The sequence below is a fragment of the Maylandia zebra genome, linkage group LG19 (genome assembly GCF_041146795.1).
Source record: "Maylandia zebra isolate NMK-2024a linkage group LG19, Mzebra_GT3a, whole genome shotgun sequence".
Taxonomy (NCBI): domain Eukaryota; kingdom Metazoa; phylum Chordata; class Actinopteri; order Cichliformes; family Cichlidae; genus Maylandia; species Maylandia zebra.
The window spans coordinates 8,783,706-8,918,787 of NC_135185.1; the positions used below are offsets into that span (position 1 = coordinate 8,783,706).

The 135,082-nt window shown below is 45.4% G+C and overlaps 8 protein-coding genes, 1 long non-coding RNA gene and 1 other non-coding gene across 22 annotated transcripts in view; 5 read left to right on the forward strand and 5 right to left on the reverse strand.

The window, feature by feature from the left end:
* The window catches only part of znf839 (zinc finger protein 839), a 10,754-nt gene extending 5,146 nt beyond the window's left edge, over positions 1-5,608 (forward strand). Inside the window, exons 2-10 of one of the 2 annotated variants that reach the window (XM_076877276.1) lie at positions 1-664; positions 847-978; positions 2,862-2,975; positions 3,085-3,177; positions 3,420-3,566; positions 3,649-3,753; positions 3,930-4,029; positions 4,119-4,230; positions 4,441-5,608. The exon at positions 1-664 is cut by the window's left edge and continues 425 nt beyond it. In XM_076877276.1, coding sequence (XP_076733391.1) covers positions 1-664; positions 847-978; positions 2,862-2,975; positions 3,085-3,177; positions 3,420-3,566; positions 3,649-3,753; positions 3,930-4,029; positions 4,119-4,230; positions 4,441-4,912 — 1,939 coding nt within the window. In that variant the 3' untranslated portion in view covers positions 4,913-5,608. The remainder of the gene's footprint in view (positions 665-846; positions 979-2,861; positions 2,976-3,084; positions 3,178-3,419; positions 3,567-3,648; positions 3,754-3,929; positions 4,030-4,118; positions 4,231-4,440) is intronic. The other variant, XM_004569869.6, reaches the window with a different exon arrangement.
* A 98-nt stretch (positions 5,609-5,706) lies between these two features.
* Positions 5,707-11,064, reverse strand: cinp (cyclin dependent kinase 2 interacting protein). Of its 3 annotated transcripts, none has more exons than XM_004569874.4 (5): positions 10,941-11,064; positions 9,937-10,099; positions 9,731-9,860; positions 8,844-8,973; positions 5,707-6,464 (listed from the first exon to the last, which is right to left on the reverse strand). In XM_004569874.4, exons 1-5 carry the CDS (start codon positions 10,945-10,947, stop codon positions 6,262-6,264), a joined length of 633 nt encoding a protein of 210 aa, XP_004569931.1. In that variant the 5' UTR covers positions 10,948-11,064; the 3' UTR covers positions 5,707-6,261. The 3 variants fall into 3 exon arrangements, with proteins under 3 accessions (XP_004569931.1, XP_014265617.1, XP_012779779.1); XM_014410131.4 differs by lacking the exon at positions 10,941-11,064 and adding an exon at positions 10,716-10,842; XM_012924325.5 differs by lacking the exon at positions 10,941-11,064 and adding an exon at positions 10,512-10,667.
* Positions 11,065-11,461: 397 nt separating this feature from the next.
* LOC101482783 (uncharacterized) lies at positions 11,462-14,484 on the forward strand. 3 transcript variants are annotated; one of them, XR_013094462.1, is made up of 4 exons: positions 11,462-12,110; positions 12,285-12,756; positions 12,838-14,007; positions 14,101-14,484. XR_013094462.1 is itself a non-coding variant. In XM_076877278.1 (4 exons), exons 1-4 carry the CDS (start codon positions 11,462-11,464, stop codon positions 13,070-13,072), a joined length of 1,287 nt encoding a protein of 428 aa, XP_076733393.1. In that variant the 3' UTR covers positions 13,073-14,484. The 3 variants fall into 3 exon arrangements, 2 of the variants coding, with proteins under 2 accessions (XP_076733393.1, XP_076733392.1); XM_076877278.1 differs by having other exon boundaries at positions 12,285-12,476; positions 12,546-12,756; positions 12,838-14,484; XM_076877277.1 differs by having other exon boundaries at positions 12,838-14,484.
* Positions 14,485-21,313: 6,829 nt separating this feature from the next.
* Positions 21,314-26,140, reverse strand: dkc1 (dyskeratosis congenita 1, dyskerin). The gene is made up of 15 exons (XM_012924308.5): positions 26,014-26,140; positions 25,080-25,135; positions 24,911-24,997; positions 24,467-24,558; positions 24,207-24,391; positions 23,910-23,974; positions 23,606-23,732; positions 23,393-23,523; positions 23,040-23,183; positions 22,734-22,854; positions 22,432-22,550; positions 22,256-22,359; positions 21,896-21,938; positions 21,673-21,822; positions 21,314-21,548 (listed from the first exon to the last, which is right to left on the reverse strand). The coding sequence occupies exons 1-15, from the start codon at positions 26,027-26,029 to the stop codon at positions 21,486-21,488; spliced, it is 1,503 nt and encodes a 500-aa protein (XP_012779762.3). The 5' UTR covers positions 26,030-26,140; the 3' UTR covers positions 21,314-21,485.
* Positions 22,616-22,692, reverse strand: LOC111500910 (small nucleolar RNA SNORD83). The gene has a single exon (XR_002721305.1). It is a non-coding gene; the product is annotated as a small nucleolar RNA SNORD83 (small nucleolar RNA).
* Positions 26,141-31,809: 5,669 nt separating the features above from the next.
* On the reverse strand, positions 31,810-34,151 carry LOC143414070 (uncharacterized). Its single transcript, XM_076877712.1, has 5 exons — positions 33,724-34,151; positions 33,538-33,607; positions 32,955-33,129; positions 32,660-32,825; positions 31,810-32,509 (listed from the first exon to the last, which is right to left on the reverse strand). Exons 1-4 carry the CDS (start codon positions 34,078-34,080, stop codon positions 32,660-32,662), a joined length of 768 nt encoding a protein of 255 aa, XP_076733827.1. The 5' UTR covers positions 34,081-34,151; the 3' UTR covers positions 31,810-32,509.
* An 11,230-nt stretch (positions 34,152-45,381) lies between these two features.
* On the forward strand, positions 45,382-50,606 carry rcor1 (REST corepressor 1). 2 transcript variants are annotated; one of them, XM_004569877.6, is made up of 13 exons: positions 45,382-45,982; positions 46,080-46,139; positions 46,748-46,828; positions 46,929-46,981; positions 47,599-47,760; positions 48,003-48,121; positions 48,195-48,273; positions 48,365-48,415; positions 48,514-48,660; positions 48,917-48,994; positions 49,345-49,402; positions 49,618-49,865; positions 50,119-50,606. In XM_004569877.6, the coding sequence occupies exons 1-13, from the start codon at positions 45,820-45,822 to the stop codon at positions 50,161-50,163; spliced, it is 1,344 nt and encodes a 447-aa protein (XP_004569934.1). In that variant the 5' UTR covers positions 45,382-45,819; the 3' UTR covers positions 50,164-50,606. The 2 variants fall into 2 exon arrangements, with proteins under 2 accessions (XP_004569934.1, XP_004569935.1); XM_004569878.4 differs by lacking the exons at positions 45,382-45,982; positions 46,080-46,139 and adding an exon at positions 46,161-46,542.
* A 13,236-nt stretch (positions 50,607-63,842) lies between these two features.
* Positions 63,843-80,258, reverse strand: LOC105941371 (uncharacterized). Of its 3 annotated transcripts, none has more exons than XR_013094670.1 (4): positions 80,133-80,258; positions 78,452-78,539; positions 64,784-64,930; positions 63,843-63,973 (listed from the first exon to the last, which is right to left on the reverse strand). It is a non-coding gene; the product is annotated as an uncharacterized LOC105941371 (long non-coding RNA). The 3 variants fall into 3 exon arrangements; XR_013094672.1 differs by lacking the exon at positions 80,133-80,258 and adding an exon at positions 80,068-80,128; XR_013094671.1 differs by lacking the exon at positions 80,133-80,258 and adding an exon at positions 79,460-80,005.
* On the forward strand, positions 63,851-71,629 carry traf3 (TNF receptor-associated factor 3). The gene is made up of 14 exons (XM_004569883.6): positions 63,851-63,990; positions 67,780-67,930; positions 68,101-68,266; positions 68,370-68,421; positions 68,768-68,872; positions 68,964-69,128; positions 69,213-69,293; positions 69,399-69,473; positions 69,603-69,695; positions 69,778-69,918; positions 70,015-70,192; positions 70,329-70,672; positions 70,746-70,937; positions 71,033-71,629. Exons 2-14 carry the CDS (start codon positions 67,783-67,785, stop codon positions 71,066-71,068), a joined length of 1,776 nt encoding a protein of 591 aa, XP_004569940.1. The 5' UTR covers positions 63,851-63,990; positions 67,780-67,782; the 3' UTR covers positions 71,069-71,629.
* On the forward strand, positions 72,956-121,437 carry mipol1 (mirror-image polydactyly 1). 5 transcript variants are annotated; one of them, XM_012924329.3, is made up of 14 exons: positions 72,956-73,150; positions 80,354-80,445; positions 87,747-87,822; positions 88,194-88,249; positions 88,562-88,841; positions 90,607-90,700; positions 90,864-90,969; positions 91,854-91,980; positions 94,576-94,609; positions 94,693-94,863; positions 107,338-107,379; positions 110,497-110,588; positions 118,748-118,921; positions 121,154-121,437. In XM_012924329.3, the coding sequence occupies exons 2-14, from the start codon at positions 80,436-80,438 to the stop codon at positions 121,218-121,220; spliced, it is 1,329 nt and encodes a 442-aa protein (XP_012779783.1). In that variant the 5' UTR covers positions 72,956-73,150; positions 80,354-80,435; the 3' UTR covers positions 121,221-121,437. The 5 variants fall into 5 exon arrangements, 3 of the variants coding, with proteins under 3 accessions (XP_012779783.1, XP_004569936.1, XP_012779782.1); XM_012924328.4 differs by lacking the exon at positions 72,956-73,150 and adding an exon at positions 78,257-78,586; XR_013094668.1 differs by lacking the exons at positions 72,956-73,150; positions 121,154-121,437 and adding an exon at positions 78,254-78,586 and having other exon boundaries at positions 109,319-110,588; positions 118,748-118,803.
* The last annotated feature ends 13,645 nt before the right edge of the window (positions 121,438-135,082 follow it).

Here is a 135,082-nt window from a genome sequence, read left to right on the forward strand (position 1 = left end):
AATTAAAACACCTGCTAACGGCACGATGACTGCTGCCCGTAAAAGTCCCATTAAACCACCTGTCACAGTCACGACAGTCCCAGTACAGACCGCCGCGCCTGCTGCACAATGTGTCACGGTGGCCACGCCCTCTACAGCCCCTCCCACTAAGGACAGAAGTGAGCAAAAAGAGAAGGAGAAGAAGGCAAAGAAGAGGGAGAAAAAAGCAATGAAGGTCCAAACCCGGTCCGGGCGGGTCTCCAGACCACCGAAGTACAAAGCCAAAGACTACAAGTTCATAAAGACAGAGGACCTCGCCGAAAGTCACCAGTCCGACTCAGACGACTACTCTGACATGAGCGTGGAGGAGGAGGACGGCGAGGGCAGCAGGAAGGATGGCGCCACGCCCGGCAGCTCCCTCACCTACAGCCACAAGTCTCGGTCCCACCGCTGCCAGACCTGCGACAAGGCCTACATCGGTGCTGGCGGCCTGAACCGCCACTACAAACTGAACCCGACCCACGGGGAGCCAGAGCCACCTGGCGACCCACCGGGGAACACACCGCACCCCCTTCCAGACAACAGCCAATCAGAGGAAACGGCAACAGTCGGCGTCAATGAGGAGGAGGAGGAGGAGGAGGAGAAAAATAAGGATGACAAACCTGCGGCCACGGCAACAAATAAAGTGAGAAATCATCCACCAATCACAGCAGAGATCTGTCATCCTACAGTTTATTTTCTTATTGTCTGTACAGTTAATAAGCTGTTAACTAACCAGCTAATTATGGCTGGTTAGCCCTTTCTGGAGATCAAACATTCAGGATAATAACAGCTGTCGACAGTAAGCTGACTGTTGTCCGTCTGCAGGTGGAGGGGGGTCCAGCAGCAGCTGTAGGACTCAGAGGCCTCCATCATCGGGGCCCCGGCCGTCCCCGAGGACGAGGGCGAGGCAGGGGGCGGGGACGAGGGCGGGGACGGTCACTGGGGCCGCCTCCTAAGGTGAGATTGCTCATGGAGTATGAAAGTGATGAACGGCTGCCGGTGAGAGTTCATGTTACAGCTAGCCGGTCATCATCGTTCCCAGACTGTGAAAGTGCCGTCGCTGTTCTGTTGTAGTTGAAGGACTTCAGCTTTTCAGCTCTTTGTTCTTGTTCAGGGAGAGAAATTTGCTCCCTGCAACATTACAGTCGGGCTCAATGTCTGCAGTGGAGAGCACACAGGTGACACTGCGAAGCAGAAGCTTCTTCCTCTTTGAGTGAAGAACAAAACTCCAGCTGTGACTCAGTTCATTTTTACTCCTGGCACAAACAACTGCTGCTTTGTAACCCGCTTCAGTTCACTCACTTCACCTTGCGTGTGCTTCAGAGGTCCCTGGCAGAGAGTGCACTGCTGCCTGCTCCTTTGTCACTTCACCTGGTGTTCCAGGTGTGCTTTATCCCAATTCAAAATAGAGCTGGGCGATATAATATTTTCTTCATATCACGATATGTTTTTTTTTAAATTTCCAGGCGATAACGATATCTATCACGATATAAGCCAAATAACTATATTTGTAAGATTTAAATGTGCCGTTGCTCACAAGTAAAATGTGAAATAATCAGCAGCTTGTTTTGATTTAAATATTTATTTCCCATAATAAGTTCAACAGGGTAGATGTACTTAAGGAACATGAGACTTTTTCAGATAAAGGCAAATATTGCAAACTACACAAAAGGCAGCCGCTAAAGCGTTTACGTTTCAAAATAGAACAAACGAAACAGACTAAATTGTCAATTCCACTTAGAAACAAAATATTAATTCTAAAAATAAATCTTAGTTTGTTTTACAGAAGAACAGACAAAACTGACTAACTTTTGTCAATATCAAATAAACTGAGAACTAAAAGGAAATTCTCAATCTCCCCTCGTTGTATAGCTTAGCTTTTCAAACAGTTTTAACAGGTACTTTAGTCTGACAAAAGACGAATGACGAATTAGCGCTTCCAGTCAGAGCCTGAGCATGCACCGCTTTATTGTATTTCCAGACTTGCTTTCGGCACATTTACAGTGCGCGCTACTCTGTTTTTTGTCAGACTTGAAATGGCTGAAATACCTTCACACTACGGAACTTCTTTGGCTCTTCCGTTCGACAATCTCTCCGCATTGGAACCATCATCGGTTTTCTCTTCGCTCACGCTCAGTTGATTTTTCTCTAGTCGCCACACTCGTTTCCTCCATTACCCGGGCGGCACGGCGGCTGGCTGCTTCCCAAACAAATACACATGTGCGGCTTGGCACTTGTGCTGTACGTAACAAGTCACGTGACGCTGCGGCTGTGATTGGTTTGGCTCTGCACTACTTAATGTGGATTGGCTGTTCTTTTTTTTTTTTTTTTTTAAGAGGACAAGAGACGAGGCCTATCACAATAGTTAAATTTTTCTATCGAGAAAAAGTTATTTCGCAACACATATCGTGATCGTTCTATCGCCCAGCTCTAATTCAAACTAAAGTACTTTCATCTCTCAGAAAACTCACATTTCTCAGAAACATGGGCTCTGACACATTTACAGTGAAGCTGCATTCATGCACGCACAGACACACTTGAATTGAAAAAGGATAAATCTTGCCTTCAAAATAAAAGCAACAAAGTAGTATCGTCCTACAAAATGGCAAAACACAGTAATCATTCTTTGTACGGTGTCTGCGATGGGACAAACGGCACAATATGCGACCTCACGCGCTGTCGGGGATGCTTTGCTGTAAATAGACCTTTGTTCAACTCTTATTAGAGCTTTGACTACATCTGTCACTTGTCCAGGTGAGCTCACCTGTACAGTAGTTTGCACAGAAACCTCGTCCTGCTCTGTTAGCACTCAGGTGAATCTGATTGCTCATTTTTCGCAGGTGACTGTGGGCCTCGTGAGTAGGAGAGGTCGTCGTGGTCGACCTCCAAAGTTGGGTGTTACCATGGTAACAGCAGAGCAGCAGGTAGAGAGAAGACGAGAGCGTCTAGAGGAGGTAAGGTGGAGGAAGCAGCTCCTTTCAGAGTAAAGGTCTTCAAAAATATTGATTTATGTGTAGTCACCTAATGCGCCAACACCTGAGTGTCCTATCACGTCGCTCACAGGTGGTGGAGCAGTGCGAGGATGAGGAGCTGATGGACATCGTTCTTCCTCGTCTGACCAAAGTGATGAGTCTGTGGGAGCTAATGCTTGCAAAGGTACGCACACACGAAGGACAAACCTTTATCCACACCTGCCAGGATCTGTGACATCATCAGGGGCTCAGAATCAGAATACTTTATTAATGCCAGAGCAAATTATGTGAGCACAAGACAGTGGAGCATGTTATTCCAAACAGCTGACAGTTTAAACTGAGCTGCTCTCTCATCGCACTGACTCTTATTTTCTCTGTAAATGATGTGCAGCTATTGCAGTGTATCATGTGCCCTGGCTGTTCCAGGTGGAGCGCGGCGGTCCGGGTCGAACTCATTTCCCAGACATTTACCGTGAGTTCGAGTCCCTGCAGGCTCAGGTGAGGCAGGCCGCCCAGGATTACATCAGCAGCCCGCAGGGTGGAGCCACGCCCCTGGAAATCAGGAACATAGAGGTGAGGCCCATGCTGACATCAGAACGCCTGTTACAAGTGGACCCTGCGGCGTACAGGTGACCCAGACCGTGCTGTGTTTCAGGTGGCCAGGTCTCTAGGGATCCTGGACGAGGTGAACAGGATGAAGGTGGTTCCTGGAGCGTCTCCTGGCTCCAGTTCAACAAATAAGAACGTGCGATACATGGAGGTAAGCACACCTGCATCCAAGTTGTTATAACAAGATAAGCCTACGTCCCCGCACGGTCGGGCGGTCAGTCTAAGCAGCCAATCACAGCTTTAGAGTCGTAGCTGACAATGAGGTCGACCACAGCTTCTCACTGAGGTTTACCTGAAGATTAGAGGTACGGTTCTAATCCGCATCAGTCTCCTTCCCAGAACTCTAAGATGCTGCCGCCATCCAAGAGGTTCAAGATGGAGAACAGCGTCCCCGTGCATCACAATGGCCTCGAGACGCCAAAAACAGGTATGGCCGGAATGTCCTAATCTACAGCTAAATTACAGATAAAACATCTATCTCTGCTTTCTTAATCTCTCTGCATGTCGTCCGACCAGGTGGGACCGCGGTGACCTCTGTGACCCCTCTGAAGTCCTGCTCGGTCTCTGTCGCTCCTCTCGTGATTCCAGAGGGAACCAGACTGTTGACAGTCTCTGCTGACTCCTCCAGGTGAGCTGTCTCTACCTCCTGTTTGCTGAGTACATGTGCGTGGTAGCCACGCCCTGAGGTGACGATGTGATCACAGGTTACCTGTGAGGTCAGGGTTTCCGTAATGTGGCGAATGTATTTTTACTCGGCCATTTCTAGAAAATCGAGTTCAGGTGAGGTCACTTCTGGAAAGCGCTCCTGTCTCACTGCACTGCAATGTGTTTCTCACAGCTCCTCACAGGCCCCGCCCCCTGACACCCCTATGGAAGTGACCCCAGGTGAGGACCATGACGTCCACCAGGATCAGGCGTCAAGCTCGACAGACATCGGACCCCGGGTGACGGAGCTGGAGAAAGCTCTGGGTTCAGGTCCCAGTGACCCCACGAACACAAAGTCATCTGAGCCCACCCCTACAGCCGGATCTGTCATCAACCCTGAATCCAGCCTGATCCAGACTCTAAGCCCCTCTCACCCTGAGTTGGGCCCCACGGAGGCCAAAGAGGTGCAGGAGGGCGAGGAGATCTACATCCAGACGGAGGGGCTGACGGTGCAGCTGGCAGAACCGGGCTCAGACGGGATTGTGATCGTTAACGGGCCAGATGGAACCACCATGCACATTCAGACCCCGGAGGGCGTGCCGCTGGAGGCGGTCCAGGCCCTGCTGGGCATTGAGGCGTCCGACGGAGCCAAAGCCCCCCAGTAAACACCTGGACCGGAACCAGCACCTGGTCTGTACCACGCTGACTTGTAAGGTGGAGTGAGGCAGTGCTGCAGACAGACGTACCTGACACGATCCTGCACCTTCGGCGCCCCCCTCAGGTTTCTGCTGGACTTTACAGCTGTAGTAAACACTGCCACCTGCAGGGGGCGCCTGCTCTGACTCCCCCCTGCTGAGGACAACTCCGTTAACCTGACCCCAGACCGTACCTGGAAACTTAGGTCCGGTCATTTCTGGTTCAGACTGAAGCTCCTGTTGATGATGTTCGCCATGACTTCAGAAACCAGAGGGATGGCGTCATGGCGACAGGTGGTTTCACCTTCATCCAGGTGCAGTAGCGTGTTCTGCAGACTCCGGGCTCTGTACAGTGCATCTGATTGGCTCGTTTAGTGCCACCTGTGATGATGTCATCAGCAGCCTCCCTGGTTTCCTGGACTCCTGATTGGCTGTGAATGTGTAAACTTTGTGTCTGGACTCGTTGACCGTGAAGTGATCCGTTGGATGTTCATATGTAGATAAAGTTTAAAAAGTTGCACTATTTTATTACTTTTTATAAAATTCACACAACACGTTCTCCAAACGGGATGAGAACATTCGGAGAACCGACACGAGAACAGAGGGAAAAAACGTTGTCCTGTTCGAGTGTTTCCTGTTCCTCCCAATAAACTAAGCTGAACTCCACCCACCTCAAAGCGTCTGTGTTCTCACGCACACACCTGTCAACCCTCTAACCAGGGATGTCCACCTTGTGCTTCCACTGAAAATTTAAAACACACACAGCAGATTTGAAACAACTTTATTGTACACTTTTCATGTGTACAAAGACCTCCGTCTTTATTTCAGGCACATAAACACATCACATCCATAAAGGGCGGGCTGTGGGCTTCAGCACCCAGACGCCATCGCTATAGGTGGCTCATGCAGAGTCTGACCAGGTGTGTCGCTTCCGGTTTGAACAAACTTGCCATCAATCCGTGATGTAACAAGAAAAAACAAAAACGCTTCAAACATAACATCGCCACGGCAACCAAACCCTTGAGCGGGTAAGTTCTTTGTGGAGATGTTTAATATTAATGATGTCATCAGAATTAAGCCACACAAGTACAGGTGAGGCGACAGGTGAGCTCCGCTGTGCTGATGACAGGTCACGTGTTGATCAGTTTATTGCCTGTGATCTCAAACAAAAAAGGGGCTGAGTGAGTCTCCTTCATCGAGGTGGAGCCAGGGTCACACCTGCATCAGGTTTAATGGATGATCAATAGAGCCACTCATCAGTCTGGCGTTCCTCTGTTGCGACTCTTTCATGTGCTTCATCTCCAACAGGGCTGATGGTCTCACAGTGGGCGGTGCCCAGTCTCCAGCAGCAACGCCTCCAGCCTGAGTCTGCTCTGCGTGGGAATGAACGGCTGATGGAGCCAGCAGGACAGAAAGACCATGCAGAGGTCAGAGGTCACCGTGTGAGCCACTTCCTGTAGGATTGTCTGCTTTAAGAGGAGCTCCTGACGGAACGAGTCGAGCAGCACCTGAGAGATTTCACCTGAAACACAAATTAAACAATCACCCAAAGGGATCACAGCATGCAGCTCCACGACAGGACAGGTAGTGTGCTGCCTCACTCAGGGGCACGTTACAGGAAGCAGGTTCAGTTACAACTGAGTCTTTTAACCTCGAGATGAGGGAGAAAGAGAGTTAACGTCGACTATGAGACAGTAACCATGGTAACACTGAACCTAACTGTATGCTGGCAGGTATTTTTTGCCTGACTCCTCCCCTCCTGCTGCACCTGAATCAGCTGACTGACCTCAGATTCATGAAGTTGGAGCTCGGGGGAGACAGTCTGCAGAAGTCTTTACAAACGCTGAAGTCTCACATTTATGTTAGTTTGTTATTTTTGTGTTTAGCACGAAGCTCTGACAGTCAATCAGTAATCAATGTATCAGGACAGAGACAGTGATGACATCACAGATCTATCATCTCCGTGACTCTGTGGACAGTGACGCTGTCAGTTTCCTACATTGCAAACGTTTACTGTGTTACACTCTAATCACCGATCGATCATTTATCATAGTCACCGCTGGAGAATATCTGAGTGAAGATGAGCTCAGATGACTTTTAGACTCTTAAACTGAGACCGTGACGTTTCAAGGCTGCCGCAGACAGTCTGATTGTAATCGGCAAAGTTATTATCGTTAACGAAAACTAACGAAATAACGAAAACTAGAAGTGAAAAAACATTTTTGTTAACGGAAATAATCTTAGTTAGTTTTCCTTTTTTTGTTTTTAACTGAATTTATAGCAAAAATGTGTTTAGTTTTCATTGATGTGTGCGTGTCATACAATAGTCAAGGGTGAAAATGAAGTTTAGTTTCCAGGTTTTTTTTCTTGCCGTGTCTCATTATGCCAGCAGGTGGCAGTACGTTAGTCGAGTCGTCTGTGCTGCTCCGTCCACGCGCAGAATCATGTCAGGAAAAGTCGGGAGAAAGCGCCAGAGTCCAATTTGGGATTACTTTGAGTATGACTGTGTTTTGGATAAAGCAAGTGTCTTGTAGTGGAAAGAGACAAATTATGAGGGACATTTCTAAAGGGAAAAAATCCCACAAACCTTAAAGTGCACTTGAAAAGCTCACACAAGAAGACTAACCTAGCTTACCTTGAGAAGGTAAGGGAGCACACTCAACCCTCATCCCCAGAAAACAGAAGCTAACCCCAGGCAAGGCAGCGTGATGCATCCCGAGACAACAGGACGGGGATATCTACATAACTATGTGAGTCAATTGCCTTCAAAAAGTTTATCAATTCACTTGAACCAAAATTACGAACACCCGGTGCTGCAAGAGTTAATAGTCTCATTGGGGCCAAGATATACATTTTATAGTTGCCTGGTATCAATGGTTGTTCATCTGCCTTTATTTATTTATTTATTTATTTAAAGAACCCATAGGTGGGAATGTGAGTTGTCTGTCTCTGCGTGTTAGCCCTGCGACAGACAGGCGACCTGTGCAGGGTGCAGGGTATGGTAGCTGGAATAGCAACATACCCAAGGATAAGCAGAAGAGAATGACTGATATGATGAAACTGGGATTTTGTTACACTTAATTATTGCAAACACAACTAAAACTATAACTGAAACTAATCAAAACTAAACTGAAACTAAGGATTTTCAAAAAAATAAAAACTAAACTAAACTAGCAAACAATTGGTAAAAACTAAAACTGATATAAAATTGAAAATCTGAAGTCAAAACTAAATCAAAATAAAAACTAATGAAAATTGCAAAACTATTAAAGCCCTGGTAATCGGATTACATTTCAGTCCCTGAATGTCATCTAACCACATTTTAAAGGTTCCGAGTCTGAGCCTCGACATGTTTGGATCTGCTTCAAGGAATCACAGGCTCCGGAACAGATCCAAAATGGATTCGGATCACAGATTCAGACCGAATCCGGTTCCAGCTCATCCCGCGTGGCTCTATTTGGATCGTTTACAGCTTCTGCATCTCTGACTTCAACCTTCTCTGCTCAGCGTGCGGGCAGCTGAGTGAAAGCTGAGCCACATTTGTCTTTTATCGTTGGAAACTTTGGTGTTTTACTCAATGACTGTCAGACAGCCATCGTTGATCATGAAGTTGATATGAGATCAGATTATAATTGTTGACACAATTTAAGCATTTTTATCCTATAATGGCAGAATTAATGGAATTTGTTAGTGTTAGCAGAAACCGCAGCAGAAACAATTGAATAAAATCTGAGTAGAGGGCGGATCTGGCTGGAGGCTGTTGCTATGGGCAACTAATCTCACAGCTCCATCAGTAAACTGTGGCTGAATCATCGGATTTAAAGTGAAACGTAAAATTAAGATTAAGCTTCATCTGACCAGTCCTAGCTGCTACACGGTTTCCATCAGCCACGCTGCTCACCAAACTCGCTGGTGCTCCAGCTGTGAAACAGAGGAGTTTTTCTTCCTTCGGCTCCAAACTGAAACGCCTCCAGATCCTCTACTCCACGCTGTGATGTCATCAGACGAGCCATCTTCGTCACCACAGCAGCCTGACAGGAAACAAGAAATGATGTCACACAGTGTTAGAGGTCTTGACGCATGCTCGATGAGCCAGGTAAGCGAATCCCAAAAAGTTGATTCTGTCACTTGGAAGAGTGACGAAATGTTTCTCCCACTGAAAACGCCGCGTCCTCATGAACAGAATCAAACCTGATCAGCCTATCAGAGCAGAGCTCCTTCATCGGTCACATGATACGTGTAAAATGCTTGTCATATGAGCATGCTCAGAGGCTCCAGCAGAACACTGATAGCCTCCTTCCTGATTCCTGTTATTGATTATTATCTTGCTTGATTAGCTCTATCTGGGAGTTCAGGTTTAACTGATCCAGCTCACTCAGAGAAAGATGGGAAAAGGTGAACCTGATGATGGCATCACTTTAAATCAACAAACTGAGATTCAGTTTAACTTCGTAAAGCAGTTGTGCGCATCAGCCCAAGGAGGAGGAGCCTTAATCTGTGTCACATGCTCAGTCAAGATCAATACTGATCAGCTTTTGTTCAGTGGTCAATAAAAGCTGTTCTCACTTTCTTTTGAAAGGTCTGTGTGAGCTTTTACTCTCCGCACTCAGATTGTTGATCACTGATGGAGCTGCTGTGTGTGTGTGTGTGTGTGTGTGTGTGTGTGTGTGTGTGTGTGTGTGTGTGTGTGTGTGTGTGTGTGAGTGAGAGATTATTGATTGGATTCTGAACCAGTGTTTTGTTTTTGTCTCTGAAACTAAGTGTAAATAAAGTTTTTTGAAGCTTCACCATTTTGTCAACGATTTCCTGCAGTTTGAGACATTTGTCCTGCAGCTCGGAGGCTCCGCCCACGTGCTGTGATGAGGAAGAGGGTGGAGGCGATGAAGAGTTGTTGAGCAGCAGCTGATCGCTCTGAGCACTGAAAACAGATTTCAGATCGATCAATCACATGATCGATCAACACCTGGCATTCCTGAAATCATCAGTAAACTGACCGCCTCATGTTGATGATGCTCTCCACCGCCATGAAGCCATCCTCATTCAACCTGTCCCACCGCAGCATCATGTTGTGCCAGTCGGCAGCGTTGTCTTTGATCTTTCTCGCACTTCCTGTGATCGCAGCAGACTTCCTGTTTGCTGACGTCACTGAGATGTCACCTGAAAACAGAGTCACGTGATTTTGTTGTTGATGGTTTTAGTGACAGAGCGTGCAGGCGACACAAGACAATCCATAAAACCTGCGTAAACCTCGGTTCTCAACGTGCAGCTCGCCGCCTCACAGCGGCCTCTGTCACTTCCTGTGATCTCACAGCTCAGAAAGTGACAACATTTCTAAACTTTTTGTAAAAAAAAAAAGTCATTTAAAAAAAAAAAACAAAAAAAAAAACATACAAATGTCAAAAATTTTAATAAAATGAAGTAAAGCAAATTAAAAACAAACAAATATGAGCGGCTCCTCGTCACTGACCAATCAAAGACATGATGCTACTTTAACATGTGCAGCCTTCAGGAAGTCACCTCATTGCATCATTCAGCTGTCAAAGGTCAACCGTAACTAACCCTAACCCACCATGAAGCCAGTCCAACATATCCAGGATTTCTTGCCTTGTCTGGCTTCACTGACCTCATCCACTGCAGCCAGAGGTCACTTCATCCAGCTAACTCAGGGTTTACCTGACTTTAGCTGGGTCAGGGGGTATTTCACCATGGTAACGCTGCCGGTCTGAAGCGATAATGATTCCTGCTGGTCAATAATCGATATCAAGCTGCCCACCTTTATGGTCCACGTGACTCCAGGCAAAGGTGAAATCCTACAGGGACCTCAGGTGTATACATATGACGTCACTCTTTGTTGTCGTTTTGGTCTCTAAGCTCTGACCCTGAGCGCGTGATCGCTGATTAATAACGGAAAGGCTTCCGCCAGTCAGCTGATACCTTTTGCTGCGCGTGCCATCGATCAGCTGGTTAGTCACGTGTGGATCGATTATCAATCACCCACCTTCCATCTGATCGATCAGCTCCGACCAGCTCCACCCGCTCAGCTTCTTCTTCGGCGGTTTTTCTTCCAGTCGTCTTCTTTGACCGCGGGTGTCTGGTTTCCGGTCTCGGCACTCCTCAGGTAAACTCACCTGTGCGCGAGAAGCAATGTTCTGACTTTAAACTGATTTTCTGCTCTTACACGTGACTGACGATGCAGCCTTTTCAATACTCTGACATGCGCAATAACGTCTGAAACTTACTGGCCGTGACGTCAGCACTGGGACCGGATGTTGTAAGTAAGTGTCACTGCGCCTGCGCTAACACTGGGACTGCCGTACTTTTACTGACTCTCTTTTTCTGTGGAGATCTTTTAAAATCTGGCGATAATCAATAATATCACGCAGGCGCAGGCAGAGTAAGAAGAACTGTTGGAGCTGACCATAGACACGATCTCAGCTAATCAAAAAGGCGGTGTTGCGGCTGTGATGACGTTAGGGCCGCTGCTCAGGTAGCTCCGTGATCGATTATCGGAGGTGAGAGATGGCGCTGCAGCTTCCGGCCGAGTTGTGGCTGAAGGTGTTCAGCTTTCTGTCCTGGAGGGACAAACTGAGCATGCGCTGCACCTGCTCATACTTCAGACACCTGCTGGATAAGTCCCGCCCCTTGTGGAGGGGCTTCAGCGTGGTGCTGCAGAACCTCTCGCGCTATAACCGCTCGTTCTGGCGTAGCCTGGCTCAGAGGCACGTGGGCAACGTGCTGCTGCGCTCAGGTAAGAGGAAGCACCTGAAGCAGCTGCACGCCTGGCTACCGTCGCTCTGCGGCCTGCGACTGGACGACTGGAGAGAAGGGGGCGTGGATGATCTCAGACTGTTCCGCCAGCTTCAGCGACTGTCCGTCACTTCCTGTTCCATTCCGCTGAGGAACCTGGACTTCCTGTTTCCTCTGAGTCAGCAGCTGACGCAGCTCAGCCTCTGTAACGTGCAGCTCACCTGTTCTGCCTCTCACCTGTTGGCCACCGTTGGTCAGTTGACGTGTCTGACCTCGCTACTGCTGCACCACGACGGCAGCCTAAGGGTCCCGTCCCTCAGCGGTGTCCTCGCTCACCTGAGCGAGCTCACACACCTGTCCTGGACCATGATCACCTACAGGACACTTCCACACGACTTCTTCAGCCCCGCCCACCACACAGGTTGGCACACCTGGATCAGTCGCTCGCTGAGATATGTAATAGTTAGATTATTGATCTTGATGGTTAGGCACTGGTGTGTTCTGCCTTCCTGCTGACCTGCCTCACCTCTGAGATGGAACAGAGACAGGCGAGATCAGACGTCACATGGCTCAGGTGTGTTTTATCGTCCTGCAGGTGACGCCGCATTGCAGCTGCTGGACTTGCAGCTGCTGAATTATGACGCCGTGGTGACACAGGAAACGCTGCAGCCTTTGTCCCGCCTCCGTAGCCTGTCAGTGTTCCACCTGTACTCCGTACCTGGACCCACCTGTCACCTGCAGACGTGGCTGACGTCACTGCCACACCTAACCAACCTCAGCATCCACGGTGAGTGTCTGTTTCCCCCCTTCGTATTTGTCTATCTGAGCATCTCTCTTATGTCTGCATATTCAATAGGAGGCCACCCCCTGGCATCGTACGCTGACTTCCTGCCCACCTCGCTGCTCAGCCTGACGCTGTGTGTGGACCTGCAGCCCAACGACCTGCGGGTGGTCTCCGCCCGGGCACCGCAGCTTGAGCATCTTCACCTGGAGCCCTGGAGCTCGTCGTCCGACCTCATCAGACTCCTCCCACAGCTGTTCCCTCATCTGAAAACGCTGCGGATAAGGTGAGCCCGACACGTCACACGCAGTGTCTCTGTTGTAAGTGTCATGATGATTTCCATGGTAACCTGCCGTCGCTGTTTCAGGCACCAGCACGTGTCTGACGATGACTTCCTGCAGCTGCAGCGACTGCGGCGCCTAGACACTCTGGAGGTTCTGGACTCGTACTACAGACCTGACCCGAGCGACCCAAGCCGGGTCATCTTTGAGCCGAGTCCTCGTTTGCTGCGGCTGACCTCTGACCTGCAGAGACTGACCAATCACAGAGTCAGAGTCATCACCAGCTCACATGGAGACCTGCTCAGCTGCCACTGTGTCTGACCAGTCCATGGCTGTGTCCCAATTCAGGGTCTGCACGCTTGAAGTACGCACACTACGCGTACTACGTACGGTGCGTACTATAAGTACGAGAAGTGCGGAAGTGAGAGGCTTGTGAAATGGGATGGTCTAGCCTTCGTCGCGCTGTTCAGGTTGCCTAGCAACCATGAAACTAACCGTGAGAAACGGTACATACAGCTTTGTGTGACAGAAATGAAGGAGAAAAAATGTTTTGTTGGTCATTCATTTTTGTCATGACATCACTTTGATTAGTTGAGTATCTGAGGCTGAGACCACGGGACTGTAAAACATGATTGTTGGGCTTCATTTCTGTGCTGAACAGTCATTTAAGATTAGTTAGTAAATAACAATTAGTTAATGTTGTTCATGAGACTAAAGTCAACTCACTGTGGTAATGTAAATATAATATGGCCAATATTATAGTATTGTCAGATTATTATGATATATATATATATATATATATATATATATATGGCTTTACAACCAAGTTAACGCTGAAAGTACAGACATCACTAATGTCACTTTGCCGACATGTGGCCAACAGCAATGTTTTAATGTTCTTCATTATTAAACATTCGCACATAAATTCTTGATATCATATTCAGTACTTACTTTTGACAGTTCACTCTTCGGCCGCTCCCTTCTGCCATATTTCGCGGCAAAATTATCCACACCCACCGCCGCACTATGAATTGTGGGATATATGGGACCACGAAGCATGCACCGGGCCACGCTTGATATTTGGGGAAATCGACGGCGCATTTGGAGTATGCATTTGAAGTACACTTCCAATTGGGACAGCCGTCGCGTGGCGGTGACGTAATCACACTTAAAATGCGTACTTCAAGCGTGCAGACCCTGAATTGGGACACAGCCAGTGAGAGTCTGCCCACCGCGATCAAGATGTAAAACAAAAGGTGGGCCATCGCATCACCTTCAGCTTACTATCCAATTGGCTTTCAGGATCAGCCACCTGGGCCCAACAGAACCATTCATTTATTCTTTCACAGATACGATACGAAAGAAAGGACGAGATCATCGACATCATCATCACAGGGGGAGGGGACACGGCCGGTTCAAAGCTTCTGTGTAGTCATGGTTACACTCAATGATATGGTGAGGGTCCGGCCGCAGCTGCCGTTATCACTGCTGCATTCTGGGTAACGCTTTGGTAATCAATCACTTTATTGAACCTTTGATTTCAGACACTGAATGTGTTTCGGGACTTTGAATCGGTTGATAAATAAAAAGTTGTTTGTTTGTTTTTTATTTGATTTATTGCAGGGTTTGAACTTTAACCTTTTTCTGAGGTCACATGTCATATTTGAATCTTTTGAATAATGACACGCGTTTTCTTCAAATGTCAAAATAAAACTTCTTCCTGTTTTGATTTATTTTGTCTGGATTTTTTTTTCTGCTTCAAAATCCAAACAAATATTTGAAACAAAAAAAACAAAACAAGACTGAAAAACATTAAAAACCAATAATTAACTACTTACAGATTTACTAATCAGACTTATTGATCTTCTGTCTATTAACCTAACCGGAGAGTTAGGGTCGATTCTTTGTTCAACTGGCTTGGCTGTAGCTCAGGTGGCAGAGCAGGTCAGCCACTAATCAGAAGGTTGGTGGTTCGATCCCAGGCTGCCTCCTCGCTGCATGCCAAATATCCTTGGGCAAGATACTAACCCCATGTTTGCCTACTGGTGGTGGTCAGAGGGCCCGGTGGCGCCAGTGTCCGGCAGCCTTGCCTCTGTCAGTGCGCCCCAGGGTGCCTGTGGCTACAACCATCACCAGTGTGTGAATAACTGAATGTAGTGTAAAGTGCTTTGGGGTCCTTAGAGACTTGAGTAAAGCTATACAAATGCAGGCCATTTACCATTCAACTACAAGCAAGCAATTTATTTATATAGCACTTTCAGATCAGCCCCAAGCTGAACACAAAGTGCTGTACACTTGACATCCCAGAAATGATACATTAAACATGTTAAAAAATAAGAAATAACAAAATAAGCTAATTATTAAAATGATATTTAAAATAATAAAATTAGCACAAATAGCAAAAACAATAATAAAATAGTATAAAAATGATGATGAGAATTACATTTAAAACAATAAAATCAGGGTCAGACTGTGTCATGAGCCAAAGAGTAAAAATGGGTTTTAAGACGTGTTGTAAAAGTGGACAGTGAAGGGGCCTCTCTAATGTGCTGGGGCAGAGAAGGCCCCGCCCCCTCTGAGCTTCCTCTTGGACCTGGGTACCTCCAGGAGCAGACCTGGGGGGTGGGTAAGGACAAAGAAGCTCAGAGAGGTAAGTTGGGGCAAGACCATTTAAACATTTAAAAACAAACATGAGAATTTTAAAATGAACTCTAAGATATACAGGCAGCCAATGGAGTGAAGCCAAAACAGGAGAAATCTGCTCTCTCTTTCTAGTCCCTGTCAGGACTCTTGCTGCAGCATTTTGGATTAACTGAAGGCTTTTCAGGGAGTTTTTAGGACCTGATAATAATGAATTACAGTAGTCCAGCCTGGAAATAATAAATGCATGAACTAGTTTTTCAGCGTCACTCTGAGACAGGATATTTCTAACTTTAGAGATGTTGCGCAAATGGAAGAAAGCAGTCTTACATATTTGTTTAATATGTGCATTGAAGGACATGTCCTGGTCAAAAATGACTCCAAGGTTCCTCACAGCATTACTGGAGGCCAAGGTAATGCCATCCAGAGTAAGAATCTGCTTAGATACTATATTTCTAAGATTTTCAGGGCCGAGTACAATAACCTCAGTTTGATCTGAATTAAGAAGCAGAAAGTTAGCGGCCATCCAGGTCTTTATGTCTTTAAGACATTCCTGCAGTTTAACTAATTGGTGTGTGTTATCTGGCTTCATGGACAGATAGAGCTGGGTGTCATCAGCATAGCAGTGTAAATGTATGCTATGTCTTCTAATGATGCTGCCTAAGGGAAGCATGTATAATGTAAACAGAATTGGTCCTAGCACTGAACCCTGTGGAACTCCATAATTAACTTTAGTGTGCATTTACATGAACAAATTGGAGTCTATTAGATAGATATGATTCAAACCACTGCAGTGCAGTACCTGAGCACCCACAGCGTGCTCTAATAGGATATTATGGGCGACAGTAGGGCCGGGTATCGTCAGTGATTTCTAGAATCGATTCAATCCACAATTCGATTCGGGGAAATTTTGCCTCAGACAGAAATATTACAATTCAGCTCATGCATCAGTACATTTCCATATTTTTATATCTATAAAAAGAACGCTGACAATTGTGAGACTTTATCACAGAAAAACATCTAGGTGATTTTCCTGGCCTGGGATTTTATAAAAATATTCTGCAGTAGATCAAAAACAAAAGAAAACCATGAATCAGCATCTGAACCAAGGGCATAGATTTGGCATGGACGGAAGGGACGTGTCCCCACCAGCGATCCAGCGATTACTGAATTGTCCCCACCAATAATTTTATCTCTTCGAGTAAAGAAAAACAACCCGATAGAAAGAAAAAACGATCTGTCAGCGTCTCATTCACCCAGCGGTGCAGAAAGAGTTAAATTACTTCTCTACTGGAGTCCTACGTCATGTGACAAATATGGCCAATGTGATTGGCTGAGCCTTTCAGGGAGCTCTGTTTAGTTTTAGCAGCGGCAAACCTGCGCTGCGAGGAGGACGGCGGCAAAAAGGAAGAATCTGGATATAAGAAAGTGTTTTTCAAAGAAACCTGTAAGTCACTTAAAGCAAAGCTCACTCATAAAATGTGTCCGTCATAATAACGTTACAGGCTATGCTAGGTTTTGGCGCACATCAGTCTAAAATTGTATGTAACCATGAATAACGTGTTTTATAAACTAACTGCACAACATGCAGCACTATTAGTTCTCTCAGTCTCAGAGCAGCATTTCTAATTTTGATTGAAACTGTCAGAAAACAGCAGCCTCGAGCAGCCAGGATATAAGTTTACAGAGGCTGTTAAATAATTTCATCCTAATGGCACTGACATATTCATAGGAATAGTCACGATTTTGCAAATATTCCACCTTGTAGTGCAGTTTGCACAAATTGTTGTAAAAACGCACTCACCCTACAAACATTACTGATGAGTCAAGATCTGCACAAAGTGACAGAAACACTGAAGCAGCTTCACATTTTATTCTTATTGTCATGTATGTCCTATTTGTCAGGTGACAGAAGAACCAACACAAAGCTCAGAGAGTAATGGTGACACAAGATCACAGGTGAAATTGGATGATGACTTGTTGGTTCATGACTGTATTTGAAGCACATGTCTGACTGCATGTATGTGGAGTGTCTCACTGTTGTTTATCAGGTGACAGAGGCAGCTCTGCCATGTTGTAGCTCAGAGGTGAAGAGGCGAGGTCACAGGTGACTGGCTGATGATTTGGTGCTATAGATTAACTAGTATTTATTATCATGACAATTGTCAGGCTGCTTTTAGTCATCCCAGTATCCTCAGTTGAGGCTGAAAGAAGCTTCAGTGCTCTCAGAAAACATGGCTAAAGTCAACAATGACTCAAATGAGATTAAACAATGCTGCTGTATGTCCACCAGGAGAGACTGGACAGTATAGATGTAAAACCAATATGCCAGCAATTTATCTCTGTTAACGAGAGGAGAAGGCATATGTTTGGCTGCTTCACATAGTGGACATTGAGTTGTTGTGTGGGACACCAGTAGCATTAATGTCTGTTGCTGTAACAGTAGCTCATGCTTAGAATAGAAAATCCCAGCTCACTGATCTGATCGGGGCAATAATGTGGCTAAAATGTTGCATAATGTTGCTGAGAGATCTTTTACTTTGTGGCAATCTTAGATGGACATAAACCACCAGGTCATTCAGTGTTCCCTTAGTGCTAATGTATCAGAGATGTTGGTGTAATGTAACTGAAGTAATGTTGTTAAGTCCTTGAACTCATATTCGTTTATTGTCATGACTGTATTTCAGGGCTGGACTGGCCATCGGGCATACCGGGCATTTGCCCGGTGGGCCGCTAGTGATTTTTCGTTTTTATGGGCCAATGGGGTTTTCTTCCTTTTCTTTTTTTTTTTAACGGTATAAATGAACAGTGGTGGATTGGCCAGTTGGTCATGATCAACTCTGGGCTGGACCAATTACAGCCGAGGAGGTCAAACTTTAAAGTCAATGTGAAAAGGAACGCGATTTGTCCCATACTACTTCAGCTAGAAAGTTGCTAATTCAATCATGAAACTGATCAATGATCAGCTGATCGGCTTTTTTCTCTGCATCAGAAAGAGGAAACCAGTGGAGGTCGCATTAAACAATAGCAGCACGTTTAAGCTTGATCAGCTGTTGTTAGCATTTATTTAATATTAATTTCTAGTATCAGCTGATGTTTGCTGGAGCCACAGCTGTAAACCTGCTGGTCATGATGTTGGTTTGGATATGTGGTGAGAGGGAAACATGAAGATGAAACCAGGAGATGTCCTTACTGGATCATCAGAGCTGAACAGGTGATGGAGAAACAGGTTTACCTTTTAGGTGACATGAATGAGTTGAAGTTATGAGCTGTTTCTGAGAGACAAATAACACCAGGATCCTTTTTTATGTAGCTGACAGCTGGTAACTGTGTAGGGGCGGGTCTAGCAAAGTGTTGCCAGGGGGCTGCCACAAATGATTATTTTGGTAGTCGACTAGTCACCGATTATTTTTGCAATTAGTTGACTAATAAGATCATCATCCGTTGAACGTAAAACGTACAGCTTATTGCACCAGCAGCATCTGCTCTTATATAGCTATCATTAGCTTACAGCTTTAAGTGTTTAAGGTCTGTGCTAACTAAAAATAAAGACAAGATGATAGTTTATTAAATTTTAATGAAATTTGCAGATTGTTTCGATGGAGTTTAATAAACTCAGCCGTCTGCTCCTTGGTATCTAAAATATAACAGGACACCGGAGTAAACTCTCGACCGTCTCACACTTCTGATAATCAGTTGTCCGCTTGACATTTATTCAGCTGTGTAAAAACTATAACTTTAATCTCAGCCAAACCGATTTACTCAGGAACAAATAAAACAGTGAAAAAAGCCAAACAATAACATTTTTAAGTTATCTAAGTGACTTATATATCATGTTTAACCTGAGTAGCGAAAGACAGCGGTGGGTTTGAAGCCGGGAGTCCGGTGTTCTCACGGCTCTAGTGAGCCTTGCCCCCGGCTCGCTATCGAGCTAGTGGGTAACAGACGTCTCCGAAAACGTCGGAGCGCTTTTGAAAATATGTGGTGTCCTGATAAACTGAGCAGATATTTGAGGTTTACACATTTTCCCTGAAAATATGTTAAACGTTTATTTTGTGACCCAGAAAGAATAATAAGAGTAATATTAAAACCAACTAGCTGCCGCCATTGTTGGAAACTGAGCAGGGCCGCGCTATGAATTCTGGGACACAGCCTTCTTCTTCGGGGTTTAATGGCAGCTGGCATCCTTGTACATGCAGTGCTGCCATCTTCTGTTTCAGTCCGTTATTACACTCTTAAATCCTGCTACTTATTCCTGCGTCTTTTGGGATCTTACAAAGCTTCAAACGACGCGTCGACTATTAAATTAGTCGTCGACGATTTTGATAGTCGACGTAATCGTGACTAGTCGACTAATCGTGGCAGCCCTAGTTGCCAGGGGGGCAGGTAAGGCATTAACAGGGAGAGGAGGGGGGCACAAAGAAATACTTTTCTTTCTTGTTCTCATTTAAAATGTCTCACTTTTAACAAATAATTATCTGAATCTTTCAACCAACGTTTTCATCTGATGTCAAATGTATAGAAATCCATTATTGTATTCAGTAAATATCAAGTCTAGTTAGTATATACCCTAGTAGGTTATAGTTTTCTTTACTTTGTTAAGGTACCATCTGTGCAGTCTGCAATTCTGTTGAAGAAAGATGTTGAATCTATTTAATTACTGGAGAAAAATAATAGATTTATGTGCATTTGTTGTATACGTGCATTAAATTTAAATCGGTTTTGTTAGTTAAGCATCTTGAGGCAGAGGGTGGTTCCCTACTTTTTTTCTTTGCTGGGAGTTGGCAACCCTTTTAGTTATAGGTATATGCAATTATAAATTAGGTGTTACTGTTCAGAATACCAGAATAGGGAAGGTGGTGTAGGTTTAAGCTTATTATAAAGGCTTTAAAGGATTTAGGACTTTTCCTATAATACCATGGTGGGCCGGTCACTAGTCAAAATGCCGATATTTTGTCCCAGTCCAGCCCTGTTATTTTCCCCTGTTATATTCCAGCGCCAAAACATCAGAATCAGCGAGCTGTCAGCTTTCAGCCCCAACCGTGTCGTCGGTGAGAAAGACTACATCTCACCGATTCTGATCCGTCGGCGCTTTGTGTTTACGTCTCTGTGCAGAAGCGTGTTACTGCTCTCATTTACTGTTTTAAATGTTTGGTGGTTGTTGAAATTCTGTGAGATTTAACCTGAGATTCTGGCGTTTCAGGAAAAATAAATGTAAAAATCGATTCAGGATTTTAATGAATCGATATCACATTATCCAAGCTAGAATAGATTTTAATCGATAAACAAAACCCACTGCTAGTCAACAGTATCGAATGCTGCACTAAGGTCTAGCAGGACAAGCACAGAGATGAGTCCACTGTCAGAGGCCATAAGAAGATCATTTGTAACCTTCACTAAAGCTGTTTCTGTGCTGTGATGAGCTCTGAAACCTGACTGAAACTCTTCAAATATTTTTTTTTCTAAGGGTAAAAATTTTACTTTTGAAGAAAGTCATTATTAATTAAAGGACTGCTCAGCTTAACGGAGCACTGACCGTCAGGCACTGTAATTATTTATTTGGGACTAACACTAAATCAGATTAAAAAGGTCTGAGGAATTAAACTCTGACTAAGGGCCAGTTGGATGATAACAGGACTGGTTTCTGAGCTCAGGTGGAAAAAGCTCAGTCAGGCTTTCAAATGAATCTAAACATGTCTTGATTAATAAGCTAAAGTGGAAAGTTGCTGCCACACCCCCTCCTCTACCATAGTTGTTGCATTTCAGGAGGAAATGTAATGAGATTACAACCAGACCAGCTACAATTTTCTCAACTGTGTCCTGAAGTCACATAATGACATATACAAGTATATGATAAAGCTTTTATTTCTGGTCCGAGGTCAAATTTTCAAAAAACAAACCAAACAAACAAAAAGCTCAAGCTCAGTTTCAGAACAAAAAACATTTAATCTTAAAAGTACAAACAGGTATTTACAGTTTAAAAAAATATTTTTACAAAATAACGTTATGTTCTGCTTGCATGCAGAACTCCCACAACCATCTGCACTCAGGGTTGACGTGGGCCGGGTCTCGCCACCCGTTCACCTGAGACTCCTTACTCTGTGTCACCTTCCTTTTGTTTCTTCTTCTTCTTCTTTTTCTTTGCGCTCTCCACAACCTGCAGGAAGAAGCCATGATGAAAACACGAGTCACACGCACACTGTTGAAAAATGCAGACAAGCCTCTGTGCAGTCGTTTAAGAGTTTCTTCCTGCTGCACAGTTACGTCACAGACGCACTCACCTGTGCTTCTGGGCCCGTGTCCTCCGCCTCCGCCTCTGCCAGCTTCAGCCTCTTCTCCTTTTTCTTCTTTTTCTTCTCTTTCTTTGCCTCCTCTGCAGACGGTGTGCTGGGTGGCGTTTCACCTTCACTCTCCGTCACCTCCCGCTTCCTCTGCAGATCAGAGCTCAAAGGTCAGCATCAGCTCAGACTACACCTGATTTGAGTGATTACTGTTCGAGTTTACCTTTGTTGAAGCATCGCCCGACTCCCCGGTCGCCTGGGAGACACTGTTTAAAAACAAACAAACCAAAACCTTAAACACTTCCTGCTGAACTCAGAAGAGTGACAGCTGGGGTGGACATTGTTACATGACTGTTCTCAGGCGAGCTGCAGATCAGCAGGAAGCTGAGTGAAGGAGCCCAGACCCGAACATTGCTGTCGCAGACTGACTCCCTCGGAGAGCACGCCAGCTCGGCGAGGGATAACTGTCTGCTTCACCTGCCCGACTTTACCTCACGCTACAGAATCATCTTCAGGTGTTCTTACTGTGTCCGAATAAGAAACGTGCACCTGTCCTCCACTTGGACCCCACCCCTGCACGTACCTGTAGTCGACGTACTGGTCCTTCCAGTCGGCCGGCGTGCTGCCATTGGGCTTGCCGTGTTTGTCGAGCAGTCCCTTCTGAATCAGCATCTTCTTATGACTCGCCTGATTAACAAAAACTTGTTAAACACTCGATCGGGTTATTCGCTCACAGCTGATCAGTGTTGTCAGGCGCACCTTTGGTCCCAGGCCCCATTTGCGGGGATACGTGTCCCTCTCCATGATCACCCTCTTGATCTTTGCCACCACGCCATGGTCACATGTGGATATCACTGCTGTGGTCATCAGCGCCACCGCTGCACAAAAACAAACTGGTCAATGACCCCATCGCTAATTGATAACCTCGATCGAGCAGAGGCGGAGCCATCAGTTATGGGTGATAGATAGCAAGTCATCACGGCCCGAAAGCTGCTGCAGCTACTCAACTCATCACGTGGCTTCACCTGACCAGGACGTGACGGCATCACACACTAACTCACCTGTGCAGATGGCCTCGCCCTTTGTTGTTATGACAACGATATCCTGGTTCACCTCGATGCCGTCTTCATACCTGAGCACACCTGGCAGCATGATCTTGGCTCCGTAACAGATGGCGTTCACCTGCAGACAGATGTTTTCAGTGTCACCTGTGCAGGTAAAATTCAGCAGCTCATCAATGACTGTTAATCTCGCTGACAAACAGGTGAAATACGGCGAGCATCTGCCTGACTTTCACCAAACAGGTGACCTCCACTTTAACATTCACAGTTGTTTTCTAAACTGGGAGGATGGCAAGGAAGACTCACGGCGCTGTCCTTCATCACGAGGCGTTTGTGTGACACAAGCAGCTTCTCAAGCGGGAAGATGACTCGGCGCAGGTACGACTCGTCTTTGTTGTGGTCGAACTGCCACTGAGCGTCCAGCACGTCGTGCATCGTCACCAAATTGTCCTGAAACAGAGATCCGGTGAGTGATGTCATCATTAAGTGCTGCGATGTCATGTCGGCGATACTCGGGTTTGGGGTTTGGACACGCCATGTCCACCACCTCTCCATCGCCGTCTCTGTGTCAAAGTTCAATTGACAGACCTGCACTGAGCAGCGGGCCTGGACTCAACACTTTGAAACCACAGTGACATCACACAGGAAGTGACGCTCACCTTCTCTCCCAGGACCCCTGACCGGACCCTCCTCAGTTCCTGCATCTGGCCTCCAACGCCGAGCATCAGCCCCAGGTGGACGCACAGCGTGCGAATGTATGTCCCCGCCTCACAGCTCACCCAGAATATACCTGCAGGAAAGACGTGACCTGTGACATCACTGCGCCCCCACACAGGTGAAGCGATTAAACGCCAAATGATCGTCTCGCTCACCAAGCCTCCTCTCGGGGTCGTACTCAATGAGTTTGCTCTCGTAAATCGTTCGAACTCTCAGCTGACGTTTGACGGCGGCGATCAGTGGCGGCCGCTGGAACAGAGCGCCCGTCAGCGTCTCCAGCCCCTGCAGATATAATCCCAGTCAGTGGAGGTCACATGACTGGCAGCCAGCCAATAAGAGCTTCAGGAAAACTGTATTAGGATGTTTTTAATCAAAAAGGAGCTTTCTTATGATCGATAAGCACGCCAATCAATACTCGAGCAGATCGATGAGCGAGCGCTTGGCGGCAGGAAGTCTTACCCGGGCCAGAACGTGCTCGCTCTCGATGGCGTTGTGCAGCCGAACTATTCCCACGTACTCTTTACCTGCAATAAACACAGAGAGCAGTGAGGCGGCAGCAGTTTACTGGGCCCACGCCTTGGCGAGGGGCAAAGACGGCGAGCCGGACTACAGAGGTGAACCACTTCCTGTCAGCTGATCATAAACTGGTCACAGCAATTGATCGCTGCAAAGGTGTGACCTGCCACACGTGAACCAATCTTCTGTGTGGCATCACAATGATCACCTCCAACAGGAACAGGAAGTGGTAATCATTACCTGCACTTTGTTGGGACTTGACCAACCGGGTGGCTCGGTCGATGCAGACGATCAGGCAGCCCGTGACCTTCGGGTCAAGCGTGCCGCTGTGACCCGTCTTCTCGACTCGAAGGATCCGCCGGATCCACGCCACGACCTCGTGGGATGATGGGTTTGCTGGTTTGTCAAGGTTAATGAAGCCTGACCTGACAGGAAACAGCAAGTAGAATCAGAGGGGCGCTGGGATGGCGTATTGGTGAGGTGTGTCGGCGGGGCGGTACCTGACATAGTCGTGGATGTTCCTCTTCAGTGGGTTGCTGCCGCTCGGTAACGGCGTGTAGTGCGCCGTCCGGATATTCAGCTTATCAAAGTTCTGCAGATAAAAAACACACACAGAACGTCACTTCCTGTTTGAAGAGCAACACAGCACACTGTCAGGCTCTTGGATATGGGTTGCAGTGTCATATGATCAGAACAGGAAGTCGTCTTGGCAGCGGTCGAGTTGCACCGTTCTCTTGGCGAGGTTCTGTCTGTCGTCCGGCAGAACGCCGGGACGCTGCCAGGACCCCAACCGAGAGGCTCCGCCCCCAGAACAGGAGCAGAAGCACCGACTGCGACTCAAAGGCAGCACTCAGCGAATGGATAAACAGGCTCATCACATCACATGACCATCACTTGACAGGAAGTAGTATGGTGACAATAACAGGCAGACTCAGGTGACCTACCTTTAGCAGCAGTGGCCATTGCGACGTGTCCAATGAGGCGACTTTGGACTCTGGGCGGATGAAGAAGTCCCCGCTCTGCTGGACTTCCTGAACAACAAAAACAAGAAGTTTGTTCACACACTTCACAGTGCCAGGCGCTGAATTGGCGACCTCTGACCTTCTGACTCACCCCAAGATCATCTTCACTGACTCTCTTCACTTTCTTCTTCTTCTTCACTGACGTTGCTGAAAAACCAACAAACCTGACATCAGGGTGACAATGAGCATGCTCAGTCTGCAGGCAGACTTCTGTCTTTGACCTGCTTTAAGATGATCTAACACAAAAGGTGGGAAAAAAAAATCTGGTGCCAAAATGGTGACGACACGAACTGTAATTATTTCACAGGTTAAATCTGCTCATTCTTCTCTCCCTCGTGCGCAGCTGCACAACCACGTGGCCTCCCTGCCACACGTGGTTGTTAGCATGAAGTGGCTAATACACCGAGCTAACAGGCCTTGCTCAATTGCTCAACTTATCAGTAATCAGGCGATTAATAATCAAGATGTTTAACGCGGCCGCAGATCGATGCAGTGAACTGGACCCGATCGTAATAATCAATTAGTGATCGATCCCAGCAGAGACTGACTGAAAGTGATTCAAACCCAGCTCAGTCGGCACCGAGACCTCCCAGCAGCTCAACCAAACCTGCAGATCGATTAAAATCCGCGGATTGATCCGATCCAGCTCACTGATCAGATCCTACCAACACACGATCCACCTGAACAGTTAAAGTCAGTTTGCGGTTGCACACGTGCTGCACACACGCGGCTTGCACACACGCAGACACACACTGTCACGTGTACCTGAGCTCGAACCGGTCCCCAGATCATCCTAACCTTAAACCCAACAAACAGACTCAGAACATTCACGATCAAAAGGCGTTTTTTTCTGGAAAACGTGTTTTCTGCTTTTTAAACGCAGTTCTGCTCAGTCGAAGAGGCTGCGCGTAGCGAGCGGATGTGCGCAGGCGCCGAGGTTCTGGTTCTGTCCAGTCTCTTACGTGAATTTGATTCTGATTAAAACTAAAAGCTGAAAGTTTGGAAGAGACGAGCCTCATGCTCACCTTCTGTGTCCGCCATCTTCCGTCGACTGAGCGCGCACCGCGACCCCTTCCTCCTCTTCTCCCCCTGCTCCTCCTTCTTCTTTGGTGTTGGCAGAAGCGGAGGGGTTTACCGCCACCTCGTGGTGTGGAGATCACCAAACGTGTCTTTCATTCCTCGCTTCTTCCAGATTTCAGAAACAGGAGCGACCTGAAGGTCAAAGTTCAGACTGAGTGACTCCCACTGTGACTCCTCCTCAGTGTTACTACATGTCCTGATGGGAAAGTGGACATGTGAGTGAGGCTCCTCCTGTGTGACCAAACTAGGGGTGGGTTTAAAAAATCGATTTCCCGATTCAAATTGAATTTAGTTTGAATAACGCAATACCGATTCATTAAATCCTGAATCAACTTTTTAAAATATAAATGTACAGAGCGTGGATCGTTCACCCGACGACACGAACACGCTGTCGGTGCACTGCATCACTTCAGCAGCATCAGGTAATGTTCATATGTGGATCAGAGTTTTCTTCCGTTTTTGATCTACTTTTTATTAAGTTTTTCCTTTTTCTACATATAAACAAAAGGAGAAGAGAAGGATTACATTTGTTCTTCCTGACCTTTGGTGTCCAGGTGACTTCATCTGTGTTTAGGGCCAAAAAGAAGAGCAGAGGAAGAAGAGCAGGCAATCAATCAATCAATCAATCAATCAATCAATCAATCAATCAATCAATCAATCAATCAATCAATCAATCAATCTTTATTTATAAAGCACTTTTCATACAGCAATGTAGCACAAAATGAATTACATGGTTAAAAGCAGCCCACCCTACCGTGCCCTCCAACTCACTCCCCACACTCTCATTAACATAAACGATCATGGATACATACCCCCCCACCCCCACCCCACGCACACACACACACGCACACTTAAAGAGTAAACTTGGGCTGGGCACACATGAGCCAGGTGAGGAAACAGTATCACAGGGAGCCATCTGCACCGGGAGCCGGTCACAGACCGCAGCCTCCAGGCCGGGCACACAGCAGGAGGGAGACAAAGAAGCCCCCCCAGCCAGGCTGAGAGGACCCCCAGAGCCCCAGCAGCCACGGTCGATCACAGCCCCGGTGCAGAGAGCGCCCTCCGAGGAAACACTGGAGCTATGACCCAATATGAGTATATACAGAATAAAAAGATAAAATAAATAAGAATGGGGTTCAATATAAATATAAATAGAGTAAGAAGATAAAAAATGAATAAGAATAAAATCAATAAATATTAGGTAAAGCCTAAATTAATAAATAGAATAACAGGATAGAATAAATAAGCATAAAATAAATAAACGTTAGGTGAAAGCTAAATTAAAAAGGTGGTTTTGAGCCTGTTCTTAAAAACATGTACGTTCTCTGCGGCCCTGAGCTCCTCCGGCAGGCTGTTCCACAGACGAGGACCATACCACTGAAAAGCTGCCTCTCCGTGAGTATGTGTCCTGACTTTGGGAACAATCAAAAGGCCAGTACCAGAGGACCTCAGGGTCCGCGAGGGTTCGTATGGTAAAAGCAGATCTGAGAGATAAGAAGGCCCAAGACCATTAAGACATTTAAAAACCAATAAAAGAACTTTAAAATCGATCCTGAAACACACGGGGAGCCAGTGCAGCGATTCTAAAACCGGTGTAATGTGGGCCCGCCCTCTGATCTTCGTCAGCACACGAGCTGCAGAGTTTTGTAAAAGTTGTAAAGGTGAAATATTATTTTTGGGGAGACCAGAGAGCAGGGCAGTAATCAATGCGACTGGTAATAAAAGCATGCATCAGCATCTCCGTGTTGGCCCGAGAGAGAATAGGGCGGACTCTGGCTATATTTTTAAAATGAAAAAATCCAATTTTGGTTACATGCTTAATATGTGGGATAAAACCAAGCTCAGAGTCAAAAATAACACCCAGGTTTTTCACTTGTAGCGAAGGACATAGTGAAAATGCCTGTAATTTAGACAAGAGTTTCTCTCTCTGAGCCTCAGGACCGACAATTAAAACTTCAGTTTTGTCCTGGTTAAGCTGTAAAACGTTTTCTGCCATCCAAGATCTTATATCTAGAATACAGTTAAAAAGAGCATCCATTGGTCTGGTGTCATCAGGAGACACGGAGATGTACAGCTGCGTGTCATCAGCGTAACTGTGGAAGTTCACTCCATGCCTCCTGATGACACTGCCGAGAGGGAGCATATACAAATTAAAAAGTACAGGGCCTAGAACCGACCCTTGAGGCACACCACATGTCATTCTATGGATCTTAGAGGAGCATGTATCCATACTCACTATAAAAGTTCTGTCTGAGAGACAGGAAGTGAACCAGTTGTGTACAGCACCAGAGAGGCCCACCATGTGTTTCAGTCTGTTTAAAAGAATAGCGTGGTCTACTGTATCAAAGGCTGCGCTTAGATCCAGTAGCACCAGGACTGAGAGCTTTTGGGAGTCCCAGTTACATCTAAGATCATTTAGAACCTTTAGGAGAGCCGTCTCTGTGCTGTGGTTCACCCTAAATCCAGACTGGAATATCTCCAGGATCTGTCTATCATTGAGAAAATCAGTAATCTGAGTAAAAACACGTTATTCTAAGATTTTACTTAAAAATGGTAAGTTGGATACAGGTCTGTATTAAAATCATTACAATCCAAATTGCTCTTCTTCAGAAGGGGCCTCACCACTGCCGTTTTAAAGGCAGCAGGGAAGACACCCAACTGAAGAGAGCAATTCATCATGTATAAAAGCTCAACCTCAAAAAATATAGTTTTTTAAAAAAAGTAAAGTGTTTTAAAGAGTGAAGAAGGGATTGGATCTAAAAGACATGTGGTGGGTCTCACTGTGGAGAAAACTTTCTGAAGGTTCTCAGCATTAACCAGGACAAAGCTGTCCAGTGTCTCCTCAGGTACAATCGAGCCCTCAGATGTGTTTACAATCATATCGTGAGAAGATAAAATATCAGATCTGATGGTGCTGACTTTTCCCCTGAAGTGGTCTGCAAACTGCTCACAGAGCGAGTCTGTGGGGGTTCTTTGGGAGCTGTTAAAATCAGGGTTAAATAATTGATCTATGGTGGAAAAGAGGACCTTGGGATTATTTTTGTTATCACTGATTATTTTGGTGAAGTATGAATTTCTTGAAACTTAAACTTGCAGCCACTTCAGAGGTTAGATAGCGCCTCCTCACAGTTCGCACTGAGGTCTTCCGCTGAATAAAACCGGTGATGTTAAAAAACACACAGTAGTGGTCAGAGACAGCCAAGTCAACAACAGAGGACACCCTGGTGGACAGCCCATGGGTGATGACCAGGTCCAGAGTGTGTTGCTGCATGACGTGTTGCTCCTCTGTTGTTGCTGCGTGACGTGCTGGGTAAAATCCAAACAGTGAAGAATGTTTTAGAATTCTTTTGATGCAGGGTCAGAAGGATTATCTATGTGCAGGTTAAAATCACCGGTTAGAATTATCATGTTATATTTTGAGTGTATGTTTGTTAAAAATTCAGAGAATTCCTTGATAAAAGCAGCGCTGTCTTTAGGTGGTCTGTAAACTGTGACAGATAAAACTGGAGGGCTGCTAAAAACAATAGCATGAAATTCAAAAGTGGTAAAATGATCAAATAAAATGTGTTTGGAGGTGAGTGTGTTGTTGGCTAAAGATGCAGTCCCACCACCTCTCTCACCACTTCTAATAGAAAAAGAGAAATTAAAATTTGGTGGGGAGGCCTCAGTGAGAACAACTAGTGCATCCGAGCCCAGCCGTTTCAGTTAAAAATAAACAATCAAGTTTATTATCTAAACTTAAATCATTAATAATAAAAGACTTGTTCAACAGAGAGCGGACATTTAAAAGTGCCATACTGACTGAGACTGGTGGATTTTTGACAGTAGAGTTCAATGGATGTTGACATCTTTGAAGAGGCCGGAGGTTATTAATGTTTTTGGAGTTACTGGATTTATGATAATTCTGTTGCTCTCTGTTTGTGATTATGACGGGTATTGTGTTGACTGTGGGAGAGAGAGGTCCGAGTCCAGAGTTTTGTGTATTACTGTTAAAAGTGGAACAAATATAGGAGCTGGGACCAGAGGGACATCAGTCAGTGGCGGACAGATCAGCAGGTAATGTCGGTTTGGGGTAATGACAGGGCCGTGTGCGGGAGTGCTGTACGCCAAATGCCAAATTGGCGGACAGCAAACGGCGTCCCCAGGTGTTGAGGTGGAGCCCGTCTGCCCCCAAAAGCTGCCTCCTCTCCCAGGAACTCGTCTCAGAGCCTGTTACCTGGAGCTCTGATAGTGAGCCGTTTACCTCTGACATGCTGAAAACACACGTGCCGTAATGTGTGTGTGATGCACAGTGTTGGGTGTAAGATCAGATATTCCCATTTTTACAGCTGAGCTGCTGCAGTTTAACATCATTGCTAAGTTCATAGCCAAGTTAATGGTACTGCCTTTATGGAAGAGAGTCCTTGACTGTGTAAATCTGGAGTTTGGGCCCATTGCCATGTTATATGTATTATAAAAGTAATTCATATGTGGATAGGATCCGATTGGCTGTATGTGTCAGTGCGGTGTTCCCAGGCCAGCTGAGAGATTTCATCTCTCTAGCATATCCTGGATCTGCCCTGGGGCCTCATTTCGAAACACCTCCCAGGAGGCACCCAGGTGCAACCAACCTTCTCAACTGGCCACTTTCGATCCAGAGGAATAGCGGCCCAACCTATCTCCACAGAAGAGGCCAGCCACCCTTCAGAGAAAGCTGATTTCTGCTGCTTGTATCCGTAAACTCATTCTTTTGGGCACTACCTAGACCAGGGGTCGGCGAGCCGCATGCGGCTCTTTAGTCTTTATTTTGCAGCTCCGGGTGGTTTGGGAAAATAAATTAGAAGTATTTTGCTGAAGTGTATTTTATTTGTGTTTAGTTCTTTTTTTAACTTGTAGTTCTAAATTGGAAGATTATTGTTATATTGAAATATAAAAATAAAATTATATCTTTATTTTTTCATTGCTCAAAATAAGCGTCACACTCGTGGAAGCCGGTGTACCCGCCGAAACGCCGTGCATTTATCGAGACTTTCAACCCCAGGTAGGCCAGTTATGGATCTTCGGATCCACATTATGTCGGCAGCTGTTCTCCACCGTGAACTATGTTAAAAACAAACACCACTTACGCCTCACACGACAGTCCTACGTAAAGATGAAAGCCCCGATCTGCAGACGCTGTGCGCAGAGGTTCAGGGGCAGAAGTCCCATTGTAAACATACGACGGCAGACCCGACGATGTTTGCATGAACACATTTTTCAGCATCTCTTTATTGACCACTTTTCACACGCGGTTGCTGTACGCATACAGCCGGCTGTAGCTCTTCAACAGCAGAGAGAGCACAGACTTTAAGGCGGCGAGGCGTGATTGCGGGTGCCGCTCAGGTGCGTCCGCTTCCCATGCAGCGGCACTGCAGACCACGCCCCGCCACACACATTAACCAGGTAATATACATATTTAGGCAGAATTTTGTAAATATCTATTTTTCATTTTTAGCAGCATAGTGCTTTTTTCCAATTACTTTTTAAAAGTCAGGTCAAGGCTCCAAAAGCCCAAAGGCGATACAAGGGTGGAGGCTCACAACAGTTTTTGTTTGCTGGATCATTTTAGTTCAGCGTCTTTCCTTTTGTTATATTTCTTTAAGAGTTCAAAATGTGTTAATTACATAAATGTACTTTTCTCTGTAGCACTTCATGGAGTTCATAAACAACACACCTTAGTTGCTCTGTGGATTCTTTTAAAAAGCACACTGTTAGACATTTTATTGTATTTTTACAGTAACTTACTGGCAACACTATTGCCAGTAAGTTACTGTAATTACTGATCTACAGTATCTTTACTGTTGTGATGTTTTACAGTTCAACCACTTTACTGTAAACATATATTACAGTATAACAGCTTTACTGTAAACGTGGTTTACAGTTAGAAAGACTTACCGTGATTAAGTTTTATAGTATCACTGTACTGCAAATGTGGTTTATGGTATAACACTGTAATTGTGTACAGTATAATTTGTTTAGACTGTAATTGTGTTTTACAGCATATAAAATAATATTAACATTCATATTCAATATAAGAACATTTACAAAAAACAATATAATTCAATAAAGTAGTCTCAGAATAGTGAATTAAACCAACATTTATTGTTGATATTTTTTTTAACAAGAAAAACATTTTTCAACTGAATAAAAACAATGCCAATAACCAAAATAAATAGAAGCGTACATGAAAACTACACAGTCCTTCACCTTTCTGTCTGATTTTTTTAAGGAAAACAGTTTTTCATTCCACTAAAAACAGGACAAACCCACCAGCATGAACATTAAATAAACTATTACAATTGTAAAACAAAACTCATTTACAAAATGTAATAATTATCAGTGGGTCCCAGGAAATAGAATGTGACATGGGATTTAGATTTCCGTTACCAGGATGGTTGGGTTCAGCGTAGTCTACATCACCACCTGTCAAAGACACATAATCAATATTCATGTTTGCTCAGGTTATTCACTTGTTCACATCTGTCTGAGATCATTCATACTGTTGTATGGATGTGTGTACAGTATGTATATAATTATCAGCTATGTAAAAGATATTATCATCTCTGTTCTTACCTAGTTGGAAGTCCTCCATTCAAACTCAGAGAGCCGCTGGAGGAAGGTGGTGATCCGAGGGCTGATGCTTGTAACTTTCCTCTTTACGACACGACCTGTCTTGCGGCTTGTACCAAGTTTTGCAGGGCATTTTGTTCCCATGTCTGGATTGATCCTCACAAAGAACCTTTTAACAGAAAAAAGGCTGCTTTAATTTCAAAATTAAAACATACGTTACAGCAATCACCTATATGTTTCTGCAACTGTAGTCAAGCTATCACATATATTTCATTCTTAAATGGTGTAAAGTATTTACCTCTGTATCATCTCCAGTGTGATGGACGCTGACTCCTGATACTCAAGGTTGAAAACGTAGTATGACGCAAAGAAGACAGCAAGGGTGCTGGCAAAGTCATGCATCTGCTCAGGCTCATAAAATACCTTGCCCTCCAAACTGATCATCCAGCGGCTTGCAGACATGAAATTATTCCCTAAAAACAGACAAGAGTCCAATAAGACAATGTGCTCACCCTTACAAATAAGGTTTCCACAAGAATGCTGGATAGCAGGCCTCACACTGTACAAAAATAGAATGCACACGGTTTGCTGCTATTTCTCTTATTATTTATTATCTAATGAAAATTATGATCAATTACAGGAAAAAACTGCCTTATGTCTTTGCATTTTGGCCTGTGCTGAAGTGTTAGGCTGTTTTTTCCTGTTGGTCATTGTGTATAATAAATAATAAGAGAAACAGCAGCAAACTGTGTGTATTCTATTTTTATACAATATAAAACAGACAAACCCCTGTTAAGTAAGTTGTTGTGGGTACAAATACCACAATAATTACATAGATTTTTTACAAAAATATTACAACAGGATTGAAACTATTTACTTACCAAGCGCTATTACCCTTGGTGTGATGGGTAAGGTCATCTCTCTCTCAACAGACATCTTGGTGGAAAAAGCCTTTAAAACACAAAATGAACTGATTTGAATGATGATACCCAAAATCATTGAAATATTTTCCTTTGTTTATGTTGACAGTATTGAGAGTGCATGTGTAAAATTTTAAATATAATTACGTCAGCCAAGATGAAGATTGAGTCCTCTTTTTCTTGGAAGTACTTCATCAGAAGGAGGATGGCTGCTGTGGCGATCTGGTTGTGGTTCAGCTTTGCACTGTCGCACTCACGTAGCAGATGTTCAATCTCCTTGTTCCACTGAAGTCTCTGGCTTTGAAAGAAGTTCAAAATTCTCCTTCCTTTCGTAAGAAGGGCTTCACTGAGACGTGTCTCTACCTCAATATCTGTGAGTGTGTGGAAGTGAGTGCAGAGGCCTCTTTTAGTAAAAAGAAATGGCCAATGCTCTTGAACCTCACATAAGGTGGGGGCAGGCCAAGAATTAAGCATGTGCCTCTGGTAAATATAAGTCAAAGACATATAAGTATTTACATCTGTTGTTTCAATTGCTTGAGGACCTGCTGATCTGAAGACAGTTGACACAGTCTGTCTTTTTGTCTCCAAAGTTTCACTTGTTTCTCCTTCTGGTAGGGTTGTGGGTTGCCAGTTGATGCAACCATAGCTATCAAGTTCAGATCTCCCCCTTTTGATGGCAACATCACCCTCATTGTTTTCCCTGGTAGACCTTTTCCTTGGCTGCCGGATTCTGCTGCTGTACAGTACAGACATGAAAATATTTCAGAGAATTGAAAGGTGAGTCAAACTTTACCCCCTGTACCATGTCTTGGTCAGTGGTGGATAGCTGTTGTACACTCTCCTTGTGACCAGTGATGGTTCTTTTTGGACCAAGCTTTAGTGGTGTCTTTTCAAAGTCTGTCCTTTCAATCAAGCAGTATCTACAAAAATGCGTACTACAACTGAAGTTTTCAGTGAAACCACCTAAGCAGTGTGAACCAAGATTATCTCCACAAATGGAAATCAAGGCCGCTTTGAGGGTATTTCCATCATCTGTCTCAATCCCTGTATCTTCTAGATCTTTAAGGTCTGTGATAATACTTGAGAAAACTTTCTCCTGACCAAATGTCTTGAAGTCCCTTTCTCTGCACAGCATCACCAACTGCATGGGATCAACTGAAGAGCGATTGTGTGGCTGGACCTCACCAAGACTCATGTAAACCCCCAAAACTTTATGTTTTTTCTTCCCTGACCCAAGAGGATTCACAACCTCAAATCCATCCTGGTAAAGGATGATGGACAATGAAGAAGGATTGTCTTTTAACAGAGCATTTTCTTTCACATTTCTTCCATCTGCCACATCCTCTACAACCATGTTGGAAGAGGTATGATTTTTGGATTGGTGATATTGCTCTTTAACACTTGACTGTCTAAGGAGTGATTTTAATGTCTCTTTGATGGAAATGTACTGGCAAAAGCATTCCTTTCCAGCAGCATCACTTCCCAGATAAATCTGGGTGGGTTCAACATAGTCAAAATACTGCTTGTAAAATGTTCTCCTTGTTTTGTCAGATCTGAGTATTCCTTTGTTGTATATTGTGAAGACATCCTCTTTAGAGAGATTTTGAATAATCATTTCTATCTCAGTTTGTGGTATGTCTAGCTCAGAAAGCTTGCCCTTCAACTTGTCAAAAACATCTGCCATAGAAGTGCTATGGACATGCAGAAATCCATCAAGAATACATTGTATTGTGCTCGCTGGCAACAGCATCTTGGCTTGCATTTTCAGGTAGAAAAGAGCCAAATTATGTAAAAATGTCTCTTGTTGATTATCACACTCCTCTAGATGATCACATGGAGTTGGAGTCAGAGTCTCCTCAGAAGGCTGAGTACAGTCTATATTTTCGGGGAGAGTTGACACCTGAGTTGTTATCACCGGCTTATGTTTCCTGGATAAATGTGTGGCAAAAGATGAGCGCACTCTGAAATGTTTGTGGCAGTCATCATAAGGACAGACAACTTTCTTGCCATCTTTAATATGAAATCTCAAATGAGTGCATAATGCTGAAAAATTCTCTGCCACATAGAAACATGCCTCAACTCCACAAGCAAGATTTCCTTTAAAATGGGTGTGTTTAGTCTGAGCCCTGCGATAGCGGTGGTTCCTGTGCATATGGGATCTGAATGCAGAAAATGTTCGATAGGAAGAAGGACATTGCTCTATTCCACATGTGAATCGATAATTAGCTGTGTGCTGATGTTTCTTCGTATGATAACAAAATTGTCTTAATTCTGAACAAAAAACACCACAAAATTTACACCTGTACATGGCTGCATGTGTCTGAATTTGAATTTCCAAAAAAATGTTGTCTACCTTTATTCTCACTAAATATGTCTTTTTACCTGCTGTTTTGTCTTGTCTGTCAAAGAACTGAGGCTACATCACACTGTCAGCGCGGCCAGCAAGGGCAGGAGGACAGCAATGCACCACACTGGGCGGGAAAAGACAGAGAGACAACTGTTAATTTAATGTTGCATTTATTTAACCCTTGAAAAATATATTTACATAAGTAAAAAAAAGAAAAAAAACACACAACCCATCTTTTCCAGAATAATTCAACTAATTCCCTTTTGACCAACCTAACACAGACGTTACATGGTTTTCATATGAAAAAGACCCTGGAAGACGTTGTATTAAAGGAAAAAAAACATGCTCCCCTTCCCACTTAAAAAAATAATAAATATTAAACTTAGGTTGGAGTTCCTCGCGCCACCAACCTAACGTTATATTAACTTTTTAATGTTGTGCACTGCAGCTCACACAAAATTAAATAAAGCAGGCTAACCTACATGAGCAAGCTCAAAACTGGATAAGATTGTTTTAGCAGTCTCTAAATTTCCAAAAAAAAAAAGTTGTCTTACATTATTCTCATTAAATGTGTATTTTTACCTGCTGCTTTAGCTGAAGCTAAATGTCCCACTGTTAGCATGGCCAGCTTCTCAAAAGTCATAGAACAGAAGCGCAGGAGGACAATGCACCACACTCGGCGGGAAAAAGACAAAGACTGTCGTTGCGCCTGTGTTCTTCGCCCCTCCCCGTGGAAAATATATATCTAAATATTTATTTGAATAAGAAAAGAAAAAAACACACACAACCTATTTTTTCCAGAATAATTCAGCTAATGTGCTATTTCGACCAAGCTAACACCGAATTTAAGCCCCCCCTCCCCCCCCCACACACAAAAAATATATATGCTCTTAAAAATTAATAAACGAGTATGTTAGGTAGGAGAGTCCTTTGCATTACCTTATGACGTCCCGTTTGCAGTTTCCACACAGAGGTCCAACAATAACGAGGTGCAAAATCTTTTGTCCTCTCGAGCATATCGTAACGAAGAGTTAGCAAAGTTGGCCTGTCTTTCCTCTCCTGTCAATCACTGGATCACAGGTCATGTCAGTCAGGATATGGAGTGGTGGTTGGTAGAGATAGGTTGGTGGGCGGGGCCAGCATGCATTCAGTGTGTGTTTCACTAAGTTGGGTTGACTAGTTCCCAGAAGAGTTCTGTACATGTTGCACGTTCAGTAAATGAGCAATTCAGTTACTGCTCGACTGAGAAGCCTCCACCAAATTATTACAATATTCTCCACTGACTGAAGTTCGCCTTTGGCAACGCAGTGGCAAGCACACATTTGAAGCAGCTGTGCATGTGCATACAACTGCATGCAGCAGATTAGATGATCAGAATTCTTGAACCTTACACACAGGCAAGTCCCCTAAAAAGTCAAAACCATAATACTTTCACTGGTATCATACTGACAAATGGCATAGGTTGGAGGAAAATCTGGAAATGGTTGGCAGTGAAAGAGTTAAAATGTAATGCACTATTGCAACCAACCACTGAAAGAGTAAAAATACACAAACAGTATGATGAACCATTCAAATCACATAATACAGTAGCACTACTGCTAATGTGTTAACGGTAGGTATAACTACTACCGCAATTTTAAAAAATACAGTAAGTAAATGTAAAAAACCTTAATATACCCATAATGCAAAGCAAATTACAGTAATTAACTGTAGAAATGTTTTCAGGTAAGTTACTGGGCATTTTGTGGTATTTTACTGTGAAAAATACAGCAAAGGTTAACAGTGCAGTTCAAAACTTTTCTGTTCAAACAAGCCTTTTGTTGATCTACGCATTTTATAATCTTTACATTATTTACATTTGATCTTTTACATTGTGTATAATGTCTATTGTTTATTTTAATATTTGTGTACAGCGCTCTGTGACTGCCTGTCTGTGAAAAGCGCTTAATAAATAAACTTTACTTACTTTAGTTGTTCAGACAAAGCATAAAGGTAAAAAAAACAACGTATACAGTGTTATCTTCATTTTAGATTTAAAAAAGTATTTGCGGCTCCCAGTGTTTTCTTTTGCGTGGAAACCGGGTCCAAATGGCTCTTTGGGTGTTAAAGGTTGCAGACCCCTGACCTAGACTATAGGTGAGGGTAGGGACGTAGAATGACAGGTAAATCAAGAGTCACTCTTTATCTCTTGCTCTTCCTTCCCCTCACTCGTGAACAAGACCCTGAGGTACTTAAACTCCTCCACTTTAGGCAGCAACTTGTCCATGACCTGGACTGAGTGCTCCACCCTTTTCCAATGGAGGATGAAGTCCTCGGATTTGAGGGAGCAGCTCCTACTCAGTACTCAGTTTTTATGACTGTCACGATTTACAAAGGCAGATCATGTGGAGATGAAAATGAAGACCCAAATGCAGACACCTTTATTATGGTGGAACTGAAGAATAAACAAAAGCAAAGAGCGACTACACAGAGCTAACAAACCCTAAACTGGGAATGGTAAACTGTAAATGGCCTGTATTTGTATAGCGCTTTACTAGTCCCTAAGGACCCCAAAGCACTTTACATATCCAGTCATCCACCCATTCACACACACATTCACACACTGGTGATGGCAGTCACTACAGCCACCCTGGGGCGCACTGACAGAGCCGAGGCTGCCGGACACTGGCGCCGCCGGGCCCTCTGACCACCACCAGTAGGCAACGGGTGAAGTGTCTTGCCCAAGGACACAACGACCAAGACTGTCCAAGCCGGGGCTCGAACCGGCAACCTTCCGGGGTGGCTGTAGCTCAGGTGGCAGGGCAGGTCAGCCACTAATCAGAAGATCGGTGGTTCGATCCCAGGCTGCCTCCTGGATGCCAAATATCCTTGGGCAAGATACTAACCCCATGTTTGCCTACTGGTGGTGGTCAGAGGGCCCGGTGGCGCCAGTGTCCGGCAGCCTCGCCTCTGTCAGTGCGCCCCAGGGCAGCTGTGGCTACAATGTAGCTTGCTATCACCAGTGTGTGAATGTGTGTGTGAATGGGTGAATGACTGAATGTAGTGTAAAGCGCTTTGGGGTCCTTAGGGACTAGAAAAGCGCTATACAAATGCAGGCCATTTACCATTACAGGACAAACTCCCAACTTTTGAGCCACGATCGCCCGGGAAGACTAAACACTACATGAAACTCGAAAACTTGGAACAAGTGGCATTGACGTTCTGTGTGTTTCTGTTTCTTCCGGTTTGCGTTCACACACAAGGAGCAGATCTTTTTGTGGACAACGTAGGTTTTTTTAAATAGTTCTTGTGCTTGGAGACTGTGAGCAGCCACGCTCCTGTTACTTACACCAGGGATGTGCCGTTCGGTCTCCGTAGCTCTGTGGTGCTGCATGTCAGTGAGTGGTCTGATGTTCCCTGTGAGCTGAGGAGGAAGAGTCGCAGATCCTGCGTCAGCAAACCGAAGGAGAAGGGACAGACCCGTCACTGAGCTGCTAGCTGTTAGAGTGAGGCCGTATTAAAAATTCAAATTCAAATTTTATTTGTCACGTACACAGTCATACACAGTACGATATGTAGTGAAATGCTTGGACAACTGCTCGTGACCTAAAGAAAACAAAAAAGGAAAAGGCTATGAATAAGATAGGAAATAAATATGAAAAATTAAAAAGGGTAAATTTAACTAGGAAGGAATAAAATATAAATTAAGGTTAAAAATGAAATAACTGTACAACACAAATTAGAATGAAGGGTAAATTTAACTGGGAAGAATAAGATAAAGATAAATATATAAATTAAAGTTGAAAATAAAATAACTGTACAACAAAATACACAATACACAATATAGAACTATATAAGAATCTATGAAGAAATCTAAATATAAATAAATATATACACAATAACAGCAGCTGTACAAGTATTAACCGGAAATGAAGAATATAGTGACCAGTGTTGTGCAAAACCAAAGTCCAGAAAGTCCAGTGTGTGTGTAAGAACTGTATGTGTGAGTCAGTACTGTGTGGTGGTGTGATTGAGAGACCGTATCGCCTGCGGGAAGAAGCTCCTCCTCAGTCTCTCTGTGTTGGTCTTCAGGGAGCGGAATCGCTTTCCTGACCTCAGCAGAGAGAACAGTCTGTTGTTGGGATGGCTGAGGTCCTTCACGATCTTCCTGGCCTTGGTCCAGCACCGCCTGCTGTAGATTGAGTGCAGGTCAGGGAGCTCGGAGCGGATGGTGCGCTCAGCTGACCGCACAACCCTCTGTAGAGCTCGTCTGTCCTGCATGGTGCTGTTCCCGAACCAGGTTAAGATGTTTCCCGCCAGGATGCTCTCTATGGTGCACGAGTAAAAGTTCCTGAGCACCTTGGAGGTGCTCAGGAACCACGTGCTACCACGTGCTACCACGTGCTGTTTGTATGTCCGACCCTCTGCTAAATGCAGCAACAGCTGCGATGTTATGTTACCAGCAGACTCCAAACACAGCATCCCCAGGCCTTTTCCAATCTGCCGATTTGAATTATATCTCTTAGTCCTGTACTCTGCTCACCTTCACCCAACACATTACCTACCACACCAGAGACTTTGGGGGGCTCAGATCACAGCCTGGTTCATCTCGAGCCTGTGGGTAAACCAGAGATGGTCTGAGGGACTGCTTCAGCTCCACTGTCTGGGGAGATCTCTGTGCTCGTCATGGGAGGACACTGACAGCATCACAAACAACATTAAGTTCTGTGTGGACAACACTGCGCCCTCTTGAAGGTATGGTGTTTCTCCAATAACAATCCCCGAATCAACCCTAAAATAAAGGAGAAGAAAGAACCATTACATCAAATAAGGTAGGAGCCGAGAGCTGAAGAAGGAAGATCAGGGATGGAGAAAACATCTGCAGGAAGAAGCGTGGCATCAGCTCCAGGCTCCTAAGGTGGTTGTGTTGTGTGGCATCATGGGATACATGTCTGGGGAAGGTGGGGAAAGTACCACGGTGCATCTACGGTGCACATAGTCGCAGGTTCTTCCTCCCAGCAGCTGTTTTAACCATGAACTTTGTCAATGAGGGACAATAAAGGATATTTATAGTCTATTCTATTCAGTACTTCTCCACTGTGTGAGGCACAGCGACAGATCAGAGTATTCATATCATTTCCTTAAACGTCCTTCATATATTCCATTGATGTTAGTGCTGTGAAGAATCTCCTGCATGTTTCTGTTAGTTTGTGCATCAGCGAAACAATGCAAACTATTATCACTGAATCATTAAAAAAATAATTAAAAAGAATTTTGTAAAAAACATAAACCTCATTAATTCATGTTTATTCACAACAGAACATAATATCGAGCGTTGTTCCGTTCTGTCCGAGGGATGATTCTAGCTGCTCTTTGGTGCAGTTCAGTTGGCGATGTTCTGGCTTTGTAGAGGTCTTTCTTATAAAGCAACAAACTATTTCTCCAGGCTAAATGATGATCCTCTAAATTTGTGACACGTCATTTCCTCTCCAGCTTACGAGTCATCTGCTTTAGGCTACGTGTTTGAGAATTATACCACGGAGTCAGGTACTTCTGATTAGAGACCTTAGTTTTCACAGGAGCTACAGTATCCAGAGTCGTACGTAGTGAGGAGGTAAAATTATTAACAAGATGATCGACCTCTGTTGGAGTAGTGTTCAGATAGCTGTTCTGCTCTGTGTTGGTACATGGCATTGAAGATAACAGTGGGTGGATTATATTCTTAAACTTCTCAATTGCCCCTCGGGGATAAATAAAGTCTTCGAATCTAAATTAGTTACAGCACTTTCAGAAAGACATCTACTGTGATGAAGTCTACTCCCCACTGCTGGGTAAATTATTGTAAATGTAAATTATCAGGAAATAATCACCTGTCCCATACAACACACTCTGATCTGGGCAACTAAGGGAACCAAACTGGAAAAATAAAGAACGGGAAGTTGGAAGCAGCACGGTGGCACGGTGGTTAGCACTGTTGCCGCACAGCAAGAAGGTCCTGAGTTCAATTCCACCATCAGGCCGGGGTCTTTCTGTGTGGAGTTTGCATGTTCTCCCCGTGTTTGCGTGGGTTCCCTCCGGGTACTCCGGCTTCCTCCCACCGTCCAAAGACATGCAGCTTGTGGGGATAGGTTGATTGGATAATCCAAATTGTCACTAGGTGTGAATGTGAGTGTGAATGGTTGTCTGTCCCTGTGTGTTGGCCCTGCGACAGACTGGCGACCTGTCCAGGGTGTACCCTGCCTCTCGCCCTATGACAGCTGGGATGGGCTCCAGCGCCCCCCGCGACTGACTATAAGAGAACAGCACCACCAAGGCTGGAGACGGAGCAATACTGGAAGAGCATATGGGAGAAGGATGCAACCCATAACGGCAATGCTCAGTGGCTAGTGGATCTGAGGGCAGACCACAGCGACCTCCCTGAACAGGGTCCAGTAACCATCACAGTGGCAGATATCCAAGAAAGGGTCTCCAGTATGAAGAGTTGGACAGCACCAGGGCCCGACATGGTTCACGCCTACTGGCTGAAGAAGCTGACTGCACTCCACGAGCGTCTGGCAGCACAAATGAACCAGCTGCTAGTTAACGAGAGACACCCGGAATGGCTAACTGAAGGCCGGACGGTCCTGATCCCCAAGGACCCCAAGAAGGGACCGGTCCCCTCCAACTACCGACCAATAACCTGCCTCAGTACTACATGGAAGCTCCTGTCAGGCATCATATCGGCTAAGATGAACAGGCACATGGGTCAATACATGAGCGGGACACAGAAAGGAATTGGCAAGAATACCAGAGGTGCAAAACACCAGCTACTGGTAGACAGAACAATCAGCCGAGACTGCAAGACCAGACTGACCAACCTGTGCACTGCCTGGATTGATTACAAGAAGGCCTATGACTCAATGCCCCACAGCTGGATACTGGAATGCCTAGAATTGTACAAGATCAATGGGACCCTAAGAGCCTTCATCAGGAACTCAATGGGGATGTGGCGTACAACACTAGAGGCCAACTCCAAGCCCATAGCACAAGTTACCATCAAGTGCGGGATCTACCAAGGAGATGCTCTGTCCCCACTGCTGTTCTGCATAGGCCTGAACCCCCTCAGTGAGATCATTAACAAGACTGGCTACGGATACCGACTACGGAACGGAGCAGTTGTCAGCCACCTCCTGTACATGGATGACATCAAGATGTATGCCAAGAGTGAACGAGACATCGATTCACTGATCCACACTACCAGGCTATACAGCAATGACATTGGAATGTCGTTTGGACTGGAGAAGTGTAGTCGGATGGTAACAAAGAGAGGGAAGGTAGTCAGAACTGAGGGGATTGAACTACCAGAAGGCAACATTGCAGACATAGAGGACAGTTACAAGTACTTGGGGATCCCGCAGGCAAATGGGAACCATGAAGAGGCCGCTAGAAAGGCTGCAACCACCAAGTACCTGCAGAGGGTCAGGCAAGTCCTGAGGAGTCAGCTGAATGGTAAGAACAAGATCCGGGCCATCAACACATACGCCCTGCCCGTGATCAGGTACCCTGCTGGGGTAATAAGCTGGCCAAAGGAGGAGATAGAAGCCACTGACATAAAGACAAGAAAGCTCCTTACCATGCATGGAGGGTTTCACCCCAAGTCCAGCACCCTGAGGCTGTACGCTAAGCGGAAGGAAGGGGGCCGGGGACTGGTGAGTGTCAGCACCACAGTCCAGGATGAGACAAGGAACATCCAAGAATACATTGGGAAGATGGCCCCAACTGACCGAGTGCTCAGTGAATACCTCAGGCAGCAGAAACCCAAGAAAGAGGATGGAGACGAGGAACCATCATGGAAGGACAGGCCCCTGCACGGTATGTACCACCGGCAGATAGAGGAGGTGGCTGATATCCAGAAATCCTACCAGTGGCTGGACAAAGCTGGACTGAAAGACAGCACAGAGGCACTAATCATGGCAGCACAAGAACAAGCTCTGAGCACAAGATCCATAGAGGCTGGGGTCTATCACACCAGGCAAGACCCCAGGTGCAGGCTGTGTAAAGATGCCCCAGAGACAATCCAGCACATAACAGCAGGGTGCAAGATGCTAGCAGGCAAGGCATACATGGAACGCCATAACCAAGTGGCCGGCATAGTGTACAGGAACATCTGTGCTGAGTACAACCTGGAAGTCCCGAGGTCAAAATGGGAGATGCCCCCAAGGGTGGTGGAGAATGACCGAGCTAAGATCCTGTGGGACTTCCAGATACAGACGGACAAAATGGTGGTGGCTAACAAACCGGACATAGTGGTGGTAGACAAACAGAAGAAGACTGCCGTAGTGATCGATGTAGCGGTTCCGAATGACAGCAATATCAGGAAGAAGGAACACGAGAAGCTGGAGAAATACCAAGGGCTCAGAGAAGAGCTCGAGAGGATGTGGAGGGTGAAGGTAACGGTGGTCCCCGTGGTAATCGGAGCACTAGGTGCGGTGACTCCCAAGCTAGGCGAGTGGCTCCAGCAGATCCCGGGAATAACATCGGAGATCTCTGTCCAGAAGAGCGCAGTCCTGGGAACAGCTAAGATACTGCGCAGGACCCTCAAGCTCCCAGGCCTCTGGTAGAGGACCCGAGCTTGAAGGATAAACCGCCCGCAGGGGCGTGCTGGGTGTGTTATATATATATATCTCAATAGGAAACCCATCAGGGCCTGGAGCCTCATGACTTTGCATGGATTTAATTCAAAGGAAAATGTGCTCTAGACTGAGAGGTGCATCAAGCCTATGAAGGAATATGAAGATTTTGAAGGAAAGTCATTCTGACAATGATTTAGACTGATAAAGAGAAGAGTAAACATTTCTACAAATATTTTAATAGCTACTGGTTTAAAAACGAGATTGCCAGAGGAATCAATACTTTGAAGGTTTCAGTTGGTGTGCTAAAAGCCTGCTTGGTTTCTCACCATAATCACAATAATAAACAGCACAGGAAGGCAATATCAGACCATCGAGCAGCTCTGACTGAAGGTTTTATCGTTGTTTCATTGACCTCTCTGATGGCTTTTTGACATTTCTTGAATCAACATCGTGAATTTGAGTTTAAAATTAACTGAGTTTGTTTTTGTGTCACGATGAACCGAGAAAGAAAGGATTCCCACCTAGATAAACTTTGACAGATTCCCGTGATACTGAATAAGATACTGAACTGTTACGGATTAAAAAAAATCAATTGGATTAAAGCAGTGAAGGGATTAAATTGACGATCCGAAAGATCAAGTGGATTGAATCTCCGTGGTAACGAGTTTAATTATCCCACGGGATATTATTGATCAATCTGTGATTTGCTGTGAATGTTTAATTTAAACATCTGACTGATTGCAGGGTGCTTGCGGAAATCGACCGCGATCATTAAAAACTGATCAATACTGCCCAGAGTACTGCTCGGTGATCTTTCGGTTATGGGTCAGCTGTGCAGAATATTGATCAGTGATCAGGGCTGTTCCGGATGTCCTGTGATGGCAGCTCTCTCTCTCTCTCTTTCTCTCACACACACACACACACACACACCGAGCCGCCTGCACGCGCCTCTCTGATCGCTCTCGTTGGTTTGTATCAGCTGATCGGAGCGGGTTCGGCTCTGGGTCCGGCTCCGGGTCGGGATCCCTGTACGGTTCCGATCTGATCCGGCTTCGTCTAGTTTGGGCTCTTTGTTCCGGAACTTTTCGGACTCTTCGGTGAGCTGTTAGCCGTTAGCCTCTCCTAGCTGCAGCGGATCGATTCTTTCCTCGGAACCTTCCACAGCACAGTTCCTGTTTCAACCCGAACCGTTCCCCGGCTGCCCGGCCCGGACTCTCGCTCTGCTCCGGGCCGACAGGCGGCTCGGTTCGGTTAGTGGAGCGGCTGAGCTAACAAGCTAACAGTTAGCCTGAGCTAGCTGCTAGTATGCCCGCGATGCTGGAGAGGAACCCAGAGGCTTCGGGCAAGAGGAGAGGCCGAGCCCCGGGAGGAGGGCCCGTCGGCGGAAAGAGTCTGTCCGGTAATGGACCCAGTACCAACAGCTGCTGGGAAGAAGGAAGTTCAGGCTCGAGCAGCGACGACGAGCATGGTGGGTAGCCTCGATCATCGCCGCCGCTGCTGAGACTAATCTGAGTACTGTACTGAGTACTGTGTGTGTGTGTGTGTGTGTGTGTGTGTGCGCGCAGGTGGAGGAGGGATGCGGGTCGGACCGCAGTACCAGGCCGTGGTTCCCGACTTTGACCCGGGTAAGATTGCGGCTGGCTCGGGAGCCTCGCAGCGGAGTAGTAGCCTCGAACAATACCAGCTGTAAAGTTCGCGGCGCTGGTTCCGGTCCCCGCGTGCCGGTTCCACCTCCACATGTGTGTCCGGCTCTGGTTCTGGGTTCGTTTGTGTTTCAGGAGCTTTTGTTTCCTTAGCAGAAGCAGCTCGATGCTCCTCCTCACAGTCAGAACATTCAACTTTAGTCACAAACTTCACACACCGACAATATTCAATAATCAGATAACAGTCATCAATAATCGCTGCAGAATCTGACCAGATTCCTGAAAACTGGTCACAGCAACAGCTCTGAGTTAAACTTCATGTTGATCCTCACAGTGATGCTGAGTCTGAACCCTTCTTCACACAACCACCTGAAAAGTCGTACAGGTGAGCAGCTCTGCCTGCACAGGTGTGGCTGGTGGCTCTGAAGGAGCTGCTCCATTTTCAAAGTTAGTTTATTGATAAACTTCTGATCAGCTCCAGCGTTCTACCAGCACCGTTACAGCATGAATCCCTCATCGAGTTATTGAATGTGATGTGAGAACCATTCTAATTAATTAATAATCTCATTAACGTGTGTGTGTGATTCCAGATGTAGCCCGGGCGGCTCATCTCCGGGAGAACCTGGGGATGTTGGTTTGGATCCCCAACAGCTGCCTGAATCAAACACAGTGTAAGAAATGGCTCATTGACCTGAGAACATGGTGCACTGATGAGAGTCTGATGGCGTTTTGTGGGTGTTTTTTTTTTTTGTTTTTTTTTCTCTGTTGCAGTGGACGAGTACATCGCCATCGCCAAAGAGAAGCATGGCTACAACATGGAGCAGGTAATTGTTCACAACTTGGTCACTTTTTTTATTTTAATTCCTCTTGTGCCGCCATATTTAGACGTTGGTTCACGCTGCCATCCTCAGTCAGTAACAGGTGTACTTATGAACACAGTGTTATTTTGGAGGTTCAGTCGCTGCTAATCATGTGGTGCTGCCCCTTTCTCTCTCCTCTTTGGCTTCCTGCTCCTTCTCCACGTTGGACTGCAGTTGGTGAGGGGCTTGGAGAAAAAAACGTATAAATTACATCTTTAACAGGGCGCCTGCTTTAGCAGCGAACATGTGACTATCTGAGCATGTGCACAAACCGATGTCACACTCAGTGACCCGAGTGTCGGATCTGCTTTTCTTTGTTAATTCAAAGTGCTCTGCAGAACTTTGCTTCACTTTCAGGATGGTAAAATAAAGTTCAAGTTCTCTCAGGAATATCAGACAGGTGGACCTGAAGTTCCTGTGTTTTTAAACTCACTGCCTTCACGCCACTATCACATGTTCAGCTGTTAGAGGGCCCGAACACACAGGAAGTGCTCAGCGTTTGCAGGGACCGTATAGATCATCACACCAAATGTCCTTCAGTATTTACAATGTCCACATTTTACCTGTCTCACCTGTCACAGGCGCTGGGCATGCTCTTCTGGCACAAACACAACATCGAGAAGTCTCTAGCCGACCTGCCAAACTTCACTCCGTTCCCCGATGAGTGGACGGTGGAGGACCGCGTGTTGTTCGAGCAGGCCTTCAGCTTCCACGGGAAGAGCTTCCACCGCATTCAGCAGATGGTACCAGTGCTCCCAGTCCTAGTCTCTCTCTGTGACCAGTGCTCCCAGTCATTTTCCCCCCTTTGACCAGTGCTCTCAGTCGTAGTCTCCCTCTGTGAGCAGTGCTCTCAGTCGTAGTCTCCCTCTGTGACCAGTGCTCGCAGTCGTAGTCTCCCTCTGTGACCAGTGCTCGCAGTCCTAGTCTCCCTCTGTGACCAGTGCTCCCAGTTTGACCAGTAGCTCCTTGTTGTGTCTGTCTGTAGTTACCTGATAAGTCGATGCCCAGCCTGGTTCGGTTTTATTACTCTTGGAAGAAGAGTCGCAGTAAAACCAGCCTGATGGACCGCCAGACTCGGAAACACAAACGAGAGCGAGACGACAGGTGAGCAGATACCTGCGCAGGTGTGGGTGCTACCCGATTGGCCGATGAGTGTAAATATAAATGTCTGTTTCAGTGACGATGAAGTCGAGGACGGTAATGGAAATCCTCCGAGTGACTCTGAGTTGGACGTAAATAAAGAAGACAAGAAGGAGGTACAAAGTTCAGTGTTTACTTGTTTGTTTGTTTGTTTGCTTGTTTGTTTACCTGTTTGTTGCTGTTGTTTACCCGTGTGACTCTTTTCAGGTGAGCTCAGGTTCAGAGAGGTCAGAGGTGAAACCAGTTTCTGGTCTGAAGGTAAGAACACCTTAGCAACCCTCAGACCGTAGCCTGTATGTTCGTACCTGTCTGTTAGATGGGTGACGGCGGCTGCCTCTCTCTCTGTTCACCTGCAGACAGGTGGGAAGGCGTCCCAGCGGATGAAGAAGCGCCCCCCCAGAGGGATGTTTCTGAACCATCAGGACGTTGTTTCTCTGTCGTCCTCAACGCCTCAGGGACTCATCAGACAGCTCGACTCGCAGCTCGTCTCCATCAAGAGACAGGTGAGTCCATGGTCACAGAAACGCTAGAACGGGGAGGTGCAACCATCGCCAGAAATCTACAGAGGGACTGAAAATAGTCAGAGGGCTGGTCAGGTAATGGCGTTTATCGCCAATACAAACAAACCTAACCTAAACAAAAGGTCACCTGTACGAGCTGCAACAGGTAAACTGCTTCACGCCTGATCATCTGCACAGCGTGGATACCTGCACTCACCTTGATCACATTCCTGTTTCTGAGCCTCAGTCTCTGTTTCAGATTCAGACCATCAAACAGACCAACAGCGTGCTGAAGGAGAAACTCAGCTCGGGGCTGGACGAGTTAAGGCTGCCCGAGGTAACCGCGGCAACGCGATAACACAGCAACATGCCAGCGCAATACAGCAACATGGCAGCGCAATACAGCAACGCAGTACAGTAACACATAACCGCAATATAGAAATACACAAATGCAGTTCAAAAACACACAAATGCAGTACAGCACAGTGAGTGTATCCTCACTGATTTTTCTCTGTGATTTCGACGATCGATTCAGATCACTTTATTCAAACTAATAAAGTCACTGAGCGCGCTCACTGAGCATCGAAATCACAGAGAAAATCAGTGAGGATACACTCACAGCAACTGAAAGAGCGCGCTCTTTCAGTTGCTGGTGTTCCTGGATGCTAATGTTTCTTTATGTTTCAGGTGAACCAGAAGTTCAATAACCGTTGGACCACAGAGGAGCAGCTGCTCGCCGTCCAAGGTAACACCTGAAACAAGTCACCTGACAGATGTTCTCATCTTTTTAAAGCATCTGTTTATCAGTGTCAGGGTTGATTGATCAGACATGTAAAATCATAACTGGATAACCTATCAAGGTGCGGACATGTGAACTCGAGCCTTCTATGAAGGCTGCTGTCAGACTTCTCAGTCAGTGATTGGTCGATGACTGTCTCCCTCCCGTCCAATCCTACACAGCCATCAGGAAGTATGGGCGGGACTTCCAAGCCATCTCAGATGTGATTGGTAACAAGTCGGTGGTGCAGGTGAAGAACTTCCTAGTAAACTACAGACGCAGGTTTAACCTGGACGAGGTGCTGCAGGAGTGGGAGGCGGAGCACGGCATGGAGGTGGGGGCAGGAGCGAGCGAGGACGACAGGATGGAGGAGAAGATGGAGGTGTGTCCCACTGAGGAGGATGAGGTCACCGCCAAGCAGACCAAGGAGGTGAGGACACAAATCCCAGCATGCTTGGCAGCACACATACCTGTCTGGGTCATGTGACCTCCGTTTTTTACGGTTCCCGTGTCAGCTCATGCTACTCATGTGACTGATTTTGGTCTCAGTGGATGTGATGATTTTAGAGGCATTAAGGAAGTTGTACTAATGACACTGCATGACTCCAATTACATACACCTGGCCACATCTGCACTCACCTGCTCAGGTGGGACAGTCTCACTGTGTTTTTCTTCTCCTACAGGATTCATCCTCTCCACTGAATGCCAACAAGCCTTTGGCCTCCTGAGACCTTCTGGCCCTTCCTCTTTAGATTCAGGGCTCCGCCCCTCCAGTTTCAGGCCCCGCCCCACAGGCTTTATAATGTAATTTTTTTTATTGTATAATGTGTTTCTCTTTAATTTTCTCCGTTTTTAGATCAGGTGTGGGGTTTGTTTTATTAACCTGTCATTTACTGCTCGCTCTGGACCAATCAGACCCGTCAGTCCAAATGGGCGGAGCTTTTGTTCCTTATTTTCTGCTTTTCATGCTTTTTTTTGGGTTGTTTTTTGTTTTTATTACTTCCTGTTTGGTGTGTTGGGGATAGGGTGTCAGACTGAAGCAGCCATGTTGGATGACCTTGTTCAGGAAGGAGGTGTGTCCTAACCTGATGGCATCTTTTTTGGGTTTTTTTTTTTTTCTATTATTTTAGGACTTTTTAGAAAGACAATAAAACCAAAGTTGATCAGTAAAGTAATTTGTATGTTTTCTTCTTTGAGACCAAACTGAGTCCTCAGGTGATTTAAGAGAAGTGGCGCCCCCTGCTGTCTGTGTTTGTGTGCTACAGAGACAGACTGACCAGCTGTGTCTACTGATGGAAAATGAGCCAAATAGAAACGAGTCACCATAATAAGTCACAGCAGTCTCCTCAGACAGTGGAAACACTGAGGTTTCTTTTCATTATTATTGTAACAGCAGATCATAAAACATCTCAGGACGCAGAGTTAATTTTCATTAATCTGCAGCATCATAAATGAGTTTTCTAAAATAATCTCAGGATTTAAATCGGCGCGTGTGCCTGAGCCAGTCTGCTCTGCAGCTCAGTGGGGCAGACACAAACTCTATTTATCTGTAAATTAAATCAGAAACTACACTTTAATCATTTTCCTTTTCTTGGTTCAGGCTGCTGCTCTTAAAGCTCACATGGAAATTAAAATAAACACTGCAGCTTTTGTACTGCGTTGCTGTATTGCGGTTATGTGTTACTGTACTCACACTTTGCAAAACTCTGTGATGGGCCAGTTCTGGTCCCCGGGCCTTGTGTTCAATGTTCCCTCTAAGTGGCGCGTGTGCGCAATTGCGCACTGCTGGCACGGTCTCTGCGCACAGAAAATCTGTGTTGCGCACAAAAAAATAAATCTAACCTGAATTGAAATTAAAATTAATACGTTCACAATTCTGTTCTTCAGTGTGAGTCAGTGAGTGACTGGCTGCTCCCGTATGGGATCAGAACGATGCCACCTTATTCCATAGTCCAGCCAATGATGCGATTCACATTCGTATATACGCAGCTAATCAACGTGGTTGTCAGGCTATGACAGCATCCTTATGTGCCGACACCGGTGTTTTAGCGAGCAAAGCGGCTGATGTGGAGTGAAGCCACGTTAATGACAACGTGTACAACCATTGGAGATGTGAGCAGGACAGACGGAACAATTGACAGAAAAGTGTGGACTTTATACCAGTTTTTAAATTGTGTTGATCGGCCACGTAAAACCAGAGTTATGATAAAAATATCTGCAATGTTTGGTTTTCTTCCTGAATACTGTCGTTGTTTATATTTACTGCGGGAGGAAACGGTAAAAATGGCGTTTTTATAAAAATTGCGACGTTTAGCACAAATCTTGTGTAGTTAGTGTGTAGTGTAGTCAATAGTTTTGTTGTGTGTGTCAGAACAATGAGGCGACTGCTGAATGTTACAGGTGTTACAGCAGTGATACATCTGCTGTTGTCAGGCCTGCAGGTATCAGGCTGTTGTTCTCCTTCATCCCATAGTGGACAGAAATTATTTTTTGGAGTGGCACAAATAATTTGTGTGGCATCAGATCAGATGCAGAACAGCTGATTGTTCTGTAAATAGTTTGAAATGTTTATTTAAAAAGCGCCTTGGCTGCATTTTTAGGTAAACAGCTGCAAAAAACTTTGTTTGCATAACTCAGTTACTTTTTTGAAGAAGTAACTACAGTGGCTTGCAAAAGTATTCGGCCCCCTTGAACTTTCCCACATTTTGTCACATTACAGCCAAAATCAATTTTATTGGAATTCCACGTGAAAGACCAACACAAAGTGGTGCACACGTGAGAAGTGGAACAAAAATCATACATGATTCCAAACATTTTTTACAAATAAATAACTGCAAAGTGGAGTGTGCGTAATTATTCAGCCCCCTGAGTCAATACTTTGTAGAACCACCTTTTGCTGCAGTTACAGCTGCCAGTCTTTTAGGGTCTGTCTCTACCAGCTTTGCACATCTACAGACTGAAATCTTTGTTCATTCTTCTTTGCAAAAAAACTCCAGCTCAGTCAGATTAGATGGACAGTGTTTGTGAACAGCAGTTTTCAGATCTTGCCACAGATTTTCGATTGGATTTAGATCTGGACTTTGACTGGGCCAGTCTAACACATGGATATGTTTTGTTTTAAACCATTCCATTGTTGCCCTGGCTTTATGTTTAGGGTCGTTGTCCTGCTGGAAGGTGAGCTCTGTCCCAGTCTCAAGTCTTTTGCAGACTCCAAGAGGTTTTCTTCCAAGACTGCCCTGTATTTGGCTCCATCCATCTTCCCATCAACTCTGACCAACTTCCCTGTCCCTGCTGAAGAGAAGCACCCCCAGAGCATGATGCTGCCACCCCCATATCTGACAGTGGGGATGGTGTGTTCAGAGTCATGTGCAGTGTTAGTTTTCTGCCACACATAGCGTTTTGCATTATGGCCAAAAAGTTCCATTTTGGTCTCATCTGACCAGAGCAGCTTCTTCCACATGTTTGCTGTGTCCCCCACATGGCTTGTGGCAAACTGCAAATGGGACTTCTTATGGTTTGCTGTTAACAGTAGGGCTGCCACGATTCGTCGACTAGTCATGATTACGTCGACTATCAAAATCGTCGACGACTGATTTAACAGTCGACGTGTCGTTTGAAGCTTTGTAAGATCCCAAAAGACGCAGGAATAAGCAGTAGGTTTTAAGAGTGTAATAACGGACTGAAACAGAAGATGGTAGCACTGCATGTACAAGGATGCCAGCTGCCATTAAACCCCGAAGAAGAAGCTGTGTCCCAGAATTCATAGCGCGGCCCTGCTCAGTTTCCAACAATGGCGGCAGCTAGTTAGTTTTAATGTTACTCTTATTATTCTTTCTGGGTCACAAAATAAACGTTTAACATATGTTCAGGCGAGAATGTAGCTGTGTAAACCTCAAATACCTGCTCAGTTTATCAAGACACCACATATTTTCAAAAGCGCTCCGACCTTTTCAGAGACGTCTGTTACCCACTAGCTTGATAGTGAGCCGGGGCAAGGCTCACTAGAGCCGTGAGAACACCGGACTCCCGGCTAATCGTTTTCAAACCCACCGCAGTCTTTCACTACTCAGGTTAAACATGATATATAAGATAAAACTTTATTAATCCCTCGGGTGGGTTCCTCTGGGAAATTCGGTTTCCAAAAGCACAGCACCGACAGAAGTTACAGAGTTACAGAATATTATATATATATATATACACACACATATATAAATACAGAGACAAATATAAATAAAATATATGAAGGGGATAAATAGAATAAATAGGAATAAAAATAAAAATACAAGTGAATTGCACATTTCAAGTATTGAGGTCTATTGCACCATTGACTATTAACAAAAGTATTGCACTAAAGGTATTGCACAGTGAAGTGAAGAGGCACTACAGCTTAGTTGTTCCCCCCTCCTTTGTCCTCCTGTTTCCCCTCCCTCTCCCCTCCAGAGAGGAGTTAAACAGTTTGATGGCGTGTGGGACAAAGGATTTTTTAAGTCTGTTAGTTCTTGTCTTGGGGAGAAGAAACCTGTCACTGAACAGACTCTTCTGGTTGTTTATGGCCGTGTGCAGAGGATGCCCAGCATTGTCCATAATGTCCAGCAGTTTCTTTAATGTCCTTTTCTCTGCCACTGTCACCAGAGTGTCCAGCTTCATGCCGACCACAGAGCTAGCCTTCCTGATCAATTTCTCCAGCCTGGATGAGTCCCTCTTTGCTGTGCTGCTCCCCCAGCACACCACAGCATAGAAAAGTACTCCAGCAACCACTGACTGGTAAAACATCCTCAGGAGCTTCCTGCAGATGTTAAAAGACCTCAGCCTCCTGAGAAAGTACAGTCGGCTTTGGGATTTTTTATACAGGTGCTCTGTGTTGCATGACCAGTCCAGTTTATTGTCCACCCACAGCCCGAGGTACTTGTACTTGTTGACCACCTCCACCTCCTCCCCCTCTATCTGAACCGGCAGTGGACCTTCTCTGGACCTCCCGAAGTCCACAACCAGTTCCTTAGTCTTTGAGGTGTTGAGTTGCAGGTGGTTTGTGTGACTCCATGCGACAAAGTCCCTCACCAGACTTCTGTACTCGTCTTCCTGATCATCCCAGATACACCCCATGATGGCTGTGTCATGTGCAAACTTCTGAATATGGCATAATTCAGAGTTGTAGCAGAAGTCAGAGGTGTACAGGGTGAAGAGAAGAGGGGACAGCACAGTTCCCTGTGGTGCTCCTGTGCTGCTGACCACAGTGTCCGACGTGATGTCCTTCAGCCTGACGTACTGTGGTCTGTCGGTGAGGTAGTCGGAGATCCAAGCCACCAGGCAGGGGTCCACCTCCATCCTGTTCAGTTTTTCCTGAAGCATACAGGGCCGGATGGTATTAAAGGCACTGGAAAAGTCAAGAAACAGGATCTTGACCGTGCCTTTTCCCCCATCCAGGTGTGAGTGGGCTCTGTGTAGGAGGTACAGGATGGCATCCTCCACTCCGACACCCGCCTTGTATGCAAACTGTAGTGAGTCCTCGGCATGTTGTACCTGTGGTCGGAGGAGGTTGAGGAAGAGCCGCTCTAGAGTCTTCATAAGATGTGACGTCAGTGCCACCGGTCGGAAGTCATTCAGCTCATTGGGCCGGTTCCTTTTGGGGACCGGGACGATGCAGGATGTCTTCCATAGGGCGGGCACTCTCTCCAGTCGCAGACTGAGGTTGAAGACTCGTTGTAGCGGCTCCCCAAGTTCAGCAGCACACGCCTTTAGCATCCTAGGACACACCTTGTCTGGGCCTGCTGCCTTTCTGGGGCGAAGCTTCCTCAGTTGTCTCCTGACCTGATCCACTGTGACACGGGGAGATGTTTGGGAGGAGGGGAGGGGGGGAGATGTCTTGCTGCTGAGAGAGGGATTCGAGGAGGGGGGTGTCTTAGTGTCAGGAAGGGGGGGAAGCGAGGGAGGTAGGAGAGTGGGGAGAGGACTCTGTAGTAAAGGTGAGGGTGGGGGGGTTGTGGGCTGGTCAAACCTGTTGAAGAAGTTGTTGAGTTCGTTTGCCTTCTCCACAGTCCCCCCCACTGTGCTTTTCTTGGTGTTGTGGCCTGTGATGGTTTTCACACCATTCCAGACCTCCCTCATATTGTTCCTCTCCAACTTCTGCTCCACCTTCCTCCTGTAGGTGTCCTTTGCTTCCCTCAGGCAGCGTTTCACCTCCTGCTGTGCTGCTTTCATCTCCTCCTTCACTTTGCTCCTGAAAGCCTTCTTCTTCATGTTGAGGACAGCTTTGACTTCCTGTGTTACCCACGGTTTGTTATTAGGATAACACCGTACCGTCTTAGCAGGGGCGACCGTGTCCACACAAAAGTTGAGGTAGTCTGTAAGACTATGTCTTCACCATGTGGGCTCAGAAGCACATCCCAGTCTGTGGTGTCATAGCAGTCTCTGAGAGCATCCTCCTTTTCTGGGGTCCATCTCCGGATGGAGCGCGTTGTGACAGGCTGCCTTTGGACGAGGGGTGTGTATTGTGGCTGTAGGTAAACCAGGTTGTGGTCTGACTTCCCTAGTGGGGGGTGGCTCTGTATGCATCTCTCACATTGGCATACAGTAGGTCAATTGTCCTGTTGCTCCTTGTGGGACAATTCACAAACTGGTGAAAAGCAGCCAGAGTAGAATCCAGTGTGGCATGATTAAAGTCTCCAGATATAATAATGAAAGCCTCGGGGTTTAAGTCACTTAGATAACTTAAAATGTTATTGTTTGTCTTTTTTCAGTGTTTTATTTGTTCCTGAGTAAATCGGTTTGGCTGAGGTTAAAGTTATAGCTTTTACACAGCTGAATAAACGTCAAGCAGACAGCTGATTATCAGAAGTGTGAGATGCTCCAGAATTTACTCCGGTGTCCTGTTATATTTTAGATAGCAAGGAGTTTATTAAACTTCACCAAAACAATCTGCAAATTTCATTAAAATTTAATAAACTATCATCTTGTCTTTATTTTTAGTTAGCACATACCTTAAACACTTAAAGCTGTAAGCTAATGATAGCTATATAAGAGCAGATGCTGCTGGTGCAATAAGCTGTAGTTTTACGTCCAATGGATGATGATCTGATTAGTCGACTAATCGCAAAAATAATCGGTGACTAGTCGACTATCAAAATAATCGTTTGTGGCAGCCCTAGTTAACAATGGCTTTCTTCTTGCCACTCTTCCATAAAGGCCAAATTTGTGCAGTGCACGACTAATAGTTGTCCTATGGACAGATTCCCCCACCTGAGCTGTAGATCTCTACAGCTCGTCCAGAGTCACCATGGGCCTCTTGGCTGCATTTCTGATCAGCGTTCTCCTTGTTCGGCCTGTGAGTTTAGGTGGACGGCCTTGTCTTGGTAGGTTTACAGTTGTGCCATACTCCTTCCATTTCTGAATGATGGCTTGAACAGTGCTCCGTGGGATGTTCAAGGCTTGGGAAATCTTATTGTAGCCTAAGCATGCTTTAAAATTTTCAATAACTTTATCCCTGACCTGTCTGGTGTGTTCTTTGGACTTCATGGTGTTGTTCCTCCTAGAGCAGGGTGATATGACCAAAAATATTTATCACGATATATATTTGAAAATTTGCGATAACGATATAATTGACACTAGACAAAATACTTTACAACTCCACAACTTTATTAGTGCAAAAAACCCCATCAATGTATTTTCACTTAAACAAGTAGCTGTTTTTTATGTGCATTAAAGTTATATAAAAATGTAACAGTGCAAATTCCTTGCTGACAGTTTAACCAAAAGGCATTTCCAGTGGAAACTGGCCGACATATCCTCAGCATAACCATGTATACTGTGTGAATTTTCTGAAGAAACTGCAGTGTAAATGCTTGAATCTGAATGTATGCACTGAAATGAATTAATGACTGAATATTAAGCTAAAAATGTTGAATGAGCTGGAAAATACAGAGTACCTGGAAACAAAAGTGCAGAACTTTTGAAAGTTGATGTTCACAAAGAAGAAGTTGGAAAATAGCTGAAAATGTTTAAAATGTAAATTAGAAAAACCTAAGAAATGAGAAAAGGAAATTTATCTGAATGAATATTAAAATGTCATATTCTTTGAATCACTGAATGACTAAAATGTGGTCCCTCCACTTGGATCCACACAGTTTTATAGGTTTACATCTCTGAGCTTTGAAAGACACGGTGTTGGAAAGAGAACAACGATGGCAACGTTTTGAGGGTAAAATGATGGCTGTAGAGCAAACACTGTGGACACAGCAGCAGTTGAAAGAGAAGTGCTTAAGATGAATCTTGGCAGAGTGAGAGAGAGCTCGTTAAGCAGGCAGGTGTGAGCCTAGTTGCTATAGTGACTGCACCCAATGGCTCCATACACACGCACACAGACATGCACCTCACTCTGCTGCTTAAAATGAACAGAAAACTCTGCCCAAAACAAATCGTTCCCAAATGAAAAGTACAAGTCGTATTGACAAAATTATTTCACGGTGTGCACCAGCAATGTCCAGTCTACCAAATTCTCAGTTTTCATGCTTGTGGAGTTCGGGGCGATCGTGGCTCAAGAGTTGGGAGTTTGCCTGGTAATCGGAAGGTTGCCGGTTCGAGCCCCAGCTCGGACAGTCTCGGTCGTTGTGTCCTTGGGCAAGACACTTCACCTACCACCTACTGGTGTGGGCCAGAAGGGCCGATGGCGCGATATGGCAGCCTCACTTCTGTCAGTCTGCCCCAGGGCGGCTGTGGCTACAACTGTAGCTGCCTCCACCAGTGTGTGAATGGGTGGATGACTGGGTGTGTAAAGCGCCTTGGGGTCCCTAGGGGGAAAGAGTAAAAGCGCTATACAAATACAGGCCATTTACCATTTATTATATGGACGTGGTGACAGTGTAAAGACAGCCTGTGCTTCTGATTTTCAGACAAAGTTTCTGAGCCCTTTTAACATTAGAGTCTATGGAAGAGTTGGAGGGAGAAGGCTGTGCATTGGTGACATTTATGAAAGAACCATAACACCTATTACAATAATAAACACATTGGATGAAAGAAGACAGCAATGGCTATGTTTTGAGGGTAAAATCATACCTGTAGAGCAAACGCTGCGGACACAGCAGCAGTTTTAAGAAAAGATTTTACGATTAATTCCCCCCTCCTCTCACTCTAGCAGTTGAGCTGTCTCACTCTAGCCCCAACATTCCGTCCCATACACACCCATTATAAACTCTGAAACGGCTGAAAAAAAGCATGAAACTTAAACTGGAACTGAAGAAAAAGTATAATAGATATTGAAAAGATAAATACAAGTTGAATAGTCTTGGCTTCGTTTTAAAGTTTGAATGGAGGCCCTACGTCAATGTATGTGGAAGTAGATACAGTTTAAAGAGGAGTAAGTTGAATGAAAATTTAAAGGGTCTCTCCATTGGGAAATTTTTGTTGAAAAAAGTTGAATAACTTTAAAAATATAAATGAGAAAAATACAAGCACACATGTCCAAAAGAAGAGGAATCTAACGGTGTTTGAATGGTTTTTCTAAGTTGAACGGTTTTGAAGGAGATAGTCCAAAAAATGTACGGAATGTGAAAAAATAATAATAAAGAATAGAAGAACAATACTGTGAATGCTTTTCAAGCATTCACACTAAATATCCACAAAACTTAAAGAGGTTACACACACACAATACGGTAATATTATGTTGAAGCACAGTACGTATCACTCCGCGAGGCTCCTGCCTACGATAGCCGTAATGCTCCGACAATCCATCAAGTGGTGCGGCTTCGTAGCTTAGCAAAGTCGTACTAAAGCATTTGACAGATTTTCGAGCGCCGTGTACATAAAATCGTTTCGAGGTCAGTAAACACAACCAGAGTTCATACATAAGGCACACGGGATTATAAGGGGCACTGTCGACTTTCAGAAAAATCAAAGGATTGATTTTAAGTGTGCCGTATTTTCCAAACAACACGGTAATAACGACGGCTCGCTAGCATGCTCTACCAAAAATAGTGCTTTGTTGTGTATCTGACGGACGAAAGCTAAACCAGTTCCACACCACTGAAGTTGCAGCACTTTTACAAACCAGGTGCACTCTATTTAGTCATTAGCACTCATCAGGCAATGTCTATGGGCAACTGACTGCACTCAGACCAAAGGGGGCTGAATAATTACGCACACCCCACTTTGCAGTTATTTATTAGTAAAAAATGTTTGGAATCATGTATGATTTTCATTCCACTTCTCACGTGTACACCACGTTGTGTTGGTCGTTCACGTGGAATTCCAATGAAATTGATTCATGTTTGTGGCTGTAATGTGACAAAATGTGGGAAAGTTCAAGGGGGCCGAATACTTTTGCAAGCCACTGTATGTAATTAATTGCTGTCCTACCATGGAAGCACAGCATGAGTAGAGGTCTCTTTTTTTCCTCTTGTACTTTCCCATTGTAGTGTACATTTCGGTAACGCTACCGCTCTCCAACTTGTATTCCCATGTAATGTCTGTGTTGTGTGTGTAAGGTCGGGGGGGGGGGGGGTCCCATTTCACTGCAGGGCAACCTGCATGTGACGAATAAAGCTTTGATTGATTGATTGAATTGCCAGCAGTATTGGTCATTATTTACTGTATTTGGCAGACAGAGAGTTACAGACTCTCTCCCAGACCTCAGACTCATAATACAAGTCAGAGCTTTATAGAAGAAGAAAAAAGAAGAAAAAATAAAGTTGTGTTTTTAAAATTAGAGTTCAAGTTATTTTTACTTCCAATAGTGTTAACATGCTACAGGTCATGAACAAGATTTTTTTTTTTTTTTTCATTGTAAGTGGGCTAAAGCAGTTAATTAAAAGTAGTGTAACATAAATATAAATGCTGTATTTTGATTATTTTTAAACCATGTAACTTGGATGGATTTGATGCTGGCGTGACCACAGTGCACATGTCTGCTGTTGCTCACAGTGGTCCAAGGGACGCTCAGGGAGTTTGTGTGCTCGCTCAGACACGTGAAACATTAGAGGAAACATTGCTTGTGTTTGACACCAAACCTCAGTTAATTATTTCACCATTGTTGAAGAAAACTGTCTGAGGCGGGATGGATCCATGCTTTCAAACTCTGACCTTACCATCTGAATGTCGCAGCAGAAATTGAGACTCATCAGACCAGAAAAGGTTTTTCCATCTTCTGAGCCAGCGTTGTAGTTTCTGTCAAACTGCAGAAGGACCAAAGAGCTTCAACACCAAAGCAGAAGAACTGATTTATGACAACCAACCAGATGAGGAAAATGACCATCAGACAGCAGGACAAGGCTCATCTTAGATATCCTTTAAAGACACCTTATAATAAAGATATATGGTATATGGTAAATGGTAAATGGCCAGAACTAAATCATCCATACGTTTGGAAACATGTTATTTTGGACTGGAAAATAAAAGCTTCTTGATTTAATTTGAAGCTTTATTTGAAATTTTACTTTTCTATTCGCACATTACTTTTGGTCTAAATACTATCACTTTAATTTATATCACCCGATATTTTATTTCATTTTATTCTGACAGTCCAAGTGAGTAATGTTAAAAATACATGAGAGTCTTTTCAAATTCATATGTCTCCTGGGTCATTATTTTAATTTGCTGTGGGGCGATATTCACAGGTGGGCAGACCTGAGCAGGAGAGGTCCTGGAGCCTAGAATAGGAGCTATGTCCACAGGAAGGACAGATGAGAGTTACTGACAGAATCGCTGAATAATCAACTAATCAAAGAAGGATTGGCAGATCAGTCGACCACCAAAATAATCTTTAGTTGCAGTCTCACTATAATTAGAATTAGTAGATGCAATCAATAAGTAGAATTCATAAAACAGAATCTGTAAATATAGCATGTAAAATACAAAATGTGAAATAGAATCGGTAAAATCAGTAAGACGTTTTGACTCTAATATTTTCCAGCACTGACTGCTGACAGTTCAACAGCTTAATAAGAGATCTTTTTTAAGCCATACAGCAGGAGCTGTGAAGAACAGACAAACTGTGGAGACGATTTTCTTTCAGTGGAAACAGTTTGAATGATTTTCCAAAACTGGCTTTACTCTAAAAACACACATTTGTACGCGTGTGTACAAATATGAACAGTATTAACAGAAAAATATATAAATGAAATGAAATGGGGGGTGGGGCTGTGTTATCGGTGCATGTGTGAGTTCAGGGTGGTTGTGGCCTTTGTGAAGAAAATGTTCTTGAGTCTGTGGGTCTTTGTGCTGATGCACCTGCAGCGCTTCCCTGAGGGAAGCAGGCTGAACAGGTTAAAACCAGGGTGGGAGCTGTCCTTGATGATGTTTGTTGCTCTGCTGAGGCAGCGGGAGGAATAAATGTCCATCAGGGAGGGGAGAGGGCAGCCAATGATGTTCTGTGCTGACTTGACTACACTCTGAAGCCTCACTCTGTCTGCCTTAGTGCAGCTGCTGTCATACAGTATGTTAGCAGGCTCTCAATGGACGAGTGGTAGAAGGTCAGCAGCAGGTTGGAGTTCAGCTTGTACCTCCTGAGGACCCTCAGGATTCGTCTGACATTGTGCTCCATTACAGTGAGTTGAGTGGTGCAGGAACCAGGTGAGGATGAGGATGGGAGCAGGGCTGAAGCAGATGAGTGCTGCTGTTTTGGTGTTTCAAAGCAGGTGAAGAAGCCGTTTATTTCCTCTGCCAGCTGCACACTCAGGTTTTCTGCTTTCACAGTGTAGCCGCTGTGGTGTATTGTCTTGTATGCCCTGCCACACCTCCCGTGTGTTGTTGCTGGACAGCTGGGACTCGATGTTTATTTTGTGGTCTGTCTCGGCTTTTTAAATTCCCCTTTTCAGGTCAGCTCGAGCAGCCCTGTACAGAGCTCTGTCGCCTGACCTGAAGGTGGCGTCATGGACTTTGAGGAGTGATCAGACCTCGCTGGTCATCCAGGGTTTTGGGTTTGTGATATATATGTATTAATGTAATAATAAATAATGTTACCAAATGATAATACAAACTTTACTTCAGTTTCTATTTCTACTCTAATAAATGTACTCAACTTGAATCAGTCTTTGAACATGAGCAGAGAAAAAGAAGGAAAATAAAAATATGTTTCTATTTCCTGTTGCCTCCATTGTGGAGGGAGACTTTGCCTCTAAACAGCAAATGTGTACAGTCAGGGGTTAAAGTGGATTCAGCAGGTGGGGAACTTAAAATCAGCTGTTTTGTCTCAGTGTGGGGAAAATAATCAAACTCACAATCATTTCTATTCCAGCAGATTGTCTTAGTGTGCAGGCTGTGATCAGCTGACCTGCTGCTCTTTCTGGATGTACATACCTGGATTTAGCCAGATGTGAGCAGATGTTTCATCAGTTGGCCATCCTCTACACTGACAGTCTGCTGTTCATGCTGTCTTTGTATTAGACAGCCACTGTGCACCAGTCACACACTGTTCTTTACTTTAAACCATCACAGTACAAATTAACCTGTTTATCCTGCAGAGGATTTTCATGCAGCCTTTAAATAACTGTCTGCCTCAGTTTGATTAGCAGCAGGTTTCACAATGTGAAAAACATAATGTCACATGTATGGATTTAAAAACACGATGATTTACATGTCAGCTGGACCTTTAGCTGCAACACACTGCGAGACAAACTGCACACAAACAGTTTGTGTGTTTGCTGATGTTTATTGAGCTCATAGAAACACTGCATTTCAAATTACCTGACACTTAAAAACGTTACTCCCTTTATGCTCGCTCCTCTTCTGTAGAGCTAGCGAGATGCTGAAGTACCGGCACCTGCACTCACCTGCCCAGGTTATCTCTGAGTATAAACTATAGATGAACCTAAAATAATGAGTCTCTTTTCTGAAAATGTAAGAAGAACAAAGTACAAATATTTGTTTAAAAATGTAGGGAGTTAAAGTAAAAAGGGTTAGAAAAATAAATAGGCTGCTCAAGTAAAGTACAGATGCCTGAAAATTTTACAGGCATCTGTAATCAGAGCATCAGTAATGAGTGCTTACAGAGGAAACAAGTTTGGACTTTCTGGTAAATTAAATGATTATGTTGTTCATAATCGTAAAAATGCAAAGGTCAAAGCCCACATCAGTGGAAGCAAGAATGAGCTGAAAACACTAAACTGAAATTATTTGACTTAATGAACTAAAACATGCTCCTGCCCTGCCCTTTCGTACCTGTTAACATCTCAGCGCCACTGTGAGCTTCTCGTTCACCCCGACAGGCCTGATAAACAAATAAAGAAAACTGTACGTGGCGGAAGCAGCGCCCCCTGCGGCCCGCCGCCGCCCTGCAGGCTCCGGGCAGCTGGGGGATTTCCTGGGCGGAAGCAGCGGAGGGGGTTTCCAGCGTTCAGCCCGTCCTGCTGCTGGATCTCTGAACTGATCCCAGCATCGTCTGCTCACACAAACCACTCAGCCGGAGAACCTGAACCCGAAACCGGACCATGAGGAGTCCGTCCCAGGCCCGGAGGCTCCGACACAGCGGCAGGTTGACGGTTTGAATCCCGCAGAGAGTCCGCGGAGGAACCGCCGAGAAGGAGGTCCCGGGGAGTCCTGAGGAGCTGTGGCCTGCGGAGGAGATTCATGTGAGTCCGAGAGAGCAGAAACAGAATAAAGACACACAGTAGAGACATACCAGAGATGCGGTATTGACAGGAGACTCGGTGTGAGCAGCGGGAACATGTTGGCTGTGTTAGCGGGCTGGAGGAGATGCTACAGCTAGCTGTGTTTACATTAAAATCCCCGTTACCGATCACACCGAGCTAACAGGCTAACGTCGGCTAGCGTCGGCTTTCCGTCTGTTTACACCCGCGCCCACCGGATCAGTAACAAAATCAATAATTCGATCGGTAACTTGATTGATGCCCTGATCAGAGCAGCAGAGCTAAAAACAGTCAGACCTGAAGAATCGAGCACAGACAGGACGAGCCCAGTCTGTTGCTTCTATTGTTCTTATTGATCCGCGGATCAGTTCCTGGTATCGATTATGGCTTGTGTGTCGATAACATGTGATGGGAAGGTTAACAGGACAGGTGTGTGTGAGGTCACGTGAACTTGGAGTTACTGTTTACTATTTGTAAACACCAAAGTACTGTCAGAGTAAGCAGGATAGTAAGGCAGTAAAAGTACTAAGAGTACTCCTCAGACCACCTCCGATGTGGAGTTTCCAGGTGGTTTCTCATTTGAGGACACGCAGGTTATCAGGTTAGTTTCACCTTTAGCTCACCTGTGAGAGAGCAGCTGATCGTCAGCTGACAGAACAAACCATTATTCAGATGAAAACACCTGGACATGCAGGTGACGCTGATGGTCTGAGAAGATTGGGACACTGAGAGAATAAAACCCTGTGATGTTTAACATCTGAATCAAAGGTCTCACCTGTAACCTGACACTGAGCATACCCCGGGGCGGAGCGTGTTTTGTTAGGTGACCCAGGGTGAGCCTGCAGGAGCTCTCAGGTTGACCTCTGATCGTCACCCATAAGTGTCTTAACGGCGGCCTGACGGGATCCCGCTGAGGAAACACCTGGACGAGACAGATGTTAACACCATGTCATCATCATTATTTGGGCATCAGAAAAATCCAGAAAACACCCAGAGGGTCTGACTACATTACCCAGAACGCTCCAGTACAGGTCAGACAGACATGAGAAAAAGCTGCTCAGCAGGGCAGGTGCTGTGCAGCACTATACGTGTCAAAATTTAAGATCATGGGTGTTAGTGATGGTGTGTTTAGCTGAGCAGACGATGATAAGAATCCTCCCTTCACCCCAAGATGGCCGCCCCTCCCTGAGCCGCTTTCCGCTGAAAGTTTCGTCCTGTTAAAAGCTCGTTTTTCTTTCCCTCTGTCGCTAAGTGCTTGCTCACAAAGGGCCATTAAAGCACCTGACATGGCTGCTGTTGTGTTTTTGCTGCTATCTAAATAAATGGTACTGATAGTGGCGATGATGATGATGCTGGTTGTGGTGATAATGATGATGGTGGTGAGCACTGGGTAACTGGGACATGTGTGAAGGTCCTGTTAATGCTGAAGCACATCTGCAGGTTCAGAAACATCTGCTGTCATCCAGATGTTTCTGTTTCAGGGATGATGAATAAACCCAAGTGAGTCCACACCTGCCCCTCCACAGGCACCCCCTGCTGGGCGCAGACTGCTATCATCAGGTTACTGATCCTCCATCAGCTGCTCTGAGGAAAACCCCTGTGATGAAGTGAATTCTTCCAGTTTCTCTTTCTGAGAAGTGCTCAGTCACGACTGCAGTCACCTGCTTCATGTCGCAGCACCCGTTAACCACAGGCATGACATCACACACGTAGGTGTGATGTCACACATCTGGCAGATCCAGATTGCACATCAGTGACGAGCTTTCACTCTAACTCAAGCCTTAGAATGCCACTGACTCATTTGGGGCTTTTATTTTGAAAGGGATGGGTTTGTGTCTGTGTGTGTGTGTGTGTGTTGACGATGCAGTGAATGGAAAAGTCCCCAGCATCCCTGACAGGAAGTGTGTGTTTCTGTTTCTGTGTGTGTGTGTGTGTGTGTGTGTGTGTGTGTGTGTGTGTGTGTGTGTGTGTGTGTGTGTGTGTGTGGAGGTTAAAGGTCACAGCTGTGTGTGAGGTCATGAAAGCTCTCACTTCAGGTTTTCATGTGTCAGCTGACCCGATGCTTCTGAAATTACCCAGAATTCCTGTGTGAAGTGTGTGGATCCTCTTTCTGGATTTATTCAAATGTTCAAATCTTTCATTTTTTACCAGATTTCACTGTTTGTGTTTTGAAAATGCGTCGGCTCTTTGAATGTTCGTGAGTTGATAACATAACATAAGCTAGGTAAATACTTCTGATCAAAACCCCGCCAGCGCCACCGCCTCACTGAGGAGGCACATCTCATGTCACCTGACGAACTACCGTCTAGGTAGCTCGTCAGGTGTGTGAGGCTGCAGTGGGCGGGTTTCCCGTCAGAGCCGAACAGCAGGAAATGATGGTAAACCACGCGTGCACACCGAGGTTACTGTAACAAATGTCGGAAAGTCTGGTTGTTCCTCATCGTGCGTCCGATCCGTGACCGGGATTCTCGGTCTGCGTGTTTGGCCGTCTGTGCTGTCGGGGCAGCGGTCAAACGTCCAGATGAACAGAGGTGACTGTTGTTGTGATTTGGCACTGTATAAATAAAATAGAATAGAATACTGCAGTACTGTGATACAGCAATAGTGTAATACTGTGGTACTGAAGTACTTTTTTGCAGTGAGTATCAGAACACTGAGGTCATTTCCATTGTGGCTGTTTTTGAAACATCACATGTTTAAGGAAAAACCCCAAACTGCACGTCAGTCAGCTCAGAGCAGCTGACTGGAGTTAAAGCCGGTTATCCAACCGTCAACTTCATGAACTTAGAAAACAGAGTAACAGGTTCATTTTCTGAAATCCTCTTTATGTTTTTAACTGAGAGAGAAATGCATTCATTCCTCAGTTTAATGGTTCAGTATCTGAACCTTTTTCCTTTATTTAACATTTGGACTCACGTCCAGGGCTGCTCAAACATCATGGCGGACGTCTGCTGTGAGGGTTAAAGGTCAGTGTAATATTTAAATGTCTGATCACACTGTACACGAGGAGTTCCAACATGACCAAAATGTGATTCTTCAATCGCAAACGTCCACCTGGTCATCAGGTGACCCATCGAGGGTTCAGGTAGCATCGGCCCTTTTAAAGGATCCACGAAAACACGAAAGGAAAAACTGTGAATGCCGACCGGTCGGAGACGGGGTTCCCGTGACATTCAGCCAGAAGCTACAGGATTCACCCGAGGGTCCACCTGAAGGACCTACCTAAGTCTGAGATGTTCGGAGGAAGACCAACTGATCTTTGGACACTCACTCTGACATATCTGTGAAGGTTCTCAGGTACCAGGTCATGCTAATCTGAGGAGCTTGGAAAGAAAAGCGACTGGGCTTCATGACATCACGAGTGTCCGAGCTGAGGTCGCCGTTTCTCTCGTCATCAATGACCTGCCGCACCGCACCGCAGTACATGGTTAAACCTGACCTGTGACATCACAAAGACTGATGTGGAAGTTCTGAGACCTTCTGGAAAGATCTCAGGCTGGATCATGAAATCATGTATGAAGGTTTTCAGATTGTTTACTGGTTTTACTGGTCTGAACCAGTGGAGCTGAAACTCCCATGTTTGAGCTCACTGCCTGTTCTCCTTCACCTGTTCTCACCTGTTTTCGCTGCACTTTCTAATTAAATTAACATGTGACCTGTCAACTTTCCTATTTATAGGCCACGCCCCTTCGCCCCTTGCTGGACTCCACTGAGCACGTGCAGACTGGACTCAGTTGTTGGGTTCTAATGTTTCTTTTAATGTTTCCTCAGGTCATGTCCGCGGGGAGGAGTGCTGACGGCAGGGAGGTGCAGATTCCCCTCCAGCAGGTGGCACCCTCCCTTATTTCGCCCCTCTCGGCAGCCCCGCCCTCTCACCGCCCAGCCAATCTGTGGCCTTCCAGTGAGCCCACCGCTCAGCAAGGTAACGAGTTTCAAAAAAAAATCTTTGTTAGGTAGGATTCACACACGGTGGCTGATCTGATTGGCTAAGGTTATTTAAGACCCAGTCAGGCCTTTGAAGCCAGGAGGGTGTGAATCCTCTTTGAGGACAGGTTCGGTAAGGTGTGTCTCTGACCTCAGGTGTGTGTTCAGGTGTGCCCGCAGGCTTCCTGCCTCTTCATGGCGGCTTCAGAGATCACTTTGTAGAAACTCCAGAAGCTAAATACTGCTGCGAGGCGTGCAGGCTGGTCCTGTGTCAGCCCCGCCAGACCGAGTGTGGACACCGTTTCTGTAACAGCTGCATCTGCGACATCCTCAGGTGAGACAGGCCACTCCCACTCAGGGGAAACACTGCGTCGATTTGAGTTCCTGCTCGACCCTGCAGGTGTCAGCGTTTAACTTTTGTGTCCTCTCTCCTGCAGTCGTCCAAACCCGGTGTGTCCGGCTGACATGGAGCCACTGTTCAGAGACAAGGTGGGCAGGAAGTGACATCACAGCAGAGATCACGTTGTTGACTGATCAGTAGGACTGTCAACGTTAACATTTGTTAATCTGTGTTTATGAATAAAGTTTTAACATGATGAAGCCATCTGGAGCGCAGAATGGACCAACTTTGTACAAACTGCCCCAAATACGCTGAGAGAGGCATTTCCGATGGGTTCATTTGGTTAAAATTTTAATCGCGTTAATCCTGGCGACGGATAACGCATGTTAATGTTGACAGCCCCACTGGTCTGTGATTGATTCCCGATCAGTTACTGAGCAATCTGTGATCACTCGTCGGGCTGTGTGATTGATCAGGCTGTGCTTTGTGTTTCAGATCTTCAAAGACGTTTGCTGCCACCGGGAGATCATGTCGCTAAAGGTTTACTGCCGCAGTGAGGCGAACGGCTGTCAGGAGCAGATGAGTCTGCAGCAGATACCTGTGAGCACACGTACCTGAAAATCCCGCTTTCTGATTGGCTGCTCTGCATACAGCAGAAATTCACTTACCTGCCTCACCTGTGTGTCTGCAGGACCACCTGAACGTGTGTCCGTTCTTCGAGGTTCCCTGCCCGCTGGGAAAGTGTAAGGAGAGGATGATGAGGAAGGAGATTCCCGACCACCTGAGCTGGAAATGCAAACACAGAGAAACCACCTGCGAGTTCTGCAGCACGAAGATGCCCCTGACAGACCTGCAGGTGAGCCGCGGGCAGCGTTTGGCTTCTTTTTCTTGCTTTTTGGTGATTTTTGTGAAAAATTAAGTTTTTAAAAACGTTTTTCAGAAACACAAAGATACGGTTTGTCCGGCGTTCCCCGTGATGTGTCCAAACCACTGCTCTTTCGCCTCCCTGCCCCGGAGCGAGGTGCTGACCCAGTTTTTCCCGGATCACTCGCACCCTTCAGCTTTCAGCTTTTCCGATCGCAGTGATCGATCGATCTATTGATTTATTGATGTTGTGCTGTTTCAGCTCTCGGGTCACCAGCATGACTGTCCCAAAGCTCAGGTCAGCTGTCAGTTCCACCGCTACGGCTGCACGTTCAAGGTAGTTTCATCATCATTCTCACTAAACGTGTGGCAGACCTGTGGCTCATGTACCACAGTACTGCAGTTATACACCTGTATTAATACTTCATAATGCATGTACTGCAATATTGCGTGTGCTGTGTTTCAGGGTTTGAACCAGGACATGAGGCAGCACGAGTCCACCTTCGCAGCCGAACACCTGAAGATGATGGCAAACAGGAACCTGTCGTTAGAGAACAAGGTAACCACGGTGGCACGTAAAACACTTCACATCTTCCTCAGAAAGTGCGGCGCGCGCTCACCTGAGCGCTCTCTGCTTCCAGGTGGAAGATGTGAAAGGTGAGCTGATGGAGCGGTACAAGGTGCTTCCTGCGCTCAGCAGCCGACTGTCGGAGCTGGAGAACCAGAACGAGGAGCTGAGGGAGAAGAACCGGCAGATGGAGCAGAAACTCGCCACCATGCAGGTACCGCCATTTCGCTGGTGGTTTTTTCTTGACAGCGTGGGCTCCTCCCACCGTCCACAGACACGCTCATCACGTTAATCTGTGCTCTCTCCACAGAAACTAATGAGCTCTCACTCAGAGAAGTTGCTGGAGGTGGAACTGGAGCTGCATTCTCTCCGTCTGCTCAGAGATGAGGTGGAGAGCCTGCGAGGAACGCTGGAGAGCGTACGGACGAGGCTCGCCGCTCTGGAGCAAGGTGGACGCGGCGGATCCGGATCCACGACACACACACTGGGTTAGAACGGCCTCTCTGTACCGTCGTTGGGGTCTGGGGACGGGCTGTAGTCTCAGACACCAGAGGTTTAGGGCACGCTATGGCTGTTTGTCGATTGATAATCAATAACTCCCGGTGCACGTCTTCTTCTCTGCAGCATCCCTGGAGACTCAGCTGAATCGCCATGACGACATGCTGAGCGTCCACGAGATCCGATTGGCTGACATGGACCTGCGTTTCCAGGTGCTGGAGACGGCGAGCTACAACGGGACTCTAATCTGGAAGATCCGCGACTACAAAAGGCGGAAACAGGACGCGGTGGCAGCGAAGACGCTGTCGCTGTACTCGCAGCCGTTTTACACCGGATACTTCGGTTACAAGATGTGTGCTCGAGTTTACCTGAACGGAGACGGCATGGGCAAGGGGACGCACCTGTCGCTGTTCTTTGTGGTGATGAGGGGCGAGTACGATGCCCTGCTGCCCTGGCCCTTCAAACAAAAGGTACACCTCACTTCCTGTGTGATTAACCGCAGAAGCGTGAACAGCGTGTTCTGATGCGGTCTGTGTCTGTCAGGTGACCCTGATGTTGATGGACCAGGGTCCCTCCAGGAAGCACCTGGGCGACGCCTTCAAACCGGACCCGAACAGCAGCAGTTTCCGCCGTCCGGTGGCCGAGATGAACATCGCGTCCGGCTGCCCGCTGTTCGTGTCGCAGACTGTCCTGGAGACGGGGACCTACATTAAAGATGACACCATCTTCATCAAGGTGAGGGGCGTGTCCTGCGGGTTACAGACCCCACCTATGTATTGATAAATTCAGCGATCAGTGAATTAACCTGTGGTGATTGGTTTGACCGGCAGGTTACCGTGGATACCTCTGACCTTCCTGACCTGTGACCGTGTGACCGGTGCGCACCTGGCAGAGCAAAGGATTATGGGAAGGATCAGAGATGGGAAGATGGAGAAGAAGAGACAGGAAGCAGCCAGTCAAAGTGAACTTTATTGACTGGTGGACTACAAAACTGTGTGTGTGTGTGTGTGTGTGTGTGTGTGTGTGTGTGTGTGTGTGTGTGTGTGTGCGCGCACGCGCGGGGGTGGGGGGGTGAATGACTCAGTGTCACCGTGGTGACAGAACTCAGAGCCAACATGGCCGCCACTATGAGGACGTTGTTGCTGCTCGTTACTGATGCTGTGCATCGAGCTTTACTTCCTTTTATTACCCGTTTACAGAGGCATGCTAGGAAATCCACTACAGCCACAGAGGAGTCCGAAAACCTGATCAGACCGGATGAAACTACATAAAGAGCAGACTCCTGTAGAGCCCGGCGGTGCGGACTGGCTGCTCTGTGGCCTTGGTGGGTTTCCGAGCGTCGACAGAATTCGTGCGAGTCGTTCGGTTCATTTGCACACTTTAAAGTTTTGAATGTTTGTGTGAAAATAAAACTGACAGAAAACAAACTTGTTTTATTGTGAAGTTTTTCTGCGGAGACTTCCTGTTTTATCGTCACTGATGAGGTCATCAATAAAGGAACTCTCTGCCTGTGAAATAATAGCGTAGCCACATGATGTCACTTGACGGTTTTGCTGCGTGTTGCTGCTGTCACTGATGTCTCGGGGTCCACAGTGGCGACTCGATCTTCGACACAGGTGTGGGTCACCAATGTGTGTGAAGACAAACCGAGGCAAAAAGAGGCTCCAGCATCTGTTTCAAGAAACTTTAATATCCTGAGGTAGAAGAAACTTGGTGTGAACAGTCTGTGTGCAAGTGACCTGAGTGATGAGGGTCACTCACACCATGGCTCAGATTGGTTGGTGGGCAGGGTGCAATGTGTGTCGGGGGGGATAACAGTCTGATAACAGTCTTCCCCCAGGGGAAGAAGCTGTTTGTCTGGAGGTGTGCGACCTGACTGAATTGAATTCAGAGGGTCCAACGGGCGGTGGGCAGTTCACTGGTTTACCTGAGACAGGAGGATCTGGCGATGCCATCCAGGGGTGTCAGATGGCAGTCAGTGCTTTTTTGGGTGGTGTTAATGACCCTCTCTGCTGCCTTCCTGTTCTTAGTCGTGGCCCCTGAGCACCAAACACCAGGCAGGAGAGCACGCTCTCCACTGAGGAGCAGCAGCAGGTCCTGGTCCAGGTCTTCATCTGGCTCTTGATGAAGGCGTTCCCACTTTCTCCCTCTTGCATGTGACAAATGAAGGCTTTCTTGAGGTTCTTCTTCCTCAGGACACCGAGGACGTGCTGCCACTGCTGGGCCTCCTTTACCACGGCGATGGTGTTGTAGGTTGGAGGTGAGATCAGGGGAGATGTAGGTGTCCAGAAACCTGAAGGTGGAAACAGATTCTACCCGTCCTCCGTTTATAATGAGGGGGGAAGTGGACCTGTCTGTGCCTCCTGAGGTCCATTATAAGTTCTTTGGTTTTAAGGATGTTCAGCTTCAGGTTATTCTCTGGATCCCAGGATCAGGGAATCTGAAGGTGGTCCAGTTTGGTGTTGAGCATCTTCCTCTTCTCCAGATAGCTCAGCGCTGTGTGAAGGGTGATGGCATTCTCCGTAGGGTCGAGGGAGGGGGTGGACAGTCTGTGATGTGTGAGACACTACCCACTCGAAGCACAAGATGAGTACTACAACTCCAACACACGGATAAATACAGATTGTAAGAGGATGACGAGATTATCCATTTAAATGTCTTCACTGGAAGTGATGCACAAAAACATTAAAAGGCCAGATAAACTGATTTTTTTAGAGGAAAGGAGGACGGCAGGTGGCGCTGCTCACAGGAAACGGCGGCGGCTCGTTGATTTTTTTATTTTTATTTTTTTTTGAACCATAGAAGAAGAAGAGAGCGTTATCCGCAGAAAAAGAAGCGGCTAAGAGTTTGTGCTTCAGCTCCAGACTTCAGGCTCAAACCGAACCTGAAAGACTCGAAGGACCCCAGAACACCGGCCCGGACCCAGCGGGGCTGCGAGGCCCGACCCGGTAAGTGAAGCTCGGTTCTAGCTGTAGAACCGTAGAGCCCCCGGGAGCCAACAGGCTAACAGATAGCATTAAGGTTACCAGAAAACAGGCTCTTATTTTGAAAGGGCGACAAGCGATTGAGTTACTTTAGAAATGATTTCACGAAAAAAATAAAATAAAAATAAACACAAAAAGCGGCACGGTGTGTGATCTGTGTGTAAAAAAACAAACAAAAAAAAACCCGTGTGTGTGTGTTTAAATATATAAGTAAAACAACAAAGTAAAAACAAAATACGAATAAATATGTTTAAAAGCTGACAGGAAGGAACAGGCTCTACCTGTCAGACAGGTGTAACTGTCAGTGAGGCGTTTGTGTGACGCGCTGGCAGCTGATTGGTCTGTAATGCTGTGTGTGTGTGTGTGTGTGTGTGTGTGTGTGTGTGTGTGTGTGTGTGTGTGTGTGTGTGCGCGCGCGCAAACTAAAATAATGTGGAAAAACTTTATCATGAGCTGAGATGATGAAGCTGACGACTGCTGAGATTCTCAGGAAAGTGTTCTCATGCGGAGTTTCCATCTGAGTATCCTTTGTAATATTACTATTCAGAGTAATCTGAATATCCTGAGTATGCTGAGCAGTGCGAGTCAATTTACTTGAAAAAAAGTAACTAAATACTAGTTGCTGATTAATTCACCAGAAATAATCCAGTTAATTTACTGATTACTTATTTTCAAAAGTAATTAGTTACTTCATTACTTAGTTACTTTTTAAAACTTGATACACAACCTGAATACGTAATAACGTCATAGATCTTTCAGCCCAGTTCTATTTTTTCTGTATAATCCATCATATAAAATGTAATCAAATGAAAAAGTGTCTTTTTAAAATTGTTTTAATCGATTTAAACTTTTAACTTTATGCTTCAAGCACAAATTAAATTATTTCAACTGTCTTTGACGGGAAGAAATGTTTAACATTTAAAGCTATGTTCTGCATATTCCAGCGTATAAAATCACGTTTTGTGTTTGCACTCTTTCAAATAGATGCAAGTAAAACACAGCAGAAAATGAATAAAATCAAAGACTCAGCAGTTCTTAAATCTACTGTCAGCTGTTGAGCAGGAGTGGGGCGGGTGGAGGTTTGCCCACAGAGGTCATGTCAGTGGGAGGATCCAGGGGTTTCTCTGCGAATGTCACATTCCCGTGGCAGCGTGCGCGCTGCTCGCTCAGATTTGAAGTTTCATTTGTCGCTGTAGAAGTTTTCTTCCCACGCAGAGTGAACAGCGGACGCTCATAGGGCTGCTCGATTATGGTAAAAATGATAATCAAGATTATTTTCACTGAAATTGAGATCACGATTATATGACGATATTTATTTAACCCTTTAAGACCTACCATAGAACCAAGTGCGCCAGAGCTTATATTATTGTTTTACATGTTGTAGTGCCATTTGTGGGAGCATTTCAAGTTGCTATACATCAATACAACTGTTATAGCCCATATTTTAATAATATGTATGTATTAAGTCCATAGTAACTACATTAATTGCAAACAAGTGCAATAAACTACAAAAAAAATTGAAAATCGTTTTTGTTTTGTTTTTTACATATATTTCTTCTTGGAGAAATTTAAGAGGTTTATCCCTCAAAACTTTAAATACTTTTTAAAAAGTTGCAAAAAATAGTTTACAACAACAGGAAATTTATTTTGAGTGTCTTCATAGTTTTATTTTGGAGATACACCAATTTTTATATACTGCAGGAAAAACAAAAAAACAATTTTATGATATGATGCAAATTTGCAAAGAAAACAGCAGGTGCATCAAAATAAACTATTTCCAGCAGTGCAATTCGAGTTCTAAGCATCCCAGAAACTATTCAGAAAAGTCAAACATGGCTTATAAAAACACAAGTATAGGCTTTTGAAGCCTACAAGTAAAAAACTACATTTTCCGCGAAAATGACGTCACTTCCGGTTTTGGGCAGGAAACGCGATAGTTCGCGCTGACGTCTTTTTCACTGTGGGAAGTGTCACGAACAGCTGATCGGATCGGCAAAACGTGTGTCTGGAATATTGTTTTTGTTCCCGCAAGTGCTTTTTATGCAATTTTTGCAAAGCTATATGTGGAAGCAAACCGTGACCGAGGGCAAGCTGATGGCATAAGATGTAAGTACAACTCCTCTGGTTTCATATGCAAAAAAAATTATTGCGCTAGCTTACAGGTTCAGGTTCTACAGGGATTTAAAAATAGTTACACAAAACGGAGTGTGCTGCTCTGACCGGCTTTAAAGGGTTAACAATAACAATGTATTGAATAATGACTTTAAAAAATAATATAAAATAGTGTGCAAATACTGATAACAGTGCAAATGTTTGCAATATAAGAAATAAATGAAAAATGTAAACATCTATGTTTAGTGAACTTTGCAGTGTTGCTCTGTGGTGCAGCTACTACACCATAGCAAAGTTTATAAACGCGAACCCATAATGTTTCCACACCACTGAAGTTTCTTTCTTTTTACCTCGCTTTTCAACCAACGGCAGTCACTCTCCTCTCCAAATAACTTCTGCTTAGCTTTCCAAGCTTCCCTCGGGTCCTCTTAATTGTTGTGATGCGTGTTCGAAATGCAGAGAGGTGCGCTCGATTTACCACACGGAGCAGCGCGAGAGTAAAGCACGAGGCAGGGAGGGGCTAATAATCGGCTCAGTCATTTTTAATGAACGTTGAAAGCCCAGATCGTAATCGTGATTAAAATTCGATTAATTGAGCAGCCCTAGACGCTCGTCTTTCTGTCACTTTTTACAGAATCCAACTCAAAGTAATGTGATTACTTCCACGCTTTAAACGCTGCATGGTTGTACTCTCTCCATCACGACATGTGATCCATTGTTGATCTGCACACGTCTGTTACCACGGACGCCGCACGCTCATACGTCACTCATGAGACACTCACAAACAAAATCACGGTTTAGTAACGCAGTAACACTGCGTGCTTATGGGAAAGTAACAGTAATCTAATTACTTTTTTGCAATAGCAATCCTCTAGTTTACTGGTTACTTTAAAAAAATATAATCGAATTACAGTAATGCCTTAATTGTAACGTGTTACTGCCCATTTCTGATCCTGGGTGACCTGAGTAATCTGAGTATCTTCAGTAACTTCAGTAAACTGAGTAATAACCTGAGTAACCTCAGTAATCTGAGTAATAACCTGAGTAACCTCAGTAACCTGAGTAACCCCAGTACTCTGAGACTTGGCACTGATGTATCACTGAAATGATACAAAAGACTGGCGTGACTGTGCAGCTGTAAGCGACGTCGTTCATGAAAATTGAGATGCAGCACGATTGGCTGAAATGATACCAAAGCGTGGAGGACAGTGGCGTGCACAAACGCGCTGCCTGCTGAACCTGTGATTGGTTTCTGTGAGGACGTGTTTGCTCTCTGAAGGCCCAGCTGCATGCAGGTCAGTAACTGTGTCTCTCTTGGTGTTCTCAGATGAAATGTTTGTGATGAAGAGTTTCTGTGGACCTGCAACCCTGCAGCTCCGACTGTTTTCCACTAGAACTTTACCCACTCTCACACTTTTCACCAAGGTAACGCCCACACCTGTTCGATACATTAACATCATAGTCTCAGGAGCTTGGAAAGAAAAGCGTCTGGACTTCTGGGTTTGTTCAAAATCACGACCCTTTCAGCTTGTTCATGGCCAAAAGTGGCCACCAACAGATTAAGTCTGTAATTTTTATTATTTTTATGTTTTTTTTTTTCCAATTTTTTTCTGCATAAAGCTTTTAACTAACTTCAGTTCTTTTCATAAATATAAAATAATTATTACTTTTTAACCCTTTAAACACCAGTTTATTTGCCCACTGCACTAGCTGGAAGACAACCTCAAATCTCACAATTTTATATAATTGCATTGCTACTGAAATTTCTTGTATTATTAATAGTAGAGTCTGGGGCATGTAATTGATTCACATCAACACTGATTATAATGCATTGTTATTTTTGTGCAGGGAGAGCAAAAACATAAAAACTCCCTCTCAAACTGTTCGTGGCCAAAAATGGCCACGCCTTGTTTACATTTACAAAATGCTACAAAATTCATATATATTAAGAAAAAATTCCACTTTTTTGACTTGAATTTTTTAGATTAGCATCAGTGCTGTTCATGATAATCTAAATTTTATTCAAATTCAGAATTTTAACCCTTTAAATACCAGTTAAATCACATAATTGTAATGAATTAAATAGGAATAAAATCCCCATTTTTTTCTAAATAATACATGCAAACTGATTTATTTTCTAACCATGGTGGAGGTTAGATGCGTAGCAATAATTAAACGTATCAATGAGTTTTATGCATCTTTGTTTTTTTTGTGCAGTGACAGAAAAACAACAAAACTCCCTCTCAGCTTGTTCGTGGCCAAAAATGTCCACCCCCTGTTTATGTTTACAAAATGCTATAAAATTCATATATATTAAAACATTTTTCTACTTTCATTGACTTGATTTTTTTAAAACCAAAATATAATTCAAATTCAGATATTATACCCTTTAAATACCAGTCAGATTATGTATTATTACTACGCTTTGGGGGGAAAACAGCAATAAAGTTCACATTTTTCTGCAGGATCCGTGTCCTCTGTGTGATGAAGCCAAAGAGCAGCTGCAGCCGTTCAGACACCGGGTGAGAAGCTTGTTATAAAACTGTTGTTAATAAAGTTTAAAGTTAATTGAACTGACGTTACTGATTGATCAGTGATGACTGAGAGGCTGATATATGATGTGTTATTGATAGACTGGGATGTGATTGATTGCCATGTTCACAATAGTATTGATAAGAAAGTCTGTATGTTTTCCACGTATTTTACCTGTGTGTGCGTGTGTGTGTGTGTGCGTGGGTGCGTGTGTGTGTGTGTGTGTGTGTGTGTGTGTGTGTGTCAGCTGGTCCTGCAGCAGGTGGACATCAGCCTCCCAGAGAACCGGCTGTGGTGGGACAGGTACAGGTGGGACATACCTGTGTTCCACCTGAATGGTCAGTTTGTGATGAAGCACCGTGTGGACACTGCCCTGCTGGACAAACTGCTGCAAGATGCCGAAGGCCAATAACTCACAAATAAGCAATAAACACAAGTGATTAAGAAATATGTGGCTTCACTGTGTCATCTTTACACAGCCAATCAGAGCAGGCCTCACTGTGACATCACTGTGAAACAGATCCTGTTTTTCTCGAGTCACCCGATCCCGTGACCTTATCAATATTTAACCTTCACATAACTGTCAGCCAATCACAGCTCAGCTCCTCCTCGATGTGTTACCTGGTTACAACGGAGACCTCAGGCATGCTCTCAGGCAGGTGAAGTTGTGGCGATGGCGTCGCATAGAGCGGCAGATGTTCAGTTTGCTCTGCAGAGGGCAAAGAGGAAGATCAATGAGCTGCAGCTCCAACTCAAGTAAGAACTGTCTGATCGGTGATCAATAATCTGTCAGACAGGCTGAACTGATCGATCAGTAATTGATAAGTGATAATCTAGTGATTAGGTCCAGAGTTGAACGCCTAACTGTAAAAGTTGAATTCAAGTTAAACCTGTATTGGATCAATAATTCCAGGGACTGGCGGTGCCGCCTTGAGGTTTGGATCATGAAGGAGCCATCTGATTGGCTGTTGGAGCTGCTGACAGGGAGAGAGGGGCTAGCTGTGCTCTGTGTATTGATAAGGGAAACGATTCACGTGGAGAGAATATTGATTACCACGGGAATCCACCGCAGGAATGACCAGTCAGGTTCTTTTACCTGATGGAGGTCACCTCGTTACCTCTGACATTGTTACCGTTAATCAGACTTTACTTCCTGTTTAAAGGTCAGAAAGCACGAGTCACTCTGAGCTGCTCTAAGAAATGAACCAATAACCAGTGTTGGGAAGGTTACTTTTAAAATGTATTCCATTACAGAATACAGAATACATGCCTCAAAATGTATTCAATAACGTATTCCGTTACGTTACTCAATGACAGTAACGTATTCTGAATACTTTGGATTACTTAATATATTATCATGCTTTTTACAACAACGTGAATGTACTATTGCTGTGTGATTTATTACTATTACTGAAGGTCCGCGACTCCGAACTGTAGTAAAGGGACCTCTGACTAATACGGCGGGGTCCCTGTCGGCTTGTAGGCGAAAAATAGCTTTACTTTGTTGTGTGGGTCAACTTTTCTTGCGAGAGACAGAGAGAGGCGTTGAAAGGCTGCTCCAACGGAACTTATTGTTTTCGGAGGAAAACACGAACACGGTGTACAGTCGAGTCTTAATAGCTTACTTACAACTGGGCTCGTCAGGCACTCTTCTTGGCTGAAGTGGTTATTATTATATTTACATGCTTCCAGCTCCCGTTTTTCCTCGATGACAACTCGTACCTTTCCACTCCCGTTTTTCTCCCTCCTCGCGCTCACAGACCCATAACGTGTATGGCAGTCCATTCTCCCTGCAACACGGACTACACTGCCCATGATGCTACATTCTTTAGAGCTATGCTTGTAGCATTCTGCCTGTTAGCTTAGCACAACAACAAGGACAACAACAACGAAAAGGCGCTCTCTCACCCAGGAAACACACAGTCGCAGAGAGAGAGAGAGCGTCGCCCTGTAACCATGGCAACCGTAACGCTGCCGCCTGGAACAACAGCACGTAGCTGTCAAACAAAACCCAAACAGTCCTGACCCGCGACAAAATGAAACAGGAAAGTACCGCAGTGTAATCCATTTATTTCAACAAAGTAACTGTATTCTGAATACCACCTTTTAAAACGGTAACTGTAACGGAATACAGTTACTCATATTTTGTATTTTAAATACGTAACGGCGGTACATGTATTCCGTTACTCCCCAACACTGCCAATAACATCAATAAATCAGTAGAAAATCCATCAAACCTGTAAATCAGTTTTTATTGCTGCTGCAGGTCACAATATAAATGTTTGAGTTGGTGGACAGTCACCTGGCTTCAGGTGTGGTGGGCAGGTTTTTTTCTCCAGTGCTGAGGTGTGCTGTTCAAATGTGTCTCTATTGAAACAAAAACTAAAGGAAAAAGGGTTCCCTGTCACTCTGGTTCCCTGAGTGATGCTCCCTGTGGCTCTCTGTTTGGCTGCATTTAGCTCCATCCCCCAACCTCAGGCAACTATGACAGCGGTGATTGATAGTGTGTATTTGTGTTTCCAGGGAAACCAGATCACAAAGTCCAGAAGAGACCAGTCAGCCCACAACGACACCCAGCAAAGAGCTCCAGGACTCTCTGGTGGACATGTACACAGGTAATACTACTGTACATACTACAGATACTACACAGGTAATATCACCTATAATAAAAGATGAGTACTAACGTAATTCAATTACTTTACTCGTTACCTGAAAAAACTAAGGGATTACTATTGCAAAAAAGTAATTAGATTACTGTTACTTTCCCATGAGCACGCAGTGTTACTGCGTTACTAAACCGTGATTTTGTTTGTCAGTGTCTCGTGAGTGACGTACGAGCGTGCGGCGTCCGTGGTAACAGACGTGTGCAGATCAACAATGGATAACATGGAGTGATGGAGAAAGTACGACCATGCAGCGTTTAAAGCGTGGAAGTAATCACATTACTTTGAGTTGGATTCTGTAAAAAGTGACAGAAACATGAGCGTCCGCTGTTCACTCTGCGTGGGAAGAAAACTTCTACAGCGACAAATGAAACTTCAAATCTGAGCGAGCAGCGAGCACGCTGCCACGGGAACGTGACATTCACAGAGAAACCCCCGGATCGTCCATAATACTACTGATACTATATATGTACACAGGTAATGCTACTGTAAATACTAGAGATACTACACAGGTCATACTACTTGTAATACCACAGATACTATATGTGAACACAGGTAATATTACTGTAAATCCTACTACTAAGCAGGGTAACCAGTGGTTCAGAGTGTGGCTGGCGGGTCATTGGCGGCCCTCTGCTGCGTGCTGTGTGGTCCCTACCTACCTCTGTGATCAGTTCAGTGAGGCGTGCTCGTTGATCAGACCCCGCCCCATCGCTTAGACAGGAAGTTGACGTCCTGTCTGCAACATCTCCTGAGCTTCGTGTTTCACATGCTGATGATTTTGAGTTTTGAATCAATGAGTTTGATGCAAATTTGCTGGTCCCATAAAATAAATCGGCCGAATTCTAGTGAAGCTCAACCCGTCTGAAACACCCGTCTGTCTTTTTAAAAGTGAAATAAAACCAGAAAATGTGCCGAAAAATGACACAAAGATCAATAAATCTGATGATCAATAAGCCTGATGGAAGCAGCCCAAGGTCCCGAGGTGATGTCAGCAAATGTCCACCAGGGGGAGCTGTTCTCCTTCACATCAGAGCCCTGCTGCCGCTCACAGGGACAGAGTCCTGTTCAAAATCAGCTGTCCTCCGAGCTCTGAGAGCGTCCTCCTCATGGTTGCTGAGCACGCTCAGTAATCTGCTGTGTAAATGTGTCTCGAGGACATGTTATATTTGGACTTTGTGTTTGCGGTGAGACATCGGCTGAGAGGCTCGTGTTAACACAGAGGATGAAACCTGCTGGAGATCAGTGACAGCTGTGATCGCTGGTTACCAAGGCAACACTCATTTCATCTCCATGACTGACAGGAAGTGTTTGACGTGATCGCTTCTCACGTTTCAGCGGGCAGGTCGCTTCAGCAAAAAGAGGCATGTTTAGAGCGAGCGAGTGGGTGACATCACCATGGCAAAATCCAGACTTTCTTTACAGTCTGTGAGCGGCACACCGGGGTCGCTGGCCCTCCATCGGTTATTGATTTATTTATTTATTTATTTATTTAAACCCAAATCGTCTTTGGGATTATCCTCATGCTTTAAAGCGCTGAGAGAGTGTGCTTGAATTATTGAAGGAGAAGAAAAAGAAAAGCTGCAGTTAGTTTTGTTTTTTTACATCAACACCCCCACCCCCCGCCACCCCCACCCGTGGTGATAATCCGTCGTCTGTCGGCGTCCTCGCTCAGATCAAACTCTGCGTGTGAAACAGTTGTGCAGGAAACAAACACAGTATTCAGTCGCCCGGTGCCTCCATATGCGTCTCTGTTTACTTCTTCTTCTGTGGTGCCAGGAGCCTCACTCACACAGTGACGATGATGATGATGAACAGTCGGCGCTGCTGATTAATGAAAATGAGAAAAGATGTTGCTGAATCTTAGTGTTACTGTCGATCCCCGGACTCTCTGTCCTGGTCGTTGTGTCCTTGGGCAAGACACTTCACCTGCCGCCTACTGGTGTTGGCCAGAGGGGCCGATGGCGCGATATGGCAGCCTCGCTTCTGCCCCAGGGCAGCTGTGGCTACAACCGTAGCTGCCTCCACCTGTGTGTGAATGTGAGAGTGAATGAATAGTGGAACTGTAAAGCGCTTTGGGTACCTTGAAAAGCGGTATTAAATGCAATCCATTATTATTATTATTATTATTATTATTATTATTATTATTATTATTATTATTAATGTTATTGGTGTAACGATTGATGGTGAGGATGATGATGAAGCTGTATCATCAGGCAGGTTTTCTGCTTCTGAACGCGGTTCAGAAGCAGATGGGTTGAAGTCGAAATGTGGACTACATGTATGAATTTCTTTAATAGAGAATAAAAATGCTGTGATGATAAAGTCTGCGGCCGGTGCCTGTCGAGGCCAATAATGGATTTGGGAGCTGCGGGCAGATTTTAGGTTTTCACCAGTAACGTGAAGTTTGGTTGGTTTTTGTATTTTTCAGTCTTCTGATTGGGCAGATTTTAGAGGTATTGTGAAAACAAAGGGTCAGATTAACTTAAACCTTAGAGGTTTGGATTAAAATGAAGGAAGACTTCATTACCCAAGTGGGATTGTATTTTCTGTGATTTAGTAGAGAAAAGTGATGAAGGTCAGCTGCAGAAGAGGAGGAGGAGGCAGCCAGTAGGGAGCGGCAATGAGCTGAACACAAGGGCGTGAGGGCAGCTTCTTCTTTTCCTTTTATTAAAACAGAGTCCAAACTGCTTCTTCATCCTCTCATCTGAACTTGCACACTCATGGACACCTCCTCTTCACCTCTGATCTTCATCACATTAGATTTCAGCTCCTTCAGCCTCTCACTGATCAATAATCTGACGCAAGCTGCTCACAGAGTTCTCTCGTGTTTAAGAGCTCCAGATGTTTAAAACAGCTGTGGAGGTGAAGCAGAAGCACAGAGGGAGCATCTGGTTCAAGTCAGGACATGTTTGAGTTCAAAGGTTACTGAGGACGTATGAAGGAGGCAGTGAAGGTGTTACTACTGTGAACCACACGTAGAGGTCACCTGGATCCTGCAGCTCAGGTCGCGTGAAGAACCTGAAGTTTAACAAGTGATGACTTACCTGCACATGGTCAAAACGCTACGAATCCTGTAAATGTGAAAGGATGTCCAAACAAAGCTCTGAAAGTTCAAAACGTTTAAACATACCACCAAATTTAGACATTAAACAGGAAGTAGAGGTGTTACTTTATTCTGCTGGGAGACGCACCTTCCTCCATAAGACTAGAAAGTTGGAAATCTTTTGTGAAACACCCCCTCAACTCGGGTTTCCCGCTTGGGAAGTTGGAGCAGCCCCACAGGAAGTAGAGGTTAGAACTGGGAACCTGTACTTCCGCTGGTGTTTGAGACTCATTAAATAAGCCACAAGCGACTTCTTCAGTTCCTTTGATGAGGGATGCGACTGTTTTCCCCCTGAAAACACGACGTCCAGACCCTTTTCTAGGATTGAATCCTTGAGTGTGCATCAAGCAAAAAAATGTAATTGTTTTTCTGGAACACGCTAACTCCTGAGTGATGTCCCTTCAACATCCAAGTTCTGGAATGTGGGAAAGGGCGAAAGCAGATGACAACCGTCTGGTTGTTCAGAGGTTTCAGAAGATGAAGATGATTTTGAGGCCCGTTTCTGTTCCTGTGTGTGTGGTAGGAAGCCCTCCATCACATCATCAGCCTGGGGCTTCACACTGCGCTGGTGGCGTCTTACTTCCTGTGTCTTTGGCGTGTCAGGATGCGGCGATATCCTCTGTTTTGCGTTTGTTGCTTTACAAGCTCTTTGGTCTTTAGTTGGTCCCCTGAGCTGTATCAGTAACAGTAGTTTTCCATAAATCATTTGTCGATTAATTCAGCAGCTTGTAATGTGGAGCGCCACCTGCAGGTAGGAAGTGTTTTTACAGGTAAAGCTGCAACACACTGTCAAAATAAAAGCTCTGCTCAAAGTAGGAATCACAATTTAGATCTAAACAAGGCAAATGTTATAAAATGCCAGCGTGAGCACACACACACGGATGCACGCACACACACAGAAACACACAAGCGCTCGTACACACACACACACACACACACACACACACACACACACACACACACACACACACACAGACACTCCTGCACAGAGAGCAGCAGCTACTTCAGCCTGTTCAAACAAACCAGAGTCTGCAGCCCACCCATCTAACAACAATAAAACTGAGTGTGTGTGTGTGTGCGTGTCCGTGGACCACCCACTCTGCAGATTAAACACTGTTCACACGACTGTCTCCTCCCTCTTGCTCTTCATTCCCTCTCAGCCACACTCAGCCTTTGTCTTCCTCTTCTCTCAATAAATTAAATCTACTGACCATAGTGTGTGTGTGCGTGTGTGTGTCTGTCTGTGTGTGTCTGCGTGTGTGTCTGCGTGTGTGTGTGTGTGTGTGTGTGTGTGTGTGTGTGTGTGTGTATGTGTGTGTAAGCGTGTCTCTCTGTGTGTGTGTGTGTGTGTGTGTGTGTGTCTCTGTGTGTGCCGGGGTCAGCAGATCGTACAGCTGCACCTGGAGTCATCTTCAGGTGATGATAAATGTGTGTGAAGATAATTTCAGTTTGAGTCACATAAAAGTGGTTCATCGCTGTCAACTTAAATATGAAAACATTAAATATATTTAAATGACATCACTTCTTGAGTAGAAGTGGCCTTTTCAACCCTGTGTGCTATAATCAATAATCAATTACCAGCTTCTTGCTGCACTCGTAGTGTTGCAGCTTCCAAGATGAAGGACAGGAAACAGCCAATTGTGACGGAGCTGCAGGATGATTTAGATGACGTCCAGGATTTAATGCAAATAATGAGCATTTACTGATCAGCGCTTAGAGGCCGGAGACTAAAAATCAAAGACAAGAAAACTGGAAGTAAACGGGGGCTATGTAGCTCAAGCAAGAAATTGCTTGAATTAAAAGTGCAGAATAATTAAAATAGTGCGACTGGAGTGAAACATGGATTCTGTTTGTAGGAGAAGCAGATGTTACGCCTGCTGCGGTCAGAGGAAACGGACGCCTGGACCAGATTAACCAAATAAATCTGAGACATTTGCTCCGTTTCTTCCTGAACTGAGAACGAGTGACTGCTATCAGCTGTCCTGTAACAGGAAACAGATCAGGGCGCAGGTGTGCTACCTGCATGGTGTGGACTGTGATTTTACTCAGAACAAAAAGACCTTCAGTTTACTGTGAAAGGCAGTACCTGTTTTAAGAATAATTTTCATGAAAAACATGATCAGGTCACATGACCATGAGGTATTTTCTCTGGTTATTGATCAGTCGATTTCCTCTCTGATCGACAGGAGCGATTTTGTCTCACTTTTATTGATCGCTCGTTTGTTGAAGAGCAGCAGGTTTCCTGCTGATCGATTGATCTCGGAGTGTGTTTGGCTTCATGTTTACTCTGCACGCGTGTGCGTGAGCGTTCCCAGCTCGCCGTGTGTCTCCTCGGCTTAATGTCCGTATCTAAATTCATGTGCGGTGTGGCGGCGGTGTGGTGTCGGCGGGCCGGATCACAAGCGGATTGTGTTGGATTTGAGCTGAAGCCTCTTTAATCATCGTAACACCGTCATTAATATTCATGCAGTCAGCTGGAGCAGCCGACACTCAGCGCTCCAAACTTTCTGCACAAAATGTATTAAAAACAGCTTAAAAAATTAATGGACTTGAGTTTATATTACATGAAGAAAAAGGGGGGGAGGCGGGAGGAGGCGTGTCCCCCCTCTTCGCCTCATTGGTTAATGTAGATTGGCGCTCTGATTGGCTTTTGCTTTTTCCCTTTTTTCTGCAGATTTTCCATCTTTGACGAGACTTCAAAGCGAGCGCGAGGCATGAACGGTCATTTAGAAGGATTTAAGCACATTATCACATCTGTAATTGTACATGAATAATAAGGAGAGCCGGCGGCTCAATTAGCTCTGAGTCCACAAGGAGATCAGAGAGGGGGAGGATGGGGGAGGACGGCAGGAAATGAGAAAAGTTTCAAAGTGAACAAATTATTCAGAAATAACTGAAATTTAGCTGCTTCACACTCAGGAGCAGATAATCGTCCTCCTTACTGATCGGGCCACTCACAGATCTGCAGGAGCAAACATACAAAAGAAAAAAGTGTCAGAAAAATGTTTAAAAGGCAACTAAAAGCAGGCAAAACCAAGAAACTCTCCGGGAAAAGTTTCAGGCTCAAAGGAAGTAACCTGATGTCCTCGACCCCTGGAGAAGATTACAGTCCTCCACCCGAGAAGCTCACAGTGAGAGCTGTGCAGACAGTAGTGGTGTTGGTCAGAGGTCACGAAGGGCCTGATCAGCACCCATCAGAGGGGAAAGCTTCAGTCCTTTCTTGGTTCTGCTGTAAGTCTGATCAGTCTGCAGAGGCTCACAGAAAGAACATCCTGCCACCATCCTCCCGCACTGCTTCTTGCTTCTCCTTGTTCCCAGTACGGGGTCGTGGATGGGTCAGGTGGTCCGTGAGAGGTCTGTGGGCGAGAAAGAGAGGGCAAGGGACATGACAGAGAGAGAGGGTGAGGGACATGACAGACGGGGAGAGAGAGAAAGGGTGAGGGACATGACAGACGGAGAGAGAGGGTGAGGGACATGACAGACGGGGAGAGAGAGAAAGGGTGAGGGACATGACAGACGGAGAGAGAGGGTGAGGGACATGACAGACAGAGAGTGACAGACGGAGAGAGAGGGTGAGGGACATGACAGACGGAGAGAGAGGGTGAGGGACATGACAGACGGAGAGAGAGGGTGAGGGACATGACAGACGGGGAGAGAGAGAGGGTGAGGGACATGACAGGCGGGGAGAGAGAGAGGGTGAGGGACATGATGTTAATGTGTGTTTACAGCTCTGAGTAATTCATTAGACGGCGTTCGCACAGTCGGTTGTTCGCACAGTCGGTTGTTCGCACAGTCGGTTGTTCGCACAGGTGGGTGTTCGCACAGGCGGTTGTTCGCACAGTCGGTTGTTCGCACAGTCGGGTGTTCGCACAGTCGGTTGTTCGCACAGGCGGGTGTTCGCACAGTCGGTTGTTCGCACAGGTGGGTGTTCGCACAGTCGGTTGTTCGCACAGTCGGTTGTTCGCACAGGTGGGTGTTCGCACAGTCGGTTGTTCGCACAGTCGGTTGTTCGCACAGGTGGGTGTTCGCACAGTCGGTTGTTCGCACAGGTGGGTGTTCGCACAGTCGGTTGTTCGCACAGGCGGGTGTTCGCACAGGCGGGTCTTTGGTGTCTGTCTGCTTTAGCTGTCGCTTCCTTTTTGTCCAGCTAATCCCAGAGTGAACGTGGAGCTGCGACAGCGTCTTCCTGCACTTATCAGAACCCAGCTCATCAGCTCCAACGGGTGAGTGCAGTACCTGTCAGGCTATGGTTGAGGGTGGAGGTGATGTTGGAGGTTAGCTGCAGCTGAATGTTTAGTTTCACCAACAGCCGATTATCTACCTCCATCTCCTCCAATCCCAGCATCCTCCTCTGTCACTCCAGCCCTCTGGATGTCCTCCTCCAACATCCACGTTCCTCGTGAACCTCTGAGCTCTTCCTCTGCTTCTCCTGTCTGCAGCTCCACCTTCATCCTCCACATTAATCCTCCACCATCTCGGTCTCTCTGTCTTTGAGCTGTCCCTGTGATGACTCATTGATCATGTCCGTATCGCGCACGCTGCTGCTGTTTAGAGGTCAGCGAAAGTCACCTCATGTTGTTTCTGATGTTCACAGATCAGAGATCAGCCTGAGCCCCAACCTGAACTACGACCACCACACCTGGCCTCGAGGTAACATCCACCCCCATCATAGGTACAGTTTTACCTCAGATACGTTGTTTAGTGTTTGTTTTACACTTTTCATGCATTTTGAACTGGAGTGTGATGAATGTGGGCTTCACAGTGTGTTATTGATGGGAGAGTTAGAGCCAACATGAAGTCCCGTCATGCTCTGGGTTAATTCGTATTTGAAGACGTGAGGCAGACGCTGCTGAATGTCGGACCAACAAACTGATCATGATCACTGGGCTCTTTGATTCCTGAACTCTTTGATCAGGAAATGTAAAATATTCACCTGCAAGTGACCTCTTACCTGTCTGTCAGTTCCACAGCACCTGCAGGAGCCGTCGACCTCCTGCTCCCCTCCACCTCCATCCTACAGAAGGTCCGCCTCTCCTTTGTCACCTCCGCCCTGCAGGAAGTCTGTGTCCCCGCTATCCTCCAGTCGCCTGGGAGGTGCAGAAGAGATGGAAGTGGACCTTTCGACCAGCAGAGGTCTTTCTCCTTGGGCAAAGAGCTGTGGAGATACTGCAGATGAAGGTGGCGCACCCGGAGATCCTGCTAGCCCCTCCCTCAGCAGACACCTGGTGACCGCTGTGGACAGGTGAGTGGGAGCAGTGCCGACGATGAGATGTTAGAGCGGGCCCTGCTCTGAAGAGAGTCTGGTGGAAAAGTTTCAGGTTTTTAGCGCTGGAGTTGTGAGAAGTTGTTCAGATGTATCCGAGCTATAGATTATTACACGTGTCAGTAATAACGTGGCCGATATTGGAGCCTCCATGCTGCCGTATTCTCGGTGCTTTTTGAACGGATTAATGTGATATGTTTAGAGCCCCCACACAGTGAGCTTTATTAAAAAGTTTATTGCTTTTCATTAAACTTCCTCTGCTTTCTTTAGATTCTGTCATTTTTCCTGCTTCTTTTGTCTTTTGATGCATTTTGAAATAAATTTGTGGAGCACTTTGAGTTGCATCACTGTTTGAAATGTGAGCTATTAAATTTAGATTTGATTTGATTAGTGGGAGCGAGACCAAAATAGAAAGATAGTAAAAGCAGCGGCTTGATTAGAAGCAGCTGATGTTATAAAGTCAGAAACAGTCAATTACAGAAGACACAGTGAGCCACACTCAGCGTCTTATTTACCCGCTTTATTACGAAGCCACGACGCAGCCTGACCTTTAAGGTAATATGAGAGAATTAGAGGCGAACATCAGCCGCTGCTTATTAAACCTGCTGCTGCTGCAGCGTGCAGCCTCACATCTGATAAAGTGAGGCCGCGACCTCCCGTTAAAACACCTGACCTCACTACACACAGGTGAAACACTAATGAAACGCTGAGCCCTGACCAACGAGAGCCTCGCAGAGTGGCGAGCAGCTGCTGAGGAACTTCCGACCATGAGATCGGTAAAAAACAGCCGCTCGGTTTAACGCGCTCCTCGGTGTCGGACAACCAAAAGTTTTGAGATAAACCAAAAGATCTCCAGGTGATGAGCCGATGGTGCACAGATGTACCTGCTCACATGCAGCCCACCAATCCATCGAGAGCAACGTCGAGTCAGCACTAAGCGCGCTTAAAGTGAGATGGCCTTCTAGACTGTGTGGTCTCTGTGGATGAATGTGACGGCTCAGGTGGAGCTCAGCATCCATCCGCAGGAGATCTGCTTTATTACAAACCTGAAGGAGGAGGACAGACGCATTATTTACCCGCCCACTGTTACTGCACTCACCGTCACTGCGATGGACGTCCAGAGGAAGTGGGAACAGGAAACGAAGCAGATGTCTCCGCAGAGCGTCTCATCTTCTCTCTAATCGACACAGAGACGACCTGCTCATACGCTCCTGCCGCTGGCCTGGCCGCAGTGACGAAATCCACTCAATCTCACTGAACCAAAACTGCAGCGAGGTGCCGCCGCCGTCAGTTTTGGATGTACACCGCTGCGGGCGCAGCGAGGACATGCTGCCAATAAATGTGTAACACTTCTCTGTTTTTAGTTAATGTTCTCACAGTGTGGAAAATACTAGCTTACCTTCAGTGCAGCACATTTAAAACATGTTAACGAGTGCCGTTACAGATATTTTAATATGGTGTGAAACAGCAGGTACCTGAGAGTGATGTCTCAGAGCGCTGTGTGCGCCGCTGAGGCTTTCAGTCGTCCAACGCCACACGCTGAAGGGGACACCGTTAACACACAGTCAGGCACACAGAAACGTACGCTGAGATTAACAGCAGTACAGGAAGCTAAACTGTGTGTGTTTTGTGTGTAGATGAGTTTGGTAAACTCGTGTCTTTAAAGAGAAACAAACATCTCCGGGACCTACAGCTCTTTAATCTGTGATTGGTTGTCATTGATGACATCATCTCTGTGCTGCAGCTCTGCATCAGCCCGGCCTCCGAGCACCGACCGAGACAAAAACATCTCGCTGTTACTGAAGGAGCTCGACGCCCTGAGACAGGTCAACAACAAGGTACATACACACACAGGTGTTCCCAACCCCTTACATTATTACTGACTGGGTCTAAACCTCACTCACTGGAGGTTTTTTGCTAAAGTGCATGATGGGAGTTGTAGTCACCTCATATGTTTGGTATCCAGCAGCAGCAGAAGGTGTTTGTGTGTTTGTGTTTCAGCTGCAGCAGCAGCTGGTTCAGAAGGAGAAGGAGCTGCATAGGAGGGAGGTGGAGGAGGAGCTTAGGGAGAAACGGAGGGAGGCCCGAGACTGGGAGAGACCTGCAGGTGAGGAGGGAGAGTGTCACAGTTTACTCTCCTCTTAATCAGATCGGATCCAAACTCGACTTCTTAAATATTTGAATATTTTCCATGCACACTCTCTCACACACACGACTGCATGCGCTAATTAAAACAACAGCAGTGGTAATGAGATGTCAGTTAACGTGGCAGCTGTTAGTTTAACAGAACAGTGTGTGTTTGTGTGTGTTTAACCAGCAATCACACTCACGTGTGATTTTGATTTAACTGAGCTGAGTGTGTCATCTGGTAGGATCATCACAGTAACACAGTGCTCCCTCCACCAGATCACAATAGAAACTTTTTGTTTGGTCATTTTTTCATCAGCGCCCTCTCTGACCGTTAAGTGAAATCGTCACACACAGTCCGGCCGCCTGTCTGTTGTATGTTCTGTATGTCATGTATGTTTTCAGCAGCTGAAAGACCTGCGTGTGTGCTTCACACCTGAGTAACAGCTAACAGAGCAAAGCTCACCTGGAGGTTATGAAGCTCCCAGGGTCAGGCGCATGCAGTGTGGCAGATCTACAGCCGCTCTGGTGATGGTGTAGTCCCATCATTCCCAGTAAAGAGATGGAGTATAAAAATACAGAGAGAGAAGGATCAGGTGGGACCTGACCTGTCCAGAGTAAAAAGTTTCCCACCCAGAGAACTGGTGCACTTTAATAACCAGCAGAGTCTCCACTTTAATTTTCTGTGCACCGAGTCTCAGAAGTACTGTGGTCATCTCTGTGTTATTACCCCTGAACACACACATGGCGTGGTAATCATGAGCTCTGCTCTCATTGGTCCATCAATCTGGAGAGACACTGAAAAAAGATTCTGCTTTTACTGAAATTTATCCTCAAACTATCCTCCTCCTCCTGTCTCCTCAGCGGTGTTGGAGGAGGTGCTGGCAGCTCAGAAGGACAGAGATCAGGCTGTGATGTCACGACTCCTGCTGGCCAATGAGGAGAGAGACGAGGCTTTGCTTCGTTTGCATCGACTACAGCAGGCGGCTGAGTAAGTTTCATCATTTCCTGTCAGTTGATTGAAGTTCGTTATCACCTGAGAAGAATTTAAAGCAGCTTTAAAGTTAAAGGGACAACAGTAGAACCCCGTGGACTAACAGTAGAACTCTAACTCTAATCTAATTCTGAGGTTCAACAGTTGAACACTGAGGCCCGACAATAAAACCTTAAAGGACTGACAGTAGAACTCTTAGGGCCAACAGTAGACCAATAGTAGAACCCTGTAGAACTACAGTACAACTCTTGAGAACTAAGAGCAGAACCCTGTTGACGGCCTGACACCCTGGCTGAAGCCACATGTGTGGATAAGAGGCCTCCACCTCGGGTGGTGCTGAAGCGGATATGTCGGGATGTTTGGGGCGCTGGAGGCAGACAGAGTTCTGGCTGTTCTGATCACAGCGATCAATAACGCGGGGGTTCTGTAATGATTAATAAGAGGAACCGTGGATGTTGCGAGGTTTGTGTCAGCTCTGTTTGTTGCATAAACAGAGCGGCTGTCGTCTCCTCTGAGGAGAATCTGTTTGTTCTTTTATTTACATGTGAAACATGTTTGCTGTGCTGACGGAGGAGCAACCTGCTGCTCCTCCTCCTCATTATGCACCTCCTCAGTCCTGTTAAGGGCTGTGAAATGAGCTCTCGTCGTCTTGGAGGAGCAGCCAAATAGAGCAGAAAATCTAATTAGAGATAATATCCCCCCTCATCCTGCTCCCCCATCCTCCCTCGCCCCCCACCTCCTCCCCCCCAGGATGAGAGGGTAATTGATATTGGAGGCCACAATCCTTTTTATGAGGGACAGAATATGGAGGAGCATGTTCCATCTGTCAGGACTCAGGGTGTGTGTGTGTGTGTGTGTGTGTGTGTGTGTGTGTGTGTGTGCATGAATAATGTGATTATGGTGCAGTCAAACAGAAATGGGCTTCGGCTGAGGCCTCGGACGGCGCTCAGCGACCTGACCGCCGCCTGATCAATTTGACGTGAAACAGGCACGGTCCCTGAACCTGTGGATGAAGATGGACGCCGGGTCCTGACCCTCAGGTCCGAAGCAGGCCTCTCTCAGACGTCTGGGACGTTTCTCAGAAATATTCTGTGAAGTGATAAATTCTCTTTCTCATCTGATCCTACTAATGGCGGCGGCGGCGGGGTGTTTCTGTCGAGGCGAGCTGTGTGGGAGTGTTAATGACGGGGAGCGAGCCGAGCCGGGCTGAGCCGGGCTCGATGGGCTGTAAGCAGGGTGTTAGAGGAGCTTTATTGGAGGCGGCCGGTCTTTCATTACCTGCTGCTCCCCGCGGAACGAGCGGCTCGGCCACCTTATTACAGTTTATTACAGAAAACAGCAGCCGGCTAAATGAAAGAGCTTCCCAGGAGGAGAGCGCGGATCAGCTAGTTACCAGCTGCACGTCCACCGTCAGGCTGAGAGCAAGCACGAAGCTCCGCCCAACCCACGCCCTCGCAGCCTCACAACGAAGACAGCAGATTTCAGGTGGGCTTTGGGGAGCGAGGACCAAATTACTGCCCAGCTGCAGGAGCTCGGGTCATCTCACAGGCTGCGGCGGCTTTAATTTGGTCAGCGGCGGGAAAACACGGGGGCCGCCAGCCTTACAGGGCCCGATTACAGGCCGCTTCAGCCCCCTCAGCTGCTCCTCACACGCTGTTTTATTTAAGACTCACTGCACAGAAATGAACTCGGGACTACCTGAACACCGAAATCACATTTCATAAAGAGAGGCAGAGAAAAGGAAATATTGTGTTTCAGAGATGGAGGCAGAGCGCCCTGAAACCTTTCCGTGTTCAGAGAGCCAGAAACATCCAGCTTCAGGAGGCTTACATCCAGGGTCCGCTGAACTCTGACCCCGAGAACCCTGCAGGAGCATTGAGCTCTGCCGGTTCTCACCAGTCCGGCTGTCACAATAAGACTTTGGATCTTGTGGCTTCTCCACCAACGCTGCCCTGTCCTGCAGGGTCAGATTTCCAGTTTAGAGACCAAAAGCTAAAAACTAAACAGATGTAGAAGGCGATCATTAACTCATTAACCAAATAAGTAACCACGTGTTACATTAAAACTACTCGTTAAGGTTTAGGGTGGTGGCTTGGATGAACACACGCCCTCGAACCCTGATGAAGTTAGTCAGCTGAGCGACTCAGGTGGTCTTCTGAGGATGAACAAGTGTGTTCAGGATCATCTGCAGCTGTTTCCACATGTTCCGTGTTCTGGGACAGCGTTGTTGTCCTGCCGTCTCCTCCACTTTAGTCCAACCAGCCTTCCTGTGGTTCTGTCTCTCCACCCGTTACCTGAGAGGATGGGCACTCTTTGCTCCTCCTGCTCCACCCGTTAGTTTCACGGTTGCTGTATGACGGCGAGTTTAGAGACATATGAACTTTTCTCATCATGATAGAAATCAGCGAGCTCTGACTCGACTCTAATGGCAGCCAGAGAGACCAAAACACTGATGCTCAGTTTTTTTCTCTCAAACTAAAATTAAATCTGCTAAAAATGTTGGGCTGACCTGTTCATAGGAGCTCAGGGCTTCACCTGCCGCTGAGACTTAGCACCGCTTAGTCTAACATGTGTCCATCTGTGTGTTGTCAGGTCAGAGTGCTTCCACCTGGACGATGGCGATCAGGTAAACGCTGGCAGCGTGTTGATGACCGCAGGTTCTCGTGGTTGTCTGAGGTTCTGATCGGTTTCCTTCCGTGTGCGTTTTAGGATGTGGATGAGCTCCTGCGGCACATCTGTGACGCCGACTCCGTCCAGGAAATCGAGCAGTTCGGCTCAGTTCTGGTCCAGCGTCTTTGGTTGGCACGGCAACGGCGAAGTGACATCACAGCTCAGGAGATGAAGGCCGTGATGGAGGAGAGGGACAGCTCTACCGCCAAGGTGAGTCTGTTTACCTGTGTGCTCCGAGAGAGTGGGCGAACACCTGTGTTTGTCATCCGTTCACAAAAGAGGCGCACCGATCAGACTTATTGATCAGAGGTGAAGGTCTGGCAGCTCGCAGACGATTTCTCAGCATCGACTCCTCCGCTGTGAGTGGACACAAGCAGACGTAAAGTAAGACTCTGTTAGCGCAGGTGTGTTCTTACAGGTGTGTCACAGACCAGAGTGGAGTTACTTCCCTCTGCTCAATCCGAGCTGAATGTTTTATACGATTCGAGCTGCTGAAATAAACCACGTGACCACAACAGAGTCAGCCAACGCAGGATTTTAATGACTCGGGCCAGACTGGACCCAGTTCTGGTTTGGCAGGTCATCCAGACTGACGTGATGATCCTGAGTGCACCGTGAGGGTCTTCACGAGAAATTCCCGCTTATTAATAAGAACAGACTCTTAAGAGCAGTCATGTGACCCTGCAGGGTCTCCTCCCTGTGCCATAAATCTGGGTGGTCATGTGACAAACGCGAGCTGCAGGTTTCTCTACGTCATCGTGTTCTGACAGCAGCGTTGCTAAGCGGCGTGTTTAACCCGGTTGCCCGGGTTACGGTGCTCAGACCTCAAATATTTGAGTTTGAATGTGAACGAGAATATTTAGAATGCGGTGAAAACAGAGACACAAATATTGACAGCAGACTGAGACGAGCCGACACGCTGTTTGCTGAACACCTGCTGTTTACTCACGTGTGTGTGTGTGTGTGTGTGTGTGTGTGTGTGTGTGTGTGTGTGTGTGTGTGTTAGGGCTGCCACAAACGATTATTTTGATAGTCGACTAGTCACCGATTATTTTTGCGATTAGTCGACTAATCAGATCATCATCCATTGGACGTAAAACTACAGCTTATTGCACCAGCAGCATCTGCTCTCATATAACTATCATTAGCTTACAGCTTTAAGTGTTTAAGGTCTGTGCTAACTAAAAATAAAGACAAGATGATAGTTTATTAAATTTTAATGAAATTTGCAGATTGTTTCGGTGAAGTTTAATAAACTCCTTGCTATCTAAAATATAACAGGACACTGGAGTATATTCTGGAGCATCTCACACTTCTGATAATCAGTTGTCTGCTTGACGTTTATTCAGCTGTGTAAAAACTATAACTTTAATCTCAGACAAACTGATTTACTCAGGAACAAATAAAATACAAAAAAAAAAAAGCCAAACAATAACATTTTAAGTTATCTAAGTGACTCATATATATTTAACCTGAGTAGCGAAAGACGGCGGTGGGTTTGAAAACGATTTGCGGGGAGTCCGGTGTTCTCACGGCGCTAGTGAGCCTAGCCCCCGGCTCGCTAACGAGCTAGTGGGTAACAGATGTCTCCGAAAACGTCGGAGCGCTTTTGAAAATATGTGGTGTCCTGATAAACTGAGCAGATATTTGAGGTTTACACAGCTACATTCTCGCCTGAAAATATGTTAAACGTTTATTTTGTGACCCAGAAAGAATAATAAGAGTAACATTAAAACTAACTAGCTGCCGCCATTGTTGGAAACTGCGCTGGGCCGCGCTATGAATTCTGGGACACAGCTGCTCCTTCTTCTTCTTCTTCGGGGTTTAGCGGTAGCTGACATCCTTGTACATGCAATGCTGCCATCTTCTGTTTCAGTCCGTTATTACACTCTTAAATCCTGCTATTATTCCTGCGTCTTTTGTGATCTTACAAAGCTTCAAACGACGCGTCGACTATTAAATCAGTCGTCGACGATTTTGATAGTCGACGTAATCGTGACTAGTCGACAAATCGTGGCAGCCCTAGTGTGTGTGTGTGTGTGTGTGTGTGTGTGTGTGTGTGTGTGTGGCTTACAGACCACCTCTGATGGACACACTGATATTAAAATGAGCCACACAGGTAGACTGCAGGTGTGTTCCCTCCCCACACTACACACTCCTGCTCACACCTGGGTGACATCTCCTCTTCTCCTGGTGTGGAGGTTAACATCAGGCAACAGCTGGACAGAGTCATACTCCCTGTCCCTTTGTGTATTTATATCCTTGTGGTCCCCTAAGGCAGCGGTCCCTAACCCCCGGGCCTCGGACCGGTACCGGTCCGTCAGTCGTTTGGTACCGGGCCGCGAGAGTTGAGGCTCAGGTGTGAAATGTATAGTTTTCAGGGTTTTTATCGGTTTTCAGCGTTATTTTGTTATCGTTTTTATCGTTAACTCGGTTTTCCTGGGTCTTTTCACGTGTGTTATGAATAAATCTTCTTTTTTTCGGTACCGGTACTAGTTTTATTTTGTTGTATTTATCCGCGACACCTTAAAGGCCGGTCCGTGAAAATATTGTCGGGCATAAACCGGTCCGTGGCGCAAAAAAGGTTGGAGACTGCTGCCCCCAAGGTATGGTAATCTTCCAGTTTTTGGTCCCCACAAAGATGTTAATACCCGTACACACACACACACACTGCCTTACACACACATTCATCAACTAGTGATCATTTCTTGTCACGTTTCCTGATTGGCTGCTTCAGCCATCATTGTGTACAGTCTTCTGAAGTCATGGTGGCCAAATGGCGGGAACATTGTTTTACAGGCCATCTCTGCTGTTATTGACATTGACCAAGCAGTCCCAATGGGGGCGGGGTCTTTAAACGATCGTTCTCGTGATGTCAGAGCAAGCACAGAAACTCAGAGCATCTCTGTAAATGTTTGTATTTTCTCACTGTGACCTTTGAACCTGGCTTTGACGGTGAGCCGCCTGTGCGTAGATGATGTTGTATCACATTCAGAGGCTTCCCTTCAGATTTGCCAGTTTGAGTCAGACTTGGTAAATAATCAATCAGAACAACTGATTGGGGGCTGATTACGGGCATCAGAGTTTGGACTTTTACTTTGAAAAGGTGTTCCTGCGGTCTCTGGCTGTGATTATTATCGGCGCTCAGTTCACAGAGTTTATTACAGGACCCACAGAGAATTATTACCCACAATGCACCCAGACTCATAAACCGGTCTCTGTGGGGGGGGAGAGAACGGGGCAATCCAAGGGGGGCTCGGAAAGCAGGATCGGCGCTGCCAGCATGCCGCGTGCGGGTGGCGGGCTCAGAAGCTCCACCCCCTCCTGATTTGCTCGCAGATCTGAAAAACCTTTATCTGTTCATCTGACAGACTGTGGTCACCATGGGAACAGGCCTGCAGCAGCACAGCTGAGCTCTAGTAACCATGGCAACTGCCGTCAGGAAAGCAGAGGAGTGATGAGACCTGATGAAGATGGAAGGAAGTGGCAAATTTTGGAGTAGAAGAAGGAAAGTGTCCGTACTAACAGGATCCAGAACTCTGCACCTGTTCAGGTGTGCAGCACTCAGCAGCAATAGGAGCACAGCTTCACCTGACGGGGCAGTAACTTTTACAGTCTCCAGGTGTCACTTGTGTCACTGGCTCTGCTCATACTTGCTGTCAACACGACGGCATACTGAGTCACCTGACGTCTGATTGCTGATGTCAGCGCGGTGATGACACGTTAAATGCTCTTCTTTGAATCTTTTACACATGTGAACAGGCTGGGTCAGAGCACCTAGTGGACATTAGTGGAACTGCAGGTCCTGACGTCTCCCTGCACATCTCCATGTTTTCCTCTCCTGGCTGCTCTGCGCTCACAGTGTTTATGATCTCCTTCAAACCTTCACCTCTGCTGGCTCCGCCCCATGCGGCCTCGCATCTTAAGCCTCTCACACCTCCACTCTGCCTCCATTAACCCCCCCCCCCAAACTTGCCACCGTATCAGCATCACTTCAGCATCACCTGGGCTACTGCCGCTAACCCCCAACAATATCAGTGCTCCGCCATCTTTTAACACCCCGCCCCTCTGCGTTAACACCACCCCTCCACAGTAACACCATAATCCCGCCCTCATTCTGCTGCTGCGTCGCGGTGAAATATGTTTCAAATGCCGCTGTAATCCTTGCAGGAGAAGAAGAAGAGAGTGCACTCCACGCTGGAGGATCACCCCAACCCCCCCCCCCCCCCCCCCTTCCCGCCACCGCTCCCTCTACTCATCTCTCAGGGATTATCTCCCCCTGCAGCCAAGGCTTCTGGGAAATATTAGAAAAGAGGGAGGGGAAGAGAGGAGAGAGTTGTCCCTGAGCGCGCTCAGTCAGTGTGTGCTCCTCTCCCTCTCAGAGGGAAGCTGCAGCTTCTTATTGAGCTAATATCAGGTAATTACAACATTATTAGAACATTATTACAGCATTATTAAAGCTCAGCCGGCGCTGCCATACACTGAGGCGGTGTGATTTCCACAGGCAGACCTTCGTTCCTCACTTACTGACAGAAACAGCTGGAGACAGCTGTGCCCGACGGATTACACCCAAACGCAACAAATCTGAGTTTAACTGGCTGATTTTACTTCAATGTAATAGAAACAATGATGATGGTCATCCTGATGGTCATTGTGATGGTGATGATTGTGATGATAATGATGGTGATGATGATGTTGATGATGGTGATGTGATGGTAGAGCTGGGCGATATGAGATTTTTTCATATCACGATATGTTTTTTTCATTTCAGGCGATAACGATATCTATCACGATATAAGCCAAATAACTATATTTGTAAGATTTAAATGTGCCGTTGCTCACAAGTAAAATGTGAAATAATCAGCAGCTTGTTTTTATTTAAATATTTATTTCCCATAATAAGTTCAACAGGGTAGATGTACTTAAGGAACATGAGACTTTTTCAGATAAATAAAGGCAAATATTGCAAACTACACAAAAGGCAGCCGCTAAAGCGTTTAAGTTTCAAAATAGAACAAACGAAACAGACTAAATTGTCAATTCCACTTAGAAACAAAATATTAATTCTAAAAATAAATCTTAGTTTGTTTTACAGAAGAACAGACAAAACTGACTAACTTTTGTCAATATCAAATAAACTGAGAACTAAAAGGAAATTCTCAATCTCTCCTTGTTGTATAGCTGAGCTTTTCAAACAGTTTTAACAGTTAGTTTAGTCTGACAAAAGCCGAATGACGAATTAGCGCTTCCAGTCAGAGACTGAGGCTACGTCCACACGTACACGGGTATTTTTGAAAACGGAGATTTTCCGTTTTCGTTTTAAAAAATAATCCCGTCCACACATAAAGGCAGAAATGAAGGAAAACGCTGCTATGAACATGCCAAAGCAGCAGGTGGCGCTAGATTCCTAACCGTGCAGAAATACTGGCCAATCAGAAGTCTAGAAGCCTCGGTGGGAAAAAGTAAACAAAGCTGGGGCATAGAAGCAGAACTGAGTCGTATGTGTGGAGGGACAGTAACTGTGTGTATATGTAAGCATTTAAACACTGCAGAGAGTAGAATTAACAGTAACAGTATTGTAGAAATTCATTTCACCGAAACAATAACGTGGCGCACAGTGTGACGCATGCACCAGTTTATTGTATTTCCAGACTTGCTTTCGGCACAATTTGCAGTGCACGCTACTCTGTTTTTTGTCAGACTTGAAATAGCCGAAATACCTTCACACTACGGAACTTCTATGGCTCTTCCGTTCGACAATCTCTCCGGCGTTGGAACCATCATCTGTTTTCTCTTCGGTCACGCTCGGTTGATTTTTTTAGTCGGCACACTCATTTCCTCCATTACGCACTGGCTGCTTCCCAAACAAACACACGTGTGGCTTGGCACTTGTGCTGTACGTAACAAGTCACGCGACGTGACGCTGCGGCTGTGATTGGTTCGGCTCTGCGCTACTTAATTTGGATTGGCTGACCTTTTTTTTTTTTTTTTTTTTTTTTTAAGAGGACAAGAGCGGCGAAGTCTATCGCGATAGCTTAATTTCTCTATCGAGTAAAAGTTATATCGCGATACATATCGTTATCGTTCTATCGCCCAGCTCTATGTGATGGTGATGATGGTGATGGCGGTGATGATGGCGGTGATGGTGATGTGATTGTGATGATAATGATGGTGACTAGGGCTGCTCGATTATGGCAAAAATGATAATCACGATTATTTTCACTGAAATTGAGATCTCGATTATATGACGATATTTATTTAACCCTTTAAGACCTACCATAGAACCAAGTCCGCCAGAGCTTATATTATTTTTTTACATGTTGTAGTGCCATTTGTGGGAGCATTTCAAGTGGCTATACAACTGTTATAGCCCATATTTTAATAATATGTATGCATTAAGTCCATAGTAACTACATTAATTGCAAAAAAGTGCAATAAACTACAAAAAAATTGAAAATCGTTTTTGTTTTTTTTACATATATTTCTTCTTGGAGAAATTTAAGAGGTTTATCCCTCAAAACTTTAAATACAAAAAAGTTGCAAAAAATAGTTTACAACAACAGGAAATTTATTTTGAGTGTCTTCATAGTTTTATTTTGGAGATACAGCAATTTTTATATACTGCAGGAAAAACGAAAAAACAATCCTATGATGCAAATTTGCAAAGAAAACAGCATCAAAATAAACTATTTCCAGCAGTGCAAACATCCCAGAAACTATTCAGAAAAGTCAAACATGACCAGTATCGGCTTTTAAGGCCTACAAGTAAAAAACTACATTTTCCGCGAAAATGACGTCACTTCTGGTTTCGGCCAGGAAATGGCGGACATGTGATAGTTCGAGCTGACGTCTGTTTCACTGTGGGAAGTGTTACGAACAGCTGATTGGATCGGCAAAGCTGTTTCTGTTTTTGTTCCTGCAAGCGCTTTTTATGCAATTTTTGCAAAGCTATATGTGGAAGGAAACCGTGACCGAGGACAAGCTGATGGCATCAGATGTAAGTACAACTCCTCCGGTTTCATATGCAAAACAAATTATTGCGCTAGCTTACACGGTTCAGATTCTACAGGGATTTAAAAAGGTTACACAAAACGGAGCGTGCTGGTCTGACCGGCTTTAAAGGGTTTTAACAATGACTTTAAAAAATAATATAAAATAGTGTGCAACACCACTGAAGTTTTTTTTTTACCTCTCTTTTCAACCAACGGCAGTCACTCTCCTCTCCAAATAACTTCTGCTTAGCTTTCCGAGCTTCCCTCGGGTCCTCTCAGCGGTCTCCAACCTTTTTTGCGCCACGGACCGGTTTATGCCCGACAATATTTTCACGGACCGGCCTTCAAGGTGTCGCGGATAAATGAGGGAGGGGCTAATAATCGGCTCAGACATTTTTAATGATCGTTGAAAGCCCAGATCGTAATCGTGATTAAAATTCGATTAATTGAGCAGCCCTAATGGTGACGATTGTGATGATAATGATGGTGACGATTGTGATTGTGATGATAATGATGGTGATGATTTTGATGGTCATAGTGGTGATGATGATGGTGATGTGATTGTGATGGTGACGATTGTGATTGTCATGGTGGTTGTGATGGTGATGTGATTGTGATGATAATGATGGTGATGATTTTGATGGTCATAGTGGTGATGATGATAGTGATGGTGATGTGATTGTGATAATTGTGATGGTCATGGTGGTTGTGATGGTGATGTGATTGTGATGGTGACGATTGTGATTGTCATGGTGGTTTTGATGGCGATGTGATTGTGATGATTGTGATGGTCATGGTGGTTGTGATTGTGATGTGATTGTGATGGTGATGATTATGATGGTCGTGATGATGATGGTTGTGATGGTCATGATGGTGATGGCGGTGATGATTGTGATGGTGATGTGATGGTGATGATTATGATGGTCATGGTGGTGATGAAGATGGTGGTTGAGATGGTTGTTACGCCTTTAGTCTAGGCGTGTAGAGAAGCACATAAGGTTGAGAGAAGGAGGAGAGAGAAGCAAGCACCCGCCCTGGTTCCCAAACCAAACAGCCGAAACCAGCTATGGGTGAAAAAGGTGATTTTATTCAATGTCAGGAAGCGTAGCTCCAGGGTGAACCCAGGCCAAAATAATAAACAAAACCAACTAAGTCCCGCCAGAGAAGATAAGATAAGATAGAACTTTATTTTTATTTTTATTTTATTTTTTTAAGAGAAAACTAACTAAACCCTAAGAAAGAAACAAAACAAACAAATGACAATACTATCTAGGGCTGCACGATTTTGCATAAAATGAGAATCACGATTTTTTGGCTTAGAATTGAGATCACGATTCTCTCACGATTTTCTTTTCCAGTATAAATATTTATTGCACTTATTAACTGCACATCAACTTCGTAACAGTTGAGACCGAACATAAAAACAATAAATAAACATTAAAAACAACAAATGTCTCACGTTTTGTTGTCGCCGCTAAATGTTGTACTGCTTGAAATTCCGTCTCCACCGTTGCTCGACACTGCGTGTATAGAGCAGGTAGTGCAACAATAGAAAAATAGGACAGCACTGTGTAGCGTTTGTCTAGGGTGTTGATCATTTTCCTAAATCCCTCGTTTTGCACAGTGTTGATGGGAGCCATATCTTTGGTCAGGTGATAAGTGATAGCCTCCGTAATTTCTTTGAGTTCGACGTGTATAGGGAAGCGCTGTATAAGGTTCCCATTATTGATGTTTGGGTGGTTGACCGGGACGGATTTTCTCCTGTCACTCTCTCGTCATCCCTGACGTGCTCTCCGTTGTTTTTTCCCTGCTAATTTTAGCATCACGCGGCACAGCTTCTGTATCACGTGGTATAAGGCTCTGCCCTTGTCATTTGTTGAGCAGGAAGAGTGAGCGCTTGTTTTCATGCAGAGTACGTCCCGGATCAAAATGCGGTACAGTCGTCGTCGTTTTTTGTTTTTTTTTTTGTTTTTTTGTTTTTTTTAAATCGTTGTCATTTGGAAATGAGATCGCACATAAGTATGAATCGAGATCGCGATTTTCTAACGATTAATCGTGTAGCCCTAATACTATCCCTCGCTTCCTAGCCCAGAAATAGGAGAAAACATGTTAACTTGTTATTTTCTGTTATATCGCGAGAGTGCTGTTGCCCGTGAAGTGTTGTTGTTGTTTGTATGTAAAATGGCGGAACGAATAAAGCGCTGGGAATCGGAGTACGACGTTGTGTCTTTTGAGTTAACATTGGTAGCAGAGGATGGTTTCAAATTACAAAGTACCACCAAAGCTTGATGAAGCCAGGCCATACGAGTGCTGGAAGAATGAAGTTAATATCTGGAGACAAGTTACGGAGCTGGATAAAAAGAAACAGGCACTCGCGGTGGCGCTGGGGCTCGAGGGAAGAGCCAGAGATACGGCCATGGAGATACACGCGGAAGATTTGGACAAAGATGACTTGCAAAACTTGACGCGGTGTTTCAGAGAGAAGAGAAAGATCGCGCTTATGAAGCCTACTCGTGTTTTGACTGCATTGCAAAGAACCACAGCGTGTCCATGGCAGACTACATTATAGACTTTGAACAGCGTTATAACCGGATGAAAAAGTACAACATGACGCTGCCTGATGCTGTGCTAGCATTTAAGCTTCTAGATACAGCTTGTCTTGATGAGGAAAGTCGACAGTGTGCACGGACTTAACGTTTGTGTCTATGAAGTCTGCACTGAAACGGATTTTCGGAGGGAAAGTAACCGGAGTTTTCAGCGGAATTCAACTGAACCAAGATGCAGTTTTCCTTACGGAACAAAGAGGTCCCAAATACAAACGAAACAACGGTACTTCGTCGCGGAGTGGACAGCGACAACCACTACAAGGTACCAACCCACTTGACAAGTTTGGCAAGCGAACAAGATGTGCTATTTGTCAGAGCACTTACCACTGGGCGAAAGACTGTCCTCATCATAATGGTGACCAAGTAAAGCTAACTGAAGATGGGAAAGTGGAGGAGTGTAACATTACTTTGTACTAGAGATGGCACGATACCACTTTTTTATGTCCGATACCGATACTGATATCATAAATTTGGATATCTGCCGATACCGATATGAATCCGATATAGTGTGTTTTAATCAACAAAACTGTTTTTTTTAAATATCTTGCTGCATTTTGTATAAGTTCATACTCAAGTTTAAAACAACAACTACACTAAAGCTATTCTGTTATACCTGTATACAAAAAAATATTTCATAGTTCAGCAATACTGATCAATCTAATAAACTTAAACCTACACCATCCTCCCTATTCTGGTATTTTAAAGAGTACTTAGCGTAAATATTAAGCAACCTAACTAATAGGGTTCCAACTCCCAGCAACAACAAAAATAAATAAATAAAAAATAGGGAACCACCCCTCACGCTCCACCTCATGATGCTTAATCGACGTAATCAACCTTAATTTGATGCAGTGTGAAAAAAATGCACAGAAATCAATTATTTTCAAGAAATATTAAATAGATTCAACATCTTTCTTCAACAAAATTGCAGACTGCACAGATGGTACCTTCCCAAAGGAAAAAGTACTATAGCTTACTAGGGTATATATATTAGACTTAATAGTCACTATATACAGTAATTGACTTCTATTCATTTTACATCAAATTAAAACTTTGGGTGTCAGATAATTATTATTAAAAGCTAGACATTTTAAATGAGAATAAGAAAGAAAAGTATGTCTTTGTGCCCCCTTTTCCCTGTTAATGCCCTATCGGCCCCCCTGGCTAAACTTTGCTAGATCCGCCCCTGCACAGTTACCAGCGTCAGCTACGTAGAAAAAGATCCTCGAGTAGAAAGTAATATTAAATACATTCTAACAACAGCTGATCAAGCTTAAACGTGCTGCTGTTGTTCAGCCGTTGGTTTCCTCTTTCTGGTGCAAAGTGGGCCAAAAACAAACAAGAGAGACGGACTCGCGACAGAAAAGCCGATCAGCTGATCATTAAGCAGTTTCATGATTGAAGTAGCAGCAAGAAGAGGCAGTCGCTCCATATATCGTTTGTTAAGCTTAACGCAGGAATGCTTTACAAACATTCAGAGATGGACTTACACACTTGCTTTACTTCTCTCGGGATAACTTTGTCGGAGATGAAATGCCGGGTTGCTAGCGAAGCTCCAAATGCTATCCAGACCACCGACAGGTCCCGCATGCCACAGCCGCTCTATCACGTGATGCATACTGCTCCGACGTGCTAACGTTCTGAGGCGAGTTACGGCGTGTTGCAAGTTTTGTGAGGTGCTTTCGTGATATTTAATGGATCGGATTACATTTTTTATTTTTCTCCGATATCCGATCCAGTAATTTAGGTCGATACCGATACGTAATATCGGATCGGTCCATCTCTACTTTGTACACTAAAGCCAGACTCTGAAATCTTGCTGACTGAGGCACTGGGGTCAGCCATTATTGATACTGCATGTACACGTACAGTTTGTGGTCAGAAGTGGCTAGATAGTTACATGCGTGACCTGCCCGCGAAGTGTTGTTGTTGTTTGTATGTAAAATGGCAGAACGAATAAAGCGCTGGGAATGAGAGTACGACGTCGTGTCTTTTGAGTTAACAAAACAGTTCAAAAGAAAAGGCAGCTCACCCCTTCAGCAGCTCACCCCTTCAGCAGCTCACCCCTTCAGCCTATGCATAAGTATAAACTCAGTGCTTATGCATAAGCACTGAGTTTATACCCGCAGGTGGCGGCTCTCACAGAGCACGCTTACACAGATACAAAGTAACCCAAAAAGTTGGAGTCCAGGTCCGCGTCTGCTGTCAAAGCTGCTCGCTTGCTTCTCTCTCCCTCCTGGCAGCTGTCAGAGCGGGTTTTTGAACGCAGTCACCACGGTCCAATCAGCAGCTCTCTGCTCTTCATTAGGGGAAGGACCTGCAGAGAGACACAGTAAAGAGAAACACAGCAGCTCACACAGACTTTTTATGGCCACAGGTCGTAACAATGATGATGATTGTGGTGGTCATCGTGGTTGTGATGGTGATGTGATTGTAACCGTGGTGATATCCTGTGGCTGTGACATCAGCGTGCAATGCATTTGAATGTTGTTGCAGTCCTGAGGGAATTTAAACACTTTGGTAAAGGCCTTATTTTCTCTCCATGAGCTCCACGCTCATTGAGTGGTAAAAGTCACAGGTGAAACCCGTCTGTGATTCTGTTTAATGCCTGCAACTGGAGGCGGAGTTTCAGGCGTCTGTCTCACCTGCTTCCTCTCACCTGTTTCCTGATTTTCTGACACCAGAATCTTACATAACCGTGACGACCAATCAGAGCTGCTCTGACAGCTGCGGCCTAAGGTTGGCCTAAGTGCTGACCTCTGACCTCTGTGACCCCTAAGGCTTCTGTCCTAAAACGTCTGCAGGCAGAATTCAGGGCTGAAAAACTCCACCATCAGTCAGACAGAAGCTGAGGTGTTCAGCTCGAATGATCACGTGTTTTCAGCGTGTCAGTGAATCAATATATGAGGAAACTGTAAAAACATGATTCTACACTTCGGACTGCTGAAAGAGCCGAGTGCCCACAGCTCAGCTCATTGATTAGGATCAATTGCTGAATGACTGATTATAGATATGAGTTAAAATGTGCGTTTGCAGATTGGTCCGATCAGTAACTGCAGATTAACTCTGTCCCTGTCTGCGTGCAGTGGAAACGCCTGGAACAAGAGAGAGAGCAGCAGGCAAGCGAGGTAAACACACACACACACACACACACACACACACACACACACACACACACACACACACACACACACACCCCTGGTCAATATTTGGATGTTTGCCTACAATAACACTATTTTTAACACTTCAGTACCATTACCTCTTAAAGTATTCTTTCTTCTAGCTCCTTTCACACTAAAAGTGACAAAGTGTGAAGCAAGGAAAGACACATCATCAAAGTTTATCAGTCAGAATAAACTAGATCATTGATTTTTTTAAATTTAATCAAAGAAATTACATTTTTAAGTTGAGCAGTTATTGATTTTTAGGAGGTCCTTTACAAACATGGAAACGTTGGGTTTTAGTTTCATTGATTAAAGTTTGTTGTTTGTTGATGCGAGGTTTCTGTTTCAGTCGAGTCTCGGTAGAATCTGTTTCTGCTGCTCTGCCTGCGTCTGTTTTGTTCTTCTGATTAAATTTTGTTATTAATGTAGCGCCATCGTTTTTCCTGCTGAAGCCTGTTAATTAGGCTGAGGGCTCTGTGGGGATTAGAGCCTGGAGAGCTTTTTAATTTCACACACAAACTCAGCAGCTGCCCGCAAATTAACGCCAGGCGGCCAGAGAGCCGCCGCAGCCGACACCAGAAACCAGACGTTACAACGCACGCAAAACGTTTCCACGCAGACGTACACGTTAACACAGCATTCACAGCCGTCCTCTGCACACTTGACCTCTGGGCTTCCATCCGTGAACCTGGATCGACTCAGCGGAGACCTTCGATAAATCCAGGCCGCTTTCCATCTCTCTGATTGATTATCGATTACTGATCTTTGACGGCTCCGTCTGTCAGGTCTGTGCAGTCAAAAAAGTAAAACCAATATCAGTGATCCTGAAGTACTTGAGTAAAGTACTCAGTTACTCCCACAGTCAGTACAGTTACAGTGTGGATGTTGAAGGTCAATGGAAGAGGAGGAGCGTTTCATTTACTCCTCGCCGCGCTCCTCCTTCTGATAATTAAAGTTTCCTCTCGTCCTCACCTCCACATCCTGAGCCCCCCCCCCTCCACACACACACACACACACACACACACACACACTCCTCATGTTAAAGGTCAAAGTAGTTCCTTTCATATACCCCCCTCCCTCCCTCCTCCTCCTCACCCCGTGCCTCTGTCACCTCCACCTCCACCTCCTGTCCTGTTGCTCCTCCATGCTAATTAAAGACAGCTCCCCTCTTTGGTGGTAAAGGTTCGGGCGGGCTCCTTTTATTACCTCCTCCCCCGTCCTCCCTCTTCGGTTGACCTTAACTCGTCGTGTTAAAGGTCAGCGCGGCGTCGTTCCCGCCTGCTCCTCACATCATTTGGAAATTATTCTGATTAATAAGTCGGGCAGCTCTTTTGAAGCGTCTCCTCCGGCCCGGCTGGAGAAGACACATATTGACTCTCCGGGTTTGGTTCCTCTTTTGATGTCTCGCTTTAAACTCCCAGACCTCGAGGGCTTCGATTAGCATAGGGGAGTAGGTCGGGATCAGGCTGCGGCTGACTTCCACACAGTCTGACCAAAGACACAGCCCGACGCAAAAGCGCGATGCAGCGGCCCGCCGCCGGTGGCCCGCCGCGGTTGTCCACAAATTCAGTTCCCTGTGCAGAGTCGCAGAGGAGGAGGACAAGAGGGGAGGAAGATACAGGAGGAGTGGTCAGCTGTTTGAAAGGAATAAAATAACAAAAAGTAATAAACTTTATTTAAAACATGTTTGTAAAACAAAACGCTTCACACGGTCTTTATAGGGATTAAAATCAGAGTGCGAGCTCCGCCCCCTCCGAACTCCCATGAAGGAAATTCATTAATCATGATGTCGGCTCCTCTAAAGAAATACAACATTCACTCGTAAAATACAGAACAAGTATAACGAATAATAAATAAAAAGTACATCTCTCCATCCATTCTCTTCTCCTTATCCTTCTCACAGTGACGGGGGTGGAGCCTATCGCGGCTACCATAGGGCGCGGGGCAGGGCACACCTGGATTGGTCTCCAGTCTGTCACAGGGCCAGCACAGGGACAGAGACAACCGTTCACTAACTGCACGTGTGTGGATTGTGGGAGGAAGCTGGCGAGAACATGCAGCATAAAAGGCCCCGCCCACACGGTGGATTCGGACCCAGGGCCTTCTGTGCCACCGTGCTGCCTTTTATATTCATTCATGCCCATTAAAAATGGCTCCACTCAGTCCAGCACATCCTTGCATCCTCTCAGCAGACTTGCTGACTTCACCACGATGGCATCACCCATGTCCTTCTGGCAGCTGCAGCGCTCCGGCGGCGTCTGCGTTCTGCTCACTGATGACTCGTCAGAAACTTCAACCTCGGTGGAAACCATGGTGACGTTAAGTACAGTTCACAAGGACTCTGGACTCTGTGACGGTGACATGTATAAACTACAACACCCAGAATATGGACTACAAAACACTGCTGCTGCTTTACTGCCGCCTGGCCTCACTGTGGGCTCAGCAGGTCATAAAAACAGGAAGTATGACATCATTACAAAGACAGGCAGAGCTTTTAAAATGAAAACAGCCTTTTCTTCTTCTGTGGTCCTGCTGCAGCGCAGCCCAGAGGAACTCCCCCCTCCTCGTTTAAGGTTTAATCCACGACCGTAACCTAAACTGGACGATACAGACTCTGAAACACGCTGTGATTGGTCATGATGTCACTTCCTGTGTTGTTGCCTTTGCCATGCAGATTAAAACGCGTCCTCTCTCTCTCTCGTTGCCTCGCCGGCGCCTTACTAACGCATCTAATCCTCATCATTACCGTTAATTTACGGTGCTCGACAAACGCAGAAATCCCCTCTGATTCCCACAATGCACCTGTAAACCCCTCCTCATTACGCGCAGTGTTGACACGCGTTAGAGTTAATTAGTCCATTAGTTAATTAATCCTTTATTTGAACAGGAAGTAGCGCTGAGAGCCATGGCTTGATCTCTTCGTGAGCACGAGCAGTTAAAACACAAACACATGGTTAGGTCGGCCAATCAGAGCGCGGCTCCCAGAAGCCTCGGGTGGATTGATGTAACGTGCCTCTCTGCTGCTGGTGTTGACTGAAATCAGCTGATTACCTGTAACTGACGCGTGTTTCATCCAATCAGGAGCTGCAGAAGGTGCAGATGGAGAGGGACGGTGCTCTGGAGGACCGGCGGCGGCTGGGAGCGGAGGTTCGGGCCCTACGAGCCAATCACAGGTCAGCACACACGAGTCTGAACTTAAAGATGTTCATCCACAGGAATGTGGAGAAATCTGTGGTTTCGGTCCAAACAAGGACCCAGATCTCAGAGACACCAAATAGCTGATTTAAGGTGTCAGTTAAAATATGTCAGAGCTTTGATTTAAATCTGTGGTTTTATTGTGAAAGTCCCTTATCACTTCCTGCTGTGGATTTATCAGTGAGTAATATTAGGAGCGGCTGATTTCAGCTGGGTTATGTCCTTTCAGTTAGTGAAATCATAAAAAATAATAATATTTTCCATGATTTCATCATCTCTAATTAGTGGCAGGACTTCTGTGAGCAGTTTTGTAGGAATGGGATCTAAAAGACACGTTGATGGTTTGGAGGAAGTAATTATTGAAGTTAACTCAGAAAGATCGATTGGAGAAAAAGAGTCTAACTTAATAACATCAATGGTACTGAAAGTAGCTGTAGATAATATTACATCTGTGGGATGATTTTGAGTCATTTTTTCTCTAATTGTTAACATTTCACTTGTGAAGAAGTTCATGAAGTCATTACTAGTTTTCACCTGCAGCCCATCTCATCCCAAACCATCTCACCATCAATCACCATTGAGTTTAGGTAAGGTGACTGTGGAGCCCAGGCCACCTGGCACAGCACTCCATCATTCGGTCAAGCAGCCCTTACACAAGGTGTGTTTGGGGTCATTGTCCTGTTGGAAAATAAATGATGGTATGTAAGGTTGGGCGATTGGGCGAATATATCCACTGAGGCTGAGCCTTTCACCAATCAGTTTTACTAGAGAGATCTATTTATTTATTTATTTGTCCATGAGTACGTTTGCTGATAATGTTGGTTGAGGCTAAGAGAAGCAGTCAACGGAAAAATAATAGCACTGTTTTAATGGCACCCTCTTCCAGCGGCAAGCAAATGCACCCTCCTCAAAGTGCGCCCAAATGCAGCGATTCATTTACTCAAACTCATAACAGAAAGAAAGAAAGGCAGTAGCCTATGTTCAGAAAAATCCAAAAACCTTATTTAAAAAACCTACAATGGCGGGAGGGAAACAAAGAGAAACTGGCTTCTTTTTTCCACTATAACCGTGTTTATCTGTCTTACACAGTTGACCCAACAACAAATGCAAAATTAAACCAAAAGTAAGCTGAAAATCAAAGTCTCTTCCAGTGAGCATTAAAAAAGTTGTGTTTTGTGCAATTTGGCGCATCTCAAATAAATTAACAGATAAATAAATAATCCAAAAAGTAGCTATGTTATGAAACAAACAAGAAAAGTAGGTAAAATATTCCCTCCAAACAAAACTTATAAATTCTAAACGCACAAATCAGTCCATGCATGATTACATTGCTCCGCCCATCAAAAAGTCTGCTCCTGTGCGAATATATCACCTGTTGTTGGCGATTGGACTGATGGTTGTTGGTTGGAAAATTTCTACATATCACCCAACCTTAATGGGATGGCATGTCGCTGCAGGATGCTGTGGTAGCCATGCTGGTTCCGTGTGCCTTCAATTTTGAATGAATCCCCACCAGTGTCACCAGTAAAAGACCCCCACACCATCACACCTCCTCCTCCATGCTTCACAGTGGGAACCATGTAGAGACCGTCCATTCACCTTTTCTGTGTCGCACAAAGACATGGCAGGTGGAATCAAAGATCTCAAATTTGGACTGATCAGACCAAAGCACAGATGGTCTAACGTCCATTTCTTGTGTTTCTTGGCCCAAACAAATCTCTTCTTGTTGCTTTTCCTTAGTCGTGGTTTCTCAGCAGCTATTTGACCATAAAGGCCTGATTCACACAGTCTGCTCTGAACAGTTGATGTAGAGATGTGTCTGCTACTGGAGCTCTGTGTGGCATTTATCTGGACTCTGCTCCGAGGTGCTGTCAACTTGGGATTTCTGAGGTTGGTGACTCGGATGAATGTATCCTCAGCAGCAGAGGGGTCTCTTGGTCTTCCTTTCCTGGGGCATCCTCAGGTGAGCCAGTGTCATCGTAGCACCTGGTTTTGAGACTGCACTTGGGGACACATTCAAAGTTTTAGCATTTCCACGGACTGACTGACCTTCAGTTCTTAAAGTAATGATGGAGTGTCGTTTCTCTTTACTTAGGGGGAAATCCAGGTGAACACTCTTGTCTCTCTCCAAACAATCCAAACACGAATCCACTCGAACACTCGTCACTTAGGGAACACCGGGGAAAACAGTCCAGAGGGTCTGCACACAAAGAAACGCTCGTTAGATTCCAAACACACAACTACATGGAAAAACACTTGCTAGACGCTCAACTTTCACTGACGTGATTCTCACAACGATCCAGCGAAGAACAGCCGTTGCTTCCTGGCTTGAATGCCATCCACACTGATGAGGCACAGGTGTTTCCTCCTTCGAGGGCGTGAACCTATAATGAGAGAGAGAAACACCGGCTACATAGGACCCTACACCGCCGGGCAGAACATGTTCCCTCTAAGCCTGAAGGGAAAAAGAAGGAACACACATGTAAAGGAAGCACTCAAAATGTGTGGTTATCCTAATTGGGCTTTCATCAAATCAGCAAAGAGGCACAGAAAAGAAGATCAGACACCAGCGAGGGAGGATAAAAAGGACAGACGCGACAACATTGTCAGCCCCTATGTAGCCGGTGCACAACATGAACGAAACCCAACAGAAAGCATCAGAGAGGTCAGAGGGCGCGGTTTCAGGACCGGCCCTGAGGAAGAACACTCGGGCTGAGGCCCCACTCGGCAGTCACAGCGAAGCGCCGCAGTAGCCTGAGTCAGAATAAAGATGAGCAGCGAGGCGTCCACGCTGGCCAAACTGTGAGTCTCCATAAATCATCAGGATTGATGCTGGACGCCTGCTGAGATGTCGGGGGGGGGGGAATCAGGATTTTTGTTTGATTTCAGTTTTCTTGGTGGAAATAAAAACTAATTTCCTGTGATTTTACTTCATTAAACCCTGTGTGTGTGTGTGTGTGTGTGTGTGTGTGTGTGTGTGTGTGTGTGTGTGTGTGTGTGTGTGTGTGTGTGTGTGGGGTCTCAGGTATTACAGCCTCAAAGTGGGGACGTTTTGTTCCTCTCACGGGCTCGGAGCTGGTCTCAGTACTGGTCCTGAGCAGTCTGAAGGCTCACAGCTGGATTTCTGAGCCCGGCAGGCTGACGGATGTGTGTCAGATGGTTTTTCATCAGTGTGTTGGTCCACGGGATTAGCAGGACGTCAGAAGAAGATTGACCTTTGACGTGTTGGTCACATTCTGTGTTTGCTGTGTTACAGTTTCTGTTTATTCTCTATTATTGGTGGTTTTTCTCAGGGTCTCTGTGCTGATTTGATGCCCTCACAGGAGAGATATTTGGTTATTGTTCAGTTTGCAGCCAATCAAAAAGCTGCACTTCAACCTCTGAACCAGGCATGTTCAGTCTGACGTATTAGTACCTCTGAGGAGGTGCTATAGTGTAGAAGTAAAAAAAAGCAGCTGGATTTCTTTCATGTTGTGTTGCCTGTTGTTAGCGATCCTGTCAGATCACAGGAAATGCGTCCCAGCGTGAAGACTGATTTAAAATATCCAGACAGTGATTCCTTCTGATTTCCTCAGACTGAAACATAGTTATTTATGCTTCAAGTCTCTTAGTCCTGATCAGACGCCGCTAACCTCAGCAGTGCAGACCGGGTTAGATAAAACAGATCTCAGCAAGTCAAAGGTCAGGCCTGTGTTTGTGTACTTGGTTTCTTCGCTGATGGCCCAAACTGGAGGTGGGTTTAAAAACTCCTGAACCAATTTTAAATATAAATGCATTTTATCAGAAACGGCAGAGTGTCAGCTTAGAGCTCAAAAAACTATTCCTATTAACAAACAGCTGAAACAGTAAATGAGAGCAGGTAAACAGATTCTGCACAAAGATGTAAACGCCGAGCGGGGATTGTCACCTGACGGCACAGACGCGCTGTCTGGCTGGAAGCCGACAGCTCAGATTCAGAAGCTGCAGGTTTCATCTCTCTGACTGAACCAGCAGCAAAAGAAGATCAAACTGCGCTTCACGTTTGAGAAACATCGTCATGAATTCTTTGGCTGTTACTTCCTGCACAGCTCTCGGTCTCTGTGTCCTCAGAGACCAGTTTACCATCAGATCTGTTTTTCTTACCACACACCAGTCTGCTGTTGTGTTCAGTGCTGTCGGCCTCTGACATCTAAACTTTTACAAATGACTGCTCAGCTGTAATCACACCTCTGTAACTCTGCTTCACTTCAGCAGCATCAGGTTCACATGTTGATTCATGGTTTTATTTTAAGGTGCTATAAAAAGCCAGGCCAGGAAAATCTGCTTCATGTTTTTATCCTCAGTTACTTGGACACAAAGGCCTCTGCTGCAATGCTCACACCTCTGATCAAGTCTCACGGTGTCAGTACTGATAGATGATAAGATAAGATAAGATAAGATAAGATAAGATAACCTTTATTAGTCCCACACGTGGGAAATTTGTTTTGTCACAGCAGGAAGTGGACAGTGCAAAAGTTATGACGCAAAAATTAGAATACAATAAGAATAAATACAGTACACAGCTGTACAGAATAGAATAAAATAATATACTATATACAGTAGAATAAAATAGAATAAAAATATACAATAAGATAAAAATAGAATACGAATGCTATATACAACTGAGTAAAAATACAACGATGACAGAAAAGATTATTGCACTTAGTGTTATTGCACATGTGTGGATGTGTGTGATCAGAAGCTGAATCCAGGCGTTATAGGAATCAGCGAGGATACCCAGTAATAAGTGATATGTTGCTTGTGTGAGGTTGTACAGACTTATTTTTAAAACCTGCTGAGAGTCTAATTATTTTTTTATGTGTATAACAAAGTGAGACAGGGTGCGCTTTCTTCTGTTCCCGTCGGACGTGTTTTTGTGTTTGTGCCTTCGATGTAATATTGTGTGACGTCGGGTGTCTGCTTTGTCACCATGAAGTTGGAGAGATGTCTCTCGCTGATGTCGACGTCTGAGATTCAGGAATGGTTTCTGCAGACTCTCGGACAGGTGCAGCGGCGTCTGTGACCGCTCATCAGTGGTTGTCTTTGTGTGTTTACTCTTTAAATGTTTCAAACGGTGCTTATCACTAAGATATTCTCAGATATTAACACTGTGTGTATGCATTAGGACTGGGCGATATGACCCAAAATTCATATCTCGATATTTTTTAGCTGGATGGCGATATAAGATATATATCTCGATTTTTTTTTTTTTTAAAGCCATAAGTTAAGAACAAAAAGAGAGTTCTTAGTCACACTGTGTCCCAGATGTCACACGGGCACTTTTATTTACATACAGCGTAGATGTACATGAAGAAATTACTCAAAAATAAATTATCAGCATTTATTAAATAATCATGGTCCATAAATAAAAGAAAACAATGTTGTTTTTGTGCATAACAAAAAGCTCACAATTGTGCAGTCAAAATGTAAACTAATAGACGCTGAGCATAATAACAAAGAGACAGATTTCACAGCTGCACCACGTCTCTGAACAGGTGCCATTTGTGGTCCTTATACACACACAGTACGGTAATATTACGTTGAAGCACAGTACGCATCACTCCGCGAGGCTCCTCCCCGGTAGCCGTAATCCTCCAACAATCCATCAAGCGGTGCAGCTCCGTAGCTTAGCAAAGTCATAATAAAACATTTGACAGATTGCTGAGCGCTGTGTACCACATAAAATCGGTTCGCGGTCAGTAAGCACAACCAGAATTCATACATAAGGCGCACTGTCGATTTTTGAGAAAATGAAAGGATTTTAGGCCGTGCAGCCCCTCCGTGCTGCATGTCGTTAGCGCGGTTAGCTCGCTAACACGTTGACGCCGTCCAGCCCCACGCACGGGGCGATCCGCGGTAACTCGCTAACGGAGATTTTCCGCTTTCATCTTGTCATTGCCTGCAGGTGAAGCTATGGGGGAGGGGGAGTTGTGTTCAGTGAAGGAGAGGCGAGGCCGAGTAACGTTGCGTAGAGACAAAAGTGGACGAAAGAGAGGCAAACCTGCGGCTCCACAAGTATAATTATAACGTAACATAGACTATATCGATATAAACGATATTGTCACATCTTATATCTCGTATGAAAATATATCGATATTTTTTAAAAAACTCGATATATCGCCCAGCCCTAGTATGCATTGTATTCCTGTTTTCCTTTCATTCAGTTTTATGGATTTATATGAGCTGTGCTGAACCACAAATTGAAGTTTTAGGACGTCCTGCTCCAACATGGAAAACGTTTCAGCAGAATTGAAGCGGTCGAGTGTGATGAAGTGAGAAAATATCAGATGCAGCACGAGGATCAGAAAACTGCTGAAGGTCCTGACGACGATGCTGTTGGTTCCTCTCTTCTGTTTTTAAAGTGTTCTGTTTCTAATTTGGTCTGAACTTTGACCTCTGACCAGTGATGGGGATAACAGCGTTACTTTTTTCAGTAACGAGTAATCTAATTACCATTCCTATCGTTACAACGCCGTTACCGTTACTAACAACAAAATGCGGTCGCGTTACTATTTTTCACCAAACAGACGGTTGAAGCTGTGTTCAGTTTATTGCAGCTTATATCAGCTGCAGGAAGTAGCTGTAAGTAATCTGGATGCTGCAGCTTTAAGCAGCTGCGCACTCCCGCGGACCGCGATCACGATCACTGTCTAGCACAACACCTGGAGCTCAGGAGGCAAAACAATCGCATGAGTGCTGCTGTTTGACTGAGGAAGAATAAAGTAGTTGTGGTAAACAATCACATGACCAAGATGACAAAGCAACAAGGTGACGTATACCAGTTTATAAACGGTGTTGATGGGCCAGTAAAACCAGAGTCGTGATAAACAATTTATACGCCTGTTTTTCCTGAATAGCTTCACGTTTACTGTCTAAGGACAGCAGCGAGACCTCTCTGCTCAAACAAAACAAAAAAACAGCCCGTTCATGTTGGTGGAACAATGCACCATGTCAACCAATCAAAAAATGATATGGCAACATGACGTTTGTTGTTTAGGAACAGGAGGAAGATTTAGGAGTGACGGAGAGAGAGAGAGAGAGTGGAAAAAGAGAGAGCGAGATGTGAGAGATTTGTGACGTTTAGCGTGTTTGGAGTGGCACAAATAATTTGTCTTATTAAATGCAGAACAGCTGATTGTTCTGTAAACAGTTTAAGTGGTTTAAAAAAAAAGGGTAAAAGGTAAATGGCTGCAAATAACTTTGTTTGCAAAACTTGTGCATAGATTTTAAAACTGACAAATATTTGCATTTAAAGTTATGAAATATGATTCAATAAACATGTTTGTGGTTGTTACAGTAAAAAATAACTTTTTCTACTCAGATTTTATGTTTTTTGTCTGATTCTAGATCAATGTTGTTAATACAGTAGTCAGAATGAAAACATGACTGTAAATTCAGACACGTGAGGTTGTGCTGAAAAGGATGATACCAAACACGGCAAATAAACAGTTTTTAAAGGTGAAATGTGGAGGAAACATCAAAGTGGTTAAAATGGCCAATTATACCCTGGACCTCAGAGGGTTAAACGTTTATTTTAAGTAACACAATAGTTACTTTTCAAGTAATTAAATACCTTTAGAATCTTGTAACTCAGTTACTTTTTTGAAGAAGAACCTAGTAACTATAATTAATTACTTTTTCAAAGTAACTTGGCCAACAGTGCCTCTGACCTGTCTGTTTACCTTTAAGTAACCTAGCACCTATCGATATCCCACCGATCGATTATTTATCAGCTGCTTCGCGCTGACGATCACAGCAGCTTTAAAGCCGTCTGAAGCTCAATAATCAATAATAATCAATAATACCTGTTGATGTGCTGCAGCTCACGTCACACTGCCGCCTCTGAATCATTTTTATTTAAGTGCTTTTTAAATAAACTGCTGGTCGACGTCTGTTTCCCTCAGTGTTTACAGTTGGATGTGTGAACGTGTGGAAGCTCACTGGTTCTTCATCACTTTTTTACCTGTTAGCCAGTTTGTTTTATTTATTTATTATAAAGAATCGTTTTCATATTTTTAAGTTTCTGAAAATATAAAATAAATATATAATAAACCCATTTTTTCCCAGCATGCACTCTGACTGTCAGTTTAACAGGAACGTCCTCCTCTTCCCCTCTCAGATCTCAGGACTTAGCCCCGCCCTCCCGGCCCTCGTTGCGAGCTGATAGCGTCTCTCCTGAGGCCCCACCCCTGATGGATAAGCTGCAGCAGCTGATGAAGGAGAAGCAGAGCGTGGAGGCGGAGCTTCAGCGCTGCCAGGAGGCAGAGCGAGAGGCCACTGAGCAAGTGCGCAGGTCAGAGCCTTCACTTCCTGTTTGTTGCGTTCTCTGTTCTGATTGGCTGCTGCTGCTGAAGCCATGTATAATATTTTTGTATGTTCTGCTGCAATCGCTAAGTCATCAATCAGCTCAGAGTCTACAGGAGAACAGAAAACGGGAGAACCCCCCCCCCCCCCACCGTGTGTGACATGCCACCACGTTGGGGGGGCACACAACATTAGGTACGTGGTCCTAATGTTGTGGCGACTGGTGTTTCGGTTCTGCTCATGAAGCTGCCGCCGTGCCGCAGACGCAGCGCGTCGTTGTGTCTGTATCAGAGTGAATCTAACAGTTCTTCAAATTAATCGAATCTGATTTTTTAAGGTTTGGGAGACGTGAACATCAGTTTTACCCACTTGGTGCATAACAGTAGCTTAATGTTAGAGCACTCCTCCTCTTCATCGCACAGTAATCACACGCTGCTGCTCAGAAGAAGAACAAAAACAGAGGAATGAAACTCGAGAGAATCTGCAGCGTAGCTTCAGCCCAGTTTCAGGTCCAGAGGGCCGATTTTACTGCAGACTGAACCGAGCTTTAAAGACCTGCAACGGCTGAGAGTCTCTGCAGACTGTGGGAGAGGATTTTTATGATGACAGGAACCAAACTCGGACCTCTGCGGTTCGGCCCGGCAAGCCTGAAGAAGTTTTTCTGCATGAAGATGTCCCTCAGCTCTGACGATGGCGAGGTCTTCTCCTCGAGCGTTCAGAGCCGTGCCCGGCTTATTTCTCATGATTTTAGAAACCGTGTCTCTAAAATCATTCGAAATGACGGGTGGAGACTCCAGTGGTGGCGTTTCATGGTGAGCTGACGGTGTCAATCACGTTTGACGCAGAGGAAAGGTTTACCTAAAGAATGTCCATCAAACAAAATAAACTTTCTTTTGTTTGATGTCGTCACAGAGAACTGTGCGGACAGCCTGCCAGTGGTGAGCTCTGAAACATGGCTTTATGTATTATTAATAATGATTACTGAACTGCCTCGCAGCTGTCAGGAAACATCAGGTGAGCTGCTGTTTGTGGCCCACAGGTGTGACGGGCAGGTACTGAACCCTCAGAGCTTGCTGGGACAGGTCGGCAAGAATGATGACGCTTTCAGGCTCCCGGCGAGTCTCCTTGTTCACATCACAAATAAAAGTTCGTAGGACCCTGAAATCCGCTGCGGTTTAAATTAGCAGCAACATCTGAGTAGCTGTTCTTCAGTCTGAGGAGATTTTATCTCTGCGCTGCTCTTCATCAACGGCAGGAGCACGTGACTCTGAGCCGAGAGCCTGAAACAGGCTGACGATCCGAGCTGATCGATCGGGAAATAACTGTGCCTGAGGGTCAGAGGTCAGACGAGGTCCTAACTCAGCCGTGAGACTGCTAGAGAGAGCCAGATGTTTGATTTCTCCTGACAGATGTTATCCAGGTGCAAACCTTGTCACCTGTTCATTGGCTCACTGATCTCTTGTGCAGGTGATCAATAAGCTGGTTCTCTGGACAGTCCGGCGAGAGCACAGTGACCGATCGGTGAAGTTGCCTCGGAAAGTCTCACAGACTCCGGGAGGCGTTCAAAGACCGGTTAAGCATGTGGGACTAAGGAGATTTGGTGTGATGATTCATATTCAGCAGACGAGGGTGTGCGAGTGTCTGCGGCGAGCCGATGAGGAGAATTAATCCGTCAGATTCCTGCTCCTGCAGGATGGCGCTCCGACGCCGGATAACGTGACTTCTTCTTCTGCTGCGGCGCGGCGGCTCATCAGTTGAAGATGAAGGGATGAGATTCATGATGAAAACAGCTTAAGTCGTCCGTCTGCGTCCCGCACTGTCCTCCTGGGCTCAAACCCGTGGCTTTCCGCTCTAATTTGGCTGCCAGCGGGGGGGCGCATGGCGCTGAAGAGCCTCCCAAGTTTCTGAACAGCGGAGAGGAATATTTGCTCTGGGTGGGGGTGGGGGGTATTACAGAGGGAAGTTTAATTTGATTTAGAGAGAGTGAGAGTGAGCGAGCATCGCCGACTGCTGGAAAGTCATTCAGGTCGCTCCCCCCCCACACACACATTTCATCTTCCTCTCACTTTCCTCATCATTTCCTCCCGTTAGTCAGAGAACTGAGGTCACAGCATCAGAGCAGTGGCCACAGAGGATCACCGCCATCATCATCACCGAGCTCTTACAAACCTCGTCAGAACATCAGAGTTCAGCGTCACTAACGGGAAATCTTTCTCCTCAGGTTGGAGCGTCTGGTCGAGGTGCTGAGAAAGAAAGTTGGAACAGGAAGTGTCCGCGCTGTCATCTGAGCGGCCGGATGTCCTGATCAGTGAAGACAGCAGCAGCTCAGTGACGATGATGATGTTTCCTTCTCGTCGTCTTAGCTTCGGCTCTAAAACCCAAAAAAGCTTCAAACTTTCCGGAATCATGAATGAAATTTTTCTCTCAATCAAACGTTTTTGTTGTTCTGACATTTTAAAATCAATCAAATGTTTTTTGTTGTTTAATAAAACAGTGATGCCGTGACTTCTGTTTCCTGATGGTTTATTGGTCGATTGGTTGATTGTGGAGTTTCAGAGAGCCCCGCCCCTCCCCCAGGGTCTTTAATTGGAGATCAGTGTCTTTTAGTTCTTGTGTTGATTTAAGGTTCTTCTTAAATTCGCCTGTTTTAAACTGAATCTCTGCTCGGTTTCATTTCTGAGGATCACCGTGACAACCGCGATGAAGCCGCTCTGACTTCGTGTTCCCAAAACTTCTAATTAAAATTTAACTTTGACAAGTTTCCTGGCTCGGTCACATGGCGCCCTGAGCACGCTCTTCTTCTTCTGTCACGCCATCAAGGTTCAAGGTTCTTTTTTGCTCTTTGTGCATAAACCAGCAGTCAAGGGTGAGTGCAGAGAGCTCGGCCACAGTAAGCATGTAGACACCCGCTTTACAAGAGGGGCGGCGGTTTATACACAGGAGTAATTATATCACACTACTTCAGTATTCTGAGCTCTCCTGGCCGAGGAGGCGTCCTGCTCCGCCCCGCACCATCACCCCGCCTCCACCAAACCTGGCACAGTGCAGTCGGACCAGTACCGTTCCTGGCAACCACCAAACCCAGAGTTTGATCGGTTGTCCCAGAGAGCACTGCTCTAGAGTACAGTGGCGCCGTGCTTTGCTCCGCTGTGTGCCTTGTAGGGATGGGTATCGTTTAGGTTTTATCCGATACCGGTGCCAAATCGGTACTTTTGAAACTGTGCCGGTGCTTAAACGGTGCTCAAACCGGTGCTTAAAGAATGGAGAACACAAACTTTGTCCAAAAACCTCTCATGTTCAGCTGTTTATTTGTAAAAAGATAACAATGTTAGCATTTTCTGCAGCTATAGGGGATTTATGGTATCACTCTTGGCTGGAAGCAGTGCTTAAACAATGGAAAAAACACAAACTTTGTCCTAAACCTCTCATGTTTAACTGTTTTCCACTTTTTCTTTGGTCATTTTAGCCTTTTGGGCCAGGGTGAAGGGAGCATCTGCCATCAAACAAGAAGACAGCCGCATGTAGCTATGATGATGTTTGCTAGTTCACCTTACATGCATTAATGTAATAACGTGGTTAGCCTACTCAATGTAAATTACACATGAACAACATTAAGCTACTCACACAGAGAAGAACGGCTGCTGCTGCATCATCATCCGTCATCATTTCTGCTACACTGGCAGGGCTAGGGGCCAGGACTCTCCTCTTCGTGTTTTTGGGGGATGTTGCATAACAGGCAACCCACCCGCGGTAGATGCGCTCGGTGTGAGGTCTCGCAGCAAGCCATCACCAGTGTATGAATGTGTGCGTGAATGGGTGGATGACTGGATATGTAAAGCGCTTTGGGGTCCTTAGGGACTAGTAAAGCGCTATATAAATACAGGCCATTTACCATTTACCATTTATCAAATACGGCGCATTTCTGGGCTTTTAAAAAAACCGCTATGCGTCGCCAGGTGTTTCATCGGATTCAAGGTGTTACCTCCTTTGACAGTATCACAGTATCAGCTTAAAGCACTTGTTGCAGGCTGCTGAGTTTACATATTTTGCTGTGAAGTACAGCCAGACTTTTGACCGCTTCGCCTTGGGCATTTTTAATCTGTAGCTCTGCTCTAAAAGAAAGTACATACCTGGGCCCGCCTACTATCCTCGGAAACGTAAAATGATTGGCTAGAAGTGTATCACAGCTCAGGAAAAAAAAGCACCGAAATAAAGCACCGAAATGTGCGCTGCTTTTCGGTCTGGTTACTACTGTTTATGTCAGAACCGGTGCCATCATGGCACCGGACACCGGTACCCATCCCTAGTGCCTTGCGTTGATGTGAGGCTTGGCTGCAGCTGGTCGCCGTGGAAACCCATTCCGTGAAACTCTGCACGCTGTTTTTGAGCTAATCTGAAGGCCACGTGAAGTTTGGAGGACTGTAGCGATTAACTCTCCAGAAAGTCAAGACCTCTGAGCACCGTGATCCTCAGCCTCTGCTGACCTGCTGATTTCACGTGGCCGAGCTCGTCGTGCCTGAGCTGCTGTCGTTCCCAGTCACTTTCACTAACTGTGGAATATTTAGCAGTGAGGAGATTTCACGACGGGACTCGCTGCACAGGAGATAGTGTTCCGATACGATCCACCAGTGTAAACTCTGATTGACAGACGTGTGCAGGGATTTGTGTGCACGTGTGCGTGCTCCGATCCACACACAAACACGTGAGCAGTCTGAGCTCATGTCAAACGATTTTACAAACGTGTACGTGCAAACATGAACAAATACTGAGTTCAGGTTCATGCGTTGGATCGTTTTCACGTTCAAACACTTTTTTGTACGCACCTCACCCGGGAGGCCCTCAGGAGGCATCCTTGTCAGATGCCCGAACCACCTCAGCTGGCTCTTTTGTATGTGGAGGAGCAGCGGCTCTACTCTGAGCCCCTCCTGGGTGGATGAACTCCTCACCCCATCTCTAAGGCTACGTTCACTCTGCAGGTCTTAATGCTCAATTCCGATTTTTTGATCAAATCCGATTTTTTTTGTCTGCTCGTTCACACTACAAATAAAATGCGACAGCAAACGCGCTCTAGTTCAATTCAATTCAATTCAATTTTATTTATATAGCGCCAAATCACAACATAAGTCGCCTCAAGGCGCTTCATAGATATAAAGAAAAACCCAAGAATCATATGACCCCCTATGAGCAAGCACTTTGGCGACAGTGGGAAGGAAAAACTCCCTTTTAACAGGAAGAAACCTCCGGCAGAACCAGGCTCAGGGAGGGGCGGCCATCTGCTACGACCGGTTGGGGTGAGAGAAGGAAGACAGGATAAAAGACATGCTGTGGAAGAGAGACAGAGGTTAATAACAGATATGATTCAATGCAGAGAGGTCTGTTAATACATAGTGAGTGAGAAAGGTGACTGGAAAGGAAAAACTCAATGCATCATGGGAATCCCCCGGCAACCTACGTCTATTGCAGCATAACTAAGGGAGGATTCAGGGTCACCTGGTCCAGCCCTAACTATATGCTTTAGCAAAAAGGAAAGTTTTAAGCCTAATCTTAAAAGTAGAGATAGTGTCTGTCTCCTGAATCCAAACTGGAAGCTGGTTCCACAGAAGAGGGGCCTGAAAACTGAAGGCTCTCCCTCCCATTCTACTTTTAAATACTCTAGGAACAACAAGTAGGCCTGCAGAGCAAGAGCGAAGTGCTCTAATAGGGTGATATGGTACTACAAGGTCATTAAGCTAAGATGGGCCCTGATTATTTAAGACCTTGTATGTGAGGAGCAGGATTTTGAATTCAATTCTGGATTTAACAGGAAGCCAATGAAGGGAAGCCAAAACAGGAGAAATCTGCTCTCTCTTTCTAGTCCCTGTCAGGACTCTTGCTGCAGCATTTTGGATTAGCTGAAGGCTTTTCAGGGAGTTTTTTGGACATCCTGATAATAATGAATTACAGTAGTCCAGCCTGGAAGTAATAAATGCATGAACTAGTTTTTCAGCGTCACTCTGAGACAGGATATTTCTAATTTTAGAGATGTTGCGCAAATGGAAGAACGCAGTCTTACATATTTGTTTAATATGTGCGTTGAAGGACATGTCCTGGTCAAAAATGACTCCAAGGTTCCTCACAGCGTTACTGGAGGCCAAGGTAATGCCATCCAGAGTAAGAATCTGGTTAGATACCATATTTCTAAGATTTTCAGGGCCGAGTACAATAACCTCAGTTTTATCTGAATTAAGAAGCAGAAAGTTAGCGGCCATCCAGGTCTTTGTCTTTAAGACATTCCTGCAGTTTAACTAATTGGTGTGTGTTATCTGGCTTCATGGACAGATAGAGCTGGGTGTCATCTGCATAGCAGTGAAAATGTATGCTATGTCTTCTAATGATGCTGCCTAAGGGAAGCACGTATAATGTAAACAGAATTGGTCCTAGCACTGAACCCTGTGGAACTCCATAATTAACCTCAGTGTGTGAAGAGGACTCTCCATTTACATGCACAAATTGGAGTCTATTAGATAGATATGATACAAACCACTGCAGTGCAGTACCTGTAATACCTACAGCATGTTCTAATCGCTCTAATAGGATATTATGGTCAACAGTATCAAATGCTGCACTAAGGTCTAGCAGGACAAGCACAGAGATGAGTCCACTGTCAGAGGCCATAAGAAGATCATTTGTAACCTTCACTAAAGCTGTTTCTGTGCTCTAGTGTGAACGCTCAAAGCGGCCGCATGCGCAAAAGAAGACGTCACACACAGCGCGCTCTGTTTAGACCCAGAGCAAACAATATTGTTTGACTGATGGCCCTTAATATAAAGACTTCGGACTTTACGTTTCCCAATTTTTGCTTTAAGTTATTTTGTTATTTACATAATAATGTAAATAACCTAATAATGATCCTTAATTCTGTTTTAGAGCAACGGTGCTTCAAAGGATAGTTGCAGATTTCTGTCAGAATCTGCAGATTATGCAGTACAAATAAAATGTTCACGTTTCTCCAACGTTGTCTTCCCAACAGTTGTACTGGACGGACAGGAAGCGTTCGTGATGTCTTCTTCGGCGCTGATAATTGGCGTCTGTCATGTGTCAGTGACGTAAAAGACAGATTTAATGCGACATGACCATCAAACAGCAGTCACTTTCTAAAACATCGGATATGTATCGGATTCAGTAACACACACGAAAGTGACCCAGATCGGATTTGTGCCGTTCACACTGTCACTGTCACGGCTGGCGGAGGGAGCCGTGTGGTGTGGAGGAAAAGGAGGACCCAAGATGCAGCGAACTGATGACAGAGTGATGTTTATTTACAAGGTGGTGGTGGTGGCAAAAACAGGCAACTCAACATGAGCAATTACAAACCTAAACTGGGAGAAACTAAAGACAAACCTGAGACCATACAAAAGGGGTGCGGGGCAGAGAGACGCAGAGACAGGAACGAAACACCATAGAATGCAGAGCTACACGGAGGAACGCAGTGATACATGGATGAACGCAGACGAGCCGACGAGGAGCACAGGCAGACACCAACTATAAATACACACACCAGGTAATGAGGAAATGGCACACAGGAGGGGACACAGCTGGAACTTAATGGGCATAACGAGACACAGACCTACAAAGTAAAACAGGAAATCTAGAACCCGAACCGGACACAAGGGGGGAGGACACAGAATAACTAGAACAGAGGGAAATAGTCACAAAACACAAAACGCTGGGTCAACGACCCAGGACCATGACAGTCACACCATGATCGGATATGGGTCGCAGAGGGTCACAAAAGTCGGATTGGATGCGCTTTTGCCTGCAGTGTGAACGTAGCCTAAGGGAGAGGCCAGCCACCCTTCGGAGGAAGGCCCCATCGTACCTTGTAGTACCATGTCACCCTATTAGAGCACTTCACTCTCACACTGCAGGCCTACTTGTTGTTCCTAGAGTATTTAAATGTAGAATGGGAGGGAGAGCCTTCAGTTTTCAGGCCCCTCTTCTGTGGAACCAGCTTCCAGTTTGGATTCAGGAGACAGACACTATCTCTACTTTTAAGATTAGGCTTAAAACTTTCCTTTTTGCTAAAGCATATAGTTAGGGCTGGACCAGGTGACCCTGAATCCTCCCTTAGTTATGCTGCAATAGACGTAGGCTGCTGGGGATTCCCATGATGCACTGGGTGTTTCTGCTTCACTCACTATGTGTTAATAGACCTCTCTGCTGAATCATATCTGTTGTTAGCCTCTGTCTCTCTTCCACAGCATGTCTTTATCCTGTCTTCCTTCTCTCACCCCAACCGGTCGCAGCATATGGCCCCGCCCCTCCCTGAGCCTGGTTCTGCCGGAGGTTTCTTCCTGTTAAAAGGGAGTTTTTCCTTCCCACTGTCGCCAAAGTGCTTGCTCATAGGGGGTCATATGATTCTTGGGTTTTTCTCTGTATGTATTATTATACGATCTACTGTACAATATAAAGCGCCTTGAGGCGACTGCTGTTGTGATTTGGCGCCATATAAATAACATTGAACTGAGTGCAGTTTTTCTCTTACTGTGCTCATGTTTTCTTTTATTGAGCTACGGTGCATGAAGCTGTTTGTCAGTCAGACTGGTTCTGTAACTGCAGAGTCGAGCTGACGACCAATCATACATGTGGGAGCGTTTAATAAAAAAGGAGGTTCTGATTTGGACTCAGGACTGAACAGCTGTGGGAGACGAGGCTCTTAGGTGGTCTGCAGACCTGCAGATGAAATCTGACAGCAGGCAATGAAGAACGAGGTAATGAAAAGCTGCTTCCATCAGACCCGCGGCGCTCGTCTTCTGATTGTGATCTTCTGTGTCCGAAGACTTAGAATAGAATAGAATAGAATAGAATAATCCTTTAATTGTCCCACAAGGGGAAATTTGGTTGTAACAGCAGCAAGAAAAACACATACAAACAAACAGGACACAGAACAGAAACATACACAATTTTTTAAACATATTTACATCAAGGACAATAGTTACCAAAAACAGAGTACTGTACAGTTATTAAATTAATAAGCCGCCCGACCGGAGATATCGCTAGCCCTGGGACGTCAGGCTAGCGATTTTGCGAGCCCTGCTGTGTGTTTGTTCCAGATTCTGCTATAATAACAGTAACAATAATAATAATCATCATTTACCTTATTTTACATTTACACTCATGAGTTAATACTTAGTTAACCAAACACACCAAATTTAAACTCATGGTTTAGTTACAGGGGAATGTGCCTGACCCACATGGAGTCCATGCAACTTTGGCTGAGAAGCCCCACACATGCAACATTGTCACTAGTGGTGTCCCATTGATTAATGCCCCACAACAACAGTGACATGTGGAACCTTGCTGTTAAAAAAAAAATCAGTTTAAATAATAAATAAATTCATTGTTCACTGCAACTCACTCAATACAGTAAACTTCAGCTCCAATAAGAGTGGGTTATCCCACAGCGCTCATCAGAGAGTTGGGGGACAAACTGGTTTCAGTAAACATTGCTCTGTAGCGCCTCCTGAAGGCAGCAGTGAGAGCAGCAGTGTGCCTGGGGCTAATCCACCCCGGGCCGGTTTCCTGCAGGAAAACTTTCTGCAGAACTCATCAAAACTTTAGGGTTAGGGTAAGAAGGGGGGGGGGGGGGGGGGCTCCTGTAAACGGTGGAAACAGAAAAAGTGAACGTACAGCAAACGCCCCCCCCCCCCCCCACACACACACACACACACACACACACACACACATAGTTGTTTTCATATCTTAGTGAGGACATCGAATGGACATACCCTAACCATCAAAAACAAATTCATAACCATAACCTAACCCAGTGGTTCCCAACTTTTTTCGCTGGGCCCCCCTTTGTTTTACAGAAAAATGTTCGCGCCCCCCCCCCCCCCCCCCCGCGCGCGCACACGCACGCACGCACTAACACATCCTCCAACCACATACACCCATATTTATTTTATTTATTTCACACCTCAAACATTTAGTAAACAATTAAGCAAATACAAGTAATCTGCAGGTAGTAAGAAAATAAACTACTAACTCGCTGCGTCCACACCTACACGGGTAGTTTTGAACACGCAGCTGTGTCGTCCACACGTAAACGGCGTTTCGAATCACCGAAAACGGAGATTTTTTTAAACTCATTTTTTGCGTTTCCGTGTGGACCAGGAATACAGAGTTCATTACCCAATGTCAAGTGCCTTTTTTCACGTCAGCTGTGCACCACGTTATTGCTTACATGAGAGTCAAACCAAGATGGCGGCGCGCACAGACGCAGCGGCCCGGAGCTCCTACACTTTTGCACTTTTGGTGGTACTGTGTATTATTTCACACAGTCTGGGGTTACTTCAATACAACAGAGATGATCTACTACAACTAAGCCGTGGAGATCTTCAACTAACATCCGAGTATCTCATCCCCCCGGAGATCGTTAAGCAACCCCCGGGGCTACCCGCAACAGCAAGCCGCAGGAGGAGACGTTGCGAGCGGAGGCAGAAGAGAGGCAAGCGGGGAGGCCTGTGGGCACGGCTAAAGACTAGTCCGTTTAAACCACCACTCCCGATCATATTCCTCTCCAACGCCCGTTCAATCCGTTACAAACTGGATGAAATACGACTGCAGATCGCCACTCGACGGACTTTTAATAACTGTTCGTGCATGATTTTCACTGAAACCTGGCTGGACAGCGCCATTCCCGATGCGGCTATCGATCTAGCAGGCCGCACCGCCTATCGAGCCGACAGGTCTGCGGACTCGGGTAAGAAGACTGGCGGGGGGCTGTGCATCTATATTAACAACCTTTGGTGCACGAACGTCACGGTAACGGAAAAACTGTGCAGTACAGAGGTAGAACTGTTGGTGTTAAAGTGCCGTCCATTCTATCTCCCTCAGGAATTTTCTGCCGTTTACATCTGCGCTGTTTACATTCCACCAGATGCTAATGCTAAGCTAGCGTTAGCACAATTGAGCAGCAGCATCAATAACAGCCTGGTAGCACACCCGGACAGTGTCTTTATTGCGGCTGGGGATTTTAACCACGCGGACCTGAAATCTGTACTTCACAATTTCCACCGTAATGTGAAGTGTGCTACCAGAGGAGATAGAACGTTGGACCAGGTGTACACCAACATGGCGAATGCGTACAGAGCCCAGGCTTATCCCCACCTGGGTCTGTCAGACCATCTCTCCCTTCTGCTACACCCAATATACACACAAAAGATCAAGAGCACTGGGATTACAACCAAAACCGTGAGAACATGGCCGCAGGATGCTATTCCGATGCTTCAGGACTGTTTCCACTGCACAGACTGGGATGTATTCAAGGTGCAGGACACTGACAATCGTGTCGCATTGGACAGTTACACCTCCACTGTCTTGGACTACATCTGTTTCTGTGTGGACAATGTAACAACTTGGAAACGATTCCGTGTGTTCCCTAATAATCCACCCTGGATGACACTCGGAGTTCAACAACTTATTCGAACAAGGAACAACGCTTTCAAATCCGGGGACCAGGAGGCATACAGTGCTGCCAGGGCCAACCTGAGAAGAGGCATCAAGACTGCCAAGCAGCAGCACAGGAGGCGTATCGAGGCCAGGTTTGAGAACAACACAAACCCAAGGCAGGTCTGGGAGGGCATCAGGGCTATCACGGACTACAAAAGAAGAACACCATCACCCTCAGCCGACAGTTCTACTCTGGCTGAGGATCTAAATCTCTTTTATGCCCGTTTTGACAGGGAGAACACCGACCCTGTCCTGTCCCCTCTCCCCTCAACCGACCCTGCTCCGGTCCTGAGCACTCATGAGCTGAGGCGTGTGTTCCGGAGCATTAACACCAGGAAGGCGGCCGGGCTGGATGGAGTGCTGGGCCGGGTGCTAAAAGACTGTGCTGCGGACCTGGCGGACGTCTTCACCTCTATATATAACACCTCGTTGTCCTGTTCACTGGTACCATCCTGTTTCAAAGCAGCAACCATCGTTCCCATCCCAAAACAGTCAAATGTCACATGTCTGAACGATTTCAGACCTGTGGCACTCACCCCCATTCCCGCCAAATGCCTGGAGAGACTGGTCATTAAACACATCAGAGCTGCTTTTCCACCATCCCTGGACTCGCACCAGTTTGCATACAGGGAGAACCGGTCAACCGAGGATGCGATCGCCACAGTGCTGCACACATTACTGAAGCACTTGGAACACAGGAACACCTATGCACGGCTCCTCTTTGTAGACTACAGCTCGGCTTTTAATACCATCCGGCCATACAAACTCCGTCCCAAACTCCACCAACTGGGACTTAACTCCTCTCTGTGCAACTGGATTGTGGACTTCCTCACTAACCGTAGACAGAGTGTCAGAGTGGGTAAGAACACCTCTTCCACCCTTGTGGTCAACACCGGTGCCCCTCAGGGGTGTGTTCTGAGCCCTCTGCTATACACTCTCTTCACCCATGACTGTATTTCCTCCCGTGCGTCCAATCTCATTGTTAAGTTTGCAGATGACACTACAGTGCTCGGACTTATATCCAACAATGATGAGACAAACTATAGGACAGAGGTGCAACAACTAGAGTCATGGTGCCACGACAATAACTTGGTCTTAAACACCAAAAAGACCAAGGAGATCATTGTAGATTTCCGGAAGAGGGGCCATAACAACCATCTGCCTCTCTTCATTGGCAGTGAGGCGGTGGAGAGGGTGAGCAGTTTTAAATTCTTGGGGGTAACTGTGACCGAGGACCTGTCCTGGGGCAACCATATCACCTCAGTTGTACGGAAGGCCCAACAGCGCCTCTACTACCTGAGGAGACTGCGGAGCGCACACATTCCCAGATCTCTGATGTTGAACTTCTACAACTGTGCCATCAGCAGCGTTCTGACGTATGGATTTCTAGTGTGGTTCCCCAGCCGCACCAAGGCCGATCAGCAAGCACTCCAGCGGGTGGTGAAAGAAGCTGGCAGAATTATTGGAACAAGTCTGCCAGAGATCAGTAATATCTTCCCCACTCGCTGTCTGAGGAGGGTGCACAGTATCCTGCGGGACCAACATCACCCTGCGCGCCACCTTTTCCATCTGCTGCCCTCAGGGAGAAGGTACAGGTCTATACAGGCCAGAACATCCAGACTGGCCAACAGCCTGTATCCACAGGCTGTGAGGCTCCTGAACTCTCTGCCCCCCTCTCACGGACAATAACCATATCCAACTTCTTAATAGCAATGAACTGGTCTGCATTGGTGCATCATATCTTTATTCTCTTCCCCCTCCTGCCCCCCCCTCTTTCTTAAATAGATAACTATCATATCTGATATCATATCTCACAGTACAATAATATTGAATGGGTTGCATTGTTGTATTTTGTCATGTTTCTCAGGTCTTTGTCTGAATTTCTACGAACATTATTGCTAAGGATTGTCTTATTGCATTGGAGTCACACTGGGTTAAATATGTACACTTGGGTTTTAAGGGGTATTTATTATTTTCTTCTTTTTTTTGGGTTGTATGGAAGCCCCAAACGCAATTTCATTGTTCTTGACAATGACAATAAATAAATAAATACTAAATACTAATTGCAGAATAGCAGATAAACAGTATTTTGTCTCTGTCTGCAGGTTTTACAAATGTATTAAGGTTTTACATGTATTAAATATATTAAGCCATTTACAAAGGCAGAGGCGTCACGCTGTGATTATTTTACTGTAGTTGTTTTTTTTATGTGTAATAATATTCAACATTGCATCAATACATTTTTCAAAAAATGCCTCTCTGTGCAAAATGGGTTTAAAAACATAAACAGCTGTGGGATCCTGTTTGTCTGTGATTTAGACAGAGGGAACAAATCGTGGCAGGATCAGCCTGATGTTATTTGTAACCTGCTGTAACTTTACTGTATAAAGAGCTAAATGTCAGGAGTAGTTAGTCATTACAACAAGTGTTTGTGAACTAAAAATCAAGAATGTGGGATCCTGTTTGTCCGTGATTTGAACAGCCCAGCGCTGCTCCTGACCAATGTTGGTCAAGTTACTTGAAAAAAGTAATCAGTAACTAATTACTGATTACTTCCCCAAAAATGTAATCCCGTTACTTTACTGATGACTTATTTTTAAAAGTAATTAATTACTTAGTTACTTAGTTACTTTTTAAAAACACGATTTACAACCTGAATAGGTGATAAAGTGATAGATCTTTCAGCCCAATTCTACTTTTTCTGCATAATCCATCATACACAATGTAATCAAATGGAAAAGTCTCTTTTTAAAACTTGTGTTATTAGTTTTAATCTTTTAACTTTATGCATCAAGCAAAAATTAAATTATATGCAACATTCTCTGACTGGAAGAAATTTGTTTAACATTTAAACCTAATTTCTGCACATTCCAGCACATAATTTTGTGTGTGTGTGTGTGTGTTTACACTCAGTCTTTCAAATAAATGCAAGTAAAACACAGCAGAAAATAAATAAAATCAAAGACTAGCGGTCCTGTTGCTCTATTTTCACCTGTAAAGCAGGAGTTGGGTAGGCGGAAGTTTACCCTGGTGCAGGTGTGCCGCGGCGGTCAGTGGAAGAATCCGCGAGTTTCTCTGTGAGTTTCCCATTACGTCGTTGCGCACTTGGCGCTTGTTTGGAAGTTTAGGGGGTTTTTTTCGCTGTAAAAAGAAGTTTTCTTCCCACGCACGATGGACGCTAATGTTTTTGTCACTTTTTATGGAATCAAACTCAAAGTAAGGTCAGTACTTCCACGCTTTAAACGCTGCACGCTCATACTCTCTCCCGCACTCGATATGTGATCCATTGTTGATCTGCACACAGCTGTTGTCACGCACTCGCTTACGTCACTGTCATGAGACATTCTCGCAAAAAAATCATGGTTTTAGTAACGCAGTAACGCAGCGTTCCTACGGGAAAGTAACGGTAATCTAATTACCGTTTTTGCAATAGTAATCCCTTACTTTACTCGTTGAAAAAAGTAATCAGATTACTGGAACGCGTTACTGCCCATCTCTGCTCCTGACGCAGGGAAAACCAATCATGCAGGGAGACCTACCTCAGCACTTGTGCAGGTGAAGCCAAAGGGAAGATTTGCTTCACCATATTTTCTAGTCTTTGTCTTAGAATGAAGTTGGTTTGGAAACATATTCAACGATGCTTCATCTCCTGCTTTGCGTTTGTGTGGGCATCCCGTGCTAGCAGTGTCCAAGCATTGTTTTTTTTTCCCTTTTCATGCCGTGCCCCCCCCCCCCTCCCCCCTACAATGGCTCTGCGCCCCCCTACGGGGCGGGCCCCACACTTTGGGAAGGTCTGACCTAACTGACTGTAACCCTGAACCTACATTTTGAGCTTCAAACTCGTGGGGACGAGCATTTTGTCCCCATAGGTGCTGATGGTCCCCACAAGTATAATTTTAAGTTTTGGTCCTCACAAAGATATGTAAACGTGGTACACACAAATGTGAGTCTGTAAGTCTTACAGACCGACATTACTCTGCCTGTGTCAGGGCACCTGATCCTTAGGGTGGACAACTGTTTAGGGTTTAAAAGCCACAGAGACGCGGTGTTTAGAGGAAAAAGTGTTTCAGCTGGCACGTACGGGATCACTGAGGGTTTTCACTCAGGCAGCACTTGTCCTTCTCTCCTGGATAAACACATTTACTCAGGGCCTTCTGGATGTGATGTTCTCCTGCTTCCCTGGCCGCTGTCTCTGTGGGGGCTGTGATCTGCTGGATGTTTAGTGTATGAGGTGTCAGACAAACCTGCCGTCTGAGGGACCCGTGAAGGACCAGTCTGTAATTTTATTCACACAAATCCAACTGATCCTTTTGTAAATAAAGTTTAAAGAGACAAATGTTCTTTTCTGTAAACGAGGAAACTACTTTGATGCAGCGGTTTCCAGTCAGTGGGTCATGACCCTCAGAGGGTTGCTGGATGAATCCAAGGGGCCAGGGAAGAAGAGAGGATCATTCATGATATTTACCTTAACGTGTGTGATTAAAATCAAGTTTCATGGAAGAAAAGTGGAAATAATTTGGGACAAATTTAAAAAAGGAGCTTTAAACTTTGGCAAAAAGATCCATGACCCCAATCTGACCTCGGAGATGATGACAAAATAGAAATAACAGAAATAATTGTTGATTTTAAATCGTAAGACATGTTCAGACTGAAGTGA

Bases quoted from the DNA above. Each gene is read 5' to 3' on its own strand.
- cinp (XM_012924325.5), bottom strand. The intron at 8,974-9,730 runs GTGAAGCTTCAA...GTTTCCTGTCAG, and splicing joins AGGAAATCGTTGACAAAATG to GCTGCTGTGGTGACGAAGAT. The intron at 6,465-8,843 runs GTGAGCAGCGTG...TTTGTGTTTCAG, and splicing joins CTGGAGCACCAGCGAGTTTG to GTGAAATCTCTCAGGTGCTG.
- LOC101482783 (XM_076877277.1), top strand. From the start codon at position 11,462: ATGGCGCTGCAGCTTCCGGCCGAGTTGTGGCTGAAGGTGTTCAGCTTT. The intron at 12,111-12,284 runs GTTGGCACACCT...ATCGTCCTGCAG, and splicing joins CAGCCCCGCCCACCACACAG to GTGACGCCGCATTGCAGCTG. The intron at 12,757-12,837 runs GTGAGCCCGACA...TCGCTGTTTCAG, and splicing joins CTGAAAACGCTGCGGATAAG to GCACCAGCACGTGTCTGACG.
- dkc1 (XM_012924308.5), bottom strand. The intron at 22,855-23,039 runs GTGAGTCTTCCT...ATCTGTCTGCAG, and splicing joins TCGTGATGAAGGACAGCGCC to GTGAACGCCATCTGTTACGG. The intron at 21,939-22,255 runs GTACGTGCAGGG...GTTTTTAAACAG, and splicing joins GACCAGTACGTCGACTACAG to TGTCTCCCAGGCGACCGGGG.
- LOC143414070 (XM_076877712.1), bottom strand. From the start codon at position 34,080: ATGTCTTTGACTTATATTTACCAGAGGCACATGCTTAATTCTTGGCCT. The intron at 33,130-33,537 runs GTAAGTAAATAG...GTCTGTTTTTAG, and splicing joins ACCAAGGGTAATAGCGCTTG to GGAATAATTTCATGTCTGCA. The intron at 32,826-32,954 runs GTAAATACTTTA...TTCTGTTAAAAG, and splicing joins ACACTGGAGATGATACAGAG to GTTCTTTGTGAGGATCAATC.
- rcor1 (XM_004569877.6), top strand. From the start codon at position 45,820: ATGCCCGCGATGCTGGAGAGGAACCCAGAGGCTTCGGGCAAGAGGAGA. The intron at 48,274-48,364 runs GTACAAAGTTCA...GACTCTTTTCAG, and splicing joins ATAAAGAAGACAAGAAGGAG to GTGAGCTCAGGTTCAGAGAG. The intron at 48,416-48,513 runs GTAAGAACACCT...GTTCACCTGCAG, and splicing joins AACCAGTTTCTGGTCTGAAG to ACAGGTGGGAAGGCGTCCCA.
- traf3 (XM_004569883.6), top strand. From the start codon at position 67,783: ATGTCCGCGGGGAGGAGTGCTGACGGCAGGGAGGTGCAGATTCCCCTC. The intron at 69,474-69,602 runs GTAGTTTCATCA...GCTGTGTTTCAG, and splicing joins GCTACGGCTGCACGTTCAAG to GGTTTGAACCAGGACATGAG. The intron at 70,673-70,745 runs GTACACCTCACT...TGTGTCTGTCAG, and splicing joins CCTGGCCCTTCAAACAAAAG to GTGACCCTGATGTTGATGGA.
- mipol1 (XM_012924328.4), top strand. From the start codon at position 78,504: ATGGCGTCGCATAGAGCGGCAGATGTTCAGTTTGCTCTGCAGAGGGCA. The intron at 90,701-90,863 runs GTACATACACAC...TTTGTGTTTCAG, and splicing joins TGAGACAGGTCAACAACAAG to CTGCAGCAGCAGCTGGTTCA. The intron at 94,610-94,692 runs GTAAACGCTGGC...TGTGCGTTTTAG, and splicing joins ACCTGGACGATGGCGATCAG to GATGTGGATGAGCTCCTGCG.